The following is a 125,708-nucleotide window of genomic DNA, read 5'->3' as shown; positions in this document are numbered from 1 at the left end:
GCTGACGAGAGCAAGACTTTAGCTCAGATACTCTTTAAAGAGAATCTCTTAACTGCAACTACACTATTCTGCCACAGATGTATGTTAGAGAAGTCTCTGGTTGTGAGTGGTAATCTCTGTACAAGCAATGGTAGATAGCTGAACTCACTAATATCCCTAGGTTGTGGTACCATTTGTATGTGAAAATCCAGTGAGGAGAATACAGTGGAGATGCTTTGGTAATTTATTGAGTTTACCTTGAGCAAAACACATAGAGGACATTAGAGGTCAAAACGAAATGCTCTCACCAGCTCTGAGTCTGCTGCAGGAAAAGACACAGCAACAGAGCACAGGATGTGATGTCACAGAAAGGGAGGAGTAGAACAGAGAGCAAAGGCAATTGAATTTGCATAATACATTTAAGGAAACCTATAACAAGTGTGACCACAGGGTGGCAGCATTACATAACATGGTAATGATATGATAACATAAACAGCCATTTATCTAATTGGAAGAAATACATGCTGGGACAGGATTTCACACTATATGCAAACAAGAATGTCCGTATGATGTTTAATGAAAATACTGGAAACAAAGATAAAAGGCAAAAAAATAAATACAGTAAACTAGAATGGGTGAACAGGAACAGTCCAATGTCTTGCGGGTGATTGCCTGGTTTCAAGTTGACAATGAGGCTGCCTTTTGGAATGTCTTGCTTGTCATGTATATATTTCAGTTCCTTGTGAAAGGCACTCTGCTGTACGTTACATATCACAAGCAACTCACTTAGGACAATATCTTCTGCAGACAGAGGTTTATGGCACACATGCCAACTGCAACACTCAGTGTTATGTTTCTCAGCACGAAAACACTGTACAATGTGGATTAACCTTGCAATGGTCTGAACAAGCTTTCACCATCTGGAGAAGCGTTCAAAACGATGACAGCCCAAGCCAGACCTTCTTTCAGCCTTGGTGACAAGGGTACTAACTTCAGGGCGAATCTCTGGATCTTCATGAGGGTCTTGGAGACTGAAGATGTCTTGAGTAGGAGTTTCTCTGCTCTGGTTCAGCAAAAACTCCAGACCCGTTAACCAAGAAGAATTTGCAGAGACTCTACCACATGGATGTCAAACTCATGGCCCTCCAGATGTTGCAAAACTACAACTCCCATCATTCCCTGATAGCTGTAGTATGCCCAGGCATGATGGGAGTTGTAGTTTTGCAACAGCTGGAGGGCCACGAGTTTGACATCCCTGCTCTACCAGATGCTGGTCTGGTGGCGCAATCTGCGGGATTGAGATGAAATGGAACATAGTGCTACTGTTCAGGTTTAGAGGACCTTCTAATCCTTCAGTGTGGATGCAGCATCATTCACCTGATGAAGGGGCATTTGTCCCCGAAGCGCGTAGTGAGTTTGCAATAAATATATCTGAAGATATGACATACGCACCTGGTTGGTTCCTTGCGCCGAGGGATGTTCCTTCTTTCCATTTCACATTAATCCTCCGTGTGTGCCCAGGCACGCTCATCTAAAGCAGTGTTTCCCAACCAGTGTGCCTTTTTGCAACAGCTGGAGGCACACTGGTTGGGAAACACTGATCTAAAGTACATCTGCATCTGTGGCTGAATACCTTCCTATCCATTGGGGATTGGTTATATCCCTGACATGTCTACATTAGTGTTGTGCCTACTTTTGCACAACCGTTCAAGGTGAGCCTCTGATATTGGAGTTCATTTCTGGCCCTGTGTTTTTTTTGTCTTCTGTGCATGCAATGAATATCACGCCTATTCAATTCAATGTGGTTACTGACGTAGATGTAGAAGCATTTCAACTGGTTGTATATATAACCCAGAACAACCTTACTGTCTGTGTAAAATTAAATGTCATCCACATGAATATCTAGCTCACGCTGTATAAAGTCTGCAATCTCCACAGCTAGTACAGTCCCACAAAGTTCAAGCCTAGGAATGGTGTGTTCGGCTTTTGGAGCTAATTTCGCCTTCCCAAACAGAAATCCAACATGAGCTTCATTGCAATAGTCTATTACCTTTAAATAAGCAACAGCTGCGATAGCTTCAGTAGACGCATCTGAGAATATGTGGATTTTTTTCTCTGAGTTGTTGTAAGGGATGTTTGAGTGTAGCACCATGGTATGTGACTCCTGTCTAATGCTTGCAAGCATTCCTTCCAAAGCTCCTACTTTTGCTGTTTGTGAGAGGGCAGTGGAGAATCCCAGTCTGAAATACAGGGTAGGCCATTTATATGGATACACCTTAATAGAATGGGAATGGTTGGTGATATTAACTTCCTGTTCCCTTACGTCCTACCAGCAGCACAGATGGGGTTAACTGCCCCTGTGGACTGGTAGGACCGGCGGAATTTTAATGAGCCCAAGAACCAATAAACGATCTTCAGCTCCCTGAAAGGGAGGAGATCACCCCCCAGCCCACCGTGTTTTTTTCTGTCCTCTGGACAGGTGGACTGGCGTATCGCTCCCACAGGGAGCTGAGAGTGCTAAGGGCTTTCTTTCTTTCTTTAGAAAGGATCGCCCCGTTTTTTTTTTGGCTCTCATCTGCCTTTATTTTAGGCTGATTGCGGCGATTTTTGTACCTGGGGTACCGTCGGGGAGCGGGGTGTCCCCCTCCCCTCTTCTTTCAGCATTGTGCGGTGTCCCGTTTCTTCCTATCGCCACATGCGTGCGGCGCTATGGGCGCCGCCATCTTCCGGAAGTGACGCGCTCTAGGTGCGCTACGTCACTTCCGGTTTTTTCGCAGCGCGATCTGAGGTTCTATCCTCACCTCCTTTATTAAAATTGTTCCCCCATATACATCCTGGGATCCAGGATTAACCGGGGGAGCTACTTACAGCAGGTTGAGCCAGTATAGGCTCTCTTAGATCTCCGGGCTATTTACGATCCAGGACCCGCCCAGGGGGCGGGGCTTTCTCCTTTTAAGCGCCCAGAGCCTGTCAGTTAGTGCTCTGGTTGCATCGCTTTGACAAGCTAGCTCCAGAGTTCCCTGTGCCTTGAGATTTCCTTGTAATATTGCTTGGCTTGGGTTTGTTGTTCCTCTTCTGCAGCTCTATTTTTCTTCTAGTGCTGGTGGGCCCCCTTAAGGTCTTGTTTCTCCACCTCCAATTTTTGTAGGTGCTATGACCTGTTTTTTCTTTCCAATTACAGACTATGGCTTCCCCTAGGGATCCGGATCAGCGAAAGGCTGGGGCCAAGAGGAAGCATTTGGCGTGTTTTGAATGCAACACGCCCTTAGACGACGGCTGTCCCTACTCTAGATGTGAGAGTTGTCGCACGGCACCTACGGAACCCACGATGCAGGAAATGTTTCAGTGGACGAAGACATACGTGGATGATTCCATTAAGGGAGTGGTGCGTCTACTTAATGAGAGGTTACCAGGACCCTCTCAGACTCCCATGGATGTGGTCGCACCAGTCGAAAGACCTACCCCCTGTTCGGTGGGGTCTTCTTCTGAGGAAGAAGAAATTACTTCTTGCTTTTTCCCTCCAGAAAAGACGCAGAAGTTACTTAAGTCCATCAGGTCGGGGGACCAGGATGTTGACATGGGGGAGTCCTCCGATCCCGCCGGACGGACACAGCGTGTCTTCAGAGCGGATGAGACCCTTCTCTCTGTGATGCGCACAGAGTGGCGAAAGCCTGAGAAAGGTCCAGTTCTCACCAGAAAGTTTAAACTCATGTACCCGATGGCTAAACCCTTGGTGGAATCGTGGGGTTCCGTTCCCAAGGTGGACATGGCTATAGCCAAGTTGTCCCGGCGCACTCTAGTTCCTGCAGACGATGGGTCTAGTCTGCAGGACCCTCTAGACCGGAGGGCAGAGTGCACCCTTAGAAGGAGTCATGCGGCGGCCGCTGCCTCCGCATCAACTTCAATTGCGGCCACTGAAGTAGCCACCTATTTACGCTCTAGGCTCAACCAGATCCAGACGGACGTGGACCAGAGCGTATCCAGAGATGATATCCTGGCAGCCTTCAAATCAGCCAATCTGGCTATGGACTTCCTAGTTGACTCCACCCAGATGCAGCTGAAGCTGGCCACCAAAACTATGGCCCTAGTTTCGGCTGCCCGCAGACCACTTTGGCTGAAACCTTGGATCGCGGACAACGCGTCCAAGTTCAACCTTTGTGGGCTCCCCTTCGAACCGGATAGGCTGTTCGGGTCCGAATTGGACAAAATAATGGAGGGGCTCTCCGATAAAAAGGGGAAGAGCCTCCCCCAGCAGCCCTTTCGGGGACAACCCAGACAGGAGAAGAAGCGCGAAGGTCGTCCGGGGCAGCAGTCTAGGCGCAGAGATTGGGGGGGACCGTCTCGTAAATATTCGAGGCGCTCCCGTAAACCCACCAAGGAGGCAAAACCCTCCTGACTATGGGCCTCTTCGAGGCTCTTGGATAAGCCCTGCTGCCCTTGCAGTGTCTCCTCTAGACTTTCCCGTACCACTCCCCCAAACTCCCGTGGGGGGCCGTCTTTCCCATTTCAAAGACTCTTGGAGTCAGTTGATCGCAGACCCTTGGGTTCTGGACTTAGTCTCCGTCGGGTACCGGGTAGACTTTATCTCTCTCCCCCCAGAGAGATTCATCGCCACACGAAACTTCGGGTCGGCCAAACAAGTGGTCCTGGAATCTTACATCCAGGACTATATCTCCAAGGGAGCCCTAGAGGAGGTGCCGGCAGGGGAGAGAGGCCTAGGCATTTACTCACCAGTGTTCCTGGTTCCCAAGAAGACGGGAGACCTCCGGATTATCATCGACTTGAGATTTCTCAATCGATTTATAAGGAAAACAAGGTTTCGCATGGAAACCATAAGGTCAGTCGCCCATATCCTCAACCTCGGGGATGTCATGGCTACTCTGGACCTCAAAGACGCGTATCTTCATATTCCGATCCATTCCGCTTCCCGGAAATTCCTCAGGATCGCGGTCCAGATTTCAGGGATTCGCAGGCACTTTCAGTTCACCGCGCTTCCCTTCGGAATCTCTTCTGCCCCCCTTATCTTCACCAAGGTGGTGGTGTCGGTGGTGGCAGCTTTGAGACTTCAGGGTCTGACTATTATTCCTTATCTGGACGATTGGCTTTTCATAGCCTCTTCAGTTCCGATCCTTACCCACCATCTTCAGATCGCAATCTCCTTTCTCTTCCGCCTAGGCTGGATTATCAACTGGCAGAAGTCGAATGTGAGCCCATCGACTTCAATCCATTATTTAGGATTCGTGGTCGACTCTGTGGAGATGTCCCTCCAGTTGACTTTAGAAAGGAGAGCACGGATTCAGGACCTGGCAAAAGTCCTTTGCGTCCCTCGTCGAGTCTCTATCCGGACTCTCATGAAGATGCTGGGGCTCATGCCAGCGGCTGCGGACGCAGTCCCTTGGGCGCTATGGCACCTCCGTCCTCTTCAGTCGGAGGTTTTACACCTATGGAACGGCAGCCCGGCGGGGCTAGATTCCCTGTCCGGTCAAACCCGGAATTCCCTCAGATGGTGGTTTCGACTGCCAGTAGGGAAGTCTATGACCCAACCAACTTGGGTCATATTGACTACAGACGAGTCCCTTGTAGGCTGGGGCGCTCACCTGGACGGATCCCCAGTACAGGGATCCTGGTCCCCCCTGGAGCGGCGTCTTTCTTCCAATCTTCGCGAGATGCGAGCTATCCGGCTAGCCCTCCTTCACTTCGCCCCTCAGATTCGGGGCAAAGCGGTGAAAGTCCAGTCAGACAATATGACTGCGGTTCTCTATATAAACAAGCAGGGAGGCACAAGGTCATTGCCCCTTCTATCAGAGATCGGGGTGATCCTTCGGTGGGCAGAGTTGAACCTTTCCCATTTATCTGCCGTTCATATTCGAGGCTCCCTCAATATGATAGCGGACCGCTTAAGTCGAGGATTACCGACCATGGAGTGGTCTCTGCATCCGGAGGTCTTCAGGCAGCTAGTTCACAGTTGGGGTATGCCAGAGGTGGATCTCATGGCAACCAGGTTCAACGCCAAGGTGCTGATGTTCTGTTCCCTGTACAGGGAAGACAACCCCCTGGCGATAGATGCTCTGTCGATACTGTGGAGGTTCAGGCTGGCTTACATCTTCCCTCCGTTTTCCATGATACCGAGGGTATTGATGAAAATCCGTCAGGATCAGGCCTCGGTAATAGCCATCATACCGTTTTGGCCCAGAAGATCCTGGTTTACCCAGCTCATTCAGATGAGTCGGGGACAATATTGGAGACTCCCCCCGGAGCAGACCCTGGTGTCGTGGGACACTCACCTCTGCCCAGATCTGCACAGGTTCAACCTGACAGCCTGGAGGTTGATCAGTCCCTTCCCAACATAGAAGGGCTTTCCGAGTCGGTCCTGAGAACTTTGTCGCATTCCCGAGCAGAGTCTACAAAGAAGGCCTACTCCAGGATCATGAGAATCTTCGTGGCATGGTGTGATTCCAAACAGGTGGCGTCTGCAGATCCGCCCCTTCCTACGATACTACAATTCCTTCAAGACGGATTAGATAGAGGCCTATCTCCAGCTACCTTGAAGGTACAAATTTGTGCCATCTCGGCCTGTCTCAACAGGCCATATTCTCGGGACCCACTCATCAAACGCTTCCTGAAGGGAGCTGAGAGACTAAAGCCTACTATACTGAAACCTATTCCCCAGTGGGATCTTTCAGTAGTGCTCAGGGGGCTAGCATCTCCCCCCTTCGAGCCTTTGGAGGAGGTAGATTTCAAATTTTTAACTCTAAAGATGGTCTTTCTTCTGGCTATAGCTTCAGCCAAAAGAGTCTCTGAATTGCAGGCTTTCTCTGCAATTCATCCATACATTATTTTCTTACAGGACAGAGTGCTCCTGAAGTTTTTACCATACTTCAGGCCTAAGGTGCCTACCTTTCAAAACCTCAACCAGGTAATCTCTTTACCAGTTTTGTTTACAGCCTCCTCCTCTGATACTCCAGCTAGAGATCCGCTGGATATTTCTAGATGCCTCCAGATCTATGTGGATAGATCCAGAGAGTTCAGGATAGATGAGAATCTCCTTATCCTGTTTGCCAGTAAGTCTAAAGGCCGTAAAGCGTCTAAAGCCACCATTAGTCGCTGGATCAAGGAGGCCATTAGGGAAGCCTTTGTCTCCCAAACCTTAGATCCTCCCGAGTTTGTGAGAGCCCATTCTACTAGGGCGGTCTCCACCTCGGTTGCGGAAAGAAGCCTTCTCCCCTTAGAGTTGATCTGTAAGGCGGCCTCCTGGAGCTCTGAGTCAACCTTCATCTCCCATTATAGGATAGATGCTAGGATGGCAGAGTTTTCGGCTTTTGGGCAGACAGTTCTTAGTTCTGCCAGGCATGAGGACCCTCCCTAGGGGTTTCATCTTGCTATCTCCCCATCTGTGCTGCTGGTAGGACGTAAGGGAATCGTTAATTTCTAACGATAATTTGTTTTCCCTTAGTCCTAACAGCAGCACACAAATATCCCACCCTAAATACATCATACTTGTTAAAAACACAGTGGGCTGGGGGGTGATCTCCTCCCTTTCAGGGAGCTGAAGATCGTTTATTGGTTCTTGGGCTCATTAAAATTCCGCCGGTCCTACCAGTCCACAGGGGCAGTTAACCCCATCTGTGCTGCTGTTAGGACTAAGGGAAAACAAATTATCGTTAGAAATTAACGATTTGTGGCACATTAGTATATGTGAGGGGGGAAACTTTTCAAGATGGGTGGTGACCCTCTTGGCCATTTTGAATCCAACTTTAGTTTTTTCAATAGGAAGAGGGTCATGTGACACATCAAACTTATTGGGAATTTCACAAGAAAAACAATGGTGTGCTTGGTTTTAATGTAAATTTATTCTTTCATGAGTTATTCCCAAGTTTCTGACCACTTATAAAATGTAAAAAAACACAAAAATATCGTGGCAAATATGGAGGAACTGCTCAAACCCCGAACACTGTAGCGTGTTTTACATTGGGGGAGCAGTCCCACCGCATGTGGACCGCAGCAGACGACTATCCCCAGCAAAAAATGCATACAATGGAGGATGTCGGCGCGGTCCACATGCACCACTAAGGCATCCCATACACAACAAGGCATTGTGCGGATGAAAATACAATCATATATCACAAAAACATTGCACCAAACGGATATACCACTGACTATACTGGCTAGTCATACAAATAGATATTAAAAGCTGAGACTTTTGCCAATATATTCCTGTCAGGAAGATATCGGAGCCCATCATGCATCGGAGCATGATGGGCTCCGATATCTTCCTGACAGGAATATATTGGCAAAAGTCTCAGCTTTTAATATCTACTTGTATGACTAGCCAGTATAGTCAGTGGTATATCCGTTTGGTGCAATGTTTTTGTGATATACACTTATAAAATGTGTTCAATGGGCTGCCTATTGTGTTGGATTGTCAATGCAACCCTCTTCTCCCACTCTTCACACACTGATAGCAACACCGCAGGAGAAATGCTAGCACAGGCTTCCAGTATCCGTAGTTTCAGGTGCTGCACATCTCGTATCTTCACAGCATATGATTTTATTAAATATAATAACAATAGTATATGCATATAGCGATATAATGTCCTTATTCTGCAAATAAAGTATATACAAAGGATAAAGAATTTATAACACCAATTGCGTGAACGTCATCTGACAGCGACATATCAGCTGGGAAGCCCTTTAAAGCGAAAGCAGTCATGATCAGGAAAACACAATTTCCTGCGCAAGCTGTCCACTCGTAGGTGAGCTCCTGACTTATTCCCTCTAGATTTACAGCTTTTTTACAGATTAAACAAAGAACGTCACTCCTTAGTCGAATGTAGCCAGGATATGCTCAGTATAAGGGCTCATGCACATAAACATGTGCTGCCCTTTCTGTGCATTGGCGACCGCAGTTTAAGATGTAGCAAAGCTGTATACATATAATGGAAATAACGCTTTTGCAGAGTTAGAAGCCAAAAGGCTGGTGTGTCTATGATGTTTTTTTTATAAATTTTAAGATATGTGCTGTCATGTTACACATGCATGGTTTGCTGCGTTTTGAGCGGATCGGTCATGGATCTGCAAAAACGGATCCGTTACAATAATACAACCGCATGCATCCGTCATGAACAGATCCGTTTGTATTATCTGTAACATAGCCAAGACGGATCCGTCATGAACTCGATTGAAAGTCAATGGGAGACAAATCCATTTCTATTGTGCCAGATTGTGTCAGTTTCGTCAAGCGGATAGCAAAACTCTGCAGGCAGCGTTTTGGTGTCTGCCACCAGAGGGGAATGGAGACCGATCAGAGGCAAACGGATGCATTCTGAGCGGATCCTTTTCCATTAAGAATGCATTAGGGCAAAACGGATCTGTTTTGGACCGCTTGTGAGAGCCCTAGACGGATCTCACAAACGGAAAGCGCGAGTGTGAAAATAGCCAAAGATTGATGGTTACTGATATCTCATCGCAACTGTAAGTTACAGAGATCACACTTTCAATGCTTAGATTGGAGAGGCAGAACAGTCAAAAAAAATCTGTGAAAGGATCTTAGAAGATCAGCCAAATATCTTTCAAAGGATCCTTGCTAGCTATGCATGTCTAGTGAGATGTATATGGACACTGGAATATAGCAGCAAACGCACAGTGCAAGCCTGCATGCTCTTAGCATAGGATTCATCAGTTTTCAGCACAGATTGATTGAAAGGACTGTTCATGCAACTGTTCTATAATCAGCTTCTAATCTACACTGTATTGCCATATGCATTTCTACCTGCAAGTAAATCTAAGCTCTGTATGCAAACGAAAGTAACTTTGCAAGCAGCCATAACCAAACTAAATCTCTCTTGCTCCTCTTCACACTGGTTGCCTAGGAAACCTGATCCCCAAGCCAGAACATTGATACATTTCTGTGCAAACACAATACCTTGTAATTTAAAGGGTTTCTACCACCAGAAATACTGTTATGTAGCTGACTGACATTAGCGATGCGCCCATGTCAGCACTACATAACAGTATGTTTCTAGCATTAGTCCCTGCAGCCGTTTCTGTAAAAAAAAAAGCACTTTTATTCTATGCTAATGAGCCTCTAGGTGCTATGTGGGCGTAAAATCAGCACCTAGAGGCTCCGTCCACTCACGCTTTATCCCGCCCAGGTCCCCTGTTCTGCCCGCCCCGCTCCTCTTGATTGATGGCACGGTTCACCGCATCGTTGACGAAATCCTGTGCCTGCGCCATTCACTTCTGTCTTCGGCGCAGGCAGTGAAGGCCACTCTCCTGATGCCGGCTTCCTCAATGTGACGTAGTCGCGCAGGCGCATTGAGGAATCCGGCACCAGGAGCGCATCATTCACTCACTGCGCCTAATGCAGAAGTGAACGGCGCAGGCGCGGGATTTCGTAAGCGATGCTGCGAACCGTGGCATCAATCAAGAGGAGCGGGGCGGGCAGAACAGGGGACGGGATAAAGCGTGAGTGGACGGAGCCTCTAGGTGCTGATTTTACGCCCACATAGCACCTAGAGGCTCATTAGCATAGAATAAAAGTGCTTTTTTTTTTACAGAAACGGCTGCAGGGACTAATGCTAGAAACATACTGTTATGTAGTGCTGACATGGGCGCATCGCTAATGTCAGTCAGCTACATAACAGTATTTCTGGTGGTAGAAGCCCTTTAACCCTCTGCTTATCATCACAATGCACCAGCAAGGCAATATACAATCTGAGGAAACTAACACACAGCAAGAACCTGAACATTCTTTCAGATCAGGAGTTAAAACCTAAAAGCCACATGAAACAAAAACGTTTAGCAAATGCAACTTGGAAAGATCAACAGAACTATAAGGCCTCATGCACATGACCGGTTTTTGGGTCCGCATCCGAGTTTTGGCGGCTCGGTGCGGACCCATTCATTTCAATGGAGCCGCAAAAGATGCGGACAGCACTCCATGTGCTTGTTATAGATGTCGGGCGGCACTGAGGCCACTTGCTGTTTGCTTGAGTTTGACAAAGGCACTTGCATGTGCCGAAACGCGCATCACCTCTATCCATGAGTGGCGAATAAAATATTGACGACTACATCGTAAGGAGTGGTGGTTCTTTCTTTCATTGAAGCACTCCATGTGCTGTCCGCATCCGTGGCTCCGTTCCGCGGCCCCGCAAAAAAAATATAACATGTCCTATTCTTGTCCGTAATTTGCGGACAAGAATAGGCATTTATATTGCCCGCGCCCGTTCCGCAAATTGCGGAAGGCAACACGGGCGCCTTCTGTTTTTTGCGGATCCGCGGTTTGCGGACCGCAAAAAACGGCACGGTCGTGTGCATGAGGCCTAAGGCTGACAAGGAGAAACTGCTGTGTAACATCAGTCACTTATGGTCTAACACTGTTGAATGCATGTCGGCTCTGTCTCAACCAACTCATGAGGTATTGCACCTAGAGGACGCTGTTAAGCAATTGAATGCTGCTTATGAGATCTATCAAAGACTGTCTGTTGTACTACTTTAAGAGATCAGCATATTTGGCACTGAAGATTCCTTACAAGGATTAAAGGAAGTGAATGAGCTCAATCTTGCAAGAGACTATGTAGTAATACAAACAAGGACAAACGCAGAAGTAAAAAAATCGCACATCTCCATGAATCCAGATCCCCTCTCTCCACAACATCTAGGCGCTCCACAAGATCTTCCAAATCCTTTTGATCAACATCTTCTACTCTCAGCCAACAACTCATCAAAGCCCACGCTGATGCAGAAGCTTCTAAAATCCAAGCAGCCTTTGCCCAGAAAAAAGCAGAGATGGAAGCTGAAGCTGCATGGAAGAAAGCAGAGATGGAAGTTTTGGAAAAACAATGCGAGCATGCCAAAGACATGGAAAGACTAAGGGCTGTTTCACACGAGCGGATGCCGAGCGTGACATCCGCTGCGTGAAAGAGTGCCAAGACCCGATGTGGACAACTTTATCTCACTGTGATTTCGTAGTAAAGAGATCACAGAGAGGCACGGAGCATTATCAGTCATGTTAATGCTCTGTGCTTCTGCTGTCCGCATCGGGTCTTGGCACTCTTTCACGCAGCGGATGTCACGCTCGGCATCCGCTCGTGTGAAACAGCCCTAAGAGTCTTATAGCAGGCCATAAGTGACAATGAAAGAGGTATCAGTATTAGTCACTCTGTTATATCTTATACATCAGATTCATCATTAGTGTTGAGCGTGAATATTCGAATTACGAATTTTAAGCGCGAATATCGGCACTTTGAGAATTCGCAAATATTTTGAATAGAGTGCTATATATTTGTTTTTTGAATATTCGTCTTTTTTTCCATCTGAACACATGATTCCTCCCTGCTTCTTGCTTGTGGGCCAATGAGTCAGAGAGGAATCATGACTTCAGATGAAAAAAAAAGATAAATATTCTAAAAAACAAATATATAGCACTATATTTGATAGTGCTATATATTCGTTTTTTAGAATATTCATCATTCGCTATATATTTGCTATATCAAATATTCGCAATTTTTTTACATCTGAAAACATGATTTCTCCCTGCTTCTTTCTGGTGGGTCAATGAGTCATTGGCCCACAAGCAACTTAACCACTACCCGACCGCCTAACGCAGGATTGCGTCCTGCGGGCGGCTGGGTTATTCATCGTGGACGCATCGGCGCGTCATCTCGCGAGAGGCGAGATTTCCTGTGAATGCACGCACACAGGAGCGTGCGTTCACAGGATAGGAAGGTAAACTAGTTGATCTACAGCCTACCAGCGGCGATCATTCGCTGGCAGGCTGTAGATGCCTTTTTTTTTAACCCTTGAAAGGTATATCAGACGCTGTTTTGTTAACAGCGTCTGATATACCTGCTACCTGGTCCTCTGGTGGTCCCTTTTGCTTTGATCGACCACCAGAGGACACAGGCAGCTCTGTAATAAGTAGCACCAAGCACCACACTACACTACACCCCCCCTGTCACTTATTAACCCCTTATTAACCCCTGATCACCCCCCAGTAAGGCTCCATTCAGACGTCCGTATGTGTTTTGCGGATCCGTGGATCAGCAAAACACGGACACCGCGGATCTGCTAAACAAAGACACCGGCAATGTGCTTTGCGCATTTTGCGGATCCGCACATTGCCAGAACTATATAGAAAATCCCTTTTCTTGTCCGCAATTGCAGACAAGAATAGGACATGTTCTATAGGCTCTACAAAAAACGCAGTGTTCGCCCGATCAGGCCTGATCTTGTGCGCACACTTGCGTTCAGTCCGCCCCACCGCAGTTTTTTTCTGATCACTGCAAAAACACCGTAAAATCGCTGCGGCGCTGAAAGATCACTTTTGAAGGGCATGGCGAGTTCATAGAAGATTTTTTTTTTGGGGCACAAGTTTGCGGAAATTGCTTATTTATTATTATTTTTATAATTTTTCTTACAAAGTCTCATATTCCACTAACTTGTGACAAAAAATAAAATCTCACATGAACTCACCATACCCCTCACAGAATCCAAATGCGTAAACATTTTTAGACATTTATATTCCAGACTTCTTCTCACGCTTTAGGGCCCCTAAAATGCCAGGGCAGTATAAATACCCCATAAGTGACCCCATTTTGGAAAGAAGACACTCTTACAAAATCATTTTCCGCTAACTTGTGCCAAAAAAATAATATTCTAGGAACTCGCCATGCCACTCACGGAATACCTTGGGGTGTCTTCTTTTCAAAATGTGGTCACATGTGGGGTATTTATACTGCCCTGGAATTTTAGGGGCCCTAAATTTCTAAAAATGCCCTCCTAAAAGATACTCATTGGAATTTGGGCCCCTTTGCGCACCTTGGCTGCAAAAAAGTGTCACACATGTGGTATCGCCGTGGAGAAATAGGGCAATGTGTTTTGGGGTGTATTTTTACATATACCCATGCTGGGTGAGAGAAATATCTCTGTAAAATGACAACTTTTTTTATTAAAAAAATGGGAAAAGTTGTCTTTTACAGAGATATTTATCTCACCCAGCATGGGTATATGTAAAAATACACCCCAAAACACATTGCCCTACTTCTTCTGAGTATGGCAATACCACATGTGTGACACTTTATTGCAGCCTAGGTGCACAAAGGGGCCCAAATTCTAAAGAGCACCTTTAGGATTTCACAGGGCATTTTTTACGCATTTGGATTCCAAACTACTTCTCACGCTTTAGGTCCCCTAAAATGCCAGGGCAGTAAAAATACCCCACAAGTGACCCCATTTTGGAAAGAAGACACCCCAGGTATTCCGTGAGGGGTATGGTGAGTTCATGTAAAATTGTATTTTTTGTCACAAGTTAGTGGAATATTAGACTTTGTAAGAAAAAAAAAATCCTTTTCCGCTAACTTGTGACAAAAAATAAAAACTTCCATGAACTCACTATGCCCATCAGCGAATACCTTAGGGTGTCTACTTTCTGAAATGGGGTCATTTGTGGGGTGTTTCTACTATCTGGGCATTGTAGAACCTCAGGAAACATGACAGGTGCTCAGAAAGTCAAAGTGCGTAAATTCACATTTTTGTACCATAGTTTGTAAATGCTATAACTTTTACCCAAACCAATAAATATACACTTATTGCATTTTTTTTAATCAAAGACATGTAGAACAATAAATTTAGAGAAAAATGTATATAGAAATGTAGTTTTAATTGAAAAATTTTACAACAGAAAGTTAGAAATTTAGTTTTTTTGCAAAAAATTTCGGTCAATTTTGATTAATATCCAAAAAAGTTAAAATGTCAGCAGCAATAAAATACCACCAAATGAAAGCTCTATTAGTGAGAAGAAAAGGAGGTAAAATTAATTTGGGTGGTAAGTTGTATGACCGAGCAATAAACTGTGAAAGTAGTGTAGTGCAGAATTGTAAAAAGTGGTCTGGTCATTAAGGGAGTTTAAGCTAGGGGAGCTGAACTGGTTAAAGGGGTTCTGCAGTTTGTTTTAACTGATGATCTATCCTCTGGGAATAGGAAATATATTCGTTATTTAAAATATTCAATTTTTTTTCCAATCTGTGCAGTCTTTCACATACTCCTCCCCGACAAGCGTCCCCATCACACGGGAACGCCTGTGGGTTAGAAAATACCATTGGATCTGAGTATATTTTAACCCACAGGCGTTCCCATGGTGACAGGGATGCTTGTCAGGGAGGAGTATGTGAACAACCGTACAGATTTAAAAAAAAACAACGAATATTCTAAATAACGAATATTAGCTATATTGCTATAACTTCGTTTTTTAGAATATTCATTTTCTAAAACACGAAGTTATAGCAATATAGCGAATATTAGTGGAGTACACATATAAACTGCAATTTAGCTAATATAGTGCTATAGTATTATTTTTTTTATAGTGTACATTTTTTCCAAATCTGAACTTCAGAAGAGACAAAAAAACTAGACTATAAAAAAAAATACTATAGCACTATATTAGCTCTATGTGTATTTCACGAATATTCACTATATTGTTATAACTTCTTTTTTTAGAATATTCGTAATATTCTAAAACAAGAATATATAGCAATATAGCGAATATTCTTAAAATACACATATTAGCAATAGCCAACCAATAGGAAAGTTGCCTTATACAGTTAAAAGAAAATCGCAATACGCGAATAATTAAATTGCATATTATTCGCGATAAATACAATAATGATGAATATTCTATTTCGACTAATATAAGACGAATATTCAATCAAATATTCGCGAAATATCGCGAAATCTAATATGGCATCTTCCGTTTATCACTAGACAGTACCCAGATCAGCCCAAGGGGGGATGTCCCCGCTGTTATTGCCTACTCCGAGATCTCAAATGTCAGTGGTGGTGAACGTGAGGATGATGACGTGTCGATGGACGTCATGTGGGTGCCCACAAGAGAGAAAGGAGGGGAGTTCAGAGAGAGAGATGGAGCAGCAGAGAGGGAGGAGAAGGAGGAGAAGCAGGCACAGCTCGCAGGGCACAGGAGGCAAAAAGCAGACTGGCACATGGCTCCGCAGTGTGGGCTTTTTTTTAACGTGTCAGCTGCTGACAATAGTGTTGCCATCTGCAGCCTGTGCTATCAACGCATAAGTCGCGGTAAGCCCAACACTCACCTAGGGACGACTGCCTTAAGAAGGCACCTGGCCTCCCATCACGGAGCCTAGTGGAAGCAACGCTGTCAGAATCCACAAAGCCACACTCCCGGCGCTCCACGTCCTGCCTCTTCTCCTTCTCCTCTCTCCTCCCATTTGTCCTCCAATCCACCTTTAACCGTGCCATCGTCATAAGGCAGGCTTCCGTGGCCCAAATGTTTGAGCCCAAAAAGAGGATGACGCCGGATAACCCTCTTGCCCAACGGCTGACCGCTGGCTTGTCGGAACTGCTAGCCCACCAACTACTGCCATATAAACTGGTGGACTCGGAGGTCTTTAGAAAATTTGTGGCCATTGGCACACCGCAATGGAAGGTCCCCGGAAGGAAATATTTCTCCCAGAAGGGCATCCCAGAGCTATTTGGTCACGTTCAGCGGGAAGTGAATATATCTGATACATCTGACCACAGACACATGGTCTAGTAAACAAGGGCAGAGAAGGTACATCACTTTTACTGCCCATTGGGTGAACCTTCTGACGGCCGTCAAGCATGTAACCTGTGGCTCCCGTGTGGATTTAGTGTTACCGCTACAGATTGCATGCAGAGCTGCCTCTTCTTCTCCTCCTACTCCATCCTCCATCTCCTCCTCGGCTGACTCCTCCTTTTCCACTGCTACCGCCTCTTCCGCTGCGCCCCCAAGCTTTTCAGAACCTATTTGATGTCCCAGGTGAGACTTTGCTATGCTGCGGATGTTGTGCCTGATAGCCAAGAGCCACACCGGTCCTGCACTGCTTACAGCTCTGCGGTCACAGGCCGATCAGTGGCTAACCCCGCTCAATTTGACAGTTGGTAAAGTGGTGTGCGACAACGGTGCCAATCTGCTGAACACGCTGAAACAGGGCAAATTGACACATGTGCAGTGCATGGCACATGTCCTGAACTTACTCGTGCAGCGATTCGTTGCCAAATACCCCGGGTCCAGGACGTCTTGCGGCAGGCCAGGAAAATCTCTGGCCATTTTACAAGATCTTACACGACCATGGCTCGCCTTGCTGACGTTCAGCGGCGACACCACTTGCCTGTCAGACGTCTGGTTTGTGACAGCCCGACACGCTGGAACTCCACCTTGTATATGCTTGATAGGCTGCTCCAACAGCAAATTTATGTTAATGACTACCTGTACGAACTCTGCAGCAGGACAGGTTCTGGGGAGCTTGGTTTCTTTTCACCACGCCAGTGGCTGCTCATGCGCGACATATGCAGACTTCTGCAGCCTTTTGATGAGATCACCAAGCTGGTCAGTCGCAGCCAGGGCGCCATCAGTGACATTGTACCTTACACCTTCTTTCTGGAGCTTGCATTGCGTCATGTCATTGATCAAGCCGTCGAGGAGCAGGAAGAAGACAAAGTCCCAATGCTGAATGAATTCCCAGGGGGGACTACTCCATCTGAGACAAGTCAGCAGGAGTCTGAAGAGTAGTCAGAGGAGGATGGTGGCTGGGGGTAGGAGGAGCAAGAAGAGCAGGCTTTAAGGGGGACTTTAAACTTTTCGGGGATCTATGGTGTTGTCCGTGGCTGGGGGGAGAACACCGAGGACGACATTATCCTGGGCGATGAGCAGGAGCCAGGGTGCTCCACCGCTTCCAATTTAGTGCAAATGGGGGCATTCATGCTCCATTGTCTGCATTGGGACCCCCGTATAAAAAGCATAAAGGGCAAGGACCAGTACTAGGTGGCAACGTACTTAGACCCCCAGTACAAACACAAAATGGCAGACATGTTACCAGCATCACAGAGGGCTGGCAGAATGCAGCATTTCCAGGCCTTGCCGAGAGAGATGCTGCATTCTGCTGTTGCGGGCACTGGCAGAGGAATTTCCACCCACAACGAAACAGGTGCGGGTACCAATGCTACCGCTCCTGCAAGAAGAGGGCGGTTTGAAGCTGTGTTGGTCACTACGGATATGAAATCATTCTTGCAGCCATCCCATCGACAGCCGCCCTCCGGATCCAGCCTCAGGGAACGCCAAGACCGTCAAGTGTCCGACTACATCGGGTAAACGGCCGATGTGTACTCTCTGAGAAGCGAGGAACCCCTGGACTACTGAGTGTGTAGGCTTGACCTGTGGCCAGAGCTGGCACAATTTGCCATGGAACTCTTGGCTTGCCCCTTGTTGAGTGTCCTGTCCGAAAGGACGTTCAGCGCAGCAGGGGGGATCGTGATCGATAAGCGCACTCGCCTAGTTCACTACAGTGTGGACTACCTTACATTTCTAAAAATGAATGAAGCATGGATCTCGGAGGAATTCAACACGTGTGTTGTCCACGTGTAATTGAATTTCCTTATGCTAGCCCACACATATCCACCACCACCCAGAACAAAGAATGGTCCTTGTCTTATGTATATACAGCGGCATTAAAAGGCCTTTTCTGTCAGGTGAATGCCAAATTTTGGGGCATCTACTCCAGTGACCTACAGTAAAATTTTTATCAAGTGAACGCCTAATATACCTCCAGCCACAGAATCACAAGTTCTTTTGTGTCAGGTGAATGACAAATTTTTGGGGCCTATACTCCAGTGGCCTACAGTTCTATTTTTATCCAGTGACTGATCGCCTAATGTACCTCCTGCCACATAATCACAAGTTCTTTTCTGTCAGGTGAATTTTTGGGGCTCGTACTCCCGTGGTTTAAAATAAAAAAATTCTAGGCTCCAGCAGGGCACATTTTTGAGAGCTTCCCTTTAAGACGCATACAAATGTCCCCTGATTAAAATACATTTTTTTTGTGGGAATTTTTGCCAATGATCGCCCTCTGGTATATTACTGTCCATGTTGTGGGACTATTTGTGTACTTCTAGTAAGTATTTGCAGGCTGCAAATATGACCTACGTCACCTTGCCACTTGGTGGTATCCTCCTGATGCTGCTGCTGTCGCCACCTCCAGACTCTGTCATTGTGCCACTCTGTGGCCTCCTCCTGATGCTGCGGCTGCCGCCACCACCTCCACACTCTGTCATTGGGCCACTCTGCGGTCTCCTCATGCTGCTGCCTACTCCAGACTGTCATTGTGCCACTCTGTAGACTCCTTCTGATGCTGCTCCCACCTCCACACTTTGTCATTTGGCCACTCTGTTGTCTCCTCATGCTGCTTCCACCTCATCAATATGTCATAGGTCCACTCTGTGGACTTCTTATGCTGTTCCCACCGTCTCCACTTAATGACTGGGCCACTATTTTGCCTTTCAGCCTGGCTGACATCATCATTTATTTGACCTTTCTTCTGATCTGTCAGAAGGAAGGAAAAATGAGACGCACAGCGGATCCTGTCTGTGTAGCAGCTGTAAGACCTGTATGGTCCCATCAGAATTGGCTAATGATTTGGTGGCCAAAAGCAGGAGTGGGTACAAAACACAGAAGATATGCAATTTCACATTCACGTGTCATCTCTGTTTTAGATCCACTCCTGTTTTTTTTTGGGCATTAGCAATACTGATGGATTATTGAGGAAATGCTGACCGAGCGAAGGCGTATGCTCCACAGACAGGATCAGTTTTTTGTAGGTTATTGTTTTGACGGATCAGAGGAAGGGCAAATTAATCAGTGACATCAACACAAACATTCTGATGACACCCTCTCCACTCTGTCGGGGGGCTCTACTTGTATAAGCATTTAATGGAACAGGTTCTGTAGACATCTATGTGGAATCAGCTGGCGACAGTGTAAATGGAGTGTGCTTCTTCTTGGCACTAACATCGACCTGTAAGGCTGAGTTCATACTTGAGTTATTTGGTCAGTTTTGGCCCCATGACTGCCCTAATAAATGAAGTGTGCAGGGATTCTAAGAGTGACGCCTGTCATCTGTATGTCATACGGACTCACAGTATTGTTTCACTACCAAAGCAGACTCCCTATGCGTGTTACTACAAGGCACAGTGTACTACACCACTATAAAGGCTCTCAGCAGCCAGGAAATAGCTGTTTTTTAACATAATTTGCAGCGAATATATTCGAATCGAACTGAATTTTTACCGATAAATTTGGCGAACCAGTGAATCGAATTTTTGAAAAATTTGCTTATCTATAATCAGCAGCATGAGGTGAAAAAATGGGGAATATACCAAAAAGAGGAGGGTGGAAAATAAAAGCTGAGGTCAGCGGTATAATTAGTAAAGGGCTGACTGGTATGTCCCAGGGCGCAAGGTGGGGGTGTAATTCATGGTAGCTCCTTGGTCAGGTTATTTAGGAACAGGTCTAGGACAGAATGGAAAGAATACAGGCTGCCATAAACAGAGCCTCCTCTCTGTCTCCTTTACATGCAGGAAATCACGCACCCAGATTTACTTGAGTCCTGAACGACAATTTTTCCTGGTCTTCCAGATTTGTCATTCTTTTGTATTTTTTCATTGCTGATATCTAAAGCCGCAGAACATCATGTTGGATGCAGATGGCCACATCCGTATCATCGACCTTGGGCTGGCCCAAGATGGTGATACTGCCTCCAATAAAATCCATGGAGTGACGAGGACCATGCACTACATGGCCCCTGAGGTGATTCTCAAAAAAAAAAATATTGCACAAAAGTTGACTGGTGCAGCCTGGGGTTTGTGGTGTGCAGCTTGGCTTGATGATGACGTGAAACATCTTGTCACAAACCTTGTGTGCACAGATCTTGAGAAGCGCCACCATGTACACCATTTCAGCCAGTTCTGGAGAAACAAGATCTGCAGTGGTCGGAGAATAAGAAAGCCCTTCACCCCGTGGCTGGACTTCGCTATGTGTCACCAAGCTAGGCCCTGTAAGATCATCCTCCTCTGGGGATAACTCTGATCAGTTGTGGTCATTATTATTGCCCTTCTGTCTGTGCTAATGACTATGTCTCTGCTTCTTTTTTAGGTGGATGAGAAGATCTGGGCTGTAAAGGAATCCACGACCATCTGGTGAGTGACCACCATACACACAGGACACCCATCATTATATTTGATATTACATAGCTGGACACTTCATTATAAAGACCATTCCCCTAAGATAATAGAAGCTACAGCAGATAGATGTATTATATTTGTGGTCACGGCTACGGAAGAACTAGTACAGTGAAGAACCGGGACGTAACTGACTAACGGCTTGCTGACCTAACTAAATCGCTGGCGGGGTGCCTTTAGCCATGCAGTGGGTAGGCCTATAAAGGGGGCATACCCTGAGGAATATAGAAAGAAAAGGGGAGGGAGGGTGGGGCACCGGAACGCACGCAAGCAGGTGAGGGCGTGCCCCCGTTTTATAGGAGCCTGCGCCCCTCCCACAAATGCAGGCTGACTTGTCAGCCTTACCTATTTGTGGTCACGGCTACGGAAGAACTAGTACAGTGAAGAACCGGGACCTAACTGACTAACGGCTTGCTGACCTAACTAAATAGCTGGCGGGGTGCCCTTAGGCATGCCGTGGGTAGGCCTATAAGGGGGCAAAAAACAAACCAAGTACAGTAGAGAGTAACTTTATTGAACCTGTACCGAATCATAAAGCCAAACTGCAAAAGGCCTTGGATATCTTGGCCTGGGGATTCGGGATATAACGCGCAAAGCACGAGGAGTACCAGCGGCCCATTTTACGAATAACATGGCTGGGGACATTATGCTTTGAAGCCGCGGATGCCGCCCCAATGCGGAAGGAGTGCCCTGAAATTGCCTTGGGGTCGAAGCCCAAACCAGATGCCAAGATACGAATATGTGCGATGAACTGAGAAGGCGTGATGGCCCTGACCTTAAACGGGAGCAAAGGACTATCCGGGGCAAAGTCTCCCAAAACTGACAGCAAGTTCGTAAGAACTTGAACTGGGCACCATGCGTTGAAGGTCTGAAAGTACTTCACCTCCACTGGTGGCCCTACTTGAGAGGTCTTGGACGCCAGAAGGTATAGGGAAAAATGGTCGTTATGCCATACCAGCTGACCCCTAGTTAAGCCCTTTGCCTTGGCCGAAATGCTGGTGAATTTGCCGGGTCTTAAGAACCCATAGAAGCTAAGGTACATGGCCGCTTTGATGACTGTGCTGGAATGGAGCCCAAAAGGAAGACCGTCTAGGGAGGTGGAAAGCTTCCTGAAGAGTTCCCCTGACACCGACTGTCTGCTCGGAACGGCCCCTTCGCTACTCTTCTGAACGCCTCTGATTGTCACTTTAATTGCCTGGGACAAGAAAACCAACCTACTTTCTGAATCCTCCAACATAGAAAAATGCTGTACCCCGGCCAAGTACAACTTGATAGTGTTTTAGGACAGTTTGAGGTCAGTATGACAGTAAGCTATGAAGGCTGTGATGTATGTGGTCCTGTCGGTATCCTATCTTGGATGGAGTGTGAACCTGTTAAACGTGTTCCAAGCGGTTTTATAATTCCTGGCCGTGTTAACAGACAGAGACTTCTGCATCAGAGACTTGGCTGAAGAAATGAATGATTTGAATCCATTATTAGTGTTTGCTAAGCTGGAGGGGGGAGCCCCACTTGTTCTGCCTCCGGCATGATCTGGAAAAAAGCATTGAAATTAAAACGTGATAATGCGTCTGCGGCGACGTTACCTATGCCCTGAATGTGCCTGCATTAAACGTGGATTTTATACTGCAGGGAGAGCCAAATCAGCCTGCGGACAAAAGACATGATCTGGAGTGACTGGGATATGCCCCTAGCGATGATTTCTACCACTGTCTGGTTGTCGGTGATGAAAGCCACGGAAGAATTGGCCCATTGCCTGCCATTGCCTGCCCCAGACTTGGGCAGCCGCCACAATCGGGTAGAATTCCAACAACAGAGAAGATTTCAAAGCGAGTTTAGCTGATGAAATCTCTGATGGCCAGGCACCCGCAAACCACTGATTCCCGCAGATTGCCGCGAAACCCCTGGAGGGGGCAGCAGCCGAGAAAATCAAAGTGGAAGTGGGCCCCAGTTGCGGAACAAACAGGGAGACTCCGTTCCATTTGGCCAGAAAGTCCCTCCACATGGCAAGGTCGGCCATGGCTTGGGCAGCTAAACGAATGAGGCTGTCTTGCTCGGGAGCCAAGGGGAGCAACTGCAGGAGCCTGGACATGAAGGCTCTACCTTGGGGCATCACTCTAGTGGTGAAATTTAGCATGCCTAGCAGGAACTGCAACTCTACTTTGGCACAGATCCTGTTGCCCACTGACTTGAAGATGGCCTCCATTTTGACTGTGTCCAAGACTATGCCCAGGAAGGTGATTACCGTTTCGGGGCTTTCTATTTTTGAGGGTGTCACCAGGACATTAAGTCTTGAAAAAAGTTGGAGAAGAGCCTGGAGCTTGCTTGGCTTGCAGTCTGGCCTTTCTATCAAAAGGAAATCGTCCAGGGAATAAATGACCAGCGGACAGTCGCAGTGGTTGACCAAGATCCAGTGCAAAGCCTGCGCAAACTGGTCAAAAAGCCAGGGGCTATTCTTAGACCCGAAAGTCAGGCGGTTCGCAAAGAAGTATTGGTCTTGCCACTTGATGCCATAGAACTTCCAAAGCTGGGGCTGAATAGGCAGCAGCTTGAAAGCGTGAGCAATGTCCGCCTTGGCCAACTATGCCCCCCTGCCTACCTGGAGGATGAGCTGAATGGCCTCATCTATTGAGGAGCAGCGCATGGAAAACTCCTCAGAGGGAACTAAGGAATTTAAGCTGGGTATACTAGAGTCATGAGGTGCAGAAAGGTCATAAATCAAACGTTTTTTATTGGTAAATTTTCTCGACACGATGCCTATGGGGTTGATTCTCCAATGGTTGAAGGGGACAACGGAAAATGGACCAATAAGTAACCCCTTCTCTAATTCCGACTTGATTAGTGTCCCCACCGACTCGGGATCCCTGGCTGCTGACAAGAGGTTGGGACCCTCCCAAGTGGACTGGGGAAGAGCTACTAGGCCTGTGTGAAAGCCTGCAGTGAACCCAGAAACCAAAAATTGGACAAACTGCGGAATGTGGTGGCCTTGCAGAAGGGCTGCCAGTAAGTCCACATTGACCCCGGTTAGTCATGATGGTCTGGAGGATCTTTGAGGACAAGCCATTTGAGGGTGTGCCCTGAAACATACGGAACATACATGGAGGGCCCTACGTTTATTGTAGTAACAGGCGTTCTGGTTGTAATTCTTGCAGACCTGGCTATTACTCAAAGTCAGCAAAGTCAAAAAATGCCTGACTTTGCAGCAATTATGACCCGCATCCGCAGTCTTTTAACCAGTAATAAAGCTACGATTTTTGAAGATTTAGTGAGTGACGCTTTTTTCCTCAATTTTTTATGTGATTATTGGTCTGCTAGCTCTGGCTGAGCACCACCTATTTCACTGCATGGTTGCTGAAAGAGAAGTGTTGCTGACATCACAGTAGTGCCAGCTGTGATTTATTTTTGTTGTGTATTATATATGTCTTCCTTTTATGTCTTGCAGGATGAGCTTGTGCCTACTGCTCAGAACAGGTGCCTCCTCCTAACCCATGCCTCATGTCTCTGCTGCTTTGTGTCACCTCGGCTGCCTGAAAGCATCTGCTCTGGCATCTGACATCACTACAGCCTAATGGTCCTCAATGACCCTAGGAGCAGCCTGTGCTTCATTTCCATCTGGTGAGTTGAGGGACAATAGCCACATGTTGTAATCCTGCAGCTGCTGAGTGGCTATTATCTCTGAACTCCCCTCAGCACAGGCCAGGTAAGTATCTCACACCATACATCCCATACACCTCACTGACACTACACGATAGGTATAGGCACACCACACGCCAGGTATAGGCACACCACACGCCAGGTATAGGCACACCACACCATAGGTATAGGCACACCACACCATAGGTATAGGCACACCACACCATAGGTATAGGCACACTACATGACAGGTATAGGCACACTACACGACAGGTATAGGGATCCACACATAGTATAGAGACAGGGATATCAGCTTTGATCCAGGGATTTATTCTGATCGCCATATTTGGGGTCGGGAAGGAATTTTTCCTCTTAATTGAGGATAATTGGCCCATTCATCACAGGGGTTTTCGCCTTCCTCTGGATCTACATGACTTTAAATAGATTTTGTATGATAGATTTGCTGACATATTACTATAATATAGATTTATAAAACACAAAATAAAAATAAAATTTCGCTTAAAAAATATACTCCATACAATCCTACATATGAAGTTGTAAAAACAGGTGTGTATGCAGCAAGTATCTTTATTTCAGCGACTTTGTAAAAATAACAGGACAAATTGTTACGCGTTTTGGACCATTTTAGTGGGGGTCCTTCATCATGACAATACAAAACTTAACTGACCATGCTATATATATATATATATATATATATATATATATATATACCATCCCCCTCCATTCACAGCAATAAGGCTCCTAATTAGGAACAGGTGAGGAGGGAGGCACAGACAGCATGATTTAAAATCACATGTAGTACTAGAAAAAATATACAAATATATGTGCTTCATTTAAACTTCATAAAAATACATATAAGTAAAAAATATCAATATCATTAAAGTAGAACAATGCATTGGCACAACACAAGGGTGGATACATAAATATAATGTGCTAATTAATATTGCAGGATTAGATCACATCTTCTGTTTAGACCCTGCGGATAGCGTGTGGCCAACTGGAACATCCAGTAAGCCTCCCTATTTAATAATTTCCTTCTATGATCGCTTCCTTTCTCGGGGGCCATCACTCTTTCTATACCCTGTGCACACAATCCGGATGTGTCCCCACCATGACAAACCGCAAAGTGCATGCTGACCGCAGACACGTTGCGGTTCTCATGATGGGGCACATCCGAAATGTGCTTGCGGACCCTGGATTTGAGTTGGTTAGAAGTGCAGCCGACATATTGCAGGTGACATATTGTACAGGTAAATCAAATAAATTACGTGTTTGGTGTTGCAGTTTAGATAAGATTTCATCTCAAATTCTTTATTATTAACCTCAGATCTAAAACATTTACTAATTATCATGTGCTCACAACATATACACCTGCCATGTCCACACTTGAAACTACCCCTACAATTTAACCATGTTGGTTTAGGGTCATTTGAGCTCCGGAATAAACTAGGACTCAAAATATCACAGAGGGTGGGCGCTCTGCGTGCCACACATCTGATACCACCAGTCACAACATCCGACCATTGTTCATCAATTTTCAGAAGAGGTAAATGTTACTTTACAATTTTACACACTTCAGAATATTGTTCACTGTATTGTGTGACAAACATGGTGACATTATCATTATTTTTCTTTCAATTTCTACTTTTATTTTGATGTTGCTCTATTATTTCCTGTGAATGTTTTTTTTACAGGAAAAAACAGTATTTTTCTATCTATACTTGAGACAACCTTCTGTTCCTTCTTCACCTTTTTGACAGAAAACGCCCTATTCGATAACCTCTCCAGTATGTTACTTGATTCTACATCAAAGGAAACCTCATCGGTACAATTCCTCCTTGCTCTGATGAGCTCACCTTTCGGGATGTTGCGGATGACATGCGGTGGGTGGCAAGAAGTAGCATAGGTTTTCCCATTAACGATACTAATAGGATAGGGCATAAGTGATAACTGAGTATCTGACCACTGGCAGTCCTATAGAAGCAAATGATGCAGTAATTATGCATGCACACTACTGCTCCACTTTTAGGCCAGTTTATCAGTGTGAGGTCTCGTTCTGACCTCCACGCCTCTTACAGGATCGCACAGCATTGTAATAATTTATGATGCAGTGTAAGGCCTCTTTCACTCGACCGTTTTTTTTTTCCGATTACGGGCCGTTTTTTGCGTTCCGTTTACGGAACCATTCATTTCAATGGTTCCGCCAAAAAAACGGAATGTACTCCGTATGCATTCTGTTTCCGTATTTCCGTTTTTACGTTCCGTTGACAGATAGAATATGTCCTATTATTGCCCGCAAATCACGTTTCGTGGCTCCATTGAAGTCAATGGGTCCGCAAAAAAACTGAACACATACGGAAATGTATCCATATGTCTTCTGTAGCTGTTCCATTTTTGCCGAACCATCTATTGAAAATGTTATGCCCAGCCCAATTTTTTCTAAGTAATTACTGTATACTGTATATGCCATACAGAAAAACGGAACAGAATCGGAAACACAACGGAAACAAAAAACAGAACAACGGATCCGTGAAAAACGGACCGCAAAACACTGAAAAAGCCATACGGTCGTGTGCAAGAGATCTAACCCTGAGAGCCCTGGAATCTACCGAATAATTGTGGCATGTTTCATCAGATGCTGTATATACAAAGGCATTTTCCCCTAGCATTGAGAGATTTGTCTGTACTTATGCCATCTGTATGGCAGCACATGGAGGCTGTTTGTCTCTATTTGCATAAGCATTTATACAAAAGTGTGCCGTCTCTCTACTGGAACATGTTACATACCCCATGTCTGTTTGACCGTGAGGTTAAAAGTTGCTGTTTGTTCTACTTGTGCAGTACGCAGCCCTGCAGGGTATTGCGATGGTGAGGTCACGGTTAATAGGCAAACGAGGGTTGCTCTGGGTTACTCACAGTTACTTGGAAGACCCTGGGCAGGCGTACAGCAGTGATGGAGAGGCTGGCACAGGGGTCCTCTGGGGCACTCTCTGTGTATAGGGACCAGGCCTGATGGTAGATGAGGTGCCCTGGATGTTGCAGGTGTTTAATGTGCCGGTGGCAAGATCCCTTTAAGATTCGTGACGCCAGTGCCTGTAACGGTGGCACACCGATGTGATGATAGACTGTACAAAGTTAACTGTTTCCAGTAAAGGAAGTTTTGGTTCATCATAACCACGTGTGCCTCAATTATTCCTAAGTTCAGTTCCACATGGCAGCAGCAGATATAGGCAGGCTTTACATAAATGGCAGGCACAATGTTCCTTTGCAAGATACTCAGAGGGCAAAAACACTTACAGAACAGGCTGCACTTTTCCTCAGAAATCCTGTGCACTATTACTCAGAACTCCTGTCTCTCTTGATCCCAAGGCCCATATGCCCTAATGCTGGCTTTATCCTTGGTAGAAAACTTCCTCAGGTATATATCCCTTGCTTTAGGTAAATAATCCTTCTGCCCTTCAGCTCCTCTCAGGTTGGCTGGAAAATACTTCTGCTCTGCTCTCTGGTTATGGGAACTGCAGGTTTCTCTCAGGAGGCAACTCTTCCCCTGGTGACAATCTTCTGAGCTAACTCTGGCTCAATATCCTCAGGCAGGCTGGACTGCATCCACTAGCCTCCTGGTGGCAACTAGAAGCCTGTGTTGTCTAGCTGCATGTCAGGAGGAGGCCCTCAGCTTCTTTCTGGCTAAGGTGCACACTCTCTTCTGCTCTACACAGACTCCTGACTACACAGACCCCTTTCCCTGCACAGGACCTGCCTATTTATACTAGGGGCTCCCTATCTCCCTCTAATGTCTAGGAGGAGGAACTACACCCTAATAGGCCTGCTACACACATCACAGGGAAAAAATACACATAAAAGCATATAAGAATACATTAAAATGGACTGTTAAATACACTGCCACTGTTCCACAGGAGGTGGAGAACAACGTGGCCCAATTGACCCTTGTGTAGTGCCCACATTTACCTAGTGGGACACTACACTTGCTTTTACAAATAATACCTGTACAACTTGTAGGACAACAAAATTACTCATCAGAAGCTTGAGCATCTGCTATATTTCACACATTTCCGAACCAGACATTATCTTCTCAGCCATACTCCCCCTCTCCCAACAAGCTCAAAGTTCACTGATGGTTGCTAGGAGACGTAGATTGTTATTCTTCAGTTTTTTTTTCACATGCCTGAAAAACACATCAAAAACTGATTGCACCCATGCAGAAAAAACTGAAACGCTAAACGCAATCACAGACAAAACGAACTAAACTTGCGTGCAAAACCCGTTCTGACATCCACTTGATGGTACTCTGTATGCCTTCCGTTTCCGTATTTCCGTTTTTCCGTTCAAAGACAGAACATATCCTATTATTGTCCGCATAACGGACAAGGATAGTACTGTTCTATCAGGGGCCAACTGTTCCATTCCTCAAAAAACGTAATGCACACGGACGTCATCCATATTTTTTCAGATCCATTTTTTGCGGACCGCAAAATACTGAAAAAGCCATACGGTCCTGTACAAGAGGCCTTACATTAAATGCCAGATCTGTGCATCCCTCTCTTCCGAGTAGGCAGATTCTACACAGAGCAAGGTTTCTTTTCCGTTTTTTGCGGACCGTATACAGAACCATTCATTTCAATGGGTCTGCAAAAAAAAAAATGGAAGCCACTCTGTGTGTATTCCGTTCCCGTATTTCCGTTCAGCAAAAAAATAGGACATGTCCTTTTATTGTCCGCATTACGAACATGGATAGTACTGTTCTATTAGGGGCCAGCTGTTCCGTTCTGCAAAATACGGAATCCACACGTGCGTCATCCGTATTTTTGGTGGATCTGACCGCAAAATACATACGTCCTGTGCAAGGGGCCTTAATGAATCATGGTCCACAATGTAATCAGTCGCCGTTCACACGTCGTGTATCTCTTCAACCAGAGTTCCTCTTCCTCAAGTCGCACAATTATTTTTGGTTGCTTGACATTTCTGAGACTTGTTGTCCCATGACACACGTCGTCATGTAGCCCCCAGCTTTATTTACTATACAGAAAAGATCATCTGGATGTGGGATACGTGGAATTATGCGAGGTCATGCATGCAGGGAACTCCTCCTCTCATAGAGCTTCTTTTCTTTCTCATTTTAGGCTTCATGATCATGCACATGTTAATGTCCATATTTCTATCCGCAAAGAACGAATCTGCAAAATACGAACACCTTCCATGTGCATGCTGCATTTTTCTCTCTCCCATCAATAGGGCTATTGAGGACAAGAATAAAAACTGTGAAAAGCATACAGATGAAGAATAGGGTTGTGTGCATGCGGGCTTATGGACCTGAATATATAGAGCGTCCTGTCTGCCTGTTTGCTTTGTGCCATTTGCACAATAACTTGTTAAATATTAAAGGGACTTGTAAACTCCAACTTCTTGTCAGGCTACACTGGGGGTTGTATTTTAACAAAATGTAAAGAACATTAGGTTATGTGTCTGTTTTCAAGATGTCAAGACCACCTTCTGGTTTGCAAGTAAAGGACTTCCCTGGATCCATCCACAGGGCTAGATTTAGGCCTCTTTCACACGAGCAAGTTTTCCTGCGCGGGTGCAATGCGTGACGTTAACGTATAGCACCCGCACTGAATCCTAACCCATTCATTTCAATGGGTCTGTGTATATGAGTGCGTTTTTTTTCACGCATCAGTTCTGCATTGCGTGAAAAACGCAGCGTGTTCCATATTCTGTCTTTTACACGCAGCCCTGGCCCCATAGAAGTGAATGGGGCTTCAGTCCAGATGCAATGCGTATTTCATTGATGAGATGTTGTTTGTAAACCTTCCGTTTTTTATCACGCACGTGAAAAGCGCATCAAAATGTATTGCACCCGCATGGAAAAAACAACTGAACAAAACTGAACATCACAGACAAAACTGACTGAACTTGCTTGCAAAATGGTGCGAGTTTCACTGAATGCACCCTGAACGCATCTGGAGCCAATCCGTATCGTTTGTTTGAAAGAGCCCTAAGGGTCAAGTCTACCTTCACCACATACTGGAGGACACTTAGCAAGGCCTCATGCACACGACCGTTGTGTGTTTTGTGGTCCGCAAATTGCGGATCCGCAAAACACGGATGGCGTCCGTGTGCGTTCCACAATTTGCAGAACGGCATGGACAGTCATTGATATAACTGCCTATTCTTGTCCGTAAAAAAAGGACAAAAATAGGACAGGTTATATTTTTTGGGCGGACCACGGAACGGAGCAACGGATGCGGACAGCACACGGAGTGCTGTCCGCATCTTTTGCGGCCCCACTGAAGTAAATGGGTCCGCATCAAAGCCGCAAAAACTGCAGCTCGGATGCGGACCAAAACAACGGTCGTGTGCATGAGGCCTTAGACTTATACACTGCTTTGGAGAGTAAGGCCTCATGCACACGACCGTTGTGTGCATCCGTGGCCGTTGTGCCGTTTTCCGTTTTTTTTCGCGGACCCATTGACTTTCAATGGGTCCGTAGAAAAATCGGAAAATGCACCGTTTTGCAGCCGAGGCCGTGATCCGTGTATCCTGTCCGTCAAAAAAATATGACCTGTCCTATTTTTTTGACGGACAACGGTTCACGGACCCATTCAAGTCAATGGGTCCGTGAAAGAACACGGATGCACACGAGATTGGCATCCGTGTCCGTGATCCGTGGCCGTAGGTTGCTTTCATACAGACGGATCCGAAGATCATATCCGACAGTATATTCTAACACAGAGACGTTCCCATGGTGATGGGGACGCTTCTAGTTAGAATACACTACAAACTTTGTACAAGACTGCCCCCTGCTGCCTGGCAGCACCCGATCTCTTACAGGGGGATATGATAGCACAATTAACCCCGTCAGGTGCGGCACCTGAAGGGGTTAATTGTACTATCATATCCCCCTGTAAGAGATCAGGGCTGCCAGGCAGCAGGGGGCAGACCCCCCCCTCCCCAGTTTGAATATCGTTGGTGGCACAGTGTGCGCCCCCCATCGGGCCCCCCCTTCCTCCCTCTATTGTTATAAATCTTTGGTGGCACAGTGTGCGCCCCCCATCGGCCCCCCTCCCTCTATAGCAGTAACAACATTGGTGGCAGTGTGCGGCCTCCCATTTCCCCCCCCCCCCATCATTGGTGGCAGCGGAGTTCCGATCGGAGTCCCAGTTTAATCGCTGGGGCTCCGATCGGTAACCATGGCAACCAGGAGCTACTGCAGCCCTGGTTGCCATGGTTACTTAGCAATAGTACAACAGTAGAAGATTCATACTTACCTGCTTGCTGCTGCGATGTCTGTGACCGGCTGGGAGCTCCTCCTACTGGTAAGTGACAGTTCTTTAGCAATGCGCCGCACAGACCTTTCACTTACCAGTAGGTGGAGCTCCCGGCCGGACACAGACATCGCAGCAGCAAGCAGGTAACTATGAGTCTTCTACTATTGTACTATTGCTAAGTAACCATGGCAACCAGGACTGCAGTAGCGTCCTGGTTGCCATGGTTACTGATCGGAACCCCAGCGATTAAACTGGGACGCCGATCGGAACTCCGCTGCCACCAATGATCGGGGTGGGGGAGATGGGAGGCCGCACACTGCCACCAATGTTGTTACTGCTATAGAGGGAGGGGGGCCGATGGGGGCGCACACTGTGCCACCAATGATTTATAACAATAGAGGGAGGAAGGGGGGGCCCGATGGGGGGCGCATACTGTGCCACCAACGATTTATTACACTAGAGGGAGGAAGGGGGGCCCGATGGGGGGCGCACACTGTGCCACCAACGATTTATTACACTAGAGGGAGGACGGGGGGCCCGATGGGGGGCGCACACTGTGCCACCAACGATATTCAAACTGGGGAGGGGGGTCTGCCCCCTGCTGCCTGGCAGCCCTGATCTCTTACAGGGGGATATGATAGTACAATTAACCCCTTCAGGTGCGGCACCTGAGGAGTTAATTGTTCTGATCACGGCCCCCTGTAAGAGATCGGGTGCTGCCAGGCAGCAGGGGGCAGTCTTGTACAAAGTTTGTAGTGTATTCTAACTAGAAGCGTCCCCATCACCATGGGAACGCCTCTGTGTTAGAATATACTGTCGGATCTGAGTTTCACGAAGTAGCTCATATCCGACAGTATATTCTAACATAGAGGCGTTCCCATGGTGATGGGGACGCTTCAAGTTAAAATATACCATCGGATTGGAGAAAACTCCAATCCGATGGTATAAAAGAACTCCAGACTTTACATTGAAAGTCAATGGGGACGGATCCGTTTGAAATGGCACCATATTGTGTCAACATCAAACGGATCCGTCCCCATTGACTTGCATTGTAATTCAGGACGGATCCGTTTGGCTCCGCACGGCCAGGCGGACACCAAAACGACTTTTTTTTCATGTCCGTGGATCCTCCAAAAATCAAGGAAGACCCACGGACGAAAAAACGGTCACGGATCACGGACCTACGGACCCCGTTTTTGCGGACCTTAAAAAAAAAACGGTCGTGTGCATGAGGCCTAAATCAGGAGGAATATACAGTGCAGTGTGCACCATACTGTAGCATACTTGCCAACATGAACAAGTTGGACTGCGTTTTTTTCAGGTTTGGACACACCCCTTTTTTTTTGAGCCTCCACACCCTCCCATATATATGTCCCCCCCTTTCATGATGTGTCCTCCATGCCCTGTGTGGAGAATTTACCAACTTCTCTAGGAGTTTGCAGCATTTTTTCTACATCCCCTAAAATTAATGGGGCCTGAATGTGCTGTCCGCATCCGCATTTGCGGATCTACACTTCCGTTCCGCAAAAAAATAGAACATGTCCTATTCTTGTCTGCAATTGCAGACAAGAAAATACATTTTCTATGAGAGTTTCATGAGAGTGCCGGCGATGTGCGGTCCGCAAAATATGGAACGCACATTGCCGGTGTCTGTGTTTTGCGGATCTGCAAAACACATACGAACATGTGAATGGACCCTTAGGCTGGGTTCACAAGAGCATTATCACATTCTGTTATATAATGAAAGTGCTTAAAACTAAGGGTACCTTCACACTAGCGTTAATATTTTCCGGTATTGAGATCCGTCATAGGGTCTCAATACTGGAAAAAAAAGTATTCAGTTTTCATTGTCAATGGGGACGAAACGTAACTGAGCAGAACGGAATGCTCCAAAATGCATTCCATTCCGTTTGGCTGCGTTCTCATAACGGAGAGCAAACCACATCATGCTGCGGTTTCCTTTCCGTCATGGGATGCGGAGCCAGCCCCCATTATTTCCAGCGGTTACAGCCACACGTTCAGCCCTTTTGAAGCAGTTTTTAAAGCCAAATGAGGCGTGGATCATAACTGGAGAAAAAGTATTAGGCTGGGGCTACGCAGCGATATTTGTCATCCCACTTCTTGTTGAAAAGTCAGGCAACTTTTTTTGTATTGATGTAGTTAATGGTGTCACACTGTGACTTGCGACAGGCTGCAACACGACAGTCTCAAAAAATGCATCCAAGTCGGATTTCTGTGCGACTGTCGAGCCATTGACTATGACACATGTCGCAATGTAGTTGAACCCTTTTTGTTGCATGACTCCTGGTTTTGGCTTTAAAAACTGCATCAAAAACCTGAGCAATTAGATAAATCTACCCCTAAGGCCTCATGCACACGACTGTCCGCAATATACGGGCACCGTCCGTGTGAACACCGTATAACAGAGGCGGACCTATTCACTTAAATGGGTCAGCAATCAGGAAGATACGGTGCGGACCAGAGGCACGGCTCGGAAGCACTACAGAGTGAAATCACTTCTCTTTTTGCGGTGGGGATGTGAAGTGAATGGTTCCGTGTCCGCAGAGGGCAGGCACACTGTCGGTGCTGGTGCGTTGCAGACTGCAGCACAGGCACAGCTGGCACATGGTTGTGTGTATGAGGCCTAATTGTATGAAAATTAGAATTTTGGCATCAGTTTGAATGCTGTAGAAATCAATAGGGTCATCCACAAATCCATTTGTATTCTACCCCCCCATAACATTAATAATATGCCATAAACCCCTGTGGACAGTCTTTGCAGCGTTGTTCTTCTTATCATGTGCCTCCAGTTGATTAGTTAATTTGTAACTCCTGTCTGCAGGAAAACATGTTAAAAAGAGTGGCTTCACAGACAGCCAGCTAGTCAGAGGGAAGGGGTAAGTGAGGGGAAACATGGCCAAACTTGTGGAGTGTGTTCCTAATTTCTCAGAAGGAAGAAACAAAGAGGTAAGAATGTGATATTCAGGAATGTGTGTGCGGTAGACACCTGTATGATCTGTTGTATTACATTACTGTAGTTCTTTTTTAGTATTTGCTTTGTCCTTGGAGTTCTGAAACCAAAAATGGTGCAATATGATATCCTGTTTCTCTGAGACAACATGATTTTGCAAGTGGGGCACATTTACTATGGTGTCAGCGCCTGTTTTCAGGGGTAAAAAAAAGCTGTTTCAGACTGGGGCACATTTACTGCGCTCACCTTTTTCTGTCATTTTGCGTGCACCCCATTATAACCTGAACCTTGTACGCCGGACTTGAAATGCAAGTTCGCTGATTCCGATCTATGTGGTCCAGGTTGTTTTTGGCACATCCATTACCCATATAAAGGCAGCCTGTTTGTGGGACATATATTTTGTCTTACCAGCAAGCTCTTTATTTTTATTTTTTTTGCAATGTACGTAATTTTGTTTCACACTTGGTCATGGCTTCAGTTGCTCCTGTGTCTGTAATGGAGTCCTTTACTGGGACATTTCAGCCCTAGTTTTCGGCTATAAATAAAGTATGTTAGAAAAAATGTTTCTCTATCCCTGTCTCTACCAATTAGCAAAAAATAAAAATATGACCATAAAACTTGTTTATTAGACAAAAAGCTGTTTGGAAACTATAAGCTTGTATAACATTGTAGAACACATCTGAAAAAGTGTGCCAAAAAAACCTCATTTGAGCCACAAAATCATATACATGTGGACAAAAAAATGCACCAATTCCACAGTGTCGTAGGTTTAAGGCTACTTTCTCGCGTTTTATGTGCAGATCCGTCATGGACTAATCCGTTCAGAATCAGATAATACAACCGTCTGCATCCGTTCAGAACGGATCAGTTTGTATTATCTGTAACCTAGCCAAAACGGATCCATCTTGAACACCACTGAAAGTCAATGGAGGACAGATCCGTTTTCTATTGTGTCAGTAAAAAATGATCTAACATAGTAACATAGTACATGAGCGGAAAAAAGACATTTGTCCCTCCAGTTTGGCCTGTCATCCTGCAAGTTGATCCAGAGGAAGGCAAAAAATAAAACCCTGTGAGGTAGAAGCAAATTTTCCCCACTTTAGTGGAATAAAAAATTCTTTCCCGACTACAATCAGGCAATCAGAAAAACTCCCTGAATCAACGCCCCCCCCCCCTCTAGTAGCTATAGCCTGTAATATTATTACACTCCAGAAATACATCCAGGCCCCTCTTGAGTTCCATAGTCTCACTGCTCTTACCGTAAAGAATCCTCTTCTATGTTTGTGTACAAACCTTCTTTCCTCCAGACGCAGAGGATGTCCCCTTGTTACAGTCCTGGGGATAAATAGATGATGGGATAGATCTCTGTACTGACCCCTGATGTATTTATACATGGTAATTAGATCTCCCCTCAGTCGTTTTTTTTTTTTTTTTTTTTCCTTCTAAAGTTAATAACCTTAACTTTGATGATCTTTCAGGGTACTGTAGTTGCCCCATTCCAGTTATTACTTTAGTTGCCCTCTTCTGGACCCTCTCCAGCTCTGCTATGTCTGCCTTGTTCACAGGAGCCCAGAACTGTACACAGTACTCAATTTGTGGTCTGACTAATTATTTGTAAAGTGGCAGGACTATGTTCTCATCACGGGCATCTATGCCCCTTTTGATGCAACCTATTATCTTATTGGCCTTGGCATTGCCAGGGCACAGCTGGCAATGATCCTGAAGAATGTAAGGTTATGTTAAGAATGTAAGACTTAGCGGGCCTCTTTGAGGAGGGTGAAAGAGATATTAGTGAGGGCCCATTCACTAACCTTCGCCTACCCTCACGTAAGCCTCCACCCATAAATGAATACTCCCCCCCCCTGGATGCATTCCTTACCATAACCACAGAAAAATTAAGAACACTCAGTATGCACAGATCTCGCATATCTAATGTTACAGTAGAGGAAAAGAATGCATTAGACACTCTAAAAAAGGATACTACCATAGTGATCAAGCCCTCGGATAAAGGGGGCAATGTGGTGGTTCTAGATGACTGTAAATATGTGGAGATGTGCACTCTGATCCTTGATGATAAATCCTGCTACAGGCGTTTAGAGCATACCCTATGGAAGTGTTCAAAAATGAACTCGGAGGCGTCCTCAATAAAGGCATGCAGAAACACCTTATAGACAAGAACGAATTTGCTTTCTTGCTACCAGAACATCCGGTGACAGCAGCATTCTACAGCTTGCCTAAAGTCCACAAGGGGCTGAGCCCGCTGAAGGGCAGGCCCATTGTGTCTGGCATTAATAGCCTAACTGAAAAAATTAGCCTATATGTAGATGAGGTACTGAGAACCTTTGTGTTAAACCTTCCATCGTACGTTAGAGACTCTATGGATGTCCTGAGACGCTTGAATGACATCTACTGTGATCCAGGCACCCTACTGGCGAGCCTCGACGTAGAGGCACTATACAGCTCTCTACCCCACGACAGGGGCTGCCAGGCAGTGGGTGCTTTCCTCACTGAAAGAGGATCACATTTGACCAACCACAACGGCTTTGTGATCGAGCTACTTGAGTTCATTTTGAACCACAACGTATTCACCTTTTGACCGTAAATTCTACCACCAGCTCAGGGGAGTGGCCATGGGAAGTCCGTGTGCCCCGACTTATGCCAACCTCTACCTGGGCTGGTGGGAGAGGGAATGCGTTTTCAGTGAGACAATGGAACAATGGACGTCATCTATTGTCTTATGGCTAAGATACATAGATGACGTGTTCATTCTGTGGAATGGTACAAGCACGGCCTTTAATAATTTCGTTAAGGAACTCAACCAAAATGATCTGGGACTTTTCTTCACAAGCGAGATCAATAATATGCAACTGACATTCCTGGACTTATGCATTAGCATTGATAAATCTAGAAAGATCAACACAAAAATGTTTCGGAAACTGACATCCACTAACACCTTACTCAGATGGGAGAGTGCACACCCAACCAATCTAAAATCTGGGATACCCAAGGGCCAATATTTGAGGGCCCGTCGGAACTGGAACGAATGGATTGACTTTAAGAGAGCATCCTCTGATCTACAACAACGGTTCAGCCAGAGAGGATACCCTGGCCCCTGTCTCGCCAAGGCATATCAACACGCCTCAGCCAGCAATAGAGACGACCTCCTGGTCCCCAAAACAAGAGCCACAGATAATAAAATAAGAATTATAGGCACTTACGATCTGGCCAACAAGGAGGTAAGAAACATAATCAAGGAAAACTGGAGTATCCTCAAATCTGACCCAGTAGTCGGACACCTCATAAGTGATGCCCCATTAATCACTTATAGAAGAGGAAGCAACCTACGAGATCAACTGGTGCATAGCCTATACAGCCCCTCAATACAAACTACATGGCTCCCAAATAGACCACCCGGCACTTTCAAATGTGGGAAGTGCATTGCCTGTAAATCCATCAAAAAGGGCAATGTGGTCAAGTGCACAACCACAGGACGTGAGTTCACCATCAGATCATTCATAAACTGTAAAACAATAGGAGTGATATATGTGGCCACATGTATCTGCCTTAAACAGTATGTAGGCAAGACAAATAGGGAGTTTAGGAGACGCATTGGGGAACATCTGTTAAATATTGCGAATGAGGATGATACACCCATTGCCCAGCATGTTGCGGAGTGCCACCCAGGAATACAACAGTGCATCTCTTTCCAGGGCATAGAACATGTCAGAGCATCTCCAAGAGGTGGAGATATAGATAATTTATTACTTAAAAAAGAGGCCCAATGGACCTTTACATTACGTACAGTGAAACCATTTGGTCTTAATGATCACATATCATACACTTGTTTCATCTGATGTATATTCTCTCACTTACATAATGTGTCATGAATAACACATATGAGTAACACATCAGTCACCATACCATACAAAAATGAGATATATGACATACCCCACAACATTTCATGAGCAGTGTCTAGCTCTGGATGTGTATACAGGGTGTTATTCCTACGCTCTGGATGTGTAAGACATGGTGATTTATATCCATCCCATGCATCAATGAATTACGCACCAGTCACTATACGATACAGAGAGCGAGATATGAGATACCCTACAATACCTCACGAGCGGTCTCTAGCTCTGTATGTATATACGGGATCCTATCTCTGCGCTCTGTATGTGTAAGACATGTTGCATATATCCCATGCACCAATTGTCATATGGGACTTATAAGTATAAGTTTCCTATGTGCTGGCAACTACTGTCTAAGTATCACCTATGATAAAGATACCAACCCCCAGTGTCCCCCTACGATGGTAGGCAATTTTTGCCCATAAGAAACTAATACCCACAACAGCGGTCAGCATATGAAATCGGGCAGAGTGGATAAACAGAACGTCTTACCCCTTCTGAGTGACGTCACCGCCTGCCGATGAAGCTCCGCCCAGTGGGAGTGGCGACTTCAATATGAGATCGGCGGCTGAGCGGCCGCGAGACGGCTGCTAACACATCGCCGGAGGCTGTATCTCTTGGAGCTGCACGCGCGCAAATAGCAGCGTGCAGCGTTCTTCATCAGTGTGCACAGTGCAAATTGTCTAAGACTATAAGAATTTGCACTTATGCCACTGCTACTCTGCTCCTGAGGAAATGTCACCACATATAGGGTGACATAGAAACGCGTCGAGCAGACGCATATACTTGCAGAGACGGTCCTTCTATTAGATAGTGATCGGACAATAGGGATGTAAATCAGCTGGGTTGTAAGTAGAGCTCGCACATAAAGCTCTCACCCACAGTTCACCTATCCCTTCTTCTATCTACCCATACTCACTACGTGGATACATTGTTGCAGCTGGCTACCTAAGCTGCCACTAATGTCATTGCTGGTACCCCCTGATACATCATTAGGAATCCAAGCACCTCTAGTGAGCATATGGGAGTGCATCTGTGAATTTATCAGAAGAGGCATCCATAGCAGACCACACTGATATTCCAGCTCTGCACGTCTTACAGGCCTGGTTTGAGTGGCTATACCCATACAATTGTGGAGTGAGCCACCCATCCAGGCTTAGCCTGACGAATTCTACATGTGGCAAGCTCGCCACGATTTTAATTTATGAATAATAAAATTTCTTTTAAGCGTATATTCAGGCAGTTAAACATATTTTCACATATATACGCAAAATCCAGTCTATAGTTGCACCCTATACGAGTAGTTTGCTGTTTAATTAAAATTCCTAGATCCTTTTCTATGTCAGTGTTACCGAGTTTTTTACCATTTAGTATGTACGGGTGACTTGCATTATTCCTTTCCATGTGCATAACTTTACATTTGTCAGTGTTAAACCTTATCTGCCCAAGCCTCCAATCTATCCAGATCCCTGTGTAGTAGTATACTGTCCTCCAGTGTTAATTTCCCCATTGACTTACATTGTGTATCAGGACGGATCCGTTTGGCTCAGTTTCATCAGACGGACACCAAAACGCTGCAAGCAGTGTTTTAGTGTCTGCCTCCAAAGCAGAATGGAGACTGAACTGATGCAAACTGAGAGGATCCTTTTCCATTCAGAATGCATTAGGGCAAAAACTGATCCCTTTTGGACTGCTTGTGAGAGCCCTGAATGGTTCTCGCAAACGGAAAGCCAAAACGCCAGTGTGAAAGTAGACTAAGCAATTTTGTACGCTAAAAAAGATAGAAAAATAGGTTAAGAAATTGTGCGGACACAATAAACAAGGGTGTCAAGGAAAGAATATGACAAAAAAGTAGTTTTAGTCTCCATTTAGCAACTGATTTTGCCTGTTTAGGAGGCGCCTTCGCCTCAAAATAAGGCTACATGCACATGACCATTTTGGTCCGCATCAGAGCTGCAGTTTTTGCTTGGATGTGGGGCTGCAAAAGATGCGGACAGCACTCCGTGTTGCAGACAAGAATAGGCAGTTATATTAATGGCTGTCCGTCCTGTTTCGCAAATTGCGGAACGCAAACTGACTCCATCTGTGTTTTGTGGATCCGCAATTTGCGGACCGCAAAACGCACAACGGTCGTGTGCATGTAGCCTAGGAATTAGATAAACAATTTTGAAGTTGTCTTCGTTTAGCGCCCTATTTATCTTGATGCGGCTTTTTTTTTTTTTTTCCCCAGTCTTTTGAGATTTTTTATTTTTTTCAAATCAGGGACACAAATCTTAATGAATATGTCTTGAATTAATTATGAGGGGGTGGAGCTGAATGCAGAGCTAAGCGGAAGCAGCCACAGCAGAGTACAGCATTATAAAGTGCCCCAGAGGCACCCAAACTGCGCTGGAGCAGACCCCTCCACCCACTCACCCCCAGGAAGACACTAGAGATGACTAGTACGAAGAAAAACCTGGTTCCCCCACAAAACTTACCACTTTCTTCACAGCAGCACCGATCCAAGATGGCCCCCGGCACATGCCGGAAGCAGCACAGACACCAATAAACTCCAGCAACAAGTGCACCACGAGGCAGCAGGTCCATGAGGACATGGGACATATTTCTCCTGCAAATAAAACTAGTCATGTGAGTGGGGGTCTGCCCAAAGCTCTCCAGCAGGGACAATGTCTGATTTTTAACATGAGCCCTAATACAAGCTCTGAACGTGATGGGATCACCCTGTGTGCTATGCAAGAATTAATGGCAGACCTGAAAAGTTCTATACACTCAGATATTGTCAGCCTTAAGCACTATAGGGGCAGAAATCACGACCATTGGGGATCGCACTGCACACCTGGAGGAATTTAAGGAAGTACACAACTCCCTAGTGGATTCCTATAAGACACATGATGAGGTTGCTGCCATGAAACTGAAATTAGCAGACCTTCAGGATATATAGAAGGAATAATATCTGACTCAGAAATATCTCTGAAGACATTAAAGAGGACTCTCTCCAGGATTATCTGATAGATCTCTTTACATCAATCCTGCCGGACATCCCAGAGAGGGAGTTACTTATAGAAGGGATGCACAGAGTCCCCAAACCCAAATCTATGCCGGCTAGCTCGCCTTCACTTCTTCCCTTTTTTTAAAACAAGCTTCTCAGGGAAGTAGGAAGAAAGACATTCCTGAGTGTTTTAAACAAAAAAGTTTCTTTCTATGCTGATCTCTCTCCAGCAACTCTAACCAGGAGGAGGGAGTTTGCTAAATATACCACAATCCTGAGAGAAGGGAATCCCATATCGCTGGGGTTTCCCAGTGAAACTTATTGTCTGTAGAAATGGCACAAACTTTATTTTACTTTCTCCATCTCAAGCTGCAAACCTTCTGGAGAGGTGGTCCTTACAATAAAAGCCTACACACGGTTTAATAAATAAAAGGTATTTATTAAAACACTGTTATAATTTAGTGTGTGTGTGTGTGTGTGTGTGTGTGTGTGTGTGTTATACACAACAATATAATATGTAAACAACTGTAACAACACACTAATACAGTACTAACTACACTAGACACAATCCCACTTCCAATAGTCACCCTCAAAATCTAGCTATACCTAACACTTGCATACACGTTAACAGCCCACTCAACCTGGCTCTAAGCTGTCCCTAAGGGAATAACGAGGGGTTAATACACACTAGGCTGCTGCTGGGGTATGCAGGGCAGCCATGAAAGGGGTACCAGGGGATCAAGGGTAGATGATGGGTTGAGCAGGGGATACCAGGGGAGGTATTACAGGGGTTAGCAGGGGAGAATCCAGTGGAACTGTGCAGGGGTAACCCAGGAAAGGGTTAACACTAGATGCAGAGGAATGAGGGGAATAATAAGATCGTTGGTGGTATAGGGCAGGGGATTGTTGGTGGTATAGGGCAGAGTAATGCAGGGGATCGTTGGTGGTATAGTGAGGGTTAATAACAAGGGTTAAATGAGATCATTGGTGGTATAGGGCAGGGTAATGCAGGGGATCGTTGGTGGTATAGGGAGGGTTAAGGATACTCAGCCGGTATTGTGCTCGTTTGTCCAGGGGATGATCCCCTCTGCAGATGGTGGTAAGAAAGAACCCTGAGCGTAGCGCCGTCTGACTATTTAAGCTTGGCGGTGCTCGATCCCGCGCTGCCAGCAAGAACACATGGGCTGGCGCGGTGATATGACGTCACCGCGCCAGAGAGCGCTTCCAGGCGGGGGGATCCTTTGATCCTCCCGTCTGTGGAGCGGATGCACACCTCTGGGGCTGTAATTGCAACGCCGGAGATCAGCCACACACAGGGGCATGGGAACTTTGTTCCCATGTCCCTGTTAGATGGTGACAAAGGGCAGAGGATCTTATTGATCCTCTGTCCTTTGAAGAGGCTAACTCTGGACATAATTGTCCAGCTGTCGGTCTCTTCCACTCCCCCCCCCCCCCCCCCCCCCCAGCAGGTGCATTTCAGAGGGGGGGGGGGGGGCAGGGGAGACCGGACATAATTCCTTTGCCCATACATGTTTATAGATGTGCCCCAAGTATCTATAAACATGTATGAGCGGACCTAACATACATATAGGGGGCAGTTACATATTATAATAAGCCCATCTATAACATATATATTATATACATAGAGGTATACATATATATTCATAGATGTTTGGGGCACATCCATAAATATATATGTACTCATACCAATAAGCCCATCCCTATAACACACTATATACATAGAGATGCATGCTGCCAAGGGGGCATACAGGCAGCTCCATGTATACAGATATATCCTACCTGGACAGGTCCATAAAAAGGGCCAATATTTATGTTAGGGCATATATACATCCCTCAACAATCCCCCTGTCGTCGGGAACACTACAATAAACGTTTTGGGGGAAGGGTTGGGATGTATTTGTCTCCTTAATCGCACTCTTGGTGACGGTTCAGGAAGGACTGAAGTAATATGGCTCTTAGGACATCACCCATCGCGACTAACACCTCCGACCTGCCCTTCACCAAACGTCTCCATCCACCGAAAAAACTGTCTTCTCGTTGGATAACTTCCTTGGCGTCTTTCATTATGATCTTCAGGTATCAGCCACTCCCAATGTAGTCTATTCCTGACTCCGGAATGGCTTCTCCCTTGTAGTCTTTAGGTCACTCCACTCAGCAACCGTGGACTGTTATTTCTTTGTCAGTGTTGCTCTTCTGGTGTCAGCCACCCCCAATGTCAGTGTCAGTCACTCCCAATGATTCCGGAATGACTTTACCCTTAATCCATGTAGCACCTCCTTCTGGGGTATGGACGGCCGTAGGCTGGTCTTTTAACACGAGTACGACTTCCATCTTGATTGAAGACTCAGTTGTTGGAGAGGTTCTCCCATAGACGGATAGATCTTTACAAGGCAGGTCAGAATTTCTGGTAAGAGGTGATTCTAACTGTGGGAAACTACCCCGAACTACCACCATTCAGTCCAACCCTTACAAACGTCACCATTGTTGATGTTAAAGCTGCAAATACCTTAGTAAAGGAGGGGCCTGTCCCTAGGGAATCTACTCTTCCCCACTCACACAAACAGGTCACATCCCTCCCAATACAGCCAAATTCAATTTAGTATGTGTACCCATAGAGACTCATGCAACCTGGCATATCTCTCTACACTTCCAAAGACACCGGTAGGTTACAGACACCCATGTCAATGGGAAATGACTATAGGATGCAAGTGTGCGTCTAGCCATATTGTAGTATAGCTGTTACACACTTGCACCTAGAGTGTCCATGGGTACACAAGGGACTTGTATGCAAATCAATATATATATCTACACACAATACTATGACGTCACAGGATGGCCTAGGAGTACACCCCGAACCCTCATAGGAAAATCTACTACAATATAATATATACATACAATACTACGAGGTCACAGGATGGCCTTTGGATCTTCATCCTGAACCCTCATAGGAAACAGTGTGTCCATGCAATCTCTGGCTTCAGGACTTCATTGGAGCGAAGTCCTGAGCCTCCTATGATTAACTTCGTGAAGTTCTGGTTTAGTTGGTCCGCAAGTCTCTTGACCCTCCTGTAGATTAGACAGTCAAATGTACATGACAATTACCAGAACCAGAAGAACTATCACCGGGTGTATCAAAAGGTTGAAGAAGGATGTTGCCTTCGGACTGTAGCTAAACAGACTTTCCCACCAGGAAACCTTGAAGTCCTCGTCTAAGGTGGTAGTGATTGCTGTTATTTTGTTCTTGTCGTGCGCCAGTTGGCTAGTGGCCTGTTTCTCTGTCTCTCGAAGATTCTGAAGTATTTTGTCGTCTTGGCTGAAGTCTAGCAGGAGATGTTTGAGTTCTATCCCAAAGCCAAGAGGATTCTGGAGTCTTACGGGAACGTCGGGGCGGATGTCGAGTCTCTTCTCCGGGGTAATTGGTGTCCTTCCTTGTAGCTCTGTGACATCTATACCTAGGACGGGGCTAAGGGTGCAATTTGCTCCAGGGAGGAGTTCTCCTCTCAGTGCAATTAGTCCCATAAATTGCATAAGATATATTTTGTCTTTGGTACCAACACCAATACCCCTGTCCCAAGTACTTAGGGGATGAGGGTATTGGGCTGGCCTTCATCTCACAGGACCCCTCGGTGCTTCAACACTGGTGTCTAAGCACCTGATCCTGACTCCCTTGACAGAGGATAGCATCCTTTCTTCAAACATCCCTCTGTGCCTAACAGATAAGGATGACCTCCCTCATAGAACGCCCGAGGGGAGCTGTGGATAAAGTACCATCCGGTTATTTATGGCAATCCCTAGGTTAACTGCACTGTAACCCTGTCTAAGATGGCCAGATACAGGAGCCAATGACTAAGCAGTGCAAGTGAGATTCCTACATCCGTGCCACTGGACTACCCACCAGTTGGTGTGATTGGCTGCAAAAGAAGATATGAGGACTTGCCTATTGGCGGAGGTTGAATGGGAAGTGGCTGCCGTACAATGATACAATATTTTCAAGGTTGTCCGAGAGTTCACTTTGGACTTGCGTACACACCAGAGCAAGCTGAGCTCTAGCCTGTTCCTCCAAGAGACCCACAACTAACCTTCTAAACTTCTCTCTTAGAGCAGAAGATGGAGAGGTAGTGGCATCTACTGTATGTGCGAATGCTGCAAACCCTCTAATATGTGGTTTACATCAAGCTGGGTCTCTAATCCTTCCCTGGCCTGTCGCGCAACATCCCCAAGTTTAGTCAGGAAGTCAGGACTTATCCATAGTGTTCAGGGCCCCCACTCCCAATGCACCTCCGCCTAGTCCCATGGCTACCAGATCTCTTCTTCCCCTGTGATTCCTGTGTACAAGATCGTCCTTTCTTACCTCTTGCCCTGCCTCTATCCAACCTCTTATGTCAATTTGGTTCCTCACAAACTCCCCACATCTGTGATCCCACTGATCAACGCTGAAGTCATCTACGGAAATTCTCCAAGTAAATAGGACAAATTTAGTCCCCATGATGATCTTCCATGGGGATGACAGTTGAGGAGCTATAGGATCTGCCAATTGATGGATAGGGGCGTTGCAAGAGTCTGAATGAATTTTTACATGTTGGAGACCTGTTGCTTCATAGGGGATCCTCACCACTGTTACACAAACTTGCCCTCTACCTCTGAACGGATACCATTGGTCACTTTCTCCAGCCTGTAACACTAGTTTTCCTATGGGTTTGGATTCAGACAGAGACCCATTGTGTAAAAGTCCAGCACCCTTCATTTACTGCCTCGCAAAAAGGCAATCTAAACAAACTATCTATATTGATGTCAAAGTTAATATCCCTGCCACTGGGGTCTTTCCAATCAGAAGACTCATACCTACCCCGGAATTCCTCTGTCATAGGGGTACCGTCCATCCACTGTAGGGATATCCACCCCATTGCACACTAAATCTCAACTCCAGGGATTAGTGTCTGTAACGGATCTGCTGGCACCCCGACTGGGTACCTCCGTCGAATGATGCTCCTAGTGCTTCCTGAGGACTCCCAGCACTCCACTTGACACAGTAAGCGCTGCAGACCCCACGAACCGCCGAAGTTTGGTTGAGGTCTCACCGTCTCGGACCCACCCTGGACCTACGACAAGGCTCCAGGCTCCAGTCGGTGAACCTCTCCTCCTACATCCAGAGAGCAGGAACAGCTCTTACAAGAGCTAGTAGTTATGCCAGGGGAGTATAGCAAATCTCCAGCGTATAGCAATCCCCCAGTGTTGATCAGTTACCCAAACACCAGCCTCAACATGGCAAAGGGTAAAACAGGAACTCTTTATTGAGGGCTACCCGCCCGTATTTATGCAGGTCCCCATCTGGTGGACACTCCCCTAGGGGACCAGATGAAAGACTGTGACACAGGACAGATATGCAGCAATTCAGGATACACAGACACCATACATCCCCACAATGCATCATGGTTTCCTCCTCTCTGCCCTGGAGACACCCGAGGAGCAATCCAATTATCTCTCAGGACAAAGGGAAATCGCCAATACACATGTGGAGACAACAGGACAGAAATCACCATTAAGCATACAATGTCACAACCCTTACAGTAAACACAAATATTTAGACAGCACTCCTTAATTGGTGATTAATGCTTTTATTTCATATTATTTCAGCCGGAGTAGGTGGTATGTCAGTTGCAACGTTTCAGGATTAATAATCGCCCTTCATCAGGCTATCAAGACATAATGTACAGAAAGAAAATTCATATGGCGGCCAATCAAAAAATCAATAATACATGATGGTATAGATGGATGCATAAATACATGATTATACAACTAATAAATAAGACCCGATTAAAAAAACTATTTGGAAGGTTCATACAATAATGTTAGTCACATTTCATAAGACGCAACCGGTGAGGCAGAACGTCACCAGGTATAAACAAATGGTCCAAAGAGCTAAATCATGTTCAGTAGCACTAGGAGCAACTGTGCTCAATGTAGGTATGCGAGTGCTAGATCTGTGCGCGGTACAGGCTGCGGCCAGAAAAAATTGGGTATTGGATGGCCCCAGAATGCACTAACACACAGGAACATCTGTTGTAGAAAAAAGCCATAGGATAAAAAACTGGGGGGGTGTTTAGGCTGGCGGGGTAGTCAAGGCGTACCTGCGGCAGAGAGCTGTCACAGGCCGGCCTCAAGTACCACGCCACCTACCAAGGGGCTGAAACAACATGAAGGAAAGTATATAAGAAATAAGAGGAACTCCTAGGAGTGCATAATTAAACCTCTAGGGCAGTGTTTCCCAACCAGTGTGCCTCCAGCTGTTGCAAAACTACAACTCCCAGCATGCATTGACAGCCTTTGGCTGTGCGGGCATGCTGGGAGTTGTAGTTTTGCAACAGCTGGAGGCACACTGGTTGGGAAACACTGCTCTAGGGCAATAAAAATATCCCTGGATTCGGGAGGAGCATCTCGAGGTGTGGGGAGGAGGACCTATATTAAATAGCAAGGCAGACTAAAGTACATTTGAGCATAAGTAGCAGGTAACTCACCACTCTGAGGACAACACTGTGTGTACAGCCGGCGCTTGGTTAGGTATGGGACGCGCCATGTTTAAATATGCCCTAGCAGCATGTGGTAGGTGGCTCTGGGTCATCTGACTAAGTGGGGTGCGTGTCAAGCGGGCGGAAGGGATTGGTGTGCCATGTGATGTAGCCACATGATCGCACTCCCAGTTACCAAAATGGGAAGAATGAGGCTGTAAAGGGGGCGGAGCTGCTGGCACAGTGTCTAGCGAGAGCGCTAGATAGGAGGCAATTATAGAGTGCAAGGCAGGGGATTGTCCCTATGTGGTGCATGCGCATCTAGTCATTTAAGCAGCTATCTTATCAAAATTGTTATGTGTCCACAGAAATACAAAATATAACATGATGAATAAGGTCTGAAAAGTAATGTCACAAACATGACCCAATACAGGAAATCATCAGCCAGGCTACACAGTTCCAGGGGCATCAGAGGAGGATGACCATGGAGCTAGGTAGACTCAAGGCAATCACATAGGCGTCCACATTAGACCAAAATGAGAGAAATTACTATAAATCAGACACTAGCACAGTGGTCTGTATCCAAAGATGAGGTTGGAATATAATGCCATCCGTTAGTAGATGGAGAACCGGGTGGTCTTGAATTCACCCTTGGGATGCTTCGGGACCGTAAAGTGTGCTTTGCGGAAGTCGCCATCCGCTACTGGACAATTCTGGTCCTATGAAGGAAATATACAGAACAGGTATAAGTAACATTTTTTTACATTAAAATAGACCCGTTACATAATTAACCTAAAGATAATCCTTATTCAACCCGACTGGTTGTAGGGTACATAACCGACTATCCCCACCTCGTCTTAGAGGAGGAATCCAGTCAATTACTTGAAAGCGTAATTAGCTGATGGCATGTTTGTGTTCAATGAAGTGTCCGACCAAAGGGGCGTACGTTTTTTATTTTTTGGGTACAGATATTGGATTTATGTTGGCAGATACGTTCTTTGATTTTCTGTATGGTCTGGCCAACATAGCCGAGGCCGCAGGGACATTTGATAAGGTATACGACAAAATTAGTCTGGCACGAGAAGTGGCCCTGGATATTAAACGTTTTACCTGATGTAGGGTGGGTAAAGGTAGGGCCTTTGATGCTACTGCATTGGGCACATTAGAGGCAAGGGTAGGTGCCATTGATGGGGGGAACCTATGATGGTGGTCTGGATCCGGGAGCCCTTACTGCTCCCAAGGTCTGATTTAACTAGTAGATCCCTAATGTTCTTGGCTCTTTTGTAGGACATGAGTGGCATGTCTTTAAAGATATTGTGGAAATTACTGGTAAGGATATGCCAGTGTTTTAACGATTCTTTTGACCTCCTTGCTCTGATGTGAGAACTTGGTTACACATGGGATCCGTTTCTGAGTTTGTTTCCGAACATGCCTTAGATGTCAGGAGGCTGCCTCTCAGGATCTCGGATACTTTGAGTATGTGAGTGTAAAATATGGGACGGGAAGCCCCTCACCATAAATTTGGATGACATCTCGTTAAGTCTGTGATCTAATATGGATGGATCGGAGACTATCCGTTTGACCCTCATCAATTGAGATCAAGGTAGGGATCGGATGGGATCTGATGCCCCTGGAACTGTGTAGCCTGGCTGATTTCCTGTATTGGGTCATGTTTGTGACATTACTGTTCAGACCTTATTCATTGTTATAGTTTGTATTTCTGTGGACACGTATAACAATTTTGATAAGAAAGCTGCTTAAATAACTAGAAGCGCATGCACCACATAGGGACAATCCCCTGCCTTGCTCTCTATAATTGCCTCCTATCTAGCGCTCTCGCTAGACACTGCCAGTAGCTCCGCCCCCTTTACAGCCTCATTCTTCCCATCTTGGTAATCGGGAGTGCGATCATGTGACTACATCACATGGCACACCAATCCCTTCCGCCCACTTGACACGCACCCCACTTCCGGTTATGGCTTCTCCGATAACCGGAAGTGACGTATCGGCATACTTGCCAGCAACAAGCGGGCGTCCTGCGTCCCAGACCTCATTCTGGCAATTGGATCCGCCCATCGCCTTAGTCAGATGACCCAGATCCACATGCCGCTAGGGCATATTTTAAACATGGCGCGTCCCATACCTAACCAAGCGCCGGCTGTACACAGTGTGGTCCTCAGAGTGGTGAGTTACCTGCTACTTATGCTCAAATGTACTTTAGTCTGCCTTGCTATTTAATATAGGTCCTCCTCCCCACACCTCGAGATGCTCCTCCCGAATCCCGGGACATTTTTTTTGCCCTAGAGGTTTAATTATGCACTCCTAATAGTTCCTCTTTTTCTTATATACTTCATGTTGTTTCAGCCCCTTGGTAGGTGGCGTGGTACTTGAGGCCGGCCTGTGACGGCTCTCTGCCGCAGGTATGCCTTTACTACCCCGCCAGCCTAAACACCCCCCCCCCCCCCCAGTTTTTTATCCTATGGCCTTTTTTCTACAACAGATGTTCCTGTGTGTTAGTGCATTCTGGGGCCATCCAATACCCCTTTTTTTTTTTTTATGACCGCAGCCTGCGCCGCGCAGAGATCTAGCACTCATACCTACATTGAGCACAGTTGCTCCTAGTGCTACTGAACATGATTTAGCTCTTTGGACCATTTTGTTTATACTTGGTGACGTTCTGCCTCACTGGTTGCATCTTATGACATATGTGACTAACATTATTGTGTGAACCTTCCAAATAGTGCTTTTTAATCGTCTTATTTATTGTATAATCATGTATTTATGCATCTATCTATACTATCATGTATTATTGATTTTTGATTGTCCGCTATATGAATTTTCTTTCTGTTCATTATGTCTTGTCAGCCTGATGAAGGGCAATTATTAATCCTGAAACGTTGCAACTGACATACCACCTACTCCGGCTGAAAAAATATGAAATAAAAGCATTAATTATCACCAATTAAGGAGTGCTGTCTAAATATTTGTGACACTTACAGTTCTTGAGGTGGAGCTACAGAACACAACCCGGACGTGCACCCACCCTTGCCATTTTATGAAGTGCTGTGGCTTATTTACTTGAAAAGCTTACAGTAAACACAGACCTTTAACATATCCCCAGATAGCTCAAGTTCATCTGGTTAGCTCTGCTTGCGGATGCTGCGGAACCACTGGGAGAGGAAGTTGCTGTGTACCGGTATCTTAACACAGGATCCCTTGCTGTATTGACCAGGGATGCTGTGTAGATGTGAGGTGTGTCATTAGAAGAGGATCTTTGGCTTGTTCCTCCTCAAATGACATCGGGCCTTTATTCAGGTTGGTACGAACTGCAATCTGGTAGGCTGGTAGCGGCTCAGTGCCTGTTTCCTGAAGGATCCCAGATACTGCCGCTAGTTTGGCCAATTCATCCGCCTTGTTACCTAGTGTCAAAGGCTTGTCCCCTTTCTGATGCGCAGGGATTTTTATGATGGCTGCTTCCGCCGTGTGGGCCATGCCCCATTCCCATAGTTCCTTCAGGACCGACAAATGAGCCAGAGGTTTGTTTTGGCTGTCCAAAAATCCTCATCTTTTCCATTTGTCCAGGTGCAGGGTGAGAGAACGAACTACATATGAACTGTCGCTATTTATAGTTAGTTATCCTGGGGGTTGAAGAAGCAAGGCTTCCTTGACCATCTCCAGTTCTGCCCGCTGTGCCGACATGTGACCTGGTAACTTGACAAGACTCTGGGTACCTGTGGTCTCATCCAGCACAGCAAAACCTGTGACAGATTCCATCCATGTAGAATCGAGAGCCATCAACAAAGATAACTGTCTTCTGGATGTCTATCGGTCCTGAAAATTTGTGGCCCGTTATGCACTGGTTGGCCAGTCATGTTCGGTTCAGTAACTGGGACAGAACATACTTGGCTTTGTGGTTCACCTGCAGACTCTGGCTACTGAGATCCATAATCCACCTCCCAAATCTCTGTTGGGACACTCCAGGGAGTGTATCACGGAGCAGGAGGGCCAATGGAGAGTGTGAAATCTGCAAAGTGAGGGGCCTGAAGCCTACAATATGCTCGGTGGTTTTGACGACATAGTGTATGGCTGCCAGTTGTTTGGCACACTTATCGAACCCTTGTTCAACGGGCGAAAGTAACCTGGAGAAGTATCCCAGCGGTCTAGTGTCATACCCCATCTGCTGTAGGAAGACCGCTGAGACTCCGTCCCTGCATGCGCCTGTATGGCTATTTCCCCTTCAGGATGGGGCGTGGCCAGTACAGGGGCAGAGGGGAGGTCCCTTTTCAAAGTATAAAAGGCCTCTTCCTGTGCATCAGACCAACCTTTGATTGAGGGGTCTTCTCCTCGAGTTATTTCATAGAGGGGTTTTGCTTTGGCAGCAAAATCCTCTATGAACTCCCTCATGAAGTTAGCAACTCCCAGGAATTTTCTCAAATCCTGTAGAGTGCCCAGCCTAGGTAACTTTACCATGGCTTCCACTCTGGCTGCCACAATTTCTTTGGCTCCAAAAGAAATTTGGACTCCAAGGAAAGTCACCTCTGTTCTGGTCAAACTTGCCTTGTGGGGACTCAGCTTGAGTCCTGACTTGGCCAGGAGTCCCAATAGCTCTTTTAACAGAACCAAGTGGTGTTCTATGGTTTCTGTGTGTAAGAGCAAGTCGTCCACGTATTTCAGAACACATCCCGGCTGTGAAAATTGGGGTGTATTTGTTAAGGACCCGGAGGTCTATGGTGAGCCTCCATGCATTGGTGTCCTTTTTCTTTACTGGCCAGAGGGCATTGTTGCAATTAGAATTGCCCTCTATGCCCCCCCCCCCCTCCCAGTTTTCAATTTCTGGTTGTCGTCCAAAATTGAATGGGTGGCTTCTGGTGGAAAGGAGTCTTGGCGTTGAGGTGGAGGGTTGGGACCTTGTATGTCTACCTGAACTCCAATCGGTCTGCCACAGATCGGGGTATTCATACACAATAGGCTCAAGGTCTGGATTATGCGAGAGTTATCTACTGTTGGCAATGGTGGTCCCAGACACTGGTGTTGGATGACAAACATCTTGGATTGTCTAGGACCCTTCCATACAATACTATTTGCCAGATCTAGGATCCACCCATTTTGTGTCATTATGTTTCCAATAATGTCATAACCAGGGTAATGCCACACATGGGGATCCTAAGGGTCATGTAACTGGTAATCTTCTTCTATTCTGTGGCCCCCCCCCCCCCCCCCCTTGTTGGTGGTCAAATCCGATTGACACACACTGTAGGGTGTTGGGATGTAAATCAGGTTTGACATTGGTAATGGAAATTTCTGCACCAGTGTAAGAAATTAGGTAAGAAATAAGATTTATTGGAAATATTAACATTAAATAAGATTACAATAACATTGAACAATAAAAATATTCTTACGTATGTTCTAGGGGACGGTCGGCAAAGAGCGCACAAACAAAAGTGTATATTGAAAAAGAAGAAAATATATTCTATACAGAGTCAAATGCGCAACATTAGCATTGATACGACGCAAATAAACCAATTGTAATACCATAAAGACCACAAACAATAAAACGGATATTAACCAACCATAACCTCACATAAATCTTAGGGCCAAAACCACAATTAAATCACAAACGTTCAGAAATTCTTTTTTTCTCTCCCTCCTTCCTAATTTTTATTTATTTTTTTACACTCCTCAAACTCACTCCCCCCCTCTCATTACCAGATATTTTCTACTTCAAAGACCAGTTTTGATCTCTACCAGGAGAACAAAAGGTGTCACATGTTCCCACCCACTGCATATTATGACAGCTCTATTCTCCCACCATTCGCAATTGTGATGAGATCACACTGAATGGGAGAGTCCATCTGCCCTCAGGATGCCTTCGAAACGTAAATGATTGTAAACATTCCGAAAGACATCCTGATTGGGACTAAAGACGGCTTCTCTACAACAATTGACCCCAAGAATATTAATTAAGAAACCTTTTTTCAGCTGCTACATCCATGACATTACCAATCTGATATAGTCCACTGTTTTCATTACACAATAACTAAACCTTTTATATGAACGCAAAAGATATTCTATATGACAATATCGACATTTTATACGACCATCTCTTACACCAGTGTCGAGCATGATTTCAGCATCCTGACTTTTGATTTTGGCTTCTATGTGGGGTCTCCCTGAAGAATCCAGTATGATGGGACATACTGGCGCCAGATCTTTAGGGACCCCTGATCTTCAATCTATTTCTACCAGACTCCCCGTAGGTACCTGTGGCAGTATGTACTTCACTTCTGGGTTCTTGCTATTGACCCTTGGTGTGGATTCTGGGGATTCCACACCCCTTACCGAACGCGCTGGAACATTCACAACAGCCACACGTTTTGGTGTCTGGACCTGTGAATGTCCCAGATTTTTCTTAACATATTCCCCCACTGATAATTAGGTTTCATCTTGAAACAGTTATTGCCCGTTCTCTCAGAATTTGTCCAGTTATTACGTGGCCATTGTGGAAATTCCTATGTGCCCGTATTGTAAACACAGGAAGCTTCGAATGCCTCCTGTCCTTTCCAATGGCGGGGCCGTGGGGTGAACAGCTGAATTAAAGGGAGTCTGTCACCTCCATATGGCCATATACAGTGCTTACATGGCTCTGTAGCACACCTATACAGGATTGTAATGGTACTTTTGCTATTTTCTTTAGACTTGCACCAGCAGGAAAAAGGTTTAATTAATATGCAAATGAGCACTCGCAAGTGCCCAGGGGCATGTAGGTGCCCAGGCTGCTCTGCCTTTTCACTTTACTCCTCCCCCAGCCTCTTCCTTTGCCCGCCCTCCAAGGCCGGACCTATCGATGAGGCAAGAGACTTGGAGGGCGGGCAGGGGCTGGGGAGGAGTAAAGTGAAAAGAAGGCAGAGCACCCTGGGCACTTACACACTGAACGCCGCCCCTGGGCACTTGAGAGTGCTCATTTGCATATGAATTAAACTTCGTTTTTCTTGCTGGTGCAAGTCTAAAGAAAAGAACAAAGGTACTGTTACAATCCTGTATAGGTGTGCTACAGAGCCATGTAAGCACTGTATATGGCCATATGGAGGTGACAGACTCCCTTTAACCTTTTATATGCTGTACCAGTTCATCTTGAGATGTAACGTGTACAGGCGCATGCTCCGTCACTTTCATGGATTTCTTATTGAGCAGTGTATCCTGTCTGCACTGCTCAATCATAGCAGCATCCGTGAGGGATGGCTCCCTAGCTGCACTCAACCGGATTGCAGTGTCAAGGTATGGGAATTTTTCCACAAACATGCGTATCATACCCTGTGGAATTCCGATACCATAACCCTTCTGTACAATGCTTCAAACCGACTACACATAGACAGAGGTTCGTCATGTATAGTGGGTCTGAATTTGGACAGGATATCTGGAGTGACGTCCCAATGACCCGTTGCCAGTCTCATGAGTATGGAGAGACTTTCCTCATCATAAAACTCATGGGTTGCGTCCTCCCCGTTACCTCATACCTTTTTGGTTTAGGTGTGTAGGCAACCATAACTTGAATAACTCCATGCGATATTTGGGAGCCACTGAATACTTGTTACAGTGGCCCTCAAAGATATCACATAAAGTAAACTGATCTACACTGGGATCGTATTTTGGGATCTCTTTGCAAATCCGTAACCGGAAGTTTTATCCTTTCCATACTGGAATGGTTAGGATAAGTCTTCCTGTCTTTCCGGACGCGTTGGCGGATTGGAAGTGGTAAATGGCCAACCACTTTCCTCTCCCCAATTGTTGTCCTGTTGCTATACCTGTTCTCCCTGGGTGTTTGGGTGAAATGTAGCGTTCGTTCCACATGTCCCCTAGTGTCTACTGCGTCGGATGTTTGATCTGTGGGAGACCTTGGCACCGTCGCCGCTGTCTCCCCCTGTGCCGTTCCCGAAACACAAACCTGTATCGTGGGCAACATGCTGTTAGCACCAGGCCATGACAAATTCGAAATGACCTGCTGCAAATCCGCAATGGTTTGCGTTTTTGCAGCCAGGTCCTCTCGAAGTTGAACAATCATGGTATCCATAGATACCGCATTGTTCCTAAACTGATTTATCTCAGTGTACAGTGTGAGCAGTTCCTTGTCGGAGTAGAAACTCTCCTTGTCTGAGAGTCTAGATTCTAACACGCAAATCTCCCTGCCTCTTTCGACCGTACACTGGGACTTCTCTTGTAGTTGTGTTTGTAATGTGTACCTGTTTAATTGCAGTGAAAGTTTGCCGTGTTGGAAACTTCCTCTGCCTTTGTTGTGCTGTTAAGTGTTTTAAGATGTTCTGGCTTCCAAATGATATCCTTAACGGTGTAAACCAATTTGGTTAACATTTAGAGCCTTTTTTTTTTTTTTTAACACACTATTAATGCAGATTTTATCATGAGCGTATGCCTGGCCTAATAGAGTGGACCATAGCAGCTCAGTGGATTTGTAAGTGGTGGGGATGATGGGGTTGTATGTGCTATGTTTGCTGAGGTGTTGCAGTGTGGAGAAGTTCATACTCCCTTTTTGACGAGAGGCCATCTTCTTTGGTGCCGTTGTTTCTTGTACTGTGTTGCTGCGTGGAGGAGGTCCTTCAATATTCGGAACGCCTTCTCCCGACCAGCCAGACGACTTCTGTTCGGCTTCAATGATGATGGTTCTCTCTTCAGTGGTGTAGGTGATGACGTCTCTCCAGTCTTCAGTGGGTGTGTAAGAGAATCAGAAAATATTAATACACAAAAATCAGAAAAGATTTTAGATTCTCTTGCTGTAGAGATTGTTCTGTGTTTGGTTCTGATTGAACAAAACGCTTTACCTGTCCGAACTATCAGGCTATAGACTCTCAGAATCCACTGACCACGTCCCTCCAGCCTGACTAGTTGACGGCGTAAGCGATTTTTCTCACCAAAACCAAACACAGATAGAAATTCCTAGTAGTGGAAAGGAAATATTTAATTATTGAAATTTATGCAAATCTCAATTAATATTCCTAAATAGGCGTGAGTCATCTAGTGATGCCTCCGCCTATTTATACCAATTAAACAATCACTACTGATTTATCTTACTCTACACTGAACTGCCTACGTCTATTGCTGCAGCGCCTCTTACAATAAAAGCCTACACACTGTGATTAAATAAAAAAAGGTATTATTAAAACACTATACGCTATAGTCTAATATCTGCTATATATATAATTAGATATTATATTGTGTGCTGCTATAAATGTATATGTAAACTGTAACACACTAATACAGTGCTAACTACACTAGACACAATCCCACTTCTAATAGTCACCCTCAAAATCTAGCTATACCTAACACTTACTTACACGTTAACAGCCCACCCAACCTGGCTCTAAGCTGTCCCTAAGGGAGTAACTAGGGGTTAATGTACACATCTGCTGCTGGGGTATGCAGGGCAGCCGTGAAGGGGGATCAAGGGGTACCATGGGATCAAGGGTAGATGATGGGATGAGCAGGGGATACCAGGGGAGGTATTACAGGGGTTAACAGGAGAATCCAGTGGAACTGTGCAGGGGTAACCCAGGAAAGGGTTAACACTAGATGCAGAGGAATGAGGGGAATAATATCGTTGGTGGTATAGGGCAGGGGTACAATAAGGGTTAATATGATCGTTGGTGGTATAGGGCAGGGGTATAATGCAAGGGATTGTTGATGGTATAGGGCAGGGGAATAACTAGGTATAGGGCAGGGTAATGCAGGGGATAGTTAGTGGTATAGGGAGGGTTAAGGATACTCATGGGGTGCTCGTTTGTCCAGGGGATGATCCTCTCTGCAGATGGTGGTTAAAAAAAAAAAAAGAACCCTTAGCGTATTTAAGCTCGGCGACGCTCGCTCCCACACCATCAGTGCCGCGGCGCGCTGTAATTACAGTGCCGGAGGTCAGCCACACAGGGGCCCATCCCTATAACACACTATATACGTAGAGATGCATACAGGCATCTCCATGTATACAGATATATCCTACCTGGACGGGCCCATAAAAAGGGCCAATATTTATGTCAGGGCATATATATTTAAATATAACACTTCCCTCAACATAGCATTATGATGATATACCATCTCTAATATAAATCTAGGTTTGAGTTTTACTACTACCACTCTTGCTTCCAAATACGTGCAGTGAAAGCATAGTGGACCACTTGCCAAGCAGAAGACCTAGGCCGATCAAGGAACAACCCCTAACCATGTGGGAAGCTGGGAGAATAGAGCCAAGGCAGGCAAACGGCCGCAGCATAGAAGCCCCGCATTAAAATGAGCTGGGGACAGAAGGAGCAAGATACAATCCAGCGCATGTGCTATGAAGAATTTTTTTGGTGTGGTAATGTAGTAACAATATTAAAGGGAACCTGTCACCTAGAAAATGCATATTAAACCGCCAGCAGTACCTTATTGCAGTCTGTACCATGATTATAAAGGTGTCTGTCTTTTCTGTGCAATGCGGCAAAGGTCTAAAGACTTTTATTCAACAGGCCACGCTATGTAAGCGATAGTCTTGAAGTCAAGGGGGCAGCGGCTTTCTCGCCTGAAGTGACCGCTAATGGAACTCCAGATGCAGCAAACACCGTACTCCATGCATGCAGCAATAGTGCACACACTCTCGAATCCAGAGGGCCGATACAAAGGAAATCGTCCAAGTGGTGAAAGTTATGTCCGGACTGAGGGCGTAGCCTTAGGGGAGGGCGTCATGACGGGGGTTTGGTTTAGGGAGACCCCAGTTAGGTGGGTAGGTGGAGTTTAGAGGGGATAGGAGGAGGAATTGGGAATGTGGGGGATTGGTGGGTTTGAGTGTAAGGGGTGTGGTTAAGGGGTTAAATAGGTTAGCTGAGGGGAGACCAGCCAGCTGAGGCGGAGTAAGGGGTGTGGTTAAGGGGTTAAATAGGTTAGCTGAGGGGAGACCAGCTAGCTGAGGCGGAGTAAGGGGTGTGGTTAAGGGGTTAAATAGGTTAGCTGAGGGGAGACCAGCCAGCTGAGGCGGAGCCTGCGAGGTGGCCGGGCCCGGTCACCTCGTCCTTCATTGACGAGCGGCGAGGGAGATGGACCAGGTGCGGGGGTCTCCAGCCCGGGACCGGTGGCTGTGACCCCCCAGCGTGTGCAGGACGTCGGGAGGAGCGGGGCTGCCGCAGTTGCAGTGGTGTCCGGCGGCAGGCCCCTAGCTTCGGTGGTTACAGTTCCAGGAAGAGGAGGCTCCGCCCACTCGCCTGCAGCCCGGGAAGATGGATGTCCTAACGTCCCTGGCCTGGGCCTGGCCAGGGGACTGGATGAAGAGGCGGTGACGCGGAGGGATGTTCAGCAGGATTCCGGATTGTCGGCTGGTGGGGACACAGCACCCAGGCAGCCAGGTGAGGCCTCTTGGGGACCATTAGCGCAGTTTGTTGGGGGGGCTGGGGGTGTTGGGGGGTCCCCAGTAGATGTTAGCAGGGGTTTGGGGCAACTGTTAGGGGGGCTGGCAGGTTTGCTTGCGGGTTGGGGTATGGGGGGGGCATCTCCGTTACCTGCGTGGGGGGTGTCCGGGCCCTCTGGGGGAGCGAGTGCGGTTGGGGGGGCCAGTTCAGGTGTGGGGTCTGCGGTGGCGTCGGTGCAGACGCAGGCGGGGGGCGCGGTTGAGGACGAGACGGTGCGGATGGACGATAGGGCAAGAGGGGAGGTGTATGTTTGCTTTGAGGGTCCATTGGGGGCGCATTTGAAACAGGAGGTGAGGGAAAAGATTTGGAGGGGGGAGTATGTAGAGATTTTTTCTTTGCTTCCTTTGGACAAATTTAACCTGGATAGGGCGAGACGGGATGAGGGCAAGAAAGAGGAGGAGGAGAAGCGTAGGTACCGCCTAATACCGCGGACGTTTGCAAACTGGCTGCAGGCGTTCGCGATATTGGCGAGCGTGATTGGGGAGAAGGCGCCGGAGTGCTGTTCGGCGTTGTTTTGTTATTTGGATGCAGTGGGCGAGGCGTATAGGGTGTATGGGGGGATAGCGTGGCTGCGGTACGACGAACAGTTTCGGCAGCGGAAGGCGGTGCGGCCCGAAATTAAGTGGGATCACAAGGATATAGCCTTGTGGTTGAAGGTTACCGCGCCGGTGAGACAGGGCCAGTCCTTTCGGGGGGAGGCAGGAGGCGGTGGGCAGCCCAATGTTGCGGCAGCTTCAGCAAAGGGGCTTTGTTTCGCATTTAATGACGGAACATGTAAGTTTGGAGCAAAGTGTAAATTTAAACACGAGTGCTCGGTGTGCGGAGGTTCACACGGTGCGGCGCGGTGCTTTAGGGGTAACAGACAGAGGGGGGGGGGATTTCAATAGCAAAGGGGGAGACGCCGGTGCGTCTGGGAAGGATGGGCCCGTTCCTAGACAGATATCCGGATAGGGAGGCGGCAGTTTTATTGCGGGAAGGTTTTTCAGTTGGGTTTCGGATCCCGTTTGTTCAAGGGGAAGCGGTTTTGGTTAGGAAAAATCTGAGGTCAGCGTTGGAGCATCCGGAGGTGGTGGCCGAGAAACTTAGGAAGGAGGTCAGTCTAGGCAGGATGGCGGGCCCCTTTTCGGCCCCGCCGTTGCCGAATTTAAGGGTGTCACCATTGGGGGTGGTTCCGAAGAAGGAGATGAATAAGTTTCGGCTTATTCATCATCTGTCTTTTCCAAAGGGCTCGTCGGTCAATGACGGTATAGACCCCGCCTTGTGTTCGGTGGTTTATACCTCATTTGATGCGGCAGTGCAGTGGGTTAAGAAGTTGGGGAGGGGGGCGCTATTAGCAAAGACTGACATCGAGGCTGCGTTCAGGTTGCTGCCGGTTCACCCAGATTGTTTACACTTGTTGGGGTGTTTTTGGGGGGGGGAGTTTTTTGTGGATAGGTGTTTGCCTATGGGCTGTTCCCTGTCCTGTGCATATTTTGAGGCGTTTAGTTCATTTTTGGAATGGGCGGTGGTGGATTAGTCGGGTTGTGAGTCTATTATTCATTACCTGGACGATTTTTTATGCATTGGTCCGGCGGGTTCCAGGGTGTGCGCCTTGTTGTTGCGAACCTTGGAGTCGTTGTTTGGGGTTTTCGGGGTACCGTTAGCCACGGAGAAGACGGTTGGGCCGGTCACGGAATTGAGTTTTTTAGGGATAGTGATTGACACGGATAAGATGGAATGTAGGTTGCCCCTAGATAAGTTAGGGAATTTGAAGGGGGAGGTTGCGAGGGCGTGTCGTTTGAAAAAGCTACAGTTGCGGGAGCTTCAGTCGCTGCTCGGTAAACTCAATTTTGCGTGCCGAATTATGCCTATGGGGAGGGTGTTCTGCAGGAGGTTGGCTATGGCAACCGCGGGTGTGGTCTCACCGCATCACTATGTGCGTTTAGGGAGGGAGTTGAGAGCGGACTTGAGAGTGTGGGCTTCCTTTTTGGAATGTTATAACGGTCGCTCTCTATTTATGGGTGATGTGGTGAATTCGTTTGATTTTGAGTTGTTTTCAGATGCAGCAGGGAGCGAGGGTTTTGGGGTCTATTGCCAGGGGCAGTGGTGTGCGGGGCGGTGGCCGGACAGCTGGGTGGAAAGAGGTTGGGTGAAGAACGTGGCCTTGCTAGAACTGTTTCCTATTGTGGCGGCGGTGGTGTTATGGGGGGAAATTTTTCAGGATAGGAAGGTGCGGTTTCACTGTGATAACTTGGGGGTGGTGCAGGCGATAAATGGGTTGTCAGCTTCGTCGGTGTTGGTGGTGCGGTTGTTGCAACGGTTGGTATTGGAGTGTCTGTTGATCAATGCGTGGGTGGTGGCGGTTCATGTGCCTGGAGTGGATAATGGCATAGCTGACGCTCTTTCTCGTTCACAGTGGGACCGTTTCCGGCAGTTGGCTCCAGGCGCGGAAGAGTTTGGGAGGGAATGCCCGAGTTGTCTTTGGGAGGTACTGGAAGAACGGTAGCAAGTCTCATTCAGGCATCGCTTGCGCCTAGGACGTGGGAGTTGTATCGGAAATCGTGGCGGTACTGGGAGGATTGGTGCAGTAAGTTGGGGGTTGGGGAGGAGGAGCTGGAGGTCCCGATGCTGTTGTTTGTGGGTCACTGTAGAGAGGCAGGTTGGTCCGTGGCAAGGATGAATAGTTGCATGGCTGGTTTGGCGTTCGGGTTTAAATGTAGACACCGGCCAGATGTGACTAAGTCATTCTTGGTCATGCGGGCGCTGAAGGGGTGGCGCAGGGCAGGTGCGGGGGGTGATAACAGGAGACCGGTGTCCTTCGGGTTGTTGTTGAGACTGGGGGAGCAGCTGGGAGTGGTGTGTAGTTCGGACTCAGAGGTCCGGTTGTTCAGTTTGGCCTTTTCATTTGCGTTTTTTGGGGCGTTACGGGTGGGGGAGTTGGTCAGTCCGTCGGTACGTAAGGCTGGGGGGTTACAGAAGGCAGACGTGGAGTTATTCCAAGACAGGCTGGAGTTTGTTATTCGTCGGTCTAAGACGGATGTTGAAGGCCGGGGGCGGAGAGTGGTGTTTGGTGTCCCGGATTGCGCCATGTGCCCGGTTAGGAGTTTACGTGACTACTGGGGTGACAGGATGAGCGGGATGTTGCCATTGTTAGTGCATAGGGATGATTCCTTTTTGTCGCGTTTTCAGTTTGCGGCGGTTTTTTCGAAATGTTTGGTTCGGTTGGGTTTGGGGCCTGAGGGGTACTCTAGTCATTCTTTTAGAATTGGGGCGGCAACGGAAGCAGCAAGGTGGGGGTTGGGAGACGAGATTATTAAGAGGATTGGGCGGTGGGAATCTATGCGGTTTAGATCGTACATTCGCTTGCACAGTTTATAGGGGAGCGGCCGGGGGGCGGGGAGGGGTAGGAAGTTGGAGTATAAGCAATGTCTTTACGGTTTGCTTTGGGTTTGTTGTTTTCTTTTTTCCTTTTCTTTTTCGTTACAGATGCAGTGCCGGCCCTAGTTTGGATCCTCGGGCATTCTTATGTCTTTTGGGGGGCTGTCCGGGCAGCGGTTCGGCCGGATGGTCAGCAGTTGGGGCTCCCGAGGTCTGTGGCAGTGGTGAGATGGATAGGGCGGCGGGGTATGGTCTGGGCGGGGGTGTTGCCTGAGTTTCACAGGTTTGTGAGGCAGGATAGGGCACCCGAGGTGTTAGTTCTGCATGTGGGCGGTAATGACCTGGTGGCGCGGCCGTTCCGCGAGTTGCTGCAGGGGATTAAATTTGATTTGCTGCGGATATGGGCTATGTTCCCGCGGATGGTGACAGTATGGTCAGATATTGTGCCTAGGATGGTTTGGAGGGATGCGCGTTCTGTGGTGGGGGTGAATAGGGCCCGTATTAAGGTGAATAGAGCGATGGGCAGGTTCATGGCCAGGAATGGAGCGGTGGCAGTGAGGCATATGGAACTGGAGAAGGGTGTAGGGGGGTTTTGGCGGGCGGACGGTGTACATTTAAATGCGGTTGGCTTGGACATGTGGTGCTTGGCAATCCAGGAGGGGATTGAAATAGCCTTGCGTTTGTGGAGGGACGCGCAGACTTAAGGTGGTCAAGTCGGCGCGTCAGTGGCGGGGGGAGGTCCTTGAAGTTGGTCACATTCACAGAGGAGGATGCTGGGAGGGCTCCATGGTTGGGGCTGGACTCCCAGTGGTGACTGATTTAAAAGGGGCCATTCAGTGGTGCTTCTGAGCTGGTGGGCAACGGCTGGAGGCAAGATGGCTTACCCGGTGGGGTATTTGCAGTTGTTTGGAGGCTTCAAGGACCTCCTCTCGGGGGGGGGGGAGAATTGTTATTTATTATATATGTTATGTTTATATGTTAATAAAAGACGGCTGCTGTGGCCGATTTATTCCAAGCCTGGTGTCCGTCTATCATTTGGGGCATGTTAGTGAGGAGGTCTGGGTGGAGGTAGTTTATGGGGGGTTTGGGGGGAAGTATTGGCGTAGTTAGGGGTCGGACGGCAGATAACCAATACCACCGTCAAGTTATGTCCGGACTGAGGGCGTAGCCTTAGGGGAGGGCGTCATGACGGGGGTTTGGTTTAGGGAGACCCCAGTTAGGTGGGTAGGTGGAGTTTAGAGGGGATAGGAGGAGGAATTGGGAATGTGGGGGATTGGTGGGTTTGAGTGTAAGGGGTGTGGTTAAGGGGTTAAATAGGTTAGCTGAGGGGAGACCAGGGGCCATTTTGGAGGATCTTAGAGCGAGCTCCCGCCCACCCTCCCTTTGTTTAGGGTTTTGGGGGTTGGAGCTTAGGGGGTAATAGGCAGGTGGGGTGGTTTAGGTGTCACGGTGGCTGTGGCGGGGGGAGGTCCTTGAAGTTGGTCACATTCACAGAGGAGGATGCTGGGAGGGCTCCATGGTTGGGGCTGGACTGCCAGTGGTGACGGATTTAAAAGGGGCCATTCAGTGGTGCTTCTGAGCTGGTGGGCAACGGCTGGAGGCAAGATGGCTTACCCGGTGGGGTATTTGCAGTTGTTTGGAGGCTTCAAGGACCTCCTCTCGGGGGGGAGAATTGTTATTTATTATATATGTTATGTTTATATGTTAATAAAAGACGGCTGCTGTGGCCGATTTATTCCAAGCCTGGTGTCCGTCTATCATTTGGGGCATGTTAGTGAGGAGGTCTGGGTGGAGGTAGTTTATGGGGGGTTTGGGGGGAAGTATTGGCGTAGAGTTAGGGGTCGGACGGCAGATAACCAATACCACCGTCATGATAGATTCTTAACCCAACAAATCCACCAAAAACGAGCTAAAAGCTTCAAAGTATGCACATGACAAGGAACAGCCCATAGGCAAACGCTGATCCACAAAAAATCTCCCATCCCAAAAACACCCTAATAGATGCAAACAATCCCGATGTACTAGCAATAACCTAAACGCCGCCTCGATGTCTGTCTTCGCTAGCAGCACCCCTCTCCCAAACGTCTTAACCCACTCAACTGCCGCATCAAATGAGGTATAGACCACGGAACACAAGGCCGGATCAATACAATCATTGACGACGATCCCTTTGGGAAATAAAGGTGGTGAATAACCCAAAACGTATTCAACTCGTTCTTCGGAACCACCCCCAGTGGAGACGCCCTGCAAATTTTCAATTGGTTGATCCAAAAAACTGACCCGCCATCCTACCTAACATGACCTCTTTTTTTTAAAAAATTTTTTACGTTTTTCTGCCACTACCTCGGAATGCTCCCTAGCCAACCTCAAATTCCTTCTCAACACTGCATCTCTTTGAACAAATGGAATTCTAAAACCCGTCGAGAACCTGTAACAAAAACACCACCTCATCTGGGTATCTATCTAGGAATCATTCCATCCTTTCCAGACGGACAGACGTCTCCCCCTTTGCTATTACTATTCCCCCCCGCCTTTTTTTTTTTTTTTGTCTATTTCCCCTAAAGCACCGCGCCGCTCCATGAGATCCCCCACAGACGGAGCATTCGTGCTTGAATTTGCACTTGGCTCCAAATTTACAGTTCCCATCAATAAATGAGAAGCACAGGCCCTTCGCGGACACGGCGGCGACACTGGATTGACCTCTAGTTCATGATTTCCCCCCCCCCCCCCCCCCCGAAGGCCCTTCTCCTCCCCATGAGACAGGACATGGGACCGGTCCACTTCTGCTCACAGAGTGGGGAGGAGGTAAACTGGAATGAACTATTCCAGTCTAGCAATACTAAACTGGCTAAGGTCCTGCTACATACTGCTGCCACCTGCTGGTGTACATAGAAATTACAGCATAATACATGAAACAGGCCTAGAAAATACATAAAATGACAATATAATTACACTTAACATGTGGTAGCAGGGAAAGAGAGTTTGGTAACATAACTCCGGGATGTTACAGATGCTGTGCTCCTTCCTGACCGCTGATCTATAGCACTCGGTACATTAGATCAGCAGTCAGGAAGGAGCACACGGCATCATAGATCAATATGATGCTGTGAGTTGACATCAGAGGAGCAGAGTTCAGTCTGGGAAATACAGTTGTCAAACTGGCGTAAGGGTACGGTCAAGTTTCCTAATACAGCTTTGGAAGCCAAAACCAGGAGTGGATCATAAAAGGAGAGAAAGTACAAAGGACAGATGAGACTTCACTCCTGGTGTTGGCTTCCAAAACTGCATCAAAAACCCTGGTCGCATCCCAATGACACCTGGTGAGCTCTAAGTCGGTAGGCTTCCACTGCGTTCTTTCCTCATCTAATATGTTCTTGCAATGTCCCCGTTACTCAGGTTATTGATGCTCTGGCAGCAGCTATTTCTGAAACTGAAGGATGTCGTTTATTAGATGTGGACCCTGGAGCATCCACCAACAGAACAGTATACACTTTTGTGGGCACCCCTAAGGCAGTGGTTGAAGGGGCACTGAATGCGGCACGTGTGGCTTTTAAGATGATTGATATGAGTAAACACAAAGGTAGGTAATGCTTTGTCTCTCATAATGCCCCTTATAACCGTGATCCCATAACATTGCCAGCGACACGGTCATGAGTTGGCAACACCAAGCTGCATTTCCTAACCCTAGAAATGTATTGGTGATGCATTGATCTTAGGCTACGTTCACATCTGTTAGTCCTTTCCATTGAAGCGCTGGATCCAGCACATAACTAAAACGAGCAGAGCTAAGTGGATCCCTTTGACTATAATGGGGGTCCATTTGGTTTCCATTTGGGTGTCCCTGGTTTAGAGGAAAGAAGGTTTCTACACAAACATAGAAGAGGATTCTTTAAGGTAAGAGCAGTGAGACTCTGGAACTGTCTGCCTGAGGAGGTGGTGATGGTGAGTACAATAAAGGAATTCAAGAGGGGCCTGGATGTATTTCTGGAGCGTAATAATATTACAGGCTATAGCTACTAGAGAGGGGTCGTTGATCCAGGGAGTTATTCTGATTGGAGTAGTAAAATATTTTCCCCTTTTAAAATTAGGAAAATTGGCGTGTGTGTGTATCTGCAAAACACTGGTATCGGCTGTGCGCTCCGCATTTTGCGGAACAGAACCTCTTGCCCAAAATGGAACAGTCCTATCTTTGAACATTAATGCGGACAAGAATACAACCTGTCTTATATTTTTGCAGATGGAATGGGCATACGGATGTGAACAGCACACAGTGTGCTGTTTGCATCTTCTGCGGTCCCATTGAACTGAATGGATCCGCATCTGACCTGCAAAAAATGCGGATCGGATGCATGCGGACCAAATATACGTTTGTGTGCATGAGCCCTTACAAATTGTTACCATGTTCTACAAATCCGCAGATTTGCAGTACTTCATGGTTCAATGTAGAATTTCACACTGGACCCTTTAATCAGATGTGTTATCATTGATCTCCAGGGGAGCACCCTCGCATGGGGGCTCTGGATGTGTGCCCCTTTATCCCTGTCCGGAATGTGACCATGGCTGAATGTGTTTCCTGCGCGAATACTTTTGCAGAAAAACTGTCTCATGAACTGCACATCCCAGGTGAGAAATGCATATTTTATAGTCTTCAAAGAAATCAAGGCTAATGCTTCTAAAGCCCTGTGGTTCATGCTCAGAGATATGTTATTGTCATCATTAGTCGTATAGCAGTATCCTCAGCTTTATACAGGTAAAACGTGCATCTGACAAAGGGCTCTGTACAGCACTGAAGCGTGTTCATATTATAAACTAGATGTATCATTAAAGAGAATCCTGCCCATGTGAGCCTACAATCTGTAGGATACAGGGGTAGAGAAAAGGTGGGAAAATAATGAAACTTCAGCCATGGTGGGAACCATATAAAAAAACAGGAGTTGAGGATAATCACTAGCCCAAAAAAAGATGAGTTGACATGAGTCCCAGGGTGGTAATGGTATAAATTGAAGAGCTGGAGATAAACCAGAGAAACCCTGGACATGAGCCTGTAAGAGTTACTTATGTAGTTCCCCTTTAAGAGTGATCACAGAATGTAGGGATTCATTTACGAATAGATATACGCCACTTTTTGGCATCTCTCTGTCGCAGATTGCGGTACAGAGGTTATTTGTGCCTCAATTTAACTTTTTCCCTTTTCTGCCACTCGCGCCAGGCCTAAAAAAAAAAGTGGGCCGGGAGGCCTGTCTCGTGTATCAATTTCTATGCCTGTTTTAGGAGTAGAAAATTATCTAAATCTGCACCAGCAAGGGAGCTGGCGTAGATTTAGGCAAGTGCAAAGTCCGCCTAGGTTGTGTAGATGCCAGAAGGACGAAGACTGGCGTCTAAATCACCTGTGTTCATAAATGTCCCCCATAGTCTTTAGGGATCACTATATTATCCAGGAATGCACCTGTATTTAGCGTATTTCTGGCGCAGATTGCGGCACAACAGTTAGCTGCACTGCAATCTGACTTTACCTGCTCATGCCAGGTCTATAAAAGTGGGCATGGTGTGGAAGGGGATGAGCAGGCAGGCCCGTCTCATTCAGCCTTTTCTACACCTGTTTTATGGCTTAGAAAATGGTCTAAATATAAGTCTAAGCAGGTCATTTATTCTGAAATACACTTAATATAGGTATTTCAGGCACAGATTAACCCTTGTGCAGCAGTCTGCGACTTCTTCCCACTAGCGCATGGTGTGGGCAGGGAAGGGGACGGGTCAGCAGTTTTCGGCCAGCTACTCCTCTTTCGTTGTCTAACTTCTTGAACTGCCAATCCTACTACTCCTTTTTTTTTTTCCTTTTTCTCTAGTGTATCTTTATGCAGAGGCTGCACACACTGAAAGTCGAAGGGCTCTGCCCTCTGTGCGAGCTGGAGAATACGAAGCTCTTCCCACTAAGGTAGAACTAGACTCTGTAGTTACACCTAATACATTTTGCACATGCGTGCTGCCAGTCACTCCCATAGTTTGAATGGGCAGCAGCACATAGACTTGACTTCTGTTCCAGTCAAACTCCTTCTTGCCTCAGTCATGCAGCCGTGGTGGGATATAGATTGACCAAGCTGACTGCATGCCATTAATACGTTAAAAGGGTATTCTAGTTTTGGCACTGAAATGTAATGCTATAACGGACAGGAACATGTTTTGAACTCTATTACCCAGCAGTATAATTTTGAGCTCTATTTTCAGTAAAATTTTTATACCTTTTTTAAAAGGGGTATTCCAGGAGCTTTTACTTTTGATGGTCTAGCCTCAGGATAGGGCCCAGTAATGGCTAACCTCCATCTGTTGTGACACTACGACTCCCAGCATGCTCCTTTCATTACTATGGAGTTCTGAGAACAGCCACATCTTGGGAGTTGTAGCTTTACCACAGCTGGAGTGCCAGAGGTTAGCCATCACAGGGATAGGGCATTCATGTGTGATCAGCTGGGGTTCAACAGTCTTCACCCCCATGACCAGCTGTTCTGCAGTAGCTCAGGTCCTGGAACTACACAGATCTGAACTACTCTGCAGTGGATGCTGCTGCAGAGGACGCCCTCTCCCCAGGGCCCTTTTAAGAGAGATTAGTACTTGTTTTTAGGACGCCAGTTGCAATGAAGCAACAAGGGCACAGGGCCCCTTCTAGTGATACTGTGGATGGTACCCAGGTGTAGGAATGCCAGAGTGGTGTAGAGTGGCCTAAATGTCCCTTATGGTTGGTGCACATGTCACAGTGCTCCTACATGGATACGCTGGACCCCAGGCTTTGGCCCATGAAGGAATAAAAGGGGGGGTAGTTGAATTAGGGGGTGAATAATAAATTGAGTCCAGACCTTGTGATAAAGTTCAATAACAGCATTACTTGAATAAACATTTCTCCAACAGTTTCAGGCTTTGTCTTGGTTCCCAGCAGGCTTTAGCATTAACTATGGCAGGCGAACAAACTCAACTCTGCTACATCTGGTGCTCTATGGCTCTGCTGTGTTGAGAGGCTGTAGTCTGACTCTAGATTTGTCCTGGGAAAACTCCTCCTGGCTTCAGAGGCTCCAAGCTGTGGCCTCCACATCTAGCAGAGCTTAGGGTGCTCTAGCTGGCTTGAGCAGCACCTGCTGCACACCTAACCCCTAGTAGGTGGGTAAGCTAGACTGACCTCTAAGACCCCCCCCCCCCTTTAGAGGGAGAGTTGGAATGGAAAGAAGGGTTCCATTCTCTGTAACTGTAGCTCTGCCATGCTTGCTGCCACCTTCTGGTGAACCAGGTAAGTAGCATGAACAATAACAGTTACAAGAAATAGGTATGCACATTGTGAAGGACTTGGAATAAATACACAGATGACATGATATTGGCCTATTAGAGATAGTAGCGGGGTGCAAAAGTGGTAATGCCACTCTGGGGCATTACACTGCTCCCATTCACGCTCCATCCACTTTAATAATTTGCAGGCACAGGTGCATGGCTCATTTTTACGAGACACCCTGTTACATACTGTACCTGTGATCAGTTCCACTCTGGAGATTTCGCTACATGAGCAGGACTTTTATCCATATAAAGATGAAACTTGCCACTGAATGTCTGAAAGCGGAGGAAGTGAGAATCATGTGGAATCGATGTAGAAAGTCTATTGGAAAACTGTATTCTTTATACATAGATTTAAAGGGTTTGTCCGCAAAAAATATTCTGTCTTCAAACCGGCACCTGGGCTTCACATCATTATGCTAGGAGGAGACCTCCGCCTAGCAGGGAGCCTGGTGACATCACCGGCACAAATGGATGGTGTATAGCGCTGTTCTGGGCGATTTTAGAGGTGGGTACTATTGATACCACCCTTCTCAGCATTATATACCACCCATTTGTGGCAGTGATGTCACCAGTGAAGTCTCTGCCTAGCATTTAGCTGTGAAGCCTGAAACGTCACTGGCTAACAACAAACAGGCCTTGGCCTTTTGCAATGTAGTGTAAGGCCTCTTTCAGACGGGCGTTGCAGGAACATGCGCGATTTTTCCGCGCGAGTGCAAAACATTGAAATGTGTTTTGCACGCGCGTGAGAAAAATCGGCATGTTTGGTACCTGAACTTCTTCACAGAAGTTCGGGCTTGGGATCGGTGTTCTGTAGATTGTATTATTTTCCCTTATAACCATGTTATAAGGGAAAATAATAGCATTCTGAATACAGAATGCATAGTAAAATAGCGCTGGAGGGGTAAAAAATAAAACATTTTTTAACTCCCCTTAATCTACTTGCTCGCACAGCCCGGCTTCTCTTCTGTCTTCTTTTTTGCTGTGTGCAGGAAAAGGACCTGTGGTGACGTCACTCCGGTCATCACATGATCGATCACCATGGTAAAAGATCATGTGACGGACCATGTGATGACCGGAGTGACGTCACCACAGTTTTTTTTTTTATTTTTTTTTTTCCTGCACACAGCAAAAAAGAAGACAGAAGAGAAGCCGGGCTGCGCAATCGAGTGGATTAAGGTGAGTTAAATTATAATTTTTTTAAACCCCTCCAGCGCTATTGTACTATGCATTCTGTATTCAGAATGCTATTATTTTCCCTTTTATAACCATGTTTTAAGGGAAAATAATAATGATCGGGTCTCCATCCCGATCGTCTCCTAGAAACCGTGCGTGAAAATCGCACCGCATCCGCACTTGCTTGCAATTTTCACGCAACCCCATTCACTTCTATATTCTGCGTTTTTCACGCAACGCAGGCCCCATAGAACATGCTGCGAATTTCGCGCAACGCACAAGTGCTGCGTGAAAATCGCTGCTCGTGTGCACAGCCCCATAGAAATGAATGGGTCAGGATTCAGTGTGGGTGCAATGCGTTCAACTCGCGCATCGCATCCGCGCGGAATACTCGCCGGTGGCCTAAGGCAAGGGGAGCATCTGAGCAAGGAAATGCTCCAATGCTCAACTCCACTCGTACATTGTAAGGGTCCATTCACACGTCTGCAACTGTTTTGTGGTCTGCAAATTGAGAATCCGCAAAACGCTGACACCAGCCATGTGTGTTCAGCATTTTGCGGACTGCTCATAGTTAGCACTATAATAGAAATGCATTTTCTTGTCCGTGGCTGCGGACAAGAATTGGACGTTCTATTGAAAATAAATGGGTTTGCACCTGTTCCGCAAAATTGCGGAACGGATGCGGATCCATTTAGCGGACATGTGAATGAACCCTAATGGAGTCAAGGGGAGCTTGTATCTGGGTTCAGCCCTGAACTCTGACAACCCTTTTAAGGCGGTGTTCATTTCTTTTATATTGATGCCCTCAAGATGGGCATTAAAACGATTGGTGGGGGTCACTCATATGCACCGCCTCCAATTGGCTATCCAGAAGCATCTTCGTAACTAAAAAATAGTTGCCGGAACTACACAGCTCCTTCCATTTTAAAGGGCCACTACACAAAGCTGATCAGTGGGGTGCAGGGTGTTGGGCCCCTGTGGATTATATATAGATGGCCTACCCTGAGAATAATAGTGAAGGCAATGTACATTGCTAACATATAACTGATGGGGATAAATAGTGCAGTGTATGTTTCTCTCCATTCTGAACATCGCTCTGAGTTATAGCCCATACGCATGTATGGGACTACCTAAGAAGATAGAAAAACCTTAAAAGGAACCTGTCATCAACTTTATGCTGACCTCACTGAGGGCAGCATAAAGTAGTGACGGAAATGCTGATTTCAGCGGCGTGTCATTCATGACCTAAAAAAAGTAAGTGGTTGCCGAGAACCAGCATCATAATCATTGCAGCCCAGGCCTTAAAGAGTCAAATCTACCTGAGAAGAGTCCTGGTTAATCATATCTCCTGCTCTCTCACCCATCTGCTGATAATTTGCAGTTCTCTCCTAGAGAGAGAGGGAGAAAACTAGGTAGAAGACTGTCAGTCATCAGCAGGTGGGCAGGAAGAGCAGGAATTCATGAATAACCAGGACTCTTCTCAGGTGGCCATGACTCTTTTCCAGGCCTGGGCTGCAATGTTTGTGATGTTGGTTCGTGGCAACCACTTGCCCTTATTAAATTACAGACCAATGAAATCCACTCGCCAGTCTCTACTTTATGCTGCCTTTAATCCCTTTAATGTATAACACTGAGCTATAGAGTCTACCTTTACTGACTATTTTATTTTTTATTCTTTAGTTGCAAAATCCAGACTGGAAACCAGATTTTGGGGAGGCAGTCTTTGTTCCCAGCTGGGGGGCAACTGTGACAGGAGCCCGGAAATTTCTCATAGCATACAATATAAATCTGCTGACTACTAAAGAGCTAGCTCATCGTATAGCGCTTAATATTCGAGAAGGTGGTCGTGGGAAAGACCAGGTTAGTAGTGCAGTGTCCTGAAATACACTGCAAAGCATTGAAAGTGTTAATATCACTGTATTTCATGTATTATGTGCATGTACTATAAATCCCATGAGGTTGTATAGGGAGGTCCCATGAGGCTAGTCGGGGCTGGCTCCACCCTTCCTCTCTAGGAGGAAGATTCTGGAGTTTATGGCTGCCTTCAGAGGATAGAACACCTCGGAGCAGCTTTTGTAGGGAGATTCCATTCCACTACAGCCCACAGGCAACTTGTGTGCCAGCCTTCAGAACGGAAAAGCTCTATAGAAGGCTTAGCCGACAGAAAGCGATTGTGGCAAAGAAGGTAATGGCCGCTAATCTGCCTACAGCATCCTCTGCATGTGGTGGAAACACTGTAAGCTACAAGTTGCCCACCATAACCAAAGGACAGAATAGCTCCCTGTTCAGTGACTGTAATCCCCTGAGGATACTGTGGATATCATATACTTGTGTTTTATATCTGATGATAAAGTGCATCCCTTTTAGGCCAGGAAAAGGAGAGATTGACTAGTCAGAGAGAAGCTAGCCTCCATATACAATCTTTACAGTCGATTCGAGTAGTTCGCAAAGGCTGCATTTCATGTAAATGGTGCTAGTGTGGATCAACTGCTGGCTGACTTCATAAAAATACATAAAATTTGTTATACCAGCACTGGTCTCATCATTATACCACACTACATTTGCACCACAAGCTGCTGGCGTTACGAAAGCCAGGACTTTGCCTTGCACCGTAAAACGGCAACATCAAGGGCCCCTTAACCTCCATTACGCAGAACCAGGGCTCTCTTCAGGTCACTGCACTCTGGCCCAGGAAGCTTCAGGAAACCTTGAGTAGGACTACTGCACCCATCCGGCCACCCACACACACTCGCGTGCGCCCCTGTGGCCCGGTCACTGCAGTAGGAAACCTCTGTGATGTGTAAAGAATAAATGTGCAAGCTGCACTATGACTTCATGTAACCTGGATGAAATTGACCGCTCCCAGGAGGCTACTGCAGTCACTTTGCCAATATGTTGCTGAGATTAGAAAATTCTTATTTAAATAGATTTTGTCACCAGACAATTTACTGATAACCAAGCACAATGCATTGAAGGGCTAGCTCAGCTGAATGTAATGATACCTTTCACTTAGTGATCCTTTGCTTTATTCTGGAGAAAAAGCACTTTTAATCCATATGTAACTACACAGTTAAGTGCACTGAGGGCGGACCCAATCCACTCTGTGCACTCTTGTTCTTCTGGCTTACTCCACCAACGCCTCCTTCTTGATTGACAAGGCCATAATTTTGCATAGTCCTTCCACCCTGCCAATCAAAGAGGGAGGGGCTGGCAGAGGGAGTAAGGGTGCACAAAGTGACTTGGGCCCTCCCTCATTGCACTTAACTGGTCATTTGCATAAGGATTAAAATACCTATTCTCCAGCATGTAACCGATCACGAAGTGAAAGGTTTCATTACTTTCTCCTGGGCTAGCCCTATAAGGCATTGTTCCTGGTGTAAGTGAATTTTCTGGTTACCGACTCTCATTAAAGGCATTTCCAGGATTAGGAAAACATGGCCGCCTTTTCCAGACATGGCACCACCTCGTTCACAGGTTGTGTGCAGTATTGCAGCACTACCCCATTGACTCCAGTGGAGATAAGCTTCAAGACCAGACGCAACCCATGGACAGAGGTGGTGCTGTTTTTGAAAGAAAGCAGCCCTGTTTTCTAATCCTGGACAGCTCCTTTAAGCCATTAAGGGGTTACGGTATATGTTGACATTTGGAGTAAAATTGTAAATTTAAAGAAGGTTGGATAAAATTGCTTCCTGTGTAGTGGTCACTTTTTATGTAATTTTTAAGAAATTATAACCTGTGATTTTTATGACTTCAGCCTGGACGACTCAAGAAAGTGCAGGCAATTGGCTGGTATCTGCAAGAAGAGAATCTGGCACAAGTGTCAGCAAACCTATTGGATTATGAGATTACGCCTCTTCACATGGTGTATGAAGAAACGCAAAAAGATGCCAAGGTGCTTTGGTCTTAATTTTCTGCCCAAAGCCACATAGAGTTTAATAGGTTTAGCTAAACTGCTTTGTCTGGTTTCAGGAGTTAAACCTCCCCATTCTTGGCTCCCAGCTGGTGGGTTTAGTGCCCCTTCAAGCATTGCTGGCTTCTGCAGAATATTATATTAAAGAAGAAAACCTTTTCATATTGGAAGAAGAACACAAAATTAGACTGGTAAGGTTTGCCCTGACTATAGAGGCCAGGCCTAACAGTTTGTTCCTTGCTTTTCATTTTTCTTGGTAGCAGGGCAGCATTTCCAGGGCAAATGATAGCTGAGCATGCATGTGGTGGTGTGGTCATCTGTATGCTTAAAATGTCTTGAAGGTTATTAACAGACTTGGATTGGACTCTCTGGCCCCCTTTGAACCTCGGAAAAGAATTATAGAGTGAGTGGACTTACTTTTATTTGTTGCTCTTCTGTATTCCACCTACCATACATTAAATGGGTTGTCTCATTTGAGACATTGGGGGCATATCACTCGGATATGCCCCCATTGTCTGATAAGCTGGGACCCGCACTTATATCAAGAACTGAGCGGGCCAAAATGGTAGTTGGAGGACTCCGGCTTTAGTTTTAGTGTTTATACTGTGTCTATTACAGGTATCTCGTCCAAGATGACTTCTCTGGGGCACTTATCACAAAGACTTTGAAAGGGTTTGTGCACAGTGTGGGTGCACGGACCCCGACCCCTGGTGGAGGCTCTGTATCTGCTGCCGTGTCAGCTATGGTAAGTACAACGGATGGGAGCAATTGAGATTATAGTGATTTACAAAGTTAGAAAATTCATCTGATTGAACATTAGTATAATTCTACTGACAAATATCCTTTTGCAATTTCAAGATCTGTTTTCTTTCAATGAATTAGAATATTCATGTTGACTTCCTGATGCCGAAATGCATTACATACATTTAGAAATGTCATTGAGAATTTTCAACAGTTGTATCCAGCCTACCCAAATCTCTGAGCAGCACAAACTTCCCTTGCTGATTTATCTAGATCAGGGATCAGTAACCTTAGGCACTCCAGCTGCTGTGAAATTACAACTCCCAGCATGCAAACGTGGTCGGCTGTTCTGACAACTCTCATAGACCTTAATAGAGCATTCTGGGAGTTGTCGTTTCAGAACATCTGGAGTGCCAGAGGTTGCTGATCCTTGATCTAGATCATGGGTCTCAAACTTGGACGGGTATATGGGCTCCACATAGAATATTTTATTTTTTTATTTTTTTACAGTTGACAGGCTGTTCCTCCCTGCAGCGCCCCTGCAGTTCTAATGCACTCCAGAAGTTAAAGGGAACCTGTCACCTGAATTTTGTGTATAGAGCTGAGGACATGGGTTGCTAGATGGCCACCAGCACATCCGCAATACCCAGTCCCCATAGCTCTGTGTGCTTTTATTGTGTAAAAAAAAAGATTTGATACATATGCAAATTAACCTGAGATGAGTCCTGTCCCTGACTCATCTCACGTACAGAACTCATCTCAGGTTAATTTGCATATGTGTCAAATCGTTTTTTTTTACACAATAAAAGCACACAGAGCTATGGGGACTGGGTATTGCAGATAGTGCTAGCAGCCATCTAGAAACCCATGTTCTCAGCTCTATACACAAAATCCAGGTGACAGGTTCCCTTTAAATCCTCCTGTAGTGACTATGTATGATGCCCCCTGTAGTGCATTGGCCTGTATTAATGCCCCCTGTGTAGTTTCCCCAGTACTGCTGAAATATAATACTTGAATCCCATTCTCTGCCTGCTGCTGTTTGATGCAGGTCACATCCCGTCACAAGGACATCACCTCAACTTCCTGCACCAGGTCATAGGCAGCACAATGACATAGTAACATGGTAACATAGTACATAAGGCCGAAAAAAGACATTTGTCCATCCAGAGGAAGGCAGCAAAAACCTGTGAGGTAGAAGCCAATTTTCCTCACTTTAGGGGAATAAAAAATTCCTTCCCGGCTCCAATCGGGCAATCGGAATAACTCCCTGGATCAACGACCCCTCTCTAGTAGCTATAGCCTGTAATATTATTACACTCCAGAAATACATCCAGGCCCCTCTTGAATTCCTTTATTGTACTCACCATCACCACCTCCTCAGGCAGAGAGTTCCAGAGTCTCACTGCTCTTACCTTAAAGAATCCTCTTCTATGTTTGTGTACAAACCTTCTTTCCTCCAGACGCAGAGGATGTCCCCTCGTCAGTCACAGTCCTGGGAATCAACAGATGATGGGATAGATCTCTGTACTGACCCCTGATCTATTTATACATAGTAATTAGATCTCCCCTCAGTCGTGTTTTTTTCTAAAGTGAATAACCCTAATTTTGATCTTTCAGGGTACTGTAGTTGCCCCATTCCAGTTATTACTTTAGTTGCCCTCCTCTGGACCCTCTCCAGCTCTGCTATGTCTGCCTTGTTCACTGGTGCCCAGAACTGTACACAGTACTCCATGTGTGGTCTGACTAGTGATTTGTAAAGTGGTAGGACTATGTTCTCATCACGGGCAGCTATGCCCCTTTTGATGCAATCCATTATCTTATTGGCCTTGGCAGCAGCTGCCTGACACTGGTTTTTGCAGTTTAGTTTTGCTGTTTATTAAAATCCCTAGATCCTTTTCCATGTCAGTGTTACTGAGTGTTTTACCATTTAGTATGTACGGGTGACTTGCATTATTCCTTCCCATGTGCATAACTTTACATTTGTCAGTGTTAAACCTTATCTGCCCAAGCCTCCAGTCTATCCAGATCCCTCTGTAGTAGTATACTGTCCTCTTCAGTGTTAATTGCTTTACACAGTTTAGTGTCATCTGCGAAAATTGATATTTTACTATGCAAGCCTTCTACAAGATCATTAATAAATATATTGAAGCGAATAGGGCCCAATACTGACCCCTGAGGTACCCCACTAGTGACAGTGACTCAATCTGAGTGTGTACCATTAATAACCACCCTCTGTCTTCTATCATTGAGCCAGTTACTTACCCACTTACAGACGTTTTCTCCCAATCCGAGCATTCTCATTTTATATACTAACCTTTTATGCGGTACAGTGTCAAATGCTTTGGAGAAGTCCAGATATCTGACATCCATTGATTCGCCGCTGTCAAGTCTAGAACTTACCTCCTCATAGTGCAGCATGCCAGACCTGCAGGGTATAGCGAGAGTGAGGTCACGGTTATGGGCAATCGAGGGTTACTCACTTTTTAGAGGGGAACACTGGGCAGGCATGCCACAGTGAAGGAGAGGTAGACACTAGTTCCTCTGGGGCACACTCTGGATGTAGGGACCAGGCCTGATGGTATGTGAGGTGCCCTGGATGTTGTAGGTGTTTTGAGTGCCTTAGGTAAGGTCCCTTTAAGAATCGTCACGCCAGTGCCTGTAACGGTGGCACACCGGTTTGAAGGAGGATTAATGGAGTACACAGATGGTAAACCAAACGTTGCTTTACTTTAGGAAACAGTCCAACTTTATACAAGCAGTTGCAGTGGTGTATAATGCAGTCCTTTTATAGTACATATGCACAGCAGGTTTACTTCACAGCACAGCAGGTTTCAATCTTGCAAGATACTTGGAGGGTATACCTTTTTTTTTTTTTTTTTTTTTTTTCAATGAAACGTTAAAAAAAGTCTATTTCATGGAAAAAGAAAAGAATAATGAGGCATAAGTACCTTGAAATATTGTTAACCACTTAAGGACCACAGGTTTATACCCCCCTAGTGACCAGGCCCTTTTTTACAAATCGGCACTCCACAACTTTAGCAGTTTATTGCTCAGTCATGCAACTTACCACCCAAATGAATTTTACCTCCTTTTCTTCTCACTAATAGAGCTTTCATTTGGTGGTATTTCATTGCTGCTGACATTTTTACTTTTTTTGTTATTAATCGAAATATAACGATTCAGTTGTAAAATTTTGCAAAAAAAACGACATCCATATATAAATTTTTCGCTAAATTTATTGTTCTACATGTCTTTGATTAAAAAAAAAAATGTTTCTGTAGAAAAAAAAATGGTTTGGGTAAAAGTTATAGCGTTTACAAACTATGGTACAAAAATGTGAATTTCCGCTTTTTGAAACGGCTCTGACTTTCTGAGCACCTGTCATGTTTCCTGAGGTTCTACAATGCCCAGACAATAGAAAAACCCCACAAATGACCCCATTTCGGAAAGTAGACACCCTAAGGTATTCGCTGATGGGCATAGTGAGCTCATAGAAGTTTTTATTTTTTGTCACAAGTTAGCGGAAAATGATTTATTTTTTACTTACAAAGTCTCATATTCCACTAACTTGTGATAAAAAATTCTAGGAACTCGCCATGCCCCTCATGGAATACCTTGGGGTGTCTTCTTTCCAAAATGGGGTCACTTGTGGGGTAGTTATACTGCCCTGGCAATTTAGGGGACCATATGCGTGAGAAGTACCGTATTTTTCGCCGTATAAGACGCACCGGCGTATAAGACGCACCTAGGTTTTTGGGGAGGAAAATAAGAAAAAAAATATTTTGAACTAATTGTGGTCTGTGGGTGATGCACTGTTATGGGGATCTGTGGATGACGCACTGTTATGGGGGATCTGTGGGTGACACTTATAGGGGATCCTCTCTGGATGGCGCTGTTATGAGGATCTGTGTATGACAGTTATGGGGGGGATCTGTGGATGACACATATATAGCATCTTATGCTATGTGTCATCCACAGATCCCCTCCATAAGTGTGGGGGTCGCATTTGCTTTTATAATGGGGGTGGGGGTCGCATCTGCATTTATAATGACAGCGGGGCCCGTGCAGTGACTGTATTCTACTACACGGGCCCCGCTTACTGTACAATCATATCCCTAATGCCGTAGTTAATTGTTGTGTGCACTGCATGTAAAAGCATAATGAGCGATGATGAGCGCTATTACTTACAATTAGAAGCGCTTGCCGTTCGGAGCAGGGAGGAGGGAGGAGGCAGGAGGCAGGCCGGGAGGACGGGCGCTGGCAGTGTGAGTCATCCGTCATGCGCCCACGCCGCCTGCTTCATTCATGAAGCAGGCGGCGCAGGCGCGTGACGTATGACTCACACTGCCAGCGCCCGTCCTCCCGGCCTGCCTCCTGCCTCCTCCCTCCTCCCTGCTCCGAACGGCAAGCGCTTCTAATTGTAAGTAATAGCGCTCATCATCGCTCATTATGCTTTTACATGCAGTGCACACAACAATTAACTACGGTATTAGGGATATGATTGTACAGTAAGCGGGGCCCGTGTAGTAGAATACAGTCACTGCACGGGCCCCGCTGTCATTATAAATGCAGATGCCGCCCCCAGCCCCTCCTCCCTCACAGCTGATATACCCGCCGCACGGCATCGCGGCGGGTGTATCATTGAAAACTAAGCAAAATCGGCTACATTCGCCGTATAAGACGCACTGCTATTTTCCCCCCACTTTTGGGGGGGGAAAAGTGCGTCTTATACGGCGAAAAATACGGTAGTTTGAAATCAAAATCTGTAAAAAAATGGCTGGTGAAATCCTAAAGGTGCTCTTTGGAATGTGTGCCCCTTTGCCCACCTAGGCTGCAAAAAAGTGTCACACATCTGGTATCGCCGTACTCAGGAGAAGTTGGGGAATGTGTTTTGGGGGGTCATTTTACATATACCCATGCTGGGTGAGAGAAATATCTTGGCAAAAGACAACATTTCCCATTTTTTTTATACAAAGTTGGCATTTGACCAAGATATTTATCTCACCCAGCATGGGTATATGTAAAATGACACCCCAAAACACATTCCCCAACTTCTCCTGAGTACGGCGATACCACATGTGTGACACTTTTTTGCAGCCTAGATGCACAAAGGTGCCCAAATTCCTTTTAGGAGGGCATTTTTAGACTTTTGGATCCCAGACTTCTTCTCACGCTTTAGGGCCCCTAAAAAGCCAGGGCAGTATAAATACCCCACATGTGACCCCATTTTGGAAAGAAGACACCCCAAGGTATTCAATGAGGGGCATGGCGAGTTCATAGAAAAAAACATTTTTGGCATAAGTTAGCGGAAATTGATTTTTTTTTAGTTTTTTTTCTCACAAAGTCTCAATTTCCGCTAACTTGGGTCAAAAATTTAAAACTTTAATGGACTCAATATGCCCCTCAGCGAATACCTTGGGGTGTCTTCTTTCCAAAATGGGGTCAGTTGTGGGGTGTTTGTACTGCCCTGGCATTTGAGGGTCTCCGCAATCATTACATGTATGGCCAGCATTAGGAGTTTCTGCTATTCTCCTTATTTGAGCATACAGGTTATGAGATTTTTTTTTTTCCGTTCAGCCTCTGGGCTGAAAGGAAAAAAATGAACGGCACAGATTTCTTCATTCGCATCGATCAATGTGGATGAAAAAATCTCTGCCCAAAAAAAAGAGGGGAAAGGCGTCTGCCAGGACATAGGAGCTCCACCCAACATCCATACCCACTTAGCTCGTATGCCCTGGCAAACCCGATTTCTCCATTCACATCAATCGATGTGGATGAATAAATCATTGCCGGGATTTTTTATATTTTTTTATATATACAAAGTGTTTGCCAAAGCATAGGAACGCCGCCTCCTCCTCCTCAGCTCGTATGCCTTGGCAAACGTATCTGTTACTGCAGAGGAGAAATCTCGTCTTGCAGCGCCGCATACACTGACTTTTGTGTAATCTGACAGCAGCGCAATGCTTCTGTCAGAATGCACATCAGTGCTGCAGCTGCTTGATCGCTTGGTCCACCTAGAAGGTAAAAAAAAAAAAAAAAAAAAACAGGCCGCAACGCAATAAATTTATTAACATTAACTTTTATAAACTTTTGAAACAGAACAATAACTTTTTTGCTTACCGGTGTTTTTTTTTTTTTTTTTTTGTTTCGTTTTTTTTTTTTACCTTTATTGAACAAACCTCTCCTTCCCCATGGGACAATGTGCAAAGCGCAAATCGCCCAGAGATGCGGCGAAGTACATTATGCACTTTGTCCCAGGTGAAAGGAGAGGTTTGTGGCAGCTCTGTGTGAAAGGGCCCTAAGATCCCTGTGTGCCTGTCCTGTGTACGCAATCCCTATGCTAATAGTGTACCTGAGTGTGGAACTTGCGGAAACACTCCCCTATGCATAGGGCAGGCTGGTCAGGACAAAAAAAGGTGGTGTCACGCCTTATTCCACCCCTGCTACAGACACGACATCTTTTTCTTGTGGAACGTTGAGTTGGGGTACTAGGATAGACAGACGGGAAGTGTCTGCCATGTAGCCGGCTCACTACATCAGGGCCTTGGGGCACGGACCCTCCTGGATACAGGATTTCCGAAATGATCTCTTCCTGGAATTTTAGGAAGGATCCTGTTCTCCCAGCCTTACTATAGAGACCAAAACTATTGTACATCGCCAATTGGATCAAATAAACAGACACCTTCTAAAACTAAATAGGGAGCCAACATCTGGTCATTGAAGTCCACCCCTCCCATGTGAAGGTTATAGTCGTGGACAGAGAGGGGTTTCACAATGACTCCAGTTGCCCGTTCAATTTGGACAGTCGTGTCTGCGTGAATGGTGGACAGAAGGTAAACGTCCCTCTTGTCCCTCCACTTCACCGCGAGCAGTTCTTGGTCACACAAGGCAGCCCTCTCCCCCCGTGCAAGTCGGGTACTAACGAGCCGTTGGGGGAAGCCCCGGCGACTAGGTCGCGCGGTGCCACAGCATTGAATTCCGACTAGATGTAAGTGCCGAAAGAGGGCCACGCTTGAGTAAAAATTGTCCACGTATAAGTGGTACCCCTTGTGGAGTAAGGGTGACACCAAGTCCCAGACAATCTTGCCACTGCTCCCCAGGTAGTCAGGACATCCGACCGGCTCCAGTTTTGAGTCTTTTCCCTCATAGACCCTAAAACGATATGTATAGCCTGTGGCCCTTTCACAGAGCTTATACAGTTTGACCCCACAGCGCTTGCTGGGGATGTACTGTTTTATGCCAAGGCGCCCGGTAAAATGTACTAGGGACTCGTCTATGCAGATGTTTTGATTAGGGGTATACGCATCTGCAAATCTGGATGACAAATGGTCTGAGGGGCCGAATTTTATGGAGCCGGTCATAAGCAGGGTGGCCTCTTGGATGACAGGTGCTATTGTCCGTAAAATGCATAAAGCACATGATGGCCTCAAAACGTGCCCTAGACATTGCAGCAGAGAACATGGGCATGAAATATATTGGGTCTTTAGACCAATATGACCGCAATACATTTTTTTTAGTTAGACCCATGCTGAGAAGGCCCAAAAAAAATTTAAACTCGGAAACTGACTGGTTTCCACCGGAAAGGCTGGGCATAGAAGCTTTCCGGATTGGCGGTAATAAACTGTGTGGCGTAGCGGTTGGTTTCTGCCACAACTAGGTCATAGAGATCCGCGGTGAAGAACGGCTCAAAAAACTGAAGGGCCGATCCTAAATGAGCAGTCTCCACGCGAACTCCAGACTGGGCGGTGAAAGGGGGCAATACGGGTGCGGCGGAATCGGGGGATTGCCAATTAGGATTTGCCAGCACCTCTGGGAGACTAAGGGTTCTACGGGCCTGTGAACACGGTGGCTGCGACAGGGGAGTTATTGCACGTGCCACCGTACCAGCTGGAACTGCCCTTCTGGTGCTCGCCACTTCACCAGGGAATACGGCAGTGCTGGTAGAAGGTCCAGGCTGTGCTGCGCTGCTGGTGTATGCCGCACCATAAACAAGATCAGCGCTAGCACCACTCTGCTGCAAATGAGGATCATCATGCAGGGTAGGCAGAACTCTTACATGGGATCGGGTACGTCTGGCCGTAGCAGGGACCTCTACCTCGTCATCCTCACTAGCGGTTAGAGTGCGACTGCTGTCTACAGGTTCATATTCTGAACCACTGGATTCAGCGGATGAGGCGTCCCCATCGCTTTCATCCATCACGGCCAGAATCCTGTAGGCCTCTTCAGCGGAATACCCCTTGTTTGACATTTTGGGTTCACTAAATTTAGGGGGTATTCCTCTGAGACTACCCGGGAAAAAGATCAAACCTGCTTAGTAAAAGGGAGTGCTTGCGAAGTAAAGCTGCGATTGCTAATAAAGATCCAAAAAGCTCAAAAGTGATCTTTATAGCGCCGCAGCGATTTTACGGTGTTTTTGCAGTGATCAGAAAAAAATAATTCTGTCACTGCGGCGGGGCGGACTGAACGCAAGTGTGCGCACAAGATCAGGCCTGATTGGGCGAACACTGCGTTTTTTGTAGCACCTAAGGTGACCCTAATGTACTTATATAGATCTGATTGCGATCAGTATTGATCACTTACAGATACTATATAGTACTAGTGCTGATTAGCGACAGCGATGGCGCTAATCAGCGACTAATCGGTGACTGCGGTGCGGTGGGCGCTAAACAACCTAGCAAGTAGCTAACTACCTGGCAGGGATGAGGGACCCTTACAGGGGGGGTGATCAATGACAGGGGGGTGGACAAGGGGGTGATCAGGGAGTCTAATATGGGTGATCAGGTGCTAAATAAGGGGTTAATAAATGACAGGGTAATATCTAATGTGTGGTGTTTGGTGCTACTTACTGAGCTGCCTGTGTCCTCTGGTGGTCGATCCAAGCGAAAGGGACCACCAGAGGACCAGGCAGCAGTTATATCAGACGCTATTTTCAAAATAGCGTCTGACACAACCATTTCATTGGACGATTCAAAAATCTACAGCCTGCCAGCCAATGATCGCGGCCGGCAGGCTGCAGATGAACTTGTGCACTATGCGTTCCTGTGAACGCGCGTTCACAGGAAATCTCGGCTCACGCGAGATGACGCCAATCGGCGTTAGCGTAGCCTGGGAGCGCCGCAGAGATGACTCCTTTCGGCGTTAGCATAGCGGTAAGTGGTTAATAAAGCATATAAAAACACTTTTCCACCACATACAAATCTGTAAGAAATAAGTGGGAAGGACAATGGAGTTAACTTTTTTTGGTAGAACTTTTCAGTGACTTTTACTTGAGCTGGCATAGTTTTGTTTTTTTTTGCCAAAAAAATAAATAAATAAATATATATATATATATATATATATATATATATTATATTATATTATTCCAAATTAATTAAACCATGTCCCAGTCTTCCCACAGTTTACCCCATTTTAAATAGGATCCTCTTTGTTTATACAGAATCCTCTCATAGCTTTTCACTTTCTCGACCAAGGCCAACCAATTACTGCAATCTGGAGCGGAGGAGCTAAACCATAGTCTGGAGACAAGAAGCCTGGCCAAGAACATAACCTTAATCAATAATTGACGTTTTATGGGCTGATAATTAACCTCCGATAAGTCTCCCAGGACCCATATCCTGGGAGACAGAGGAACAACAATGTTAAGTTTACGAGCCAAGGTGGTCTGGACCGATCTCCAGTAGCTACCCACCATTGGGCAGTCCCAAAACAGGTGTAAGTGATCTGCCTCGGAGTCGCCACAACGTGGGCAATCGGAGGAGGCTCTAAGTCCTCTTCTATATAACCACATAGGTGTCACATATATTTTGTGCAAAATGTTAAATTGTACGACAGTGTGATTTAAAATTATGTGAAACATATTTTAAACTTTCCCCTATGTTCTCCCAATCTGGGGGACCCACCTCTAAAAGTAACAAAGACCAGGACTTCTGTCCTGGAGAAAGAAGACCCAAAAAAAAAAAGATTCATTAAGTGTCTATAGCAATGTGATATTTTAATTTTCGTGGCAGCTTTCTTAATAATTAAATCGTGTAAGAATTCAGGAGTATCTATAAAAAAAAGGTGACTATTCAGAGTGCTAGAAAGTGCAGACCTCAATTGGAAATATGCGTACCAGGCCACCTCACCCAAATTTGCCCTTTGCCCTAATTCCATCGGGGGCAGAATTTGTCCACCACTAACCACCTGATGTAAGTACTGAACATTCTTGGTCCTCAAATACTGGCAGCAATTCAAGTCCCTTAAATTCAAAAGCTTTGGATTATGCCACAATTGGGTGCAAATAAGTGATGCCTTAACTCCACACCAGCTCCTAATAACCCGCCAGGTCTTTATAGCCATTCTGCAGAAAAGTGTATACCCGGTCTGTATATTTGATAGGTAGTCGGACTCCAATACAGTATCTGTATAACCTGAGTCTTTCACCACTTTATTGCAAAAACGGCTATTTTCCCAGTCATTAAAAAGGCAGAGTTGAGAGGCCATAAAATAACCCCTAAAATAGGGGAGGTTAAGGCCTCCCTGGTTATAAGGCATGGAGAAATAAAGCGCCTTCAATCTAACACGCTTCCTCCCCCATAGTAGGTCGTTAAGCATCCGCTCTATCAGTCAAAAATACTTATCTGCAATCCATACAGGCGAGTTGCGCAGGACATAAAGAACCTGGGGCAGTACTACCATTTTTATTAAAGAAATTCTGTCAGCTCTTGTATGCAGAATTTTTTGCCATATCTTGATTTTAGCCCTCAGCTTTATCAGCAGGGGAATCGAGTTAAGTTGTAGGTATTCCTGAGGTTTAAACTGAAATCCCCAGGTACTTTATTGATTCAGAGACTGTTAACTGGTTATCCCAATCGCCTCGCAGCTCGTCTATAGGGAGGAGAACAGTCTTCTCCCAATTGATCTCCAGGCCAGACGGAGCAGAAAAAAACCCAACCAAATCCATTATGCGAGGGAGAGTGGTTTCTGTTTGATGAAGAAAAACCAAGATGTCATCTGCGTAAAGATACACGGTCATGCTTCCCCATTATACCGAAGCCGGCCACCTGCAGATCCTGCCTTATACTGGCTGCTAAGGGTTCAATATAAATATTGAACAAAAGAGGGGAGAGAGGACCGCCTTGGCGGGTGCCTCTTCCTAGGGTGAAGCTCTCTGTGATCGTATCATTAATCCTGATCCTAGCAGCTGGGGAGCTATATAATAACTGAACCATCGCCATAAATCTAGGGCCAAAGCCCATTTTTTTTCATCACCTCCCAGAGAAAAGCCCACTACACCCTGTCGAAGGCTTTGGTGGCATCCAACGACAGGATGGAGCGGGCACCGCACCCCGGGGACTGAATATTCATAAATAGCCTATGCAAATTATGATGGGTACCCCTTTTTGGCATAAAGCCATTTTGGTCTGGGTGGATAATAGTGGATATGACCCGTGAAAGCCTGTGTTTAGTAGCGAGATTGGTCTATAAGAGCTCATTTCTATCGGGTCCTTGTCCTTTTTAGGAATTAAAACAATAAGAGCCTCCATCATAGTGCATGGTAAGCTCCCTGCCTGTATTGCCTGGGAAAAGACCTCTAACAGCTGAGGAAGAATCACATCGCTGTACTTGCGGTAAACCTCATATGGAAGGCCATCCATCCCTGGCGACAAATTCCCCGAGACAGATCCCAAAGCCTCCTGGAGCTCCGAAAGAGAGAGCTCCTCTTCCAGATATTCTATTTGGGCTTCGTTTAAAGTAGAGAGTGAAATCCTCTCCAGGAACTGCGTCGCCAGGTCGGGTGACAGGCCAGAAGAGGGACTGTATACCTGAATAAAATATTGTAGAAAGGTGTCCCTGATTCCTTCTGGATCTGTTATAATTTCCCCCGCTCTATTGCGAATAGAGACAATAGATTGATTTTTCTTGTCTTGTTGTGTGATTATCCTAGCTAACAACCTACCAGGGCGTCAGACTCCGAAAAATATTTTAAGCCCTTGAAGAATACTCTATGATTTGCTTTCTCTGTTATATATTTATCCAAGGAGCAGCTGGCCTTCTGCATCTCTTCCCTGTTATACTCAGTGGGTTGACTAGTGAATCGCTCAGTTGTGCATGCAACAGCCTTGGCCAGTTCCTCCTGGCAGAGGGGCGATTCACCTCCCAAAAGGAGGATATCAATGATTTAGTGGACTGAAGATTATCCATAATAGTAAACCAATATGGATTCAACTTAAATCCTAGCCCCCTATTATCCTTGTTCTTCCCAGTGCAAACCTCAACCCGTACGGGTGAGTGGTCCGAAATTGTTCTTACCCCATATCGTATCTTACGGATGTTGCTCAGATTACTCTCATTAGTAAATGCTAAATCAATTCTAGACATTGCTCTACCGCCCCTGCTAACACAAGAATATACTCGCTTACCTCCGCCAAGATATTCCCATATATCCACCAGTCCAACCTCCAGGCAGAATTGTGGCAACGGGGAAGTACATAAATTCCTCACGCGTTCTGCATCTAATGTGAATCTATCTTTATTGGGGTCCATTACTGCATTAAAGTCCCCCATCAAAACTAGCCGACATTCTGATCTCCCTTCAAAAAAAAGTGTTAGCTGGATCAGTGGCTACATTGAGAAAGGCGGAGGTATATAAAAGAAAGCAAGGATATAACTATAGCCATACAGCTTACCATGCAAAAAGATAAATCTACCCTGGTCATCTATATAGGATTCTATAAGGGTAAAGTCCACAGAATTATGAATCAGAACTGAGACGCCCCTAGAAGAGCTACTAAAAGTAGAGTGATAAGATTGAGAATACCATCCCGTTGTCAAGCGGGACACGGTTTCTTTAGTAAGATGAGTTTCTACCATGCAGATAATTGCTGGAAGATATCTTTTAAGTGCATCCATAATAGCTTGTCTTTTGACCCTTTCCCCAAGCCCTCTGATATTCCAAGTTACAATTCTAGTGGACATACTTCACTGTAGCAAGAAAAAGACACAAAAACAAAAGAGAGAAGCCAATTATACGGACATTATTTCGCCTTGCCCTGTTTTCCAGATCCTCCAGCTTATTTTGTAATGATTGACTTTCTGAGGCCAGGAGCACGGTTTTGGATTTTAGCGTTTCCACATCGGTTTGCAAAGTCAACTATTTTTTCAACATTATAGACTCGCTCCCGGATATTTACAAGGTCTTCTCTTATTAAGGCAATATCACTCTGCACTGAACCCAGCTGGGTAGCCATCCCTTGCACTAAGGTGCCGTTATTTTCCACGGCGCACAAGATTTTATTCAAAACTGAAGGATCGTATTCGGTTCGCATTTGTGCAGAAAGACTTTCCTCTCCTGTCTCATGACCTGCCTCTACTGATCCGTCATCGGATAGTTCATCAGTTTGGGGAATTTTCGCAGATTTCTTTAAGTTCGCAGTCAATTTTGTTTTAGCTGTATTCTTTTCATTTGGGAAGGGTGATTTCAGGAACTTATCTATTTTATTCTCGGGGGTCTTAGACACCATCTTTACTGCGGAGGAATCCACTGACCGTTGCTTTGGGGCCATTTTCTCCCCCCCCTTTCCCCCCCCCTTTTCTCCTTTCCCCCCCCCCCCCTCTTTACTCCTCTTGTCCTCTTTCTTCCCCTTTTTCTCCCTTCCCTTGCTTTATCACCCTTCTATCCCCTCTTCTCCAGACACCACAAAGGGGAGCAAGACCAAAAAGATTTTACTGCGGTGTAGTGGGGTACTTAACAAAAAAAAAAAAGAGTCACAAACAACAGATAGCAATGTTCTCACGTGTCCAGCACAACCGCAATCCCAGTATGCGCCTCGAGCCTAACAGAGTCCAGGGCCGGCCAAAAACGGGGGGTGCGCGGAATCCTTGCTGGTCACCCGGATGGTTAAGTAAGCCAGGTGATGAGCCAGGAGATCTTCTCCAGAAATAACCATCCAGATGCCTGCCTCTAACCACAGATGAGAGCCCAGGTCGCTGAAATAGAAACTACATAGATGCCTGAAGTCCCGAGAATCACCAGCAGAGGGCAGGCAACAACAAGCCGAGGAGCAGCTGATTACAGGCGAGTGCCGCGCACCAGGGTAGAGAGCTGGAGACAGAGGAGAAGACCGCAGAATCCTCAAGGGGAAACCAAGAGGACGAACCCCCCAGGCAGCGACACCGGCCAGCAGCTAGTGGAACAGCCGGCAACCCAGCCAGCAGAGAGGGAGGTAAGCCGACACCGACGAAAATAAGCTAGGGAGCTGCCGCATTGAGGGCATCAGCTGTTTCGGCAGGAGCCTGGAGGGAGGAGGCTGGCGAGGAGGGAGAGCGAGACGCGTCGCTCACATCACGTCATCACGCCGGGTCTCCGAGCTGGCCTGGAGGGTATACAGTTAATGCTTTGCAGTACAATGCTGCTCTATCCCCACAGCTATTCTAGCTGGCTGGATCCCAAGGCCTGGATGCCTAATTGCTGGCTTGAATCCTTGGTGTATATAATCCTTCCTCCAGTATTGGCACTTGCTTTAAATATTACAGTACCTCTGCTTCTTAGCTGGATTCTCTGCTGGATGGGAAAGGTGGCTGCAGGTTTCTCCCAGGAGGTGCTCTCCTACTACTGGGGTGTCTCATCTGTGTTATCTGGATTACTGGTCTCCAGGCAGGCTGTACTCCTTCTAGCCTCCTGGTGCAACTAGAAACCAGGACTATCTAGCTGCATGTCAGGAGGAGGCCCTCAGCATATCTTGGGCTGGTGCCTTCTCACTTCTGTCTCCAGACTCCTGACTGACCTAACCCCTCCCTGTCTGGGCCTGGACATTTATACTAGGGGCTCCCTATCTCCCTCTAGTGTCTGGTATGTCTAACTACACCCAAATAGGCCTGCTGAATATCTAACAGGGGAAACATACAAATGTAAAAACACACAGGAAATACATTACAATGCATGGATAAATGTAATATCACTGTCCCTTGTGAGCAGAAGTAACACGTTACCCAATTGACCCTTGTGTAGTGCCCACTCCTACCTAGTGAGACACTACAATAGAAACTGATTTAAATTAGTTTGACATGACCGATCCCTCATGAAGCCATGCTGATATGGCGTTATTTGCTTATTTCCGTTGAGATGCTCTAACATAGCATCTCTCTCAGAAAACCTTCAAACAGTTTACACACAACAGATGTTAAACTTACCGGCCTATAGTTTCCAGGCTCTGTTTTTGGACCCTTTTTGAATATTGGCACCACATTTGCTATGCGCCAATCCTGTGGGACATTCCCTGTCAGTATAGAATCTGCAAATATCAGAAATAAGGGTCTGGCTATGACATTACTTAATTCCCTTTAGGATACGGGGGTGTATGCCATCCGGTCCTGGCGATTTTTTTTTTTTTTTTTTTTTTTTTTTTTTTGTCTATTTTAATCTTTAAGTCGCTGTTTTACTTCTTCCTGGGTCAGACAGGACACTTTTAATGGGGAATTTATTTTAACATTCAGCATTTCATCTGACAGTTTATTTTCCTCAGTGAATACATTGGAGAAAAAAGTATTTAACAGCTTTGCTTTCTCCTCGTCGCTGATCATGACATGATCATGAATGCCTGTGTCTGGATGTAGGCATTTGTAACTACATCATTCTGCCACCATGAGACCTGGCACAGGAGGTTGCAATGATAGAATGACCATCTCCTCCGCCATTCTATTGCCTCATTGGTTTCAGGCCTAGTGGCTGGTCGGGCACCACCTGAGAAGACATGTGGCCCCCCTGGTCTCAGATAACTGCCTCAGTGGCCAAACGCTGTTCTATACCCAGTACCACGGTTATATGGTCCAGATATTACATGCAATATCTGGACCCCGTAGTCAAAAGGGTAAGGCTCCTTGAGCTCTTTCACATGTATACTATGGGCCTGACCTGCAGTTCTGTTTACTTCAGGGGTTCCAAGAGGTACGGAGTTCTTGTGATCTGTGGTGGTCCCAATGGTAGGACCCCCACTGTTCTAATAGTTATCCCCTATCCTGTGGATAGAGGAAAACTTGTAAGTATTGGAAAATCGCCCTATTAACCTAATAGTGTTATGTCCACAGCATCCCCCCTATTAAAACTGTGCTTACCATTTGTTCCTTGCTATCATCGTTCTGCAGAAAAACAATCCACATGCAAATGAGGCTGAAGGTGCCCAGGGGCGGCGTTACAACGGCCGGTGCCCAGGCCCCTGGGTCCTTTTCATACGAAGCCACTCCCCCCTCCGCCGCATCTGCCGTTGTAATGCCGCCCCATGGCACCTTGACAGTCTCATTTGCATGTGGATTGTTTTTCTGCAGAACGATGATGGCAAGAAACAAACTGTAAGCAGGTTTAATAGGGGGGATGCCGTGGACATAACACTGTTATTAGGTTAATGGGGTGAATTTGCGTGAAAGACTCCCTTTAAGATCCTATGTTGGCTGCTGTAGGTTTGGAGGATCTCCTGACTTGTGCACCACCGATAGAAGGCTGTGATGTATTCCTTTGTGTGCTAAAAGCTCCAGGTATACTAAAAATAAACAAGCACACTTTTATATGAAATGGTGTCTACTATTGTACGATTCAACCCAAAGAAAAGGTTTGCAGGTGGATATAGCTCCCTGGAGGCCAAAAGGACAACCTTTTCACCTGTCTTGGGTGAATGGAACGTTTGGATAAGTCTGGTGTATGCACCAGGACCTTTTTATTGTGTAAATGCCAAACATGGCCTTGTAACGTGAACAGAACCATGGGTTTAGCTACCATGGAAGCAGGGGAAGCCGCTTTTCTTGTGTAATTTGAGCACAATAACGGGTATGACCAGGGGTTTAAGCTACCATGGAAGCAGGGAAAGTGGCTGCTTCGGGGCCTGAACTCGGGAAGGGGCCCAGGAGGAAGACAAATGGACTTATTTTTCAGGGCCCAGGGAGTGGCGAGTATGGTGCTCCTAGTCCTAGCATTATTTTGTTTTGGAACCAATACAAAATACAGTACAGACCAAAAGTTTTGACACACATTCTCATTCTTTATTTTCATGACTATGAAAATTGTAGATTCACACTGAAGGCATCAAAACTATGAATTAACACATGTGGAATTATATACATAACAAAAAAGTGTGAAACAACTGAAAATGTCATATTCTAGGTTCTTGAAAGTAGCCACCTTTTGCTTTGATTACTGCTTTGCACACTCTTGGCATTCTCTTGATGAGCTTCAAGAGGTAGTCACCTGAAATAGTTTTCACTTCACAGGGGTGCCCTGTCAGGTTTAATAAGTGGGATTTCTTGCCTTATAAATGGGGTTGGGACCATCAGTTGCGTTGTGGAGAAGTCAGGTGGATACACAGCTAATAGTCCTACTGAATAGACTGTTAGCTGCTTTTTTTTTTCTTGCCATAATACAAATTCTAAGTAAAGAAAAAACAAGTGGCCATCATTACTTTAAGAAATGAAGGTCAGTCAGCCGAAAAATTGGGAAAACTTTGAAAGTAAGGGCTATTTGACCATGAAGGAGAGTGATGGGGTGCTGCGCCAGATGACCCGGCCTCCAGTCACCGGACCTGAACCCAATCGAGATGGTTTGGGGTGAGCTGGACCGCAGAGTGAAGGCAAAAGGGCCAACAAGTGCTAAGCATCTCTGGGAACTCCTTCGAGACTGTTGGAAGACCATTTCAGGTGACTACCTCTTGAAGCTCATCAAGAGAATGCCAAGAGTGTGCAAAGCAGTAATCAAAGCAAAAGGTGGCTACTTTGAAGAACCTGGAATATTACATATTTTCAGTTGTTTCACACTTGTTTGTTATGTATATAATTCCACATGTGTTAATTCATAGTTTTGATGCCTTCAGTGTAAATCTACAATTTTCATAGTCATGAAAATAAAGAAAACTCTTTGCATGAGAAGGTGTCCAAACTTTTGGTCTGTACTGTATATAGATCAAAACATATCACAAATCATAACTCCATCACTAGATATATTTTAAATCATCAATTTTATTAGGTATTACTAGAGTTACAAAATCTGGCCTCACATAAATTAAGAACATTTAAAATCTTTCTCAGGCTTTAGGTGTATGGTAGATTTAGTACATAAAGTGGGTAATCTAAAATATAACATTTAATGATAATACAGATAAAATATTTTCCAAGATAAAGTGTGCATACGACAAACCTTGGGATAGAAAATATATGGACCCAGGGGTCACCTAGGTATCTATCCCAAATGAAATAACAAAAAATACACAGTAGTGCATGGCGGCACCAGTAACCATTTGTCCTACCGGTACCGCGGAACAGGATGTGGATCGTTCTCTGCCGACAAGCCTCCGATTGAGGTTTCTTCAATTCAATGAAAAAATTAGTCAGGCAGTGATGCACATGTGTGCAGGGTCCCTGTCAAGGCCCTATGGCTGACTGACGAATGTATCCCTGATGCTAGATATCGGTAGCAGCCTCACCACAGGGCACTCGTCCTAACAAGGACAACCCCGTCCGGATCCTGTCCCTTACAAGTAATAAACTATATGTCCCTAAAGGAAAAAAGAACTCCCTACACGCATGTTTCACTGCCTAAAAAACCAAATTAAAGGCAATTCATCAGGGGAGATGAGGGAAGATATACTAGGGATAGGTATAAGATAGACCCTTAATCCCTAGAGACCAGCCTGACTAGATACGCCAGCCAGTCATGGGCGTCCCATGTGCAGTTCTTTTAGCATTATACTACTGCATGTACCATAGTCTCTTTATCTATAGAGACCGCCCCAGGAGGTTTCCACTATCTGGTTATACCCCCATGACTGGCTGGCGTATCTAGTCAGGCTGGTCTCTAGGGATTAAGGGTCTATCTTATACCTATCCCTAGTATATCTTCCCTCATCTCCCCTGATGAATTGCCTTTAATTTGGTTTTTTAGGCAGTGAAACATGCGTGTAGGGAGTTCTTTTCCTTTAGGGACATATAGTTTATTACTTGTAAGGGACAGGATCCGGACGGGATCGTCCTTGTTAGGACGAGTGCCCTGTGGTGAGGCTGCTACCGATATCTAGCATCAGGGATACATTCGTCAGTCAGCCATAGGGCCTTGACAGGGACCCTGCACACATGTGCATCACTGCCTGACTCTAATTTTTTCATTGAATTGAAGAAACCTCAATCGGAGGCTTGTCGGCAGAGAACGATCCACATCCTGTTCCGCGGTACCGGTAGGACAAATGGTTACTGGTGCCGCCGTGCACTACTCAAGTGTATTTTTTGTTATTTCATTTGGGATAGATACCTAGGTGACCCCTGGGTCCATATATTTTCTATCCCAAGGTTTATCGTATGCACACTTTATCTTGGAAAATATTTTATCTGTATTATCATTAAATGTTATATTTTGATTACCCACTTTATGTACAATGTCTTTACCCTTGGTAATCTGGAGTGCTTGACTCGCATCGGTTTGACCTCCTTTATCAGTACACATAGTTTACGTATGGTAGATTTAATTTATATTTGGGTCAGTATGCTATGCTTTATGCCAACTATGATATTGATGTATGGCATGGTGCTCTGTCATGTCCGTGAGATCTAGGTGTCGGAAGTCTGACTCGGTGATCTCCGTATATTGTGGTCAGGACAGCACCTTTTTTATGCACTGACTATACTAACCTATATGTATTTCTGCACTTGTACTTTATATGTATGAATTAAATCTACCATACACCTAAAGCCTGAGAGATTTTAAATGTTCTTAACTTATGTGAGGCCAGATTTTGTAACTCTAGTAATACCTAATAAAATTGATGATTATTTAAAATATATCTAGTGATGGAGTTATGATTTGTGATACGTTTTGATCTACCGTATTGGCGTATAACACGCACAGGCGTATAACACGCACCTTCATTTTAAGAGGGAAATTTCAGGAAAAAAATTTAAATTTCAAATAAAGAACTTTGAAGCAAAATAAGGGTAGCTCAGAACTTTTTTTTAATTAATATTATTACCACTTTTAAGGTAAATAATGTAAAAGGATGACACTTATGGGGCTCTGTGGATGACACTTATGTCATCCACAGATCCCCATAAGTGTCATCTACAGATCCCCCATCAGATGGATCAGTGTGGAGAGGAGGCGGGGACACTCATGGCGGGGCCCGGTGCAGTGACTCTACTCTAATACACCGGGCCCCGCAACTGTTAAACATTCAATCTGATCTCTATATCTAATTGTAGACGCGCTGTACGGTACTTACTGTAGTACCGGAGGTATAACATTAAGACGGCGCAGACCGGCATCTCCCTCGGTCATGCGCCGCCTGCCCCAGCTCCCTCCTGATGCGCCGCCTGCCCCAGCTCCCTCCTGATGCGCCGCCTGCCCCAGCTCCCTCCTGATGCGCCGCCTGCCCCAGCTCCCTCCTGATGCGCCGCCTGCCCCAGCTCCCTCCTGATGCGCCGCCTGCCCCAGCTCCCTCCTGATGCGCCGCCTGCCCCAGCTCCCTCCTGATGCGCCGCCTGCCCCAGCTCCCTCCTGATGCGCCGCCTGCCCCAGCTCCCTCCTCATGCGCCGCCTGCCTGCTTATCTCACTTTATGAATGAACAGGCAGGCGGCACATGACAGAGTGAGCTGGGACAGGCGGCGCATGAGGGAGCTGCGGCAGGCGCTGCGCCGTCTTAATGTTATACCTCCGGTATGTAAAAACATGGCTTCTTAACATTATATCGGCGTATAACACGCATACATCATTTGCCCCCTATTTTCAGGGGGAAAAATTGTGTGTTATACGCCGATAAATACGGTATATATTTTATATTGGTTCCAATTATGGTGATATTGGGTCATTGATTATAGTAAGTAAAAGGGAAACCTTTATTGGCTGTTTATGATTATTTTGTTTTGGTCCGGTCTGAGGTCTGCATTAAGGGAACTGAAGGGGGCCCCATTCAAAAATTTGCTGTGGGGCCCAGTCAGAGATATAGATTATAGAAAAAATAAAATATATAATTAGTCCAGAAAATGAACTATCTACTCCTTTAGATAGTAGAAAAAAAAAACTCTTTATTCACCCGTGCGTTACTTTTTTTCTACTATCTAAAGGAGTGTCGTTCATTTTCTGTACTATTATTGGGGTAAGTTGTCTATTCCCTTAAGAACGTGCACCCACATTTTCATTATCTGCTGGTGCCACCATATTTTGCATGAGCTGAACTCAAAGATCTGGAACATTTTCTACATACACAAGACCCATCACTCTCAAATATTAACAAATCTGTGTTTGTGAGCCGTGAGCACTAATAATTATGGGGTTCTTGGACATATAAAGTATGTATAGATGTCGGGGGATTACACAGAACAGCAGGCTTGCTTCCTCACTCGCCTAACTGGATTTTGAGGTTTGATGCAGACATGGTGTATGTCCCACTAACACTCTTTCATTTTAGGGCGCAGCACTGGGATGTATGGTCGGGCAGATGACTTATGGAAAACGTCAATTTGAGTCTTTGGATGGAGTAATGAGAGAGCTGATTCCTTCTTTTCATCATGCAGTCGATCAGTTACTAACTCTTGTGGATTCAGACTCTAATGCATTTGGAAGCTATATGGTAATTTAAAAAAAAAAAATGTATTTCTTAAATCCTCCCAGACTCTGCATTTTCCTCAGCTCCTGGATCCAGCTGTAGCTATTTAGCCTTTGAAATCTTTTACTGCCTACATGTCTGTTTTTCCCCTCTTGTGTTCCCATCTGCAGGCCGCTCTAAAGCTTCCCAAACAGACTGAAGAAGAGCAACAAATGTGAGGGCAAATGTTTTACTATGACAAATGTCTGAGATGTTCTGTAAACCTATCACTTTACTGACACCTTGCCCAAATAACATTTGGCAGCAGCACATACCCCAGGTGTCGCTATGTATAGGACAACAGTCAGATCTTGTAGATGCGAGGGGCTTCCTTGGTCATCAGGGGATGTTCAACATGCATTTTAAGGCTATATGCACATGACCGCGCTGTGTTTTGCAGTCTGCAAATTTCTGATCCACAAAACATGGATGCCGCCCGTGTGCGTTCCGCAATTTACGGAACGGGTTACCCATTACAGAAATGCCTTTTCTTGTCTGCAAAACGGACAAGGATAGGACATGTTCGTATATAATTTTTTATTTTTTTTTGCAAGGCCACGGATTGGAGCATTGGATGTGGACAGCACACTGAGTACTGTTCGCATATTTTGCAACCCCATTGAAGTGAATGGGTCCGAATCCGGGCTGCAAAAAATGCAGCTTGGATGCGGACTCAAACAATGGTCGTGTGCATGAGGCCTAAGGCATTTACTAACAACCATTTAGGAGGTGTGACCTGTTTTGGGGTTTGGACTTGGGAGGCACATTATTTTGTGTGTGTGTGTGTGTGTGTGTGTGTGTGTTTTTTTTAAATCATTTTTAGGTGATTTTAGTTTCTCAGCCACACTTCACTTCCCTATATTGTGCGGTATGTGTACACTATAGTAACACTATACAATACTGGTGTGCAGTCTAATGGCCAATACAAACCTCTATTACTAGTAAACCATGAACTGAGTGATATAAACTTTTACAAATATAACATTGGACAGGAGGAACAATTTCATTTTTCCTTGAATGGATGATCCTCTTGGTGGTGCATATATGGAGGATATTAACAATACTATGTTCCTCCTTGGTTCAGCATTAATACCAAGCAATTCTGAGCAGGTGCTGGAAACGTATGTTCTAGGTTTGTTTTGTCAAGGGTGGGGTAGACCAGGGCTCTTTCTGACTCTGTAGCTGCAGGGCTTACACCTGGAGCTAACCATGCTCCACTCCCTGCATTGTATTTTGATGAGGTATGTTATGTCCCTGGTAATTTGTCATGTATTCTTACTTTTTTTTTAAACGCAACAGACGTTTCCAGGCTCTACAGAATGGCCTGAAGGAGGCAGTAGGTGTCCCCCTAAGCCTAGCTGAAAAAATAAGCACTTTGTGGAAGCCACTTTTGGAGCTCTCTAAACATGGCAATCCATCGTGTATATCAGACTTGCAGGTAATTACATGGCATTAAATGTTTTAAGATTTATTTATTTTTTACTTTTACAGTGTATTAGACTTTTATTTTGGTAACGGCAAACGCCTAACCTTCCTATTACAGCCAATTACAAGTATTTTTATTTGGCATAGTATATTTGAATTTCTGCATAAATATATCTAGAGATGTATCCAAGCAGAAATGAAAGGGACGGCACCAAATTAAATAAAGCATGAAGTCCATAATGTTAAAACCCCTGACGGGTGAGGTGAATACCATTGATTTGTTGGAAACAGGAAATTGGAGAAATGTAAGGACCTGAATGACTGACGAGCACCAAATTGTGATGGCTATGTGACTGGTCAGAGAATCTCCAAAATGGCAGATCTTTGGGGTGTTCCCAGTACCTGAATGTGGCAGGCAGGACGGCCTTCTTAGCCCTAGCGAGAAGGCTAATGGGTTGGACCTAGCACTATCATGTTTGTTTCATAGTTTGCAGGATGTGGGAGAGCATTAGGACTATGGGATGTAGGCTGAGGCCACATGGTAACTTTGGCTGTGACACGGCACATGGGAATAGATTGCAGTGTAGTGCTGCGTACAAGTCATCACGATGATGGAAGTGAATATGTTGAATGTTTGAAATTGCAGGGTTGGCTTTCTTTCAATGATCATGTTGTGGTCACAGAAACCTGCAGGTCTCAATGCAACCCCGTTCACTTATATACAGTTAGGATTACTTGCAATGTATGCAAAGTCTCTGAAGCCTAGCCTTGAGGATTCGTTATCTAATTAATACAAAAATAATAGAGAATTTGCTCATGGAAACTGACTTCAGATTCTGTTTGTTGCACGGGTCTTAGAAAATTAAAGCTGAGCTCTTATTTGTTGCTACAGACGACTGTTCTACTTTTCCCTTGCACAAGTTTTAATTAATCTCCCCTTTACAATGATAGTTTTGTACATTGTAATTTTTGCTTCATTAATTACATCACTTGGTATCCAGTTAGCATACCAGTTTTTGGCTTTATGTTCGGCCAGACAGGAAACTTGGTATGGGTGCTCTAAATGTTGTGTTTTTATACAGTGTTTTATGTGTGACTTATGATTATTCTTTTAACTTAGGTAGCAGCTAAAGCTTTAGAGACTGGAACGTTTGGAGCTTATTTTAATGTTCTCATCAACCTCCGAGAGATCAAGGATGAGGAATTTAAAAGTCAGGTAATGGCAAGTTGGGTGTAAAACTATGCATGACTGTGTCAAAATTAATACAACTAAAATATTGCTGCATTTTTATTTTTTCTAAAGGAATTTTGTAGTGTTTTAAGTTCAAGATGCAGTTTTTGCAGCATTGGCCAGTTAGTCATCATTGCAGCCTCTTCTTACTCCTCTTGCCTACTCTGTTCCCATGCAGCCCCTCCATGTCAGACTGCCCAGCTACTGTAACCTGTCTTTCATAGGCTTGTGGGTATGAAGACTAGTGATGAGTGGCAGGGACTATTTTCGAATTCACGATATTTAGCAAATATTTGTCATATATTTGGGAATTAACTTTGCGCAATACAGGCGTGGGTCACTATAGCTAGATTTTTCAAGCTGCTTAAAGTTTCCTGAGACTGGAGAAAATGGTTGGCACGGCAGAACATTAGAATAGCTTTATATGCAGATAGAGTGCTCCAATATATTCGTGATCGTGCTAATCGGCACTAATGATGTGAATATTTTGTGACATGATCCAGCACTATGTATGTAGCCTGTATGTATGGACAGCAGAACCTATCAGCTCCACTATATCAGTATCTAACCTGCACTGACTATCTCCCACTAACTATCTGTAATATATTGTAATGACACAGGAAAGCAGAGAGCACAGCAATAACACTGCTGTCTCTCTCAGAGCTCCAAAATACTGCATACAAGGGCTGCTGGGGAGGTTCTCTTATATAGTAAGGGGTAGGCAACTTTCCTATTGGTTGCTAGGGATGTTGCTAAGCTCAGATAGACATTGCAGCCTTCTCATTGGCCCACAAGCAAGAAGGGAGGTTACTGATGAAAAATAAATCTAGAATATTCGAAATTACGAATATATATCACTATATTAGAAATATTAGTGAATTCTTCGAAGTGCCGATATTCGCAATGAGAATTCGCTATTGGAAGATTTTTCGCTCAACACTAATGGAGATGCACAATAGGCCCCTCTACTGCAGGAGGAAGACATCTTTAGTCAACTGCAGGCTTTTTCTAGTGCTCAACCCCTCAATGGGGATGGGAAGGTGGGGGTTGTGCCATGTGTTTGCACCTCACTTCTTCTTGGCATGACGGCTGCTAACCACTTATACTGTATAATGCTCCTCCTGTCCTCTGAATGTGCTAGCTGCACCTCAACAGCTCTGCTTTCCCTGCATTAGTGGACAGTGCATGCCTTGTTCATGAGGTACTCCCTTCCCCTGAGTGCCACTCAGATGGCCTCTGGTCCAGTGGCGACTCTAGGAACAATATATAGGGGGGGCACAAAGATACCACAGTCAAAAATGGGGGGGCAAAAACAAAATAAGATTACAAAATACGAGAGAGTTGCGGTCTGCAGGGATACAGTTATAATAAAACAATTTACTTACAAAAGAAGCTATTCAGTCGTCTGCTGTGCCGTCCTCTGCTTGCTTCCACGGATTCTTTCCCCTTCTTTCTGTCTCTCGTCAGTGCACAGGCGCACTGTTATGGTGGATCTGTGGAAGACACACTGTTATGGGGGATCTGTGGATGACACATTATGCCTCTCATTAGCCCTCATTATGCCTCTCATCACTCCCATATCAGCCCCCATATAAGCCCTTATGCCTCATTAGCCCCCATTATTCTTCTTATTAGCCCCATTGGCCCCCATTATGCCTCATTAGCCCACATTATGCCTCTAATTAGCCCCCATTATGCCTCTTATTAGCCCCCATATGCCTCCAATTAGCTCCATATGCCTCCAATTAGCCCCCATATGCCTTCAATTAGCCCCCATATGCCTCCAATTAGCCCCCATATGCCTTCAATTAGCCCCCATATGCCTCCTATTAGCCCCCATATGCCTCCTATTAGCCCCCATATGCCTCCTATTAGCCCCCATATGCCTCCTATTAGCCCCCATATGCCTCCTATTAGCCCCCATATGCCTCCTATTAGCCCCCATATGCCTCCTATTAGCCCCCATATGCCTTCTAGTAGCCCCCATATGCCTCCTATTAGCCCCCATATGCCTCCAATTAGCCCCATATGCCTCCAATTAACCCCATAGACCCCATATGCCTCCAATTAGCCCCATATGCCTCCTATTAGCCCCATATGCCTCCTATTAGCCCCCAAATATGCCTCCAATTAGCCCCCAAATATGCCTCCAAATGCACCCATACATCTCCAATTAGCCCCCAAATATGCCTCCAATTAGCCCCCAAATATGCTTCCAATTAGCCCCATATGCCTCCTATTAGCCCCCATAATGCCCCCAGCAGCCACATTTTTTATAAAATTAAAAAAAAAAAACACTTACCTCTCCTGCTCCTGGACGGACGCCGCCTGCCATTTTCTCCCTCCTCAGTCGACTGTGCGTGCTCTAAACTGGCGCGCACAGCGTGAGGTCACAGAGCGACCTCACGCTGTGCGCAGCCCTGCACAGCCGACAGCCGAGGACCAGGAAGTGGTGAGTACAGAGCGTTCACCACTTCCTGGTCCTTCTGTACTAATGAGCGCTTCCTTAATGGAAGCGCTCATTAGTATTCACTCGGGGGAATCAGCGGGGGGGCACCTGGGGGGGCAAGGAACAACATAGGGGGGGCAATTGCCCCCCCTCGCCCCCCTCTAGCGACGCCACTACTCTGGTCTCATCAACCACATCTTCCATATAGTCATGGTACGGTTATGGGTTTTGTGGTGGTGTGGGTACAGCAACTGAACTATTTTGCTCGCTGTTACTGTCACAGCAGACATACAGCCTTCACTAACTGCATTCAAATTTGTAAAAATTATTTCCCTTGAGTACAATGCTAGCTCTATAACTCTGTATGCAGTAAGCACATCCTAGTGGTGGCTGCAGACAAATGAAATTATAGAATTTATCAAGTACATTTATATTAAAAATAAATTGACATCATACACTTAAAAAAATGGCATGCACTAAATAAAACTCTAAACTTTCTCTCTACAACAAGTCCAGACACACCACTCATTAGCCTCATCCCCAACATATGGCACATATGGCATAGAATATTTTTAAAAGTAATAAACTATTAGGAGAGACTCAATTCAAAACAATTTACGTTAACAAAAAAATCATACCACTAAACACCTTAGAACATCTTTATGCCAAGTTACAATTCCCAAAGCCCAATACCAAAAGCTCTGATTTATTAGATAAAATACCCCAATCATGTTGTTACAGCTAAAGAGACTGTGGTCTCGTCTCTCCTCCGCAGTCGCTCTTCCAGAGATCACCTGATCTCCAAATGTTACGAATTAACTGACTCGACAAAACCACTTGCATATCTGGAGAAATTTGGCAAAGATTTAAACTCTCAATTTAAAGCATCACAAACAAATTACATATTGAGAAATGCCCACTCAATCTAAAAATGCTATCTCTATTAAGAGATTCAATACAAATTGACATCACGCTGGTATAAAACCCCGGCTCTGTTACAGAGTAAACCCAGAGATCCCCGATCGCTGTTGGAGATGTGGAGGAGAGATTGGGACATACACTCATATATTGGTTTGATGTATGTCATGCTTCTATAAAGTCAGTTATGTATGCTTTGCCTCAATGCGGCTAAGATATTAATACCAAGGAAGTGGCTGCAGAAAGAACCCCCCCCCCCCCACACTTAAGGAGTGGTTCTTGGAAATCAAGAACATTCAAAGCTATGAAAAAATGCGGTTGTATTTGGCCCATAACACACAGATATGAGGAAATTTGGGAAAAATTGACTACATATTTGACCCCAGAAAAAGCAAAAAATGTTGTTAAAGGGAACCTGTCACCAGTTTTATGGTGTCCTAACTAAGGGCAACATAAATGACTGATTCGCTTAGCAAAATACTGGGTCACCTTTCTTTAATTGACCCAGTCAATCTGCCAACATCTTGTATTGAAAAGCTCCAGCTGATAATGATGAGTCATGAATATTCATGAGCTCCTGACTCTCCCCGCCCACCTGCTGCTGAATGACAGTTTTTTTCCATATGAATCAGCAGCAGGTGGGCAGGGGAGTGGTTATAGCTCTGAATTAAATATACACTGGACTCAATGACATCACGCTGGACTCGAATCAGCTCATTAGCATGTGGCATCTTTGTGTGTATATTATGAGGTAACCATCTGTCCCACCAGTAAGTGAATACATCTAAGGCACTTTTTAGTAGTTAATGATTGTATATAATTAGATTGTAATCAAATATCCACATGACCGGTTCCCTTTAATGTGACCTGATGCTTACTTAAGTGTTTGTTATATCTTACATAGTACAACCAATCTCTAAATTTATCTTGACTGGTAACCTATATTTCTCACTTACCCTTTCCTCTGTTACCCTCTACCCTTCCTCCCCCCCCCCCCTTCTTCCTTTCGCTATCCCAGGGGTAGGCAACCTCTGGCTCCCAGCTGTTGTGAAACTAAAATTCCCAGCATGCTCCATTCATTTCTATAAGAGTTCTTAGAAGAGCAGAGCAAGTATGCATACTGGGAGTTGTAGTTTCACAACAGCTGGGAGCCAGAGGTTGCCTACCCCTGCCCTATCCATTCCTTTGTCTTATTTTTTTGTTGTTCTTGTATTAATGACTTTGTTTTGATATGCATACTATGGATATAGATATATAGAATATTTTTTTTTATGTAAAGAAATGCTTTAATTTGTTCAATTTGGAGTGCTGTAACTCCATAATATATATATCCTTGATATACCTTTTTATAAATAAAAAATGTACATGCATCAACATAGATTTTGGACATGAATGGTGGATGTTTACTAACTGCTAGCTTGTGTAATGTGGCCATAGTGAAGTTGTGCAGGGATTGCTACCTTGAGGTTTAGATGATGCATACTATGTAGTTAATGAATATTATTTTATTTTTTTTGGGGGGGGGGGGGGTGCTCAATGGTGTTAGGGGATTGCATTGACAGGCCTACAGAAGCTGACATTTTTTTGTCTTTGTCACCCTCTAGACCCAGAAGAAGGCTTCCCAACTGTTGGATGAGGCAAAGAAATCTGCAGAATCTGTGCTGTTACTTTGTGAAGGACGAAGCTAAAATTTGACAAAATAAAAATGGACTCTGCTCAGACACTTGTGACCGTTCTACACTTTTTGTAAAGTAATATTGGTACAACAGACATTCAATGGAACCTTGTTACAAGCATAAGTCACCCCCTTGTGGTGTTTATCATGTATGGTATTTTTGATGTTTTTCATGACCAACATTTATCAAAATGTCATACAATGTTAAAGAAGCACTCCCACAACTTTTTTTTACTCTCCGGCTCATTAGAAAGGTACATTACGTAAACTGTACTGAAGGCAATCTTTTTACCAGTGACCGTATTTGTGAGTTATAGCCTCCCTTCTGATCCCCGGCTGTGTCAATGTAAGGCTACTTTCACACTAGCGTTCGGCTGTCCGCTCGTGAGCTCCGTTTGAAGGGGCTCACGAGCGGACCCGAACGCAGCCGTCCAGCCCTGATGCAGTCTGAATGGAGCGGATCCGCTCAGACTGCTGTGTTATTTGGAGAGTCAAAGTGTTGGTCACATGGCACAGCTGAGGATCAAAAGGGAGGAGGTAACTCACAAATACAGTCACTGGTTAGATTACCTTCACTATAGTTTTATATCCTCTACCTTTCTAACATATTCGCGAATAAATCTCTTTTTGTGGGAGTGCTTCTTTAATAAATTTTTGTCTAAATCCTGGCTAAGTAGCAAGTGACAACTACATTTCCCCCACTCATTTCCACTACAGCACGCCTCAGTTTGCTTCACCCCTGCGAAGGACCGGAAAAACACATCCAGAGAAGTTAAAAGCCCTCCCCTTCCTACTATTCCTGTGTTTTTCCTGTCCCTTAGGCCTCTTGCACACGTTTCCCATTCAAGTGAATGGGACCGCATCTGTAATGCGTAGTGTACACAGGCCGCAATATGGCCATGGGTACACAAAGTTCGTGTGTATGGCGTCTGTCTTCTGGCAGGTAATAAATGTATATAAAAGCATTGTGAGGATGCCAAAATGATAGATCCAGGCACATGCAATGATGTGGGAGAACAGAGAGTGGTCCCGGTGGTTGTGAGTGTGCTCTTGTTCTATTTTGATTGTTTGGAGAAAATACTTGTAGTAATTTGGAGTATTTAAAGATTAAAGAGGAGATATCCTTTTAGTGAAGAGGATGCTGTTAAATGGGATTCAGTTGCAAAAGTGGATGTTTCGTTGGCAAAAATTGCCAAGAAAACATCGCCTCCTTTGAAGACTCAACTCAGTTGAGATCCAATCGACCGGAAGGTAGAAGGTTTTCTGAAAAAAAAAAAACATGAAGCGACCTTGGCAATTTTGAGACCAAATATTTCATCCACTTGTGTAGCTAGGAGTCACTATCTATGGTTGGGGCAATTAAAACTCCATATAAAAAGTCGTACCGCAGAGAACAGTTTTTGGAATCCTTGCCATTATTAAAAATGGCGGGCAGGATTCCTTGCTGATGCTACCGCAGAAGTGGTTAAAATGGCAGCAAGAACTGCATGTTTGCTGAACATCTGCAGAAGAGTTCTGTGTTTAAAATCTTGGCATAAAAAAATAAACTATCATTTTCCTTCCATGATGAATTCTTATTCTGCTTCTGATCTGGACAGTATCTTAGAAAAGGCACAAGCAAAATTCCATATTGCAATCCAAATTGCATACAACCATACCAGATCATACTCAACCAATCTGCAAATAGTTACTGCTAACTGCAAATTGTGACCAAATTCAGCAAGTGAACTATTAGTTAGACCTCAGATATACCTCTCAGAGATCATAAAGTGCGAGTACAGATACTCTAGAGAGAAATATATCAACCATTTTATGTTCAATGACTAGGTTGAACCACCATCTTATGCATACTGACATTTTGTGATACTTTATTCAACATGTGTTTTGTACATGGACAATCTTCTGCTGCGGAGAAGTTATTTCAAGCATTTGGTGTGCTCTTTAAACCGACTGTTTCCATAGCATCATCACGACGGCATACAAGGAGATTGACCCCTGACCTCTGTAGGGGCAGGAACAGAGAAAGGTTAAATACCCTCCTCCCACCACCAACACCAGTGTTTCCTGTCCCTACAGAGGACAGGGCAGAGAAAGGTCTCCCTGTATGCAGGGAGATGAAGCTAGGAATTCAGCGTGGATACCTTAAGAAAATCGCCGGCATCTTGCATGGCGTCCCCCTGCCCTCCCGCGGTCCAGTACTAACGCTGGGCAGGGGTGTGTGGGGCTCTACCTCGTCCCGATTTTCGGGGCCTGTTCCCTGGCGCAGTCTCCCCTCCGGCATCAGCGGCAGCTGGGTGCGCGCCGGCGCATTGGGCGCATATGTATGACGTCACGGCCGGCGACCGGAAGTGACGTCAGTGGCGGCAGCAGGGAGCCTAATTTAAAAATCGAGGCCTTCTCCAGACAAACGCTCCCAGGATCGGTCCCCCACTGTGCGGTACCCTTACCTTTTGGAAGAGGCGACCATGTCGGTACCGGAGCGGTCCCCCAGAGCTGAGCCGCCGCCAGCACTACTAACTGTGAGTCCCCTTCGGGGGTATTTATGTATGGGTCAGGGAGTCTGATTGATCCCCCTCTCCCACGAGGATATGGGGAGGAGGGGGCTCTTGCTCCACGCTCAGTGCAGCTACGACAGGGCGCAGGCTCCTACATCCACCCGCATGCCCCCCCCCCCCCCACCCTCCTCTTGGTGGGCCATATTCCTTATACTTGCCGTTTCATTTCTTTTAGGCAAAGGAAACCCCGAAAAAGATGGGGAAGACACTCAAATGTGTCTCCTGCTCTAGTAGACTCCCTGAGGGCTACCCCAAAAAATTGTGCAAATCTTGTATTTCAAATATCGTACGGGATGAGGCACCCTCCCTAAAAGAGGAATTAAAAACTATGATTCAGGAGGAGATCCGTTCATCCCTGGCCCACCTGTCCGCTAATCCCCCCGATTTGCCGCAACCAAAGAAGAAGCGGGCTAGATCCCCATCCCCCTCTGATATAGAAGTCGTTGCGGAGGAAAGTGCCCACTCTGTTAAGTCTTGGGAGGAGGGGGAGAGAGTCTCTGACTCAGACGACGAGGGACGCAGATATTATTTTTCTACGGAAGAAATATCCGACCTTCTGAAGGCTGTAAGGTCGACCATGGGTGTGGAGGAGGTACAACGTACCCATTCGGTACAAGAGGAGATGTTTGGGGGCCTGAGGGTTAAGAAGACCCGTGTGTTTCCCATCAATGAAAACATTAGGGATATGATCCTTGATGAGTGGACAGACCCAGAAAAACGACTGGGAGTCCCGGCAACGTTCAAAAATAGGTTACTATTTGATCCAGAGGAATCTAAAATTTTTAATGGAATTCCCAAGATTGATGTACAGGTGGCCAAAGTGAACAAAAAGACGTCCCTTCCATTCGAGGATGCCTCCCAACTCAAAGATTCGATGGATCGTAAGGCGGACAGTCTCCTCAGGAAATCCTGGGAGGCGTCCATGTTTAACGTTAAGACCAATATTGCGGCTACTTCAGTCGCCCGGTCCATGTATCTTTGGTTGGGAGAGCTGGAAACTCATATTAAAGACAGAGCGTCTAGGGAGCAGATTCTGGAGTCTCTCCCCCTTTTAAAGTCGGCCACAGCTTTCCTGGCGGATGCCTCTGCCGAATCAGTTCGGTTTTCCGCCAGAGATGCGGCGCTCTCCAATGCAGCTAGGAGAGCCCTCTGGATGAAGTGTTGGTCGGGGGATAAGACATCTAAGCTAAAGCTATGCTCCATCCCCTTTTCCGGAGAATACGTGTTTGGCCCGGTGCTAGATAAGATCCTAGAGAAGGCCGCGGATAAGAAGAAAGGGTTTCCGGAAGATCGCCCTTCCAAACGCCGGTATCCTTTTCGCCCCCCCTCGGGTCAAGAAAAGAGCTACAGGGGAAAAGGGAAATCAGGGCGTTGGAGTTACCCAAAAGGAGGAAGAGGAAGAGGGTCCTTCTCCCAGCAAAAACCTTCAGATAAGCAATGACGGCCGAGTGGGGGGAAGACTCTCAAGATTCCTGGGGTCATGGGAATTCATCTCCCAGAACCCCTGGATTTCCAAGGTAGTCGGCACAGGCTATCAGATAGAGTGGTCTTCAAGACCCCCAAACAAATTTTCTCTGACACGGTTCCAAATGAACCTTTGGCAAGGAGTCCAGAAACTTCTTCAAATGAATGTAATCTCCCCGGTCCCACCTCTAGAAAGAGGCAAGGGTTTTTATTCAACTTTATTCTTAATCAGGAAAAAAGAAGGTACCTTTCGGACGATCATAAACCTGAAACCTCTAAACAAATTCATCCGTTATCAGAAATTCAGGATGGAGACCCTAACATCTACAATCCCTCTGTTAAGCAAAGACGTCTTCATGTGCACTATAGACCTGCGAGACGCTTATTACCATATTCCCATTCACACCAGCTCCCAGTGTTTTCTCCGGTTTGCAATCCAGGATATATCAGGAAACGTCCATCACTACCAGTTCAGAGCCCTTCCCTTCGGGATTTCGTCTGCCCCGAGAATATTTACCAAAGTGGTGGTAGAGATGGTTGCCTTCGCCCGAAGACAGGGACTCATGATAATCCCCTATTTGGACGATTTCCTTCTGGTCAGCGAAAGTCGCAGACAAATCAATTCAAATCTGAAAGTCTTTCTCTCCATCCTAGACGACCTGGGGTGGATCGTAAACAAGGAAAAGTCCGTCCTCACCCCCTCAAGGGAGGTTCGTTTCTTAGGTATGATTCTGGACTCCCGAAAGCAAGCAGTGTTCCTACCTCAGGACAAAATATCAATTCTCCGACAAAAGGTCAGGTCCTTTCAAAAGAGAAGATCTTGCTCTATCAGAGAGGCGATGAGCATGCTGGGTCTGCTGACATCTTGTATTCCGGCAGTCCCCTGGTGTCAAATACACTTCAGACCACTCCAATCCTGGATACTGAGTGTCTGGAACAGGTGCCAATCCTCTTTAGATCGCCAAGTAAGTCCTCCATCTCGAATTCTGCGGTCCCTAAATTGGTGGAAAAACCACGAGAACCTATCCCGGGGAAATCCCTGGCAGAAGACTCCTCAGTTGCAGGTGATAACAGACGCAAGTCTGTCCGGCTGGGGCGCAAAGGTCGGGGACCGTATATTTCAGGGCACTTGGCCAGATCTGATCAGATCCCAATCATCGAATTTCAGGGAGCTGAGAGCAGTTTGGGAAGCATTGAGGGCGGCAGAGGAAATGTTGTGTCATCATCATGTAAAGGTACTATCGGACAACACTACAGCCATTGCCTACCTCTCCCACCAGGGGGGAACCCGGTCCGTAACCCTTCAAGCACTGGCAACAAAGATCTTTGCTTGGGCAGAACAGAAGGTGGCCTCTGTATCGGCAGTTCACCTGAAGGGGATACTAAATCAAGAAGCAGATTTTCTCAGCCGCCACAGGATCGATCACACAGAGTGGTCTCTAAGTCCAGAAGTCTTCAGGTTAGTGGTAAGGAAATGGGGGTTGCCCGACGTAGATCTGTTCGCCACCAGGGCCAACTCAAAAGTGGAAACATTCTGTTCCCTAAACCCCAGGGACAGGCCTCATACATTAGACGCCTTCGCCGTCCGTTGGCATTGGAATCTATGCTATGCCTTCCCTCCACTTCCTCTAATCCCGAAGGTGGTGCAGAAAGTTCTCCAGGACAAGGCCACGGTGATTGTGATCGCTCCCCTGTGGCCAAAGAGAAGTTGGTTCTCATCTCTCCAGAGTCTTTCTCTACAGGATCCATGGCCCCTTCCGGTACGGGAGGACCTACTCCAGCAGGGCCCAGTTCTACACCCAAACCCGCAGTTTCTGAAATTAGCAGCTTGGATCCTGAGTTCCAAACCCTGAAACTTCAGGGACTATCAAACGAAGTTATTGCTACTCTGAAAGCTTCCAGGAAGAAGGTAACGTCAGCGATCTACCTTAAGATTTGGAGACGTTTTTGTTCTTGGAGTGGGGATGAATCGCCACATTTACGTAAACCTAACATCCAAAGAATACTGGACTTCCTACAGCAAGGTCTAGATCTGGGACTTAGGCCCTCTACCTTGAAGGTCCAGATCTCAGCTCTGGCTTGCTTTTTTGACCAAGATATAGCCGGTCATCGTTGGATCAAAAGATTCATCAAGGCAGCGACGAGGCTTCGCCCAACGATCACCGCTCGTGTCCCTTCCTGGGATCTGAACATCGTGCTTACAGGCCTTACTTTACCGCCCTTTGAACCCATGTCTGACTGTCCTATAAAATTATGGTCCTTGAAAACGGCCTTCTTAATTGCGATAACTTCGGCCCGCAGAGTAGGAGAATTGCAAGCCCTATCGATCAGGGAACCCTACCTCCGTATTCTAGATGATAGATTAATTCTCCGTCTGGATCCGGGTTTTCTCCCCAAAGTGGTATCAAATTTTCATCGGAGCCAGGAAGTTACCCTACCTTCCTTTTGTCAACACCCTGCTAATGACAAAGAAGCCACATTTCACTCTTTGGATGTTAGACGGGCAGTCTTAAACTATATCTCTGTGACGAAAAATTTAGGAAGTCGGACAGCCTACTAGTTCTCTTCGGAGGAAGACTTAAGGGCCAGAAAGCCTCCCGGTCATCTATAGCCAGATGGCTCAAAGAAACTATCAGTCTTTGTTATCAACTACAGAACCTTACATGTCCGGTCCACATTAGGGCCCATTCCACCCGGGCCATGTCCTCCTCTCAGGCGGAGAGAGCTGGGGCTTCTCTGGAGGAAATCTGTCGTGCTGCCACTTGGTCCAGCATTCATACCTTTATAAAGCACTATCGCCTGGATCTTTCCAGATCATCTGATCTGTCCTTTGGACGGAAAGTCCTCCAGGCTGTAGCCCCCCCTTAACTGATATATTTTTTATATCTCCTTGTATGCCGTCGTGATGATGCTATGGAAAAACCGGAATTAGACTTACCGGTAATTCAGTTTCCATGAGATCATCACGACGGCACGTTATTCCCTCCCTTGATTCAATTTATTTGACCTACCCAGGTCTCTAGAAGGTATGGAGTAATACCTTTTTTTCTTGTTTTTTACTGTTCTCCACCACCGGGTTGCTCTGTGTGATTTTGGAAACACTGGTGTTGGTGGTGGGAGGAGGGTATTTAACCTTTCTCTGTTCCTGCCCCTACAGAGGTCAGGGGTCAATCTCCTTGTATGCCGTCGTGATGATCTCATGGAAACTGAATTACCGGTAAGTCTAATTCCGGTTTTTCCATAGAACTGCTCTAGAGGAATTACAGAGTAATAGACAGTCTGGTTAGACTAAAAGTCAGAGATATCAAAATTCTTCTAATGCCACAGCGCAAAAGGCACTTCATAGTGCTGCGCCTGCCACATGAGGACAGGTGATGAATCGTAAAAGCCCAGACAACCCCTTTTAAACAAGCTAATCAGAAACAGAATTCAAAATGGACACATTAAAATCGGCAATTCCCACAGGGGCGTTGCTAGGGTCTTAAAAGATCTGGGGCCCAAGCCCTAATGATTATGGCCCAGTTCCCTAAGTTGTCCCCCCCCCCCCACCCACTGTATTTTGCTGTACTTACTATACAGCTTGGGGTCTCATTAGCATATCGGTTCAAACTATTTTTTTCATGCTGTATAGATGAACTGCAGCCTGCCCGTTGATGGCGGCAGTGTTAGGCCTGGGCCTTCTACCATACCTCCTGCTGTCTCACCTGTCATATCCCAGCATCTCCTGCCTCGCTGTCTCTGCCAGACATGTCCTCTGGCCACACTGCTTCCGTGCTCCGTCCCATAAGGGTGCATCCCCGTGGCTTCCTGTCATTTTTGCTTCCAGGGAGGGCGCATGCTTCCTGTATCCCAGCATGGTCCCTGGGCGGGGTTACAAGGTTAAAGAGCAGCTTCCTCTTCCAGGAAGTTGCCTGAGCATTGAGTTATTATCAGTAATAGCAAAGGTGTTCAGATATTCTGTGTTTAACCCAGCCTGTTAAGCATTTTGTTTGCCTGCCACCTGCATTGAGTACTGCACCTACCATGCTACTTTCCGATACCGTCTTCTCACCTCTGGCTTGTCTCTGACCACGCTTCTGCCTCTGACAATCGTCATCACCATCAGCTGCTGCCTTTACTCCAGTCTTTGAAGTACAACTTCTCACCTCCGTGTCTGCTATTGGACTTGGTTGACGCTAACTGCGGGTCTTACTGCAACTAGGGTTATTGGAGCGTTACTTGTTGTCTGAATTTGTGAGTCACTGTGATTCATATTAGCTAATCCTATAGGTAGTGGTTCAGTTTTCTCTTGCTGCGTTCTGTCCCGTGTCAAGTGAAAGTGCTGAGTAACACCCTAGGGCAGTGATGGCTAACCTCTGGCACTCCAGCTGTGGTGAAACGGCGACTCCCAGCATGCTCTATTAATTTCTATGGAGTTCTGAGAACAATCTAAAAGTAAAAAGTGATAACGCGCTCTCCCTATATTGAAAGTAGCTGCAAACAACCCTCACCCCTGCTGGAAAGCTTCCCACAGAAATATGATCGGTCCAAGTTACCTTATTAATGACTTCACTTTCACAGGATCCTGATTCTTTCATAGTGCAGTGTGGGGTTGTTACAGGCATGGGTCTAATATCTAGAGTTAGGTGTCGGCCGGGGCAGAGCTACAGGGACAGAGGATGAAACCCTCTTTCCATTAACTAAACTCCTCCCCAGAAGGAGATAAGAGAAAGTCTAGCCTACCCCCTGTCAAGGGACGTTGTGTGGCAGGAGCTCGTCCCTGTTGGGCAAGCCCTGCTAGAGCACCTTCAGCTCTGCTGGACACCAAGGCCAATGCCTGAAGCCAATCACAGAAAAAAGATACAGAACATATGCGGATGTACATGGCTACATTTATAAAGTCACAGAAAATAATGCACTATAGTAATATATGCAAACATAACATATGGACTAAGCCCTCAGTCTAATGATAAAATCTGAGACACTTAGCCAATACATTTTGATCAAAACACATCTGTGCCCACCTACCCAGTGCCAAGGTGCTCTCAGTTCAGGCAGGTCCTAATGCTAAACCTCCCTATGCTGTTATGCATTTATGTTCAGGAGCGCAGACCCTGCACATATAGTGTGTTGCTCCTAGTTAACTCTATGTGCATCAGCAACCTATAAGAGTAGGAGCACACACCCCTACATGTACCACCTTAATCAAGGTCCCCTCTTAGATAGGTGGGGCAAAAGTGCACATGAATGCTACTCCTAGAGTAGGAGCGCATTCAGACCTGATGAAGCCTGAAGCTCCAGAAGCCAAGGAGAAAGTTCCCTATATAAAGTGAGGGACAGACCAGATTACAAAAGTTAAGTTGCAGCATACAGCAAAAGAAAAGTTCCTATTTAATCCTGACAGCACAGCAGAGCCAGAGAGTAACTGATGTAGCATAATCAAGTGTGTTTGCCTGCCAGAATTAATGCCAAAGCCTGCTAGTGACCAAGACAGAGTAAGGCCTCATGCACAAGGCCGTTGTTTGGGTCCGCATCCGAGCCGCCGTTTTGGATGAGGACCCATTCACTTCAAAGGGGCCGCAAAAGATGCGGACAGCATTCCGTGTGCTATGCGCATCCGTTGCGCCGTTCCGCGGCCCCGCTAAAAAATATAACATGTTCTATTCTTGTCCGTGCTTTGCGAACAAGAATAAGCATTTATATTGAAGATTGTCCGTGCCGTTCGGCAGATTGCGGAACGCGCACGGACGCCATCCATGTTTTGCGGATCCGCGATTTTCAGTCCGCAAAACACACCACGGTCGTGTGCATGCGGCCTTAGAAACTTGGTTCCTGATGAAAGCTTATTCAAGTAAAGCTGTTATCAAGTTCATCACAAGGCCTGGATTCAATTTATTTCATAATCTCCTTCACCAACTACCCCCTTTTCTGCAATGGACGGCCACGCCTGGAGTTCCATTGTATCTAGGTAGGAGTACCGTGACAAGTGCAACACCATTAAGGGACATTAGGTCACCCTACACCACTCTGGCATTCCTACTCTGGGTACCTTCCTTTTCGCTAAAACGGGCCCTGTGCCCTTGTTGCTTCACTGTACCTGGCGTCATGACAAACACTTATAACATCTTAAAGGGACACCTTGCGGAGCACCTGTGGTTGCATTTGACGCCCGAACAGGATCCGAATCCGTTAAATCTGTGTGCCTATGGACACTCGTAAACATCAACTGATATAAAATGTGATAACATAAAGTCCCATAAAACTCAAGTATAACCAAAACAAAAAAAAGGACCCTTAAAAAATACTCTTTATTAAAAATAGACTTGATAAGTCTTACTGCCCACTTTTGCAGCACTAAATAGTAGGTAAGTGTATTAAATAATGAAAAATACAAAAAAATTTTTGCAAAAAAAAAAGGGAAAATAATGATCAAGGCCTGGGGTCAATGGGGAGCAGAGGAGAGGCAGGTCAATAAAGAAATATCCCTGCAAATGCCCTATACTCGCCCTCAGCACGGAGATGGTGGAGCCTCTTCATCCTCCTTTCTTTCCTAATTAACCCTATAAAGGCCCTAATCAATGACCTTACTCCTAATTACCCCAATGTGTTTTCCCCAGTGTGGGTTCATCAGGGGGTCCGTGAAAGAAAGGTAATGAGATCCTCAAAAAAGATAAATATAGATATATAGAAAAAGACAAAAACAGGGGAGGGGAGGCTGGGGCAAAGTTGATAAAAAGCAACCGGACCGAGATGAATCGTGTGTAGCTTAAGATGGAGAGATTCGTCTGCTCCACCTAAAACATAAGAATGAGCTGTATCAGAAGCATATCAAAAAGATTGTGGCAAAAGGATGATAATGCCACAATAATTTACTCACATATGATGGCCCCAGTGCTATCGCCAAGTCCCCCAGGTGCACGATGCTGCAGAAGTAAATGATAGGCGGCGCTGGATTTAAATACCAGCGTTTTCTCATGTCTTCCACCCACTGGAATCGACATATCTGGACGGTGGAACGCATCGGCTACAAACACTTTTGGGGGCTTGGACCGCATTGTTGGAGCGCAGCGCTGAGTGTGATGGAACACACACGCTGCCTCCATGACTTCACAGAGGAGAGTGCTGTTTAGTGACAGCAGGGGCCCCGGTGCAAAAGAGGCCAGCAGATCATTTCAACAGGTGCGATTTGTTCCTTGCAGTGCGTTCCGCGGGTACATAGATAATAATAGGTCACTGCCTGTAATCCTTTTTCGTGTGGAATGGCACTGTACAGAGACTCAACATCAATACTAGCAAGTAGACAGGGGGAATCAACATTCAGAGTGTCTATTTTGTTCAAAAAATCAATCGTATCTCTCGTGTAGGAAAGGAGAGAAAGTCCAGGTCCTAAGACAATTTGTTTTATCTAGTCTACTGGATTTACAAAAAAACTTTAAAAATTATTCTGATGCATTTACTGTGGAGCGGCAAGCGCAAAACTCTGCGTGCCGGCACCTGAAGAGTTAAATCACCATTTTTAAATGTATTGGCGCAGCTTCTTTGTGAGCAAACAGAGCGAGAAAATCCAGGCACACCCCTATCTAAAGAGGGAAAATCTGGCCCTGCCTACAGGGAGCGGTACTACAGTGTGCAAAGAGGGAGAGGAAGCTCCTCCCCTCAAGCCCCTCTTTCATCACCAGTTGGAGCCAGGGAGAGAGAAGCCAAGATGGCGGTGCCCAAGCCCAACTGGAGTGAGATGCTCTTCGGAGATGACCTCCCCAAACTGAATTAACAAGGAATTACCAAATTAAAAACAAAAGAAGGAAGGTATATGGAAGAAGATAAGGAACTAGCTGACTGCCTCAATGAATGCTTCTGTTCAGTTTTTACAAAGGAAAATGAAGGAAAAAGACCTCAGTTAGGAAAGCAGACTAATGAATCTTTTGATGCATGTGTCTTTAAAGAGGAAGAGGTTCTAAGTCAGCTGTCTAAAATTAATACAAAAAAAGTCACAGGGGCCTGATGGGATACACGCAAAGCTATTAAAAGAGCTCAGCGGCGAACTAGCAAAACCATTAACAGATTTATTTAACCAATCACTGGCAACAGGAGTCGTCCCAGAAGATTAGAAATTGGCAAATGTTGTGCCCATTCACAAGAAAGGTAGTAGGGTGGAATCGGGCAACTATAGTCCAGTAAGCCTGACATCAATAGTGGGGAAATTAATGGAAACCATACTTAAAGAGGACCTTTCACCGATTATGACACTGTGAACTAAGAATACAGACATGGAGAGCGGCGCAACCCTCTGTTGTCTGTCCCTCAGCCACTGCCTAATCTATTCAACAATATGGGAGTCCAAGCCCAAACACTGCAATTTACTGATAAGCCTTCTATGTGGGACAGTATCAAAAGCCTTACTAAAGTCCAGATAAGCGATGTCTACTGCACCTCCGCCATCTATTATTTTAATCACCCAATCAATAAGATTAGTTTGACATGATCTCCCTGAAGTAAACCCATGCTGTTTTCCTTCTTTCAATCCATGGGATTTTAGATGTTCTGCAATCCTCTCCTTAAAGAGGACCTTTCACCGATTATGACACTGTGAACTAAGAATACAGACATGGAGAGTGGCGCCTGGGGATCTCACTGCACTTACTATTATCCCTGGGCGCCGCTCCGTTCTCCCGCTATGCCCTCCGGTATCCCGGGCCACTAAGTTATAGTAGGCAGAGATTTCAGTCACTAAGTTATGGTAGGCGGAGTCTGCCCTTGTTCTGCTCTAGCGCTGGCTAATCTCAGCGCAGAGCTCACAGCCTGGGAGGTTATTTTCTCCCAGGCTGTGAGCTCTGCAATGCGCTTGGCCAGCGCTACAGAAGAACAAGGGCAGACTCCGCCTACCATAACTTTGTGATCGGAGATACTGGAGGACATAGCAGGAGAATGGAGCGGCGCCCAGGGATAATAAGTGCAGTGAGATCCCCGGGCGCCGCTCTCCATGTCTATATTCTTAGTTCACAGTGTCATAATCGGTGAAAGGTCCTCTTTTTAAAGAGAGGATTGCGGAACATCTAAAATCCCATGGATTGAAAGAAGGAAAACAGCATGGGTTTACTTCAGGGAGATCATGTCAAACTAATCTTATTGATTGAGTGACTAAAATAATAGATGGCGGAGGTGCAGTAGACATCGCTTATCTGGACTTTAGTAAGGCTTTTGATACTGTCCCACATAGAAGGCTTATCAATAAATTGCAGTCTTTGTGCTTAGACTCCCATATTGTTGAATAGATTAGGCAGTGGCTGAGGGACAGACAACAGAGGGTTGTAGTCAATGGAGTATATTCAGACCATGGTCTTGTTACCAGTGGGGTACCTCAGGGATCTGTTCTGGGACCCATATTGTTTAATATCTTTATCAGCGAAATTGCAGGCCTCGATGGTAAGGTGTCTTTTTGCTGATGACACAAAGATTTGTAACAGGGTTGATGTTCCTGGAGGGGTACACCAAATGGAAAGGGATTTAGGAAAACTAGAGGAATGGTCAAAAATCTGGCAACTAATATTTTATGTTGATAAGTGCAAGATAATGCACCTGGGGCGTAAAAACCCAAGAGCAGAATATAAAATCAGTGATACAATCCTAACCTCAGTATCTGAGGAAAGGGATTTAGGGGTCATTATTTCAGAAGACTTAAAGGTAGGCAGAAAATGTCATAGAGCAGCAGGAAATGCTAGCAGAATGCTTGGGTGTATAGGGAGAGGCATTACCAGTAGAAAGAGGGAGGCGCTCATGCCGCTCTACAGAGCACTAGTGAGATCTCATTTGGAGTATTGTGCGCAGTACTGGAGACCATATCTCCAGAAGGATATTGATACTTTGGAGAGAGTTCAGAGAAGATTTACTAAACTAGTACATGGATTGCAGGATAAAACTTACCAGGAAAGATTAAATGACCTTAACATGTATAGCTTGGAAGAAAGACGAGACAGAGGGGATATGATGGAAACTTTTAAATACATAAAGGGAATCAACAAGGTAAAAGAGGAGAGAATATTTAAAAGAAGAAAAACTGGTACAAGAGGACATAGTTTTAAATTAGTGGGGCAAAGGTTTAAAAGTAATATCAGGAAGTATTACTTTACTGAGAGAGTAGTGGATGCATGGAATAGCCTTCCTGCAGAAGTAGTAGCTGTAAATACAGTGAAGGAGTTTAAGCATGCATTGGATAGGCATAAGGCCATCCTTCATATAAGATAGGGCCAAGGGCTATTCATAGTATTCAGTATATTGGGCAGACTAGATGGGACAATTGGTTCTTATCTGCCGACACGTTCTATGTTTCTATGAAGGACACAGTGGAGGAGATCTGGTTCTCACAGCTTGTTCGAGGGTCAGGGAAGGAGATGCCGGCATTTACCGCGCCGGCTGGTGCGGCGGAGGCGGCAGAAGATCCCACTCCGCCGCCCAGAGGGAGCGAACCACCCAGAAAGAACGAGGCCTGAGATGCCCTGAATCCCATGGTGCCCTGGAAAGTGACTAACTATGCCACCGATGCCTGGGAATACAGGAAAGCAAATTAAGACTGGGTTGTCCGAATACTTGACCGCCTGCTGCCTCACGACTCAGTACTCGATTGGAGGACTGCCACCGTGATATGGTTCAATGTAGAGAAAGGTACAGGGTTCTTGCAAGATGATAAATCGGGAACTAAGCTGTTTGTAAACCGGCGTTCAGTCAAAATTCCGTACCTGCCACAGACTAGGTGTGACGACCACCCGCCAATCCCGTCGTACTATGCCACAGTTGCCATACAGGTCTCGTCAACTAGAGACTCCTGGAGGCGAATCCACTGTGAGCACAGAAGACGTGTAAGATTGGTTGGTGGGCCCAGAAAGGATGCAATCACGATTGTATGTACAATCGGTAAAAATAAAATGACTGATTTCACGATGGAAATCAAATTAATTTGCTGCCACCACTCTTCGTATTGAATCGGGGCGAAGAGACCCCGGCTAGCTAATCCTAAAGGGACGAAACGGTTATTTGCAACCTAGCTAGTACATTAACAATTTATAAAAATAACACAATTTGGTAGTATGTCTTCTGAGGACAGAGCTCTTAGCATAGATCAGGTCATCAAGTAACAAGGGCAAAACTGGAACGATGAAATCGTTAGTTTTTATTCTAAAACTACACACAAAAATATATATATTAAAGCTGACAGATAAATATACCTGCCAGGTGAACAGATTGGTTTGGATAGAAATAGTTAGAGGTGGAAGGGAATAGAATGTCTGTAAGTTCAGAATTACCGTGGTAGTGTCCAGTAATAGGCAAAGTCTTTGAAATAATAATCCAAGATGGTGGGGTGCCCGTGTCCCTGCGGGCGGTCGAGATGTTAGACGACGTCAGATGGTAGATGAAGGACCCAGGACCTGAGTGTGTCACTGTTTTTACCTACTCTGAAGCGGGGAGTGGTTATGACACGTTCAGGTCCAGCCTTGGGTAATTGGAACAGGGGCAGTCCTTTGCCCCATAGGGAGAAAACCTGGCAGCATCTTTGCTTTGCCCATTTCTCCATATCCCGTAAGTCCAATCAAGAAATATAGTAGATATTGATAATCAGTACAATTTTACGCATCATCTGATAACAAATACGACTAGAAGATAATACAGGGTGCCCGAGAACCTTTATATCTCAGAGCGGGAATCTCTGATTTGTCCGCGGGTTTCCTAGAAGGTGGGTTAGGAGAACCAAAACCATCTCTGAAAAGATGGTTCCTTTCCCATTTCCATAACCCATGAAATATTAGGAAAATATGGGAAGAATATGAAGTTTATGGATTGGAGGTGACTTTCAGGTCATCTTCCCTCCTGTACCAGCCAGCTGTGTGATAAGGATCTGTCCTTTTCTTCTGAAGCTCGCTGCCCAGGCTAAAGGTGTGAGACCCCTGCTGGTATTGGAGACACTATGGCTGCAGAGAGACCAGGTTTATGAGGTTCTGTCAAGAGAATACCAGATTGATGGGTACTTAAACCTGGCATGGGGCAGGAAGATTCTTTGGCAAGAAGGTGCTAATTGTACCTCTGATCTGTGAGTTACTCCTTTAGTGAAAGAGAAGATTCTTAGTGAAGGCTCTTTTGTCTTTGTGATTGAGAAATATGGCGCATTTGTGATTTCCTAGTATCGCTGTGGATCGCAAAGCGTCACACCTCCCCCCTTTGGAAGATTGGGGAAGGAGTGGTCAGCAAGACTGGGACTGAAGCAATCCCAACTCCCTATTTGAGCTAGTTACAGCGGGAAAGTCCGTCAGCATTCTGATGGCGACTTCCCGGTTTGTGCTGAATCGTGAAATCGTACTGTTGGAGCGCTAAGCTCCAGCGGAGAAGTTTTCCGTTGGTACCAGAAGTACGTTTCAGCCAGCTGAGAGGGTTGTGATCTGTGATGACCATGAAGGATCGTCCGTATAGGTACGATTGAAGTTTCTGTAGGGCCCATACGATCGCTAGGCACTCTTTCTCAGTGGTGCAGTATGCGGTTTCCCGCGGGAGTAGTTTTCGGCTCAGGTAGAGGACAGGGTGCTCATGCCCGGTTGCGTCCACCTGACTAAGGACGGCTCCCAGACCGTGGTCTGAGGCGTCAGTTTGTACTAGGAACTGACGGGAGAAGTCGGGAGCTTGAAGGACAGGAGCGCTAGCTAGCGCTTCCTTCAGGGCCCGAAATGCCTGTTCTAGTTCCGAGTTCCATGTGACCGTGTTGGGTTGTTTTTTGCCCGTTGCATCGGTCAGCGGTTTAGCCAGAGTACTATAGGATGGAACAAACTTCCTATAGTACCCTGCCGTTCCCAGAAATGCCTGTATTTGTTTTTTGGTGTTAGGCCGTGGCCATGCTACAATGGCATCGACCTTCCCTATCTGAGGTTTCAGGGTCTGGCTGCCTACTCTGTGTCCTAAGTACTGAACCTCTGTCATGGCAATCTGACATTTGTTGGGCTTAATGGTCAGATTGGCAGCGGACAGTCTTCCCAATACCTGTGACAGATGATCAAGGTGATCTTCCCAGGTTGGACTATATATGGCTATATCGTCCAGATAGGCTAGGGCATAACCTTGCATTCCTTCCAACAGTTCATTCATGGCCCGCTGAAAGGTGGCGGGCGCATTCTTCATCCCAAAGGGCATACGAGTAAACTCATAGAGGCCAAAAGGGGTGATGAATGCGGATTTCGCTCTCGCCTCTGGCGCAAGCGGAATCTGCCAGTATCCACGGCTCAAGTCCATGATTGTTAGATAGCTGGCGGACGCCAGCTGATCCAGCAATTCATCAATTCGAGGCATGGGATACGCATCGGTTATGGTGATGTCATTCAGTCTCCGATAGTCGACACAGAACCGGGTTGTCTTGTCCTTTTTGGGGACTAAAACAACCGGGGCGGCCCATGGACTAGAGGATTTCTGGATGACCATTAACTGTAGCATCTCATCAATCTCTCGTTTGATTTCAGCCTGCACTTCGGGTGAGGTGCGATAGGGGCCCTGCCGTAAGGGCTTGTGGGTCCCTGTATCAACTCGGTGAGCTGCTAGGTTGGTTTGGCCAGGGATGCCTGAGAATGTGGCGCTGTGCGCACTCAGGAGAGTGGTGAGCTGAAGCTTCTGTGGGTACGAGAGGTGGGGGTTGATGTTCCAATCATCTGCCACGTCTCGTAGCTCTGCTAGCAAGTCTATCAGTGGATCTGGCTCTTCGGGTTCTAGCTGGCTACACACTGCTAATACATACTGCTCCCTTTCCTCGTGTGCTTTTAACATGTTCACGTGGAACAGTTTCTGTCGCTTACCCCCGAGACTCACTAGGTAAGTGACTGGGTTCACCTGTTTCAGAATGGTGTATGGCCCGTCCCAGGCAGCCTGCAATTTGTTCTGCCTGACAGGGAGTAGGGCGTATACCTTCTGACCTGCTGCGTATGACCGCTCTCTGGCATGCTGATCATACCAAGCCTTCTGTTTGGCCTGTGCCTTTGCAAGGTTTCCCGTCACTATGGTCATGAGGGACTCCATCTTGTCCCGAAATTTTAGGACATATTCAACCACAGAGACTTCTGAGGGGTCACCTTTTCCCTCCCAGGTCTCCCGAATCAGTTTTAAGGGCCCTCGAACGTCTCGTCCATATAGGAGTTCAAAGGGCGAGAACCCAGTGGACTCCTGTGGCACTTCTCTGTAAGCGAACAGCAAATGAGGCAGGTGCCGCTCCCAGTCCTTCCCCTGCGATTCCACGAACGTGGCCAGCATTTGCTTTAACGTTCCGTTGAAACGTTCGCAAAGGCCGTTGGTTTGCGGGTGATACGCACTGGAAGTGGTGTGCTTGATTTGCATCCTCTCACAGAGGGCTTCCATTAGCTCCGACATGAAGCAGGAGCCCTGATCAGAGATCATCTCGGCGGGGAAACCTACACGCGAGAAAATCCCGATCAAGGCGTCTGCCACCGTGGCCGACCTAAGGGAAGACAGTGCTACCGCCTCTGGGTAACGGGTGGCATAGTCCACGACCGTTAAGATGTAGCGCTTGCCAGAACTGCTAGGAATGGGAAGGGGACCAATTATATCCACTGCCACTCTCTGGAAGGGCTCTGTGATCACGGGCAGTGGCTGCAAAGGGGCTTTGCGGGGTCCTCCAGCCTTCTTAACCCTCTGGCAAGTGGTACACGATCGGCAGTACTTCGTTATGTCCGTTCCCATCGTGGGCCAGTAAAAATGGTTCTGAACACGTTTGTGGGTCTTTCTGATACCCAAATGTCCTGCAAGTGGAATGTCGTGGGCTGCTTTGAGCACCTGTGCCCGAAATTCCCTAGGGAGTACCAGCTGTCTCGTGTTCTCACCTGCGCCACCTTTTGTAGGCTGTACAGCTTCACAGTACAGTCGGTCGTTCTCCCAATAGATTTTATATGGAGTGCCCTCACCTGGAGGCTGGCCAGCTCGGGCCCTAAGTGCCTCCAGACTAGGGTCACCCTTTAAGGCCTGCACGAATGCAGCGCCACCGGTCTCCTCCAGCTGACCAGTGACGTATGAGGTCAGCTGTGGAGAGTTACCTTCAATGCTGGGGTCAGAGGTGGGTGGAGGGACGGCTGGTTCTGTCCCCGCAGCCCCATCTGAGCCCAGGTTACTGGCGACACTGGAAGCGTCTACCAGCGCAGTGACACAATCATCATCATCATCACATGAAAAGGTCTTTCTCGCATTGTTATCCACCTGAGGGTCAGAATCGCCCGAGGGGGTCCCTTCGGTCGGTTCTGAGTTCAGGCGGCTGGCCATAGAACGTGTAATGGCCAGAACAGGTACAGCATCATTTATATCACCATTGCTAACACTAACACACGCATTCGGATCAACAATGACAGGTGCAGAAGTAGGCAAATGACATTCGGTTGCTTGTACATTTAAATCTGATACCTCCCTAGGTGCGTTAGGGACAGTAGAAATAGCAGGCAAAGTGTCCCCGTCTCCCTGTTTCCCCAAAGGGCTGTACAGTACCTGGTTTTGGTCAGGGAGTCCTGCTTGGGCCTCCTGCGCGCTTGCAGGGTATTCGTAATGGGAAACAAGGGTGCCCAAATCAGTGCCAAGCACTGTGGCAACAGGAATATCATCCAGGACCCCAACAACCCGCTTTTGCCGTCCCATTCCCCAATCAATGGTGACTTGGGCTTGGGCCACATGAGTGCGAGTGCCCCCAACTCCGGTCAGAGCGAGGTACTTTCCTGGAAGGATATCCTTCTCCGTAACAAGATGTGAACGGACCAAGGTTACATCTGCACCGGTATCACGGAATCCGATGACAGTCTGGCCGTTCACAGTGACAGGCTGGTGATTCTGGGATCCGCGGTGCACCTCGGGTCCTCCGACCAGCAATACAGCAGATGAGGTAGGTGAGGAAGCGTTGGCCCCCTTAGGGCTTGGCGTCGTCGCGATGCTAGGAGGTTGGGCCGGCTTCCCTGCGTAACAGGTTTGCTTGGTGTGACCGGGCCTGCGACACAGCTCACACCAGGGCCTGGTTGTCTCACGGTTCACAGGGCCAGTGGGCCTGCCTTCTCTCCAGTTCTGGGACATGGCTCTGTCCTGGTTGGGTACTGGAGTT

At 46.1% G+C, this 125,708-nt stretch overlaps 1 protein-coding gene across 1 annotated transcript; it reads left to right on the top strand.

The window, feature by feature from the left end:
- Nucleotides 1–34,835: 34,835 nt before the first annotated feature.
- On the top strand, nucleotides 34,836–105,645 carry FTCD (formimidoyltransferase cyclodeaminase). The gene is made up of 14 exons (XM_044305025.1): nucleotides 34,836–34,943; nucleotides 66,566–66,749; nucleotides 67,664–67,792; nucleotides 69,016–69,104; nucleotides 73,340–73,519; nucleotides 75,414–75,551; nucleotides 75,629–75,760; nucleotides 75,911–75,972; nucleotides 76,188–76,314; nucleotides 97,725–97,886; nucleotides 98,033–98,076; nucleotides 99,201–99,339; nucleotides 100,447–100,542; nucleotides 105,529–105,645. The coding sequence occupies exons 1-14, from the start codon at nucleotides 34,890–34,892 to the stop codon at nucleotides 105,610–105,612; spliced, it is 1,620 nt and encodes a 539-aa protein (XP_044160960.1). The 5' UTR covers nucleotides 34,836–34,889; the 3' UTR covers nucleotides 105,613–105,645.
- Nucleotides 105,646–125,708: the final 20,063 nt, after the last annotated feature.

Source organism: Bufo gargarizans, chromosome 8 (assembly GCF_014858855.1).
Source record: "Bufo gargarizans isolate SCDJY-AF-19 chromosome 8, ASM1485885v1, whole genome shotgun sequence".
Classification (NCBI taxonomy): domain Eukaryota; kingdom Metazoa; phylum Chordata; class Amphibia; order Anura; family Bufonidae; genus Bufo; species Bufo gargarizans.
Note: the sequence above shows the minus strand (reverse complement) of the source record. Positions and strands in the feature narration are given on the sequence as shown.

What these genes read in the sequence shown, in the direction of transcription:
- FTCD (XM_044305025.1), top strand. Translation starts at nt 34,890, where the DNA reads ATGGCCAAACTTGTGGAGTGTGTTCCTAATTTCTCAGAAGGAAGAAAC. An exon ending in TGATATGAGTAAACACAAAG is followed by an intron (nt 66,750 to 67,663) that starts GTAGGTAATGCT and finishes ATTGATCTCCAG; the next exon opens with GGGAGCACCCTCGCATGGGG. An exon ending in ACTGAAGAAGAGCAACAAAT is followed by an intron (nt 98,077 to 99,200) that starts GTGAGGGCAAAT and finishes TAAACGCAACAG; the next exon opens with ACGTTTCCAGGCTCTACAGA.